The sequence below is a fragment of the Pristiophorus japonicus genome, chromosome 31 (assembly GCF_044704955.1).
Source record: "Pristiophorus japonicus isolate sPriJap1 chromosome 31, sPriJap1.hap1, whole genome shotgun sequence".
NCBI classification, from domain to species: Eukaryota; Metazoa; Chordata; class Chondrichthyes; family Pristiophoridae; genus Pristiophorus; species Pristiophorus japonicus.
Window position 1 is genome coordinate 3,382,364 of NC_092007.1, and position 144,179 is coordinate 3,526,542.

Genomic DNA, 144,179 nt, shown 5'->3' on the forward strand with positions numbered 1-144,179 from the left:
AATAAGTTCACGGCTGATTATCAACCTCAACTCCACTTTCCCGCCCAATCTCCGAATCCCCTGATTCTCGACAGTCCAAAATTCTATCGATCTCAGTCCTGACCCAACACACAGCATCCACAGCCCTGTGCGGCTGAGAATTACAAACTTTCACAAACGTCTGAGTGAAGAAGTTCCTCCTCATATCTGTCTTAAATTGGCAAACCATTTTTAACACAAACATGTGTTTTTTAAATTTTATTTTACAATGGGTTGAATTTTTTAAAACTCTTAAGCCTGTAAAAGTAGGCTATGCGCCTGCTTTTTTTAATCAGGCGCAAGAGTTTTCAGGACATCTGCTGGGAAAGAGATATGTAAATACTGCAATATTGCCCATGCGAATGCCTTGGCTGTGGAGATGTGGAGTATCTGTTAAGCTGGAGCATGATGGATCAGAAAAGCCGGTTTTCATCGCATGCGCATTGTGCGTTGAAAATCGGCTTTTGCGATGCCTTCCCGGGTCCATACACACTCCGTCTGGACCCGGGGAGGTCGGATTTCCAAACCCATGAGTTTTTCAGAGAGTGGAGATTGCCATTTTGCAATGAACTCGCTGTCTGGCACCCGAACAGTAGCAGTGGGGATTGATCTGCATATGTTGTAGAATAGAATCATGGAATGGTTACAGCACGGAAAAAGGCCATTCGGCCCATCGAACCCGTGCTGACTCTCAGCTAGTCCCACTCCCCCACCCTCTCCCCATAGCCCTGCAATTTATTTTCCTCCAGGTCATTATCCAACTCCCTTTTGAAAGATAAAATTCAATCTGCCTCCACCACCCTTTCAGGCAGTGCATTCCAGATGCTAACCACTTTCTGCAGAAAAAAGTTTCTTCTTATGTCCCCTTTGGTTCTGTTGCCAGTCACCTTAAGAAAACACTCTGGTTCTGCACCTGCTGCCATTCGGACCAGTAACATTCTACCCTGTCGAGAATCCTCATGATTTTGAATCTTGGCCGGTAAGTTGCAGAAATATTTTGTTTGTCAAACATTTAGGAAGCAATGAACCATAAGCGTCACAATCAGTCGCTACATGGAATGGATTTGTTGGGCCTGTAACAGTCAAATTAGGTAGACTGTAAAACTTTGGCAGTCACATTACTATGTCAGTGAAAAGTCAAGCAATCCCTGCCTCTTGTACATTGGCAATGAGCACAGAGGGATCACATCTATTGAATTGAACAATTAGGAACATCGGAACAGGAGTAGACTATTCAGCCCCTCGAGCCAGTTCCGCCATGCAATGAGATCATGGCTGAACTGAGACCTAAGCCCATATACCCACATTGTGCCCAATATCCCTCAATGCCTTTGTTTAACAAAAAGCTATCAATCTCAAATTTAATATTAACAATTGATCTAAAATCAATTGCGATTTGCAGAAGAGAGTTCCAAACTTCTACCACTCTTTGTGTGTAGAACTGGTTGCGAATTTCACCTCCTGAAAGGTCTGGCTCTATTTTTTAGATTATGCCCCCTAGTCGTAGAATCTGCAACCAGCGAAAATAGTTTCTCTCTACCTACCGTATCTGTTCCCATTAATATCCTGAAAACATCGACCAGATCACCCCTTAACCATCTAAATTATTGGTAATACAATATAGGATTGCATATTATATTTTATCATTTTGTAAAACTAATAGTGTAACCAGGGTCAGTTGATGTTTATTTTCTGTACAAGTAGATGACAGAACTTACCGGGTCACTTCAGATGAAGTTAGATGAAGTCCTTACTACTCGGGGGATCAAGGGGTATGGCGAGAAAGCAGGAATGGGATACTGAAGTTGCATGTTCAGCCATGAACTCATTGAATGGCGGTGCAGGCTAGAAGGGCCGAATGGCCTACTCCTGCACCTATTTTCTATGTTCCGATGTTTCTATGAATCTCGCTCCACAGCACCGCATAGTGGCCAAAGCCTGCAGCTACATCGCCAGCAATTATTCACAGACCGGGTTTCTATTCGGAACGTTTACACAGACGGGTTAAATGCTCAATGTTGACGTAAAAGTTTGAGCTAAATGGTGACTACAGCAGGTTGAATGCAAAGTTAAAATGTACACACGCTTTTTCCTGATATCATCATCATAGGCAGTCCCTCGATACAAGGATGACTTGCTTCCACAAAAATGATGAGTTCACAGGTATTTCAATGAAGGACCTAATATTCCAGACCCCGAACTCCATGCTGAAGGGTGAAAGATGCCTGTGCGTGGATTCTTTTAACGTGTGGTGGCCGTGGCACACCAGCCACCACACGGGCTTAACAGAGCTAGGTTTTGGCCCAGTGGCAAGGATTATCCAAGACGACTGGAGAACAGCTCTGCTGCACAGACCGAGTGCACACACATATCACAGTGTGGGCTGGCCCGTGCTGCCCCTGGACCCCTGGCCCAAAACTCACGCCTCTCCTGGGCCCCATCACATCCCTCCACAGTCTCTCGCTGCTCCTGCTGTATCTGCCCACACTCCAATCACCGACCTAGACCTTGATGACGTCACTCTTCGCTGCCATCGCCCTCGTGATATATGACATGGTCCACTTAGGTACCAATGATAATAGAACAAAGAAAGAGGTTCTGCTGAGGGAATATGAGCAGCTCGGGGCAACATTATAAAGCAGAACCACAAAGGTTAATAATCTCTGGATTACTACCTGAGCCATGAGCAAATTTGCATAGAGTAAATGAGATCAGAGAGATGAACACGTGGCTCAAGGACTGATGTGGGAGAAATGGGTTTCAATTCATGGGGCACTGGCACCAGTACTGGGGTAAGAGGGAGCTGTTCCATTGGGACGGGCTTCACTTGAAACAATGTGCTGGTGAATCAAAAACTAGAGCTGCAGAGAGGGCTTAAAGCTAAATGGGGAGGGGGGGGGGGAAGGGAGGCTCAGGTGAGTGGAAATTTAAAAAGTCAAAGAGAAAGGAGAAGGCAATAGAGCAGGGTAGTGATGGGGGTAAATGATAACCAGCGTGTGACAGGAAGGGACAGAATGTATAAAAATACAGTGTATTAGAAAGTGGGGTAAAAGCAGGGAAAAATGATAAAAAGACAAAAGTTCTTTATCTGAATGCACGCAGCATTTGCAACCAGAAAGATGACGTGACGGCACAAATAGATAGAAATGGGTATGACCTGATACCCATTAAAGCGACGTTGTTGCTAGGTGACCAAGGCTGCGAACTGAATATTCAGGGATATTTGGCAATTCGGAAGAATAGACAGAAAGGAAAAGAAGGTGGGACAGCTCTATTACTAAAGGATGAGATCTGTGCATTAGTGAGAAATGATTTTGGCTCCGAAGATCAAGATGGAGATGCAGAAGATCACGGTCAAGATCAAAGGGAAATCATGCTTGACAAATCTTCTAGAATTTTTTCAGGATGTAATTCTTGGAGTGAATAAGGGAGAACCAGTGGGTGTGGTGTATTTGGACTGGCAAAAGGCTTTTGACAAAGTCTCACACAAGAGATTAGTGTGCAACATTAAGGCACATGTTATTGGGGGTAATGTATTGATATGGATAGAGAACTGGTTGGCAGACAGGAAGCAAAGAATAGGAATAAACAGGTCCTTTTCCGAATGGCAGGCAGTGACTAGTGGAGTACCGCAAGGTTCAGTGCTAAGACCCCAGCTATTTACAATACACATTAATGATTTAGACAAAGGAATTGAATGCAATATCTCCAAGTTTGCAGATGACACTAAGCAGTGTGGGCTGTGAGGAGGATGCTAAGAGGCTGCACGGTGACTTGGACAGCTAGGTGAGTGGGCAAATGCATGGCAGATGCAGTATAATGTGGATAAGTGTGAGGTTATCCACTTTGGTGTCAAAAACAAGAAGGCAGATTATTATCTGAATGGTGACAGATTAGTAAAAGAGGAGGTGCAGTGAGACCTGGGTGTCATAATACATCAGTCATTGAAAGTAGGCATGCAGGTACAGCAGGCGGTAAAGAAGGCAAATGGTATGTTGGCCTTCATAGTGAGAGGACTTGAGTATAGGAGTAGGGAGGTCTTACTGCAGTTGTACAGGGTCTTGCTGAGACCACAGCTTGAGTATTGTGTGCAGTTTTGGTCTCCTAATCTGAGGAAGGACATTCTTGCTATTGAAGGAGTGCAGCGAAAGTTCATCAGACTGATTCCTGGGATGGCAGCACTGACATGAAGGAAGACTGGATTGACTAGGCTTATATTCACTGGAATTTAGAAGAATGAGAGGGGATCTCATAGAAACATATAAAATTCTGATGAGATTGGACAGGTTAGATGCAGGAAAAATGTTCCCAATGTTGGGCAAGTCCAGAACCAGGGGTCGCAGTCTAAGGATAAGGGGTAAGCCATCGAGCACCGAGATGAGGAGAAACTTTTTCACCAAGAGAATTGTGAACTTATGGAATTCTCTGCCACAGAAAGTTGTTGAGTCCAGTTAGTTGGATATATTCAAATGAGAGTTAGATGTGGCCCATATGTCTAAAGGGATCAAGGGTATGGAGAGAAGGCAGAAGTGGGGTACTGAAGTTGCATGTTCAGCCATGATCAAATTGAATGGTGGTGCAGGCTCGAAGGGCAGAATGGCAAATTCCTGCACCTCTTTTCTATGTTTCTATATTTCTATGTTTGGTTGGAGATAAGAAATAATAAGAGGAAGATGTCACTGTGGGCGTAGTCTATAGGCCCCCTAATAGTTGTTGCTCTGTTGGATGGCATATAAATCAAGAAATAGTGGAGGCTTGTAAGAAAGATATGGCAATACTCATGTGCGATTTTAATTTCCATATTTATTGGACAAATCAAATTGGCCAAGGTAGCCTTGAGGACGAGTTCATAGAGTGTATCCGGGATGTATCCAGGATGCTTTCCTTGAACAGTACATTGTGGAACCAACCAGGGAGCAGGCTATCCTGGATCCGGTATTGTGTAATGAGATAGGATTAATAAATGATCTCATAGTAAAGGATCCTCGAGGAAACAGTCATCATAGCATGGTTGAATTTCAAAATCATTTGGAAGGTGTGAAAGTTGGATCTCAAACTAGTGTCCTGATCTTAAATAAAGGTGATTACAAAGGTATGAAGACAGAGTTGGCTAAAGTGGACTGGGAACAAAGATTAAAGTGTAAGATATGATAAGCAGTGGCAGACATTTAAGGAGACATTACATAACTCTCAACAAATATATATTCCAGAGAGACTGAAAGTCTTTCATAGAAGGAAGAAATATCCGTGGCTAACTACAGAAGAAAGGATGATATCAAACTGAAAGCAATGGCATACAAAGTGGCCAAGATTAGTGGGAATCCAGAGGATTGGGAAAAATTTTTAAACCAGCAAAGGATGACTGATAAAATTAATAAAGAGATGAAAGATAGATTATGAGAGTAAACTAGCAAGAAATATAAAAACAGATAGTAAGCGCTTCTCCAGGTATATACTAAGGACAAGAGTAGCTAAAGTAAACATTAGTCCCTTAGAGGATGAGACTGTGGAGTTAATAATGAGGAACAGGAAAATGGCAGAGACTTTGAACAAATATGTTGTATCAGTCTTCATGGTACAAGACTCTAACAACATCCCGATAATGGATAATCAAAAGGCTATAGGGAGGGAGGAACTTAAAACGATCATTATTACTAATGAAAAAGTAACTGGTAAAATAATGAGAGGAAACCTGGACAAGTCCCCTTGCATGATTGCTTGCATGCTAGGGTCTTAAAAGAAGTGGCAGCAGAGATATTGGATGCATTGGTTTTAATCTACCAAAGTTCCCTGAATTCTGGCAAGGTTGGAGGGGATTGGAAACCCACAAATGCAACACCCCTATTTAAAAAAGGAGGCAGAGAGTAAGCAGGAAACTATAGACCGGTTATCCTAACCTCTGTTGTTGGGAAAATGCTGGAATCCATTATTAGGGAAGCAGTAGCAGGGCATTTGTAAAAGTCTAACACAATCAATCAGAGTCAGCATGGTTTTATGAAAGGGAAATCGGGTTTAACAAATTTGCTGATGTTCTTTGAGGATTAGGGGGAACCAGTGGATATGGTATATTTGGATTTCCAGAAGGCATTTGATAAGGTGCCGTATAAAAGGCTGCTCTACAAGATAAAAGCTCACGGGGTTGGTGGAAATATGTTAGTTAGCCAATCCTCTACCCATGCTAACAGAAAACAGAGAGTCGGGATAAATAGGTCATTTTCCAGTTGGCAAATGGTAACTGGTGGGATGCCACAGGAATTGGTGCAGTGGCCTCAATTATTTACAACCTTTATTGATGACTTGGATGAAGGGACTGAGTGTAATGTAGCCAAGTTTGCTGAGGATGCAAAGATGGGTGGGAAGCAAGTTGTGAGGAGGACACAAAAAATCTGCAGAGGGATATAGATAGGCTAAGTGAGTGGGCAAACATTTGGCAGATGGTGTATAATGTGGGAAAGTGTGAGGTTATCCATTTTGGCAAGAAAAATCAAAAAACAAATTATTCTTTAAATGTAGAGAAATTATAAAATGCTGCAGTACAGAAGGCACTGGGGGTCCTTGAGCATGAAACACAAAACAGTTAGTATGCATGTACAGCAAGTAATCGGGAAAGCAAATGGAATGTTGGCATTAATTTTAAAGGGGATGAAGTATAAAAGCAGGGAATTCCTGATACAACTGTACAGAGTATTGGTGAGCCCACACCTGGAGTACTGTGTACAGTTTTGGTCTCCGTATTTAAGGAGGGATATACTTGAATTGGAGACAGTTCAGAGAAGGTTCACTGGGTTGATTTCTGAGATGAAGGGGTTGACTTATGAAGGAAGGTCGAATACTTATTGGAGCTTAGCAGAATGAGAGGTGATCTGATTGAAACGTATATGATCTTGAGAGGACTCGACAAGGTAGATGCAGAGATGTTTCCCCTCGTGGGAGAATCTAGAACTAGGGAGCAAAGTTTCAGAATAAGCAGTCGCCCATTTAGAACTGTGATGAGGAGGAATTTCTTCTCTCAGAGGGATGTAAATCTGTGGAATTCTCTGTCCCAGAGAGCTGTGGAGGCTGTGTCATGGAATATATTTAAGGTGGGGATAGACAGATTTTTGAGTAATAAGCGACTGAAGGGTTATGGGGAGGGGGCAGGGAAGTGGAGCTGAGCCCAAGATCAGAGCAGCCATGATCTTATTAAATGGCAGAGCAGGCGCGAGGGGCCAAATGGCCTATTCCTGCTACTATTTATTATGTTTCTTATGTTATACACATGGCTAAAAGCATCAACAAAATGAGTTAATCAGAAAAACGTATAAACGTGGTGGGAATCTATTGATTACTTCTTTGGATGGAGCCAATCAGCCCTTTGATAATTGATACAAGGAAAAAAGGTTCATGGTCATTAGGTACTGAATCTTGTCAGACAAATTACTTACCGACCAAAACAGCCCTCCTATGATAAAAACCACTCAGCAAACGTTTCTTTTAGGATGGGTTTTGGGTTCCAATAACTTTCTCAATCACAACAACAGCTCTAGGAAGGTGTGTAAAGTATCCCTCGCTCCCTGGGCAGATTGAGGTTGGAGGCCTTCAGCTAGTCTAGGTGGTATTCGTTTGAAAAAGGCAAAACATTCATGCTTTCTCGTCACTTCCGTTTCCCCTGCATGTTCCAGCCTGTAACCTTTAGCAGCAGGTACATAGGATTACATCGGATATACAACACAGAAACAGGCCATTCGGCCCAACCAGTCCATGCCGGCGTGTATGCCCTACTCGAGTCTCCTCCTGTCTTTCCTCATCTAAATGTATCAGTATAACCCCCTATTCCCTTTTCCTTCATATGCTTGTCTAGCCTCCCCTTAAATGCATCTGTACTATTCGCTTCAACCACTCCCTGTGGTAGCGAGTTCCACATTCTCAGCACTCCCTGGGTAAATAATTGTCTTCTGAATTCCCTATTGCCTTTCTTAGTGACTGTATTATATTGATGGCCTCTAGCTATGCTCTTCCTCACAAGTGGAAACATTCTCGCTGTTTCCACTCTAGCAAAACCTTTCATCATTTTAAAGACCTATATTAGTTCGCCACCTCAGCCTTCTTTTTTAAAGAGAAAAGAAACACAGCCTGTTCATCGTTTCCAGATATGTATACCTTCACATTGCTGGTATCGTCCTTGTAAATCTTTTCTGCACCCTCTCCAGTGCCTCCATATCCTTTTTATAATATGGAAACTAGAACTGTACACAGGACTTCCAGTGTTATCATAATTCCCTACTTTTTAATTCTATACCTCTAAAAATAACCCTTAGCGACTGGGTTGTATTTTTATGGCCTTGTTAACCTATGTCGCTACTTTTAGTGATTTATATATGTGTACTCCGAGATCCCTTTGTTCCTCGACCCCACCCAGACTCGCACCCTCCAAGTAATAAGTGACCTCCCTATTCTTCCTAGAAAATGTAACACCTCACATTTATCTGTGTTTGATCAGAATTTCAATTAGGAGAAACATTATTTGGAAAAGTTTATGCCTATAATATATTCAAAATCTTACATCGGCAGACACTTCTTGTTTACAACACATTAACACTGGTTCTCAAACTTTTGTGTTAACTTTTTCTATCATTACTTCCTATGTCCATAATGCATAGTTGAAACTGGCTCTGTAAATGTGTTACGCTGTAATTACAGCCTTCGACCAATGTTGGCACCAAAACACAAGTATCATATAGATCTCAATTATAGCTCATTTATACCACAAACATTGTTCGCCCTCAGCCGCGGAGTTCCCTCCAGGCAGCCACGCAGCAAGAGTTACAGGGCGACCTGTCCTGCTGGAGAGGGTTTCGGTGTCTGTGCACTAGACTCCTCTGCTGGACTGACCCTGAGCCGGGGACACTGACTGCGGACGGTGTGATTATCCACGCCGCCGTTTGTGCGGCCTCCTGCGCAGTAGCCCGGAGCTGTAATTACCCAACAGTTGCGGCCTCACAGTGTGGCCACATCTCCTTCAGCTCGGTGAGAGAGCTGGCCGGGGGGAGAGAGTGAGGGAGAGAGATTGGCGGAGAGAGAGACTGGACAGAGAGAAAGACTGCGGAGAGGGAGAGAGAGACTGGACAGAGAGACTGCGGGGCGGGAAAGAGATAGAGAGAGAGAGGCTGGGGGCGAGAGAGAGAAACTGGGAGAGGAAGAGAGAGTCTGGGGAAGAGAGAGAGAGACTGGGGAAGAGAGAGAGAGAAAGAGAGAGAGACTGTGTGAGAGAGAGAGAGACAGAGACTGGGAGAGAGACTGAGAAACTGGGGAGGGAGAGACGGAGAGAGAAAATACTGGGGTGGTGGGATAGAGAGACTGGGGGAGAGAGAGTATGGGGAGAGAGAGTATGGGGGAGAGAAAAAGACTGGGGAAGAGAGAAATATTTTGGGAGAGAGGGACTGGAAAGCGAGATAGAGACTGGGGAGAGAGGGCAATTGGGGAGAGAGAAAGAGAGACTGGGGTAGGGAGAGCCTTGGGAAAGAAAAAGCATGTGGAGAGAGAGAGACAGAAACTGGGGGAGAGAGAGAGGCTTTTGGAGAGAGAGAGAGACTGGGGAGAGTTAGAGAGACTGCAGAGAGAGAGAGTGAGAGGGAGTGGGGAGAGAGCGGCTGTGGAGAGAGAAAGAGAGACTGAGGAGAGAAACTGGGGTGAGAGAGAGAGAGAGAGACAAGGTGGGAGAGAGACTGGGGGTCAGAGAGAGAGAGACTGGGAAAAGAGAGACTGAGAAACTGGGAGAGAGAGACTGAGGAAAGAGAGAATGAATAACTGGGAGAGAGAGACTGGGAGAGAGACAGATTGGGGGGAGGGAGACTGGGGAGAGAGAGAATGAGAAACTGGGAGAGAGTGAGAAACTGGGAAGAGACTGGGGAAGAGAGAGAGAGACTGGGAGAGAGAGAGAAAGACTGGGAGAGAGAGATAGAGGGATTGGGGAGAGCGCAGCTATGGAGAGAGAAAGAGACACAGAGGAGAGAGACTGGGGAGAGGGGGAGAGGGAGACTGGGGAGAGGGGGAGAGGGAGACTGGGGAGAGACACACTGGGGAGAGAGAGCCTGAGAGACTGGGAGAGAGAGAGACTGGGAAAGAGAGAGAGACTGGGAGAGAGAAAGAGACTGGGCAAAGAGAGTCTGGGGAAAGAGAGACTGAGTAATTGGGAGAGACAGACTGGGGAAAGAGAGACAGACTGGGGAGAGTGAGAGGGACTGGGGAGAAAGAGAGATATACTCTAGGAGAGAGAGAGACTGGGTGAGAGAGACTGGGGAGCGAGGAAGAGAGAAAGAAGGACTGGGGGAGCAAGCGCCTACGTGAGAGATAGAAAGACTGCATGGAGAGAGAGAGAGGGACTGGGGAGGGAGCAAGAGAGAGAGTAGGGGAGAGAAAGAGCTTCTGGGAGAGAGAGAGACTGAGGAGAGAAATAGCTTCTGGGAGAGAAAGAGCTTCTGGGAGAGAGAGAGACTGGGGAGAGAGAGAGAGACTGGGGAGAGAGAGACGGGGAGAGACTGAGAAACTGGGGAGAGAGAGACTGGGAGAGAGAGAAAAACTGGAGAGAGAGAAGCTGAGAGAGACTGAGAAACTGGGGAGACAGAGACTGGGAGAGAGAGAGAGGGGGGACTGGGGGAGAGAGAGAGTGACTGGGAGAGAGAGAGCGACTGGGGAAGAGTGAAAGACAGGGGAGAGGGAGGCTGAGAAAATGGGGGTGAGAGACAGAGACTGGGGGAGAGAGAGAGACTGGGGAGAGAGAGACGGGGGAGAGACTGAGAAACTGGGGAGACAGAGACTGGGAGAGAGAGAGAGGGGGGACTGGGGGAGAGAGAGAGTGACTGGGAGAGAGAGAGCGACTGGGGAAGAGTGAAAGACAGGGGAGAGGGAGGCTGAGAAAATGGGGGTGAGAGACAGAGACTGGGGGAGAGAGAGAGACTGGGAGAGAGCGAGACTGGGAAAGAGAGAAATACTGGAGGAGAGAGACTGGAAAGCGAGATAGATAGTGACTGGGCGACAGGGGAGAGGGAAAGAGAGACTGGGCGAGCGAGATCCTTGGGAGAGAAAAACCCTGGGGAGAGCAAAAATGGCTGGGGGAGGGTGAGAGACTGGAAAGAGAAAGAGCATGAGGGGAGGGAGTGACTGCGAGAGAGGAAGAGAGAGTGAGCATTTGGGGGGAGAGAGAGAGAGAGAGACGGGGGAAGAGAGAGAGACTTGAGGAGAATGAGAGGCACTGGGGGAGAGTTAGAGAGAGAGAGAGTGAGGAGAGAGTGAGTGGGGAGAGAAAAAGAGAGACTGAGGTGAGACAGACTGGGGGTGAGAGAGAGAGTGAGAGAGAGACTGAGTGGAAGAGAGCTACTAGGGGTGGGGGAGGGGGAGAAAGGGACTGGAGTGATTGAGAAAGAGATTTGGGAGAGAGAAATAAATACTAGGGGTGAGAAAGTCTGGGGGAAGAGAAGAGAGCCTGGGAGATGAAAGAGAGACTGGGGAAAGAGAAAGCGAGACTGGGCAGAGAGAGCTTGGGGGAGCGATAGACCAGGAGAGAGAGAGAATCTTGGGGAGAGTGAGAGTGACTGGGAAGAGAGAGTGACTGGGGTGAGAGAGAGAGACTGGGCAGAGAGAGACTGAGAAACTCGGGAGAGACTGGGAGAGAGAGAGAGATTGAGGGAGAGAGAGAGAGATTGGGGGAGAGAGAGAGAGATTGGGGGAGAGAGGGAGAGACTGGGGAGAGAGAGAGAGACTGGGGTGAGAGAGAGAGACTGGGGTGAGAGAGAGAGAGAGAGAGACTGGGGAGAGAGAGAGAGAGAGACTGGGGGGGGGAGAGAGAGAGAGAGAGACTGGGGGGAGAGAGAGAGAGAGACTGGGGGGGAGAGAGAGAGACTGGGGAGAGAGAGAGAGACTGGGGAGAGAGAGACTGGGGGAGAGAGAGACTGGGGGAGAGAGAGACTAAGAAACTGAGGAGAGAGAGACTGGGGGGGAAAGAGACTGGGAGAGAAAGAGACTGAGAAACTGCATGTGAGACTGGGGAGTGAGAGACTGAGAAACTGGGGGGAGAAAGACTGGGAGAGAGAGAGAGACTGGGAGAGAGAGAGAGATTGAGGGAGAGAGAGAGATTGGGGGAGAGAGAGAGAGATTGGGGGAGACAGGGAGAGACTGGGGAGAGAGAGAGACTGGGGTGAGAGAGAAAGACTGGGGAGAGAGAGAGAGAGAGAGACTGGGGAGAGAGAGAGAGAGAGAGAGAGAGACTGGGGGGAGAGAGAGAGAGAGAGAGACTGGGGAGGGGAGAGAGAGAGAGACTGGGGGGGAGAGAGAGAGACTGGGGAGAGAGAGAGAGACTGGGGAGAGAGAGAGAGGCTGGGGGGGAGAGAGACTGGCGAGAGAGAGACTGGGGGAGAGAGAGACTAAGAAACTGGGGAGAGAGAGACTGGGGGGGGGGAAGAGACTGGGAGAGAAAGAGACTGAGAAACTGCATGTGAGACTGGGGAGTGAGAGACTGAGAAACTGGGGGGAGAAAGACTGGGAGAGAGAGAGAGACTGGGAGAGAGAGAGAGACTGTGAGAGAGAAAGTGACTGGAAGAGAGAGAGAGAGACTGGGAGAGAGAGAGACTGGGGAAGAAAGACAGGGGGAGAGTGAGAGTGAGAAAATGGGGAAGAGAGAGAGAGAGAGACTGGGGGAGAGAGAGAGAGACTTGTGGTGAGGGAGAGACTGTGGTAGAGAGAGAAACTGGCGAGAATCAGTCTGGGGAGAGAAGAGGGAGACTGGGGGAGAGAGACTACTGGGGAGAGAGGGACTTTGGGAGATAGAGAGAGACAGACTGAGAAACTGGGGAGAGAGCGAGACTGGGGGAGAGAGAATGAGACTGGGGAAGAGAGAAATACTGGGAGAGAGAGAGACTGGAAAGCGAGATAGATAGTGACTGGGGAGAGTGGATGACTGGGGAGAGAGAAAGGGAGACCAGGGTAGGGAGAGCCTTGTGAGAGAAAAAGTGGGGAGAGAGAAAATGGCAGAGGGAGGGAGAGAGACTGGAAAGAGAGAGATCATGAGGGGAGAGCGCAACTGGGAGAGAGAGAGAGAGAGATTGGGGGAGAGTGAGAAAGAGACTGGGAGAGAGAGAGAGAGAGAGAGAGACAGAGCATGGGGGAGAGAGAGAGTCTGGGGGAGAGAGAGATTTGAGGAGAGTGAGGGAAACTGCGGGGGTGGGGGGAGAGAGAGAGAGAGAGAGTGGGGAGAGAGCGGCTGGGAATAGACAATGAGAGATTGAGGTGAGACAGACTGGGAAGAGAGAAAGACTGGGGGAGAGAGAGACTAGAAAGCAAGATAGATAGACACTGGGGAGAGAGGGAGACTGGGGAGAGAGAGTGACTGGGAGAGAGAGAGGGATAGACTGGAGAGAAACATAGACTGGAGCAGAGAGAGCATGAGTAGAGGGAGAGACTAGGAGAGAAAGAGAGAGACTGGGGGAGAAAGAGAGAGAGAGACTGGTGGAGTGAAATTGAGAGAATGGGGGAAGAGAGAGAGAGAGACAGGGAGAGTGAGAGAGATTGCACAGAGAGAGAGAGAGAGAGTGGGGAGAGAGAAAGACAGACTGGGGAGAGAGAGAGACTAGGGGAGAGAGCGAGAGAGAGAGAAACACTGGGGGGGGGTGCGGAGAGAGATACTGGGGGGGGAGAGAGAGAATTGTGAGCGAGAGCGAGAGAGACGGGAGGGAGAGAGAGAGACACTGGAGGGAGAGAGAGAGAGGGACTGGAGGGAGAGAGAGGGACTGGAGAGAGAGCGAGAAAGAGACAGGAGAGAGAAAAAATACTGGGGGAGAGAAAGCCTGGGGGGAGAGAGAGCCTGGGGAAAAAGAAAGAGAGAATGGGGCAGAGAGAGCCTGGGGGAGAGACAGACTGGGAGAAAGAGAGAGACTTGGAGAGTGAGACTGGGGGGGTGGGGGGGAGGGAGACTGGGGAAGAGTGTGATAGATACTGGAGGAGGGGGAGAGAGAGAGAGATTGGGAGAGGGCATGAGAGAGACTGGGGAGAGTGAGAGAGGGAGACTGGGGAGAGAGAGAGAGATTGAGGGAAGAGACAGAGACTGGGGAGGGAGAGACTGAATGGGAGAGACTGGGGAGAGAGCGAGACTGGGAAGAGAGAAAGAGAGACGGGAGGAGAGAGCGCCTATGGGAGAGATAGAAAAACTGCAGAGAGCGACTGGGGAGGGAGCGAGAAAGATTGGGGGAGATAGACTGGGGGTGAGAGAGAGACTGGAGGAGAGAATGACTGAGGAGAGAAAGAGGCTGTACAGCGTATGGGAGACTGGTGGAGAGATAGAGAGACAGAGGGAAGAGAGATACTGGGGAGAGAGACTGGGGGAGAGAGAGACTGTTTATCAAACATTGTCTGATTGTCTCATCATTTGAGATTCTGGGGTGGTAACATGGCAGTCCTGTATTTATGCTTTTAAGTGATTTCTGCTGCTGTCGTTGTTGCAAGAGTTGTTACTATAAAAGTTGGTGTTGTAAAATTAGCCCACCGATGAAAAGGTCGCACTCAGAGGAGTTCATGGCCCGCTCAGTACAAAAAAACTTAGAGGGAACATTGAGAACAAATGGGTTGCTTATAAAAAATAAATGTTGCTGCTATGCTCATTACTGTACATGAAGAATGCATGCTGTGACAGAAGGCGAGGAGTCCCAGTTGGACATTATTACAGGAGCAGGTTAAGATTCTTTTCATCTGTATTTGGCGTGTGCGCTCACACATCCTGACAAGGAATGTAATTGCATGTAGACATGTTCAGTAGCAAAGTTTACAGCCACAGGCTGAGAAAAACACCCTAAATGGATACTGTTTGAATTCGATGGCACTGTGCCTATAATCTGAAATTCCTGAAGTTAGGATTGACATTTTCCAACATAGTAAATCCAGAAAGTGAAATGGTTATAAATAAGAGATGATAAGTCTGTGTGTGGCATGCATTCAATGATTCTATAACCATTGGGTTTGGTTAAAGTGCCCCGTGTATTTATAACATGGGTATTCCCTCTATGATGTATTTCTAAGGCTAGAATTTCCACAACATTCACCACCGCCAGATTGACGTCCCAATAAAACCACTCAGATTATTAAATTAACGCTGGCGAAAAATTGCACAAAAAAAGGAAAAAATTCGGCCTGGCGGGACAACTGTAGACTCTCGGTGGAAAACACGATCCTGCGCAAATTGGGCAGTTCTTAATCAAATTGGGCAGTACTTACACATATTTAGTCTGAGGCTGCGGGTTGCACCTCGGGAGGGGGGAAAACACAAAAGTATATTTTTTCTAAAAAACAAAAAAATCAGGAAACATTCTCAGGACCCTTTTCCACTGAATCGCTGTAAAAGAATAATAAAAAAAAAACACTTTAACGGTAGGTATGAAGCTCTGCACTGTCAACCTCTGGCTGCTTTCTCGTTGGCTGTTTTTTTTCCTCCTCACCTACGGCTCACGGCTGTGACCAGCCTTGGGGGGGTAGTGGGTTTTCTCGGCGGTGCTAGCCGACGATCCGCTCCCCAGTGCTCTTTTGAAACCGCTGGCGGAACACTTTGGGGAAATTCCCACTGGGTGGTTTTCCGCCGAAAATGAACAATGCCGCCGAGAAAACCCGGCAGAAATGGCGCTGAAATTCTAGCCCCAAGTGGTTTAGCAGTCTCATAGAAATGTAACAATTCTCATTCTCATTATCGTACAGTCACAAGGAAATGTGTGGAGAGTGAATCATGTAATAATAGCCCTGAAGTTCTGGCCTCTCCGGGAGTGTACCATGTGTGCAGGCGCCCAAAGAGGCCCCGCAAGTTCCCGACTTAGGCACGCAATGCGCACGCGCATAAACCTGGTACATGCGATCTGTCAAAATATCTTTTGACAGATCACATGCATCCCTGGGAGAAGGGACTTCTTGGGTGGAGATTTGGGCTATTTGCCCAATTCCTGCCCAGCGAAAGTCCTTCAAATTCTTCTGCCTGGTAAAAGCAAGTGCCAGGCCTGCTTTTACCAGGATAAGTGTTTTAATAGATAGAACAATAAATATTATTATTTATCTTTATATTAAAAACCCTGTCTATGAAAGTAAGTTTATTTTTAATACTATTATAACATTTTTTCTAATTCAAAAAATTATTTTTTTTTCTAAATCACTTGACTTAATACAATTTCTGTTAATTTTTAAAAATTTATGTTTGAGTTTCATTTGATTTTAGGGGTATTCTCGTTGATAGTAATGAGAGCTCGGATCTCCCATTATTATCAATGAGAATACTACATTGTGATTTAGTGGTTCAGGCCCACATGATCCCACACCACATCCGCGCCACACACCCAGGACTCGGACCGGAAGTTTTCCTTCGAACGTGACCACCAGGTACTTTCGTAAAAAAAATTGAGTCGGCAGCATCCGCCCGCGGGAAGCCTCCGACTGCAATTTTTGGCCCAATATATTAAAATATGAGCATGATGTTTGACTTTACAACGGAGAAATGAAATATATCTACATGCCCTAGTCCAATTATCCTTTGCCCTGCACCGTTACGTCATTTGAAGTAAACGCATGATCTTGTCTCCCCCGTGCATCACCATGCTCAATGAACGAGCCAGAGAAAGGAAAGTATTAGGATTTAAGTAATTAAAAGTGCACAATCGCAATATGCAGCAAAATGTGCATGACACATGAGAACCAGTGATAAATGCTGCCACTCGTCTATCCCCTCGGCTCAGAAACCACTGTCAGTTTCCTTAGTTAGCATGATAGGTTGAAACGGGAAAGCTCATTTGTGGTTAACCAGCAGAGACATTACAGATGTAGCAGTTACAAACTGCTAATAGCAGAAAGACCAAAGAACCAAGTGGCTCACCTTATTTTCAAAATTTCCAAATCGGCACCATGGACTAAGAACATAAGAAATAGGAGCAGGAGCAGGCCATACGACCCCTGGAGCCTGCTCCACCATTGAATAAGATCATGTCTGATCTTCTACCTCAGCTCCACTTTCCAGCCCTATCCCTACAATCCCTTGATTTCCCTAGATTCCAAAAATCTCTCGATCTCAGCCTTGAATATATTCAGAGACTCAGCATCCACAGACCTTTTGGGGTGGAGAATTCCAAAGATTCACCACCGTCAGAGTGAAGAAATTCCTCCTCATCTCTGTCTTAAATGGCCGACCCCTTATTCTGAGACTGTGACCCCCCTGGTTCTAAACTCTCCAACCAGGGGGAAACAACCTCTCGGCATCGGCCCTGTCAGTTGGTTATATGTTATATGATTCATTGAGATCACCTCAATTTCTTCTAAACTCTATGGTATATAGCCCTCGTCTACTCACTCTCTCCTCGTAGGACAACCTTCTATTTATGTAATAATTGAAAATATTTATACCTACTCCTGGAACTACATAAGTCATGTTAGAAGACAACTGCTCACTCTGAAGGCATATCACATCTCTCTGCCACATGAGGATTGAGTTTTATTTCTCTAATCTTCTGCAGGATGGTCAGAATTTTGGGGCCAAATTTAATGTCATCGAATAAAATGCAGCATAATTATTATGGGAAATATTGAAATATTTTGCACACCTACACCTTATCAGGAATAGCAGACACGTTATTAGTCCTGGATCTCCTACCTCTACCAAAGTCACTTAACATATTGTGGCCTCCAAAATCTATGTCCTTCTTAGCCACCGCTCCCAGTTTGAATATTTGCTTTAAGGTAATTGTCCCTGACACTGCACCGAAATGGCCAATGTCACAAATTATCATCATCATAGACAGTCCATCAAAATTGAGGAAGACTTGCTTCCACTCTAAAAGTGAGTTCTCAGGTGACTGTACAGTTTAATACAGGATTTACAGTCTCTGTCACAGGTGGGACAGACAGTGGTTGAAGGAAAGGGTGGGTGGAACTGGTTTGCCGCATGCTCCTTCCGCTGCCTGCGCTTGTTTTCTGTATACTCTCGGCGACGAGACTCGAGGTGCTCAGCGCCCTCCCGGATGCACTTCCTCCATTTAAGGCAGTCTTTGTCCAGGCATTCCGCGGTGTCGGTGGGGATGTTGCACTTTATCAAGGAGGCTTTGGGAGTGTCCTTGAAGTGTTTCCTCTGCCCATTGGAGCTCGCTTGCCATGTAGGAGTTCTGAGTAGAGCGCTTGCTTTGGGAGTCTCGTGTCGGGCATGTGGACAATGTGGCCCACCCAATGAAGCTGGTCGAGTGTGGTCAGTGCTACAATGCTGGGGATGTTGGCCTGATCGAGAACACTGGTGTTGATGCATCGCTGAGAAAATCGCTGAAAACCCACCGAAAATGAAATAAATGTTTAGCCCATTGTGTCAGTACTGGCTCTGTACTGGAACAATCTGAAACAAATCTCACTGTCATTCTCCCTCCCCAAAAAATCCACATCTTCTCTTGCATACGTTCATCTACTCTTCCCCTAAAGGATGCAAAAGTTCCTGCCTCAACCATTTTATCTAGCAAAACTTGCGACACTCTCATAATACTCTGCATTAGTCAGCCATGGTTCATTCTCACCTCTGAAGGCTGTGGGTTCACGTCCCACTCCAGAGAATTGAGTACAAAAACCTAGGCTGACACTGCAGGGCTGCACTGAGTGAGCGCCACACTGTCAGAGGTGCCGTCTTTCAGATGAGACATTACACCCCAGCTCTATCAGGCGTATGTAAAAAAAAATTCCATGGCACTATTTTGAAAAACAGCAGTGAAGTTCTCCCCAGTAAATTGGCCAATATTTATCCCCCAATCAACATCAATAAAACAGATTACTGGTCATTATCGCATTGCTGTTTCTGGGAGCTTACTGTGTGCAAGTTGGCTGCTGTATTTTCTACAATACAACAGCAACTACACTTCAAAAGTACATCTTTGGCTGCAAAGCGCATTGGAACATCTGGTGGTCATGAAAGGCGCTTATAAATGCAAGTTTTTTTTTTATGGAGCAGTTTATGCTTACCTGTCTCTTCACTCTCACTGTAACAATTTTGTATCAGTGATCTCTGGTCACTGACTCCCCAAAGAGAGGAAATAATATTTTCCTACTCATTTTACCAAAGTCCTTCGTCAATTTGAAAACCTATATTGAGGAATGATACATCGCAGAAGGACGCCATTCGACCCATCGACCCTGTGCCAGCTCTTTGAAAGAGCTGTGCAAGTTGACTCAATCCCCTGCACTTGCCCCATAACCCCAAAAATCATTCATCTTCAAGTATATATGTAATGCCCTTTTCAGGTAGTGCATTCCGGATCACAGCAACTCACTACATAAAACAAATTCTGCTCATCTCCCTCTTGGTGCTTTTGCCAATTGTCTTAATAATGTGCCCTTCGGTTAGCAACCCTCCTGCCAGTGAAAACAGTTTTGTTCCATCTACTCTATCTAAATCCTTCACACTTTTGAACACCTCTGTTAAATCTCCCCTTAATCTTTTTCTTTTTAAGGAAAACAATCCCAGCTTCTCCCTCCTCATGACTGAAGTCCCTCATCCCTGGTACCATTCTGGTCAATCTCCTCAGCACCCTCTCCAAGGCCTTGACATCCTCCCTAAGGTGCGGTGCGCAAAATTAGACACAATACTCCAGTTAAGTAATTAATCTCTACTTACCTTTCTGTATTGCAATGTATCAAAATATTAACTATGGGACAACTGTTTCTCACATAAACATATTAATTTATTTTGCGTGGAGGGCAAATAATAATGTTGTTCACAATTTATATTAACGATTTAGACTTTGGAATCAAAAACACAATTTATAAATTTATGGATGACACCAAATTAGGGGCAATAGTCAATACTGAGGAGGACTGCAACAAATTACAGGAGGACATTAATAAACTGGGCAAATAATTGGCAAATGAAGATCAACACAGATAAATGTAAGGTGTTACATTTTGGTTGGAAGAATAGGGAGGTCACTTATTACGAATCTGGGCGGGGTCGAGGAACAAAGGGATCTCGGAGTACAAATACACAAATCACTAAAAGTTGCGACACAGGTTAGCAAGGCCATGAAAAAACAAACCAAGCACTCGGGTTTATTTCTAGAGGTATGGAATTGAAAAGTAGGGAAGTTATGTTCAACCTGTATCAAACCTTGGTTAGACCACACTTGGAATACTGTGTATAGTTCTGGTCACCATATTATAAAAAGGATATAGAGGCACTCGAGAGGATGCACAAAAAATTCATGAATAATACCAGAAATGTGAGGATATACGTATCAGGAAAGGATGAACAGGCTGGGACTCTTTTCACTTGAAAATAGAATGCTGTGGGGCCACCTAATAGAGGTCTTTACAATTATGAAAGGTGTTGATAGAGTGGATACAGAGAGAATGGTTCCATTGTGGGGAAGAGCATAACGAGGGACCATCAATATAAGATTGTGACCAAGAAATCCAATAGGGAATTCAGAAGAAACTTATTTACCCAGAGAGTGGTGAGAATGTGGAACTCGCTACCACAGGGAGCGGTTGAAGTGAATAATATAGATGCATTTAAGGGGGGGCTAGACAAGCATATGAGGGAGAAGGGAATAGAGAGTTATGCTGCTAAAGTTAGATGAGGAAGGACAAGAGGAGGCTCGCTTAGGGCAGAAACGCCGGCACTGACTGGTTCGGCCGAATGACCTGTTTCTGTTCTTTATATCCGATGTAATCCTATGGCCAGAAATTTAACAAACTTCTGTCCGCGATTTTTCGGCAGTATTTCGGCCGTTTTGGGCCGAAAGCAGTGTGGCAGAAAATTCCCTGAAGTCTTCCACCGGCGGTTTTGAAATACCGCTGGGGAGCGGAGCACCGGCATACATGACTGGAAAAAGTACTTTTGCAAGAGTTTGGCCATGGTGGTGACCCACAGATAGGGTAAAAAAAACCCACACAGGAACAACATGTCAGTGCAGCCCTTCGAAGGACAGTGGGTATAAAATCCCACAAAAAAAGGTAAGTTAAAGTTAAAATTCTTTTGCATCGATTCGCTAGAAAAGGGTCCTGTGAATGTTTTGCGATTTTTAAAGTTTTTGGAAAATATTTTTTGTCCTATCGCCTGTCCCTAGGCCCAACTCACAGCGATTTTGGCCACGGAGAAAAGCTGCAGAAAGTTTGCCCTCTCTGTCACGAATCTTGGTGCAATGTCAATTTTTCCCGCCAGGCGGATTTTTCCCCTTTTTTTCTGGAATCTTCCACCTCCAAATCATAGCAGAGTCATAGTGGTTTTTTTTTGGTGACACGTGGCATCATGCCATAAGGTCACATCATGCATCACGTCAAGTCGTCACACCACGTTATCACATATCATCAAGTCGTCATGTCACATTATCAGATCACATCTTGTCGTCACATCACGTCGTGTCATCACGTCACATCACATCATGCCATAAGGTTACTTCAGGCATCATGTCACGTCACATTGTCACGTCATGTCATCAAGTCACATCGTCACATCATGTCATTATATCGCATCATCACATCATGTCACATCGTTCCGTCACATCATAACATCACGTCATCATGTCACATCGCGTCGTCAGGTCACGTCATCACGTTACATTATGATGTCACATTTTCAGATCACATCATCACTCACATCATCAAGGAAAGTTACATCGTCACATCATGTCATCACCGCTATGACCCAAAATGGAATTTCCAGCCCTTAGTATGTAATCCTCACATAAACATATTCATTTCTTTTATGTAGAGGGCGAGTCATGTTGAAAGCAGTTGTCTGCACCCTGGGAACACTTAGATTTGAGTGTAACATCCTTAACACTGGTTCCACCCTCCCGTCAAACCTTGCCCCATCCAGACAGCGATCACTGGCAGAGCCCTGATCCAACCTGATTCAATCTCACAGCTGCTGCTGCGTTTAGCCACCGCCCTTTGAAATCCTTTCCTCGATTCAGTTAGCGGCGGGGAAAAAAGTGCTCACTGGGGCTGAGCTAATCAACTCGCTGCCAAGGTAAACTCGAAAAGTAATTCTCAGCGGACCGTAATAGCCAGATATTTCCTGTGCGGACACTGTACCATTTGAAGTATGTGCTTCAGGGGGGCAGAGCCAGTTAAAATTCTGGCACGTAGCCCAAACATTCCACAAAAGGAAAACAGAACGGCAGCCAAGGAATTTACTGATTTTAGAATCTTTATTTAGAAATTTTGGTCCTGGCCCTTCAATATTTTTAACCGTAATGCCATCTCCTTTCAGATGCAGTGGATTGAGGGGTGTGGTGGCTTAACCGTTAAGTCATATACATCGTCAGTGAACTCAACATATTCCGACCCAATGTAAACAGGTTGCAGCTTGTGAAAGGAAGTAGCGAATGATTGTAACTGGCCGATGCTTCCTGCCTTTATGGGAGTTGTTTTGACTGTTTCAGGGTGTTGTAGCGGAGATAAGCCCAGGAACTTGGACAATGTTCACTTTCACACCGTGCCTGTGTGAGTGTGTGCCGTGACCGCTGAGCACAGCGAGACAGGGCAGGGCTGGAAGAGAAGCAGCTAGCAGCAGCAGCAGCATTCCTGCTCCGTCAAGATGAGGGGCCACGGATTCCCCCTGCTCGTGTGCACTTTATTTACCGCTTCTGGTGAGTAGTATTGCATCCCGGAGGGACTTCAGAGACTGGAGAAGCTGGGCTCGTTCTCCTTGGAGCAGAGAAGGCTGAGAGGAGATTTGATCGAGGTGTTCAAAATCATGAGGGGTCTGGACAGAGTGGATAGAGAGAAACTGTTCCCATTGGTGAAAGGGTCGAGAACCAGCGGACACAGATTTAAGATCCAAAGGCAACAAGATGAATTATTTTTCATGCAGCGAGTGGTTAGGATCTGGAATGCACTGCCTGAGAGGTGGAGGCAGACTCGGTCGTGGCTTTCAAAAGGGAGTTGGCTAAGTACCTGAAATAATTTTTTTCGCAGGACTAGGGGAAAGGGTGGGGTAGTGGGACTAGCTGAAGCGCTCTTGCAGAGAGCCAGCACGGGCTCGCGGGGCTGAATGGCCTCCTTCCATGCTGTAACCGTTCAATGATTCATTTTTTTTTTTAGCCCTCATCGCTTCGTCGGTGCGTGTGTGATTTAAACGGTGAGTTTGCTTCGAAGTTGGACACACCCTAACGAGTTGGGTTAATTCTCCTTGTTTTTTGTCCGCAGTGAAATCGCAGTTTCTTGCTATCGTCCGTGAGCAGCAGAGCGTTGAGGCAGCAACAGGGACAGACGTCCTCCTCAATCTATGGCCTTCCCCGACCCTGCGGAGCGGCAGCTGGAGTTTCAACTGCACGGACGTGGCTTTCTGGATCGGCAACGCCACGGATATAAACAACAACTACTCAGGTCGAGCCCAGCTGCTGGCTGACGGTTCTCTCTCACTGATGTCACTGACCGTGAGCGACAGCGGAAGGTACTTTGTTACCATGAACCCATCATTATCTAACCATTCGCTCACATCCTACATCGATCTGAATGTGCTCGGTAAGTACCGATGATTTCTATATATCTTCAAATTCGTTCATGGGATGTGGGCGTCGCTGGCAAGGCCGGCATTTATTGCCCGTCCCTAAATGCCCCTCGAGAAGGTGGTGGAGAGCCGCCGCCTTGAATCGCTGCAGTCCGTGTGGTGAAGGTGCTCCCACAGTGCTGTTAGGGAGGGAGTTCCAGGATTTTGACCCAGCATTTGTACACTTCAACTGTATTTTCTCCTATCATTAACAGAAGACAGATGTGTGATTCTAAAACCAGTGCAGAGCTTAAAGCAGCTCCTGGCATATTTTGAATTCTACCTCCTGCTTTAGTGAACGGAATACACGGTTAATGCAACTGCTGAATTCAGTCGTACACATTTGCTCAAAGCTCGGAATTCTATCGCAAGGCAGACGTCCCCTATCTTGTTTGTCAATTGTCGGATTTGAATGGCTCCACCATTGGTGGCCCGCCTTTACCTGCCACGGAGCTAATCTCTGGAATTCCCTCCCTGACTCTCTCCGCTTCTCCAACTCTCTCCTCACTTCCCTCGACTCCTCTGCATTCTCTAAGTTGCCAGGCAGCTTGTCCGACATCAGCCGAAATGTTCTCAAATTAAATATTGGGAAGACCAAAGCCATTGTTGTTCGGTCCCCGCCACAATCTCCGTTCCTTAGCCACTGACTCCATCCCTCTATGTAACATCTGTCCATCTGTCCCTAAATGCCGAGGCTGAACCAGACTTGGTGTCCAAATTTGGTGTCCAATTTGACCCAGAAACCAGCTTCCGACCACATATCCCTGGTATTATGAAGGCCGCCTATTACCACCTCTGTCACATCGCCTGTCTCTGCCCCTGCCTCAGCTCATCCGCTGCTGAAGCCCTCATCCATGCCATTGTTACCTCTGGACTTGACTATTCCAATGCCCTGCTGGATGGCCGCCCACATTCTACCCTACGTAAACTAGAGGTCAAGCAATACTCTTAAACAAGGGTTATTGCCTCAGGTCACGCCTAGTACCATGTACTGGATGGACAACATGGTAAATTATCTGATAAGTCATTCATATTCCTATGATGGTGAGATCAGGTCTGTGCTGCTGGAAGCAGTTCGGCTACACAGGCTTCACCTCAGCCTGAATGATATTGGCATAAATGAATAAATAGTGCAGTCAGGTCGGATTTAATCTAATAGTTGTGGGGTTGGGTGTGAAGGTTTTTTTTTTACCAACTGAAAGTGCATCAATAACGATAGCAGAATGACACAGGGAGATAAAATAAGGAAAAGGCCAAAAATTGCAGTCGGAGGCTTCCCATGGGCGAATGCCTTCGGTCAGGATTATTTTTACGAAAGTACCTGGTGGTCCCGGATCAACGAACACTTGCACTTCGAGGCCTAGTTGTGCTTCTCATTCATAGTAATGAGCTCCCATTATTATCAATGGGAATACCCCTAAAATAAAAACATAAATTTAAAAAACCCACTTTTAAAAAAAAATGAATGGACACTGCATTAAATTAAAAGTTTTCGAGAAACAATTACTTTTATGAATTTAAAAAAAAGTTTTAACAGTGTTAAAATAAATATAGACAGGGTTTTCAATATAAAAATATAGAATAACATTTATTTTTTTCTATCTATTACAACTCTTATGCTGGTAACAGCAAACCTTACGCTTGCTTTTACCAGGCGTAACACTTTGAAGGACATTCGCTGGGCAAGAGTTGGGGAAGTAGCCCAAATCACCGCCGTGAAGGCCCTTCCCTCGGGGATGCGGCAATCTGTCAAAGAACATTTTGACAAAGCACAAGTGGTGGGTTCAGGCGCATGCGCTCCGTGCGCCTAAAGCCAGAACTTGCGCACCTCATGTGCACCCAGAGGGACTGCAATTTCAGGGCCATAATTTGGAAGGAGCATTCAAGGGACGATTAGAATTAAGTTACTGGAGTTCGGGGCATTCACAGCTAAAAACATTGATCTAATTTTCAGTTCATCATCATCATCATCATGGGCAGTCCCTCAAAACGAGGAAGACTTGCTTCCATTCTAAAAGTGAGTTCTCAGGTGACTGAACAGTCCAATACGAGAATGACAGTCTCTGTCACAGGTGGGACAGACAGTGGTTGAAGGAAAGGGTGGGTGGGGAGTCTGGTTTGCCGTATGCTCCTTCCACTGCCTGGGCTTGATTTCTGCATGCTCTCGGCGACGAGACTCGAGGTGCTCAGCGCCCTCCCGGATGCTCTTCCTCTACTTAGGGTGGTCTTTGGCCAGGGACTCCCAGGTGTCGGTGGGGATGTTGCACTTTATCAAGGAGACTTTGAGGGTGTCCTTGTAACGTTTCCTCTGCCCATCTAGGGCTTGCTTGCCGTGTAGAAGTTCCGCGTAGAGCGCTTGCTTTGGGAGTCTCATGTCGGGCATGCGGACAATGTGGCCCCGCCCAACAGAGCTGGTCGAGTGTGGTCAGTGCTTCGATGCTGGGGATGTTGGCCTTCTCGAGAAGCACAGAAGGCAACAGAGGATGATCAAAGGCTGCAGTAAAGGTCGTTTTTTGTTTTCTGAAGATATACCTGCAAAGCTATATCTGAAAACATTTTTAAAACACTGGTTAGGCCTCAGTTAGAGTATTGAGTCGACTTCTGGCCACAACATTGTGGGAAGCAGGTGAAGGCCTTCCAGTAGGTACAGAGGAGATTGACTAGAATGGTGGCAGGTTTGAGGGACTTCAGTTAAGTGGAACTACTACCAAAGCTGGGATTGTTCAAGTTCAAGCAGAGAAGGTTAAGGGGAGATTTAACTGAGGTGTGAGTGCTCCGATGGATTAAATAAGGAAATATGTTTTCTACTGGTGGGATTGTCAGTAACCAGAGAACATAGTTTTAAAGAAATTTCCAAAAGAACCAGAGAGGAGATGAGGAGAACCCTTTTTTTTTACACAGCTAATTATTATGACCCGGAATGCATTGCCTCTAAGGGCAGTGAAAGCTTTTGCAGTTGCACATTTCAAAAGAGAATTGGATATATCCTGGAAAAGGAAAATATTGCAGGGCTATGGGGAAAGAACAGGGGAGTGGGACTAATTGGATAGCTCACTAACAGTCAACATAGGAATGATGGGCCAAATGGCCAATTTTTAGGCTGTAAGATTCAATTATTTTCTGATAAGAGGAGTTGCTTTTCCATAAATAATTATGCAATGAAAGGAAGAAAGACTTGCATTTATATAGCGCCTTCCACGACCACCGGATGTCTCAAAGCGCTTTAAAGTCAATTAAGTACTTTTTTTTTAAAAGTGTAGTCACTGTTGTAATGTGGGAAACATGGCAGCCAATTTGCACACAGCAAGCTCCCTCAAACAGCAATGTGATAATGACCAGATAATCTGTTTTTATTATGTTGACTGAGGGATAAATATTAGTCCTAGGACACAGGATAACTCCCATGCTCTTCTTCGAAATAGTGCCAAGGGATCTTTTACATCCACCTGAGAGGGCAGACAGGATCTCGGTTTAACGTGTCATCCGTAAAGATGGCACCTCCAACAACGCAGTACTCTCTCAGCACAGCCGCTCCGACAGTGCAGAGCTCCCTCAGCACTGCGCTGCAGTGTCAGCCTAGATTTATTTCTCTGGAGTTGGAATTAAACTTACAACCTTCTGACTCAAAGGCGAGTGTGCTACCCACTGAGCCAAATTAGTCATTAGATGGTATAAATATACGCACATAAGAACATAAGAAATAGGAGCAGGAGTAGGCCATACGGCCCCTCGAGCCTGCTCCGCCATTTAATACGATCATGGCTGATCCAATCGTGGACTCAGGTCCACTTCCCTGCCCGCTCCCCATAACCCCTTAATTCCTTATCGGATAAGAAACTGTCTATCTTTGTCTTAAATTTATTCAATGTCCCAGCTTCCACAGCTCTCTGAGGCAGTGAATTCCACAGATTTGCTACCCTCTGAGAGAAGAAATTCCTCCTCATCTCAGTTTTAAATGGGAGGGCCCTTATTCTAAGATTGTGCCCTCTAGTTCTAGTGTCCGACCAAGTGGAATGTATATTACAAAAGCAAAATTTTGCGGATGCTGGAATCTGAAATGAAAACAGAAAATGCTGTAAATCTCAGCAGGTCAGGCAGCATCTGTGGGGAGGAAGCAGTGTTAACATTTCGGGTCAATGACAAAACGTTAACTCTGCTTCCTCCCCACAGATGCTGCCTGACCTGCTGAGATTTACAGCATTTTCGGAATGTATATTATATTGTCATGAGGCTTTAAATGAAGCAATTAGTGATGTTTTATTGATATGGTCCAGGACCCAATAGGTGCAGAAGTCGCCAAAGATTTGAATACTGTAGCGTAGCTGCAAAGTTTTTAAGAAGCAGACACAAACCTATTGATTACAGGCCAGTTGTCCGTACCCATTATCAGAAGATGCTTAAGAGACATTTAAATAGATATTGTTAATGAGCGTTTAAAGAAGACATATTGGCCCTACGGGCAAGTACGAGGAGCGCATGTGCCCGTAGCGGCCCGCAAGACCCAGGTTTAGTCATGCACTGCACATGCGCCTGAATCCAGAACTTGCGATTTGTCAAGAATTCTCTTGAAAGATCGCAGGCATCCTGAAGTAAAGGGCCTCCTCGGGCAGTGAGTTGGGCTTATTTGCCCAACTGCTGCCCAGCCAATGATCGTGAAATTCTTATGACTGATAAGAGCAGGCGTGAGACCTGCTTTTATCAGCACAAGACCTTTAAAGGAAAAAAACAATTTTTTTTAAATAATCTAAGCATGTTAAATAAGGTGAGTTTATTTTTAGACCCTTTACAAAACGTTTATTTAAAAAAAAAATTAAACTTTTGTTTTAAATAATCAATTGATTCCATTTTGATTAGTTTTAAATATGTGATTTTAAAATATATATATATATGTGTGTGTGTGTTTTGGTGGGGTATTCCCATTCATATTTATGCTAATTCCATACATACGGAACTCACCACAAGTATGAATGGGAATACCCCGACTTTGATTGGATGGGCCTGCCCACATGATCCCAGGGATGCGTGCAAAGCGCCTATGTCCCTGGGATACGTGGGCCTCAACGCAGGCCTTCGCATAGAGACCCATGACCACAAGCCTCCAACCGCAATTTCTGGGCCGATATTGTAATGTATCGTTGTCACAGATGTAATAATAGTTGGTCATGCCTTTACATCCCTCGGGACATTCACTGAAGGAGGGAGTAGGCTAAGGGATCAGGGAACTTCCGTAGAGGCAGGTTACCGGTTTTTGAGCAGTTGAAAGACAGATTTGCTCATAACAAGCTAATGCGGAAATTTGAGGGTCATGGCAGCTGACACTTTGGCTAGATTGAATCATCATTACCTTGGCAACAGAATGCACGGAAAATGCTCGGCTTAGGGAAAAAGTTAACCAGTGGAATAGCATTCGAACCTCAGCTGAAATCCTTGCTACCTCTGTTGTATAACCTGGACTAGCATCGCTCTGGTAGTATTATTAAAATGTTTATTTGAATGTCTCTGGCAGGTATCTTCAGTAAGAATATGACATTATATAGATGGGCTCATGTATGGTAGATGGATTTGAATATGGTTAAATGTAGGATAATGCAGAGAGGGACTGGAATCACAAAACACTGTTTCGAACACAAAAGGCTGCTCTTTGAAGTCCGGCCAGTGAACCAGTGAGACTGGGCAAGCCCTATTGCATTGGATTCCAGCAGATGTGACACCTTAGAGGAGCGACAATGCTCGAGTTCCAGGGGGGGAAAAACAAACTGCTAAAAATAAAAGAATGAAATGCAAACAGAAAAACAAGGGCCAATCCAAACAAAATAACGTGAGGTTGCACTGGCCATCAACAGCATTCAGTGCGTGATCAGCTGTCAGTGTTTGGTACGCAGTAACCACCTGGGCATGACTAAGGAACTAACCATGGGGAATCTGTTGTTGGAATGTTGCGTGACAATCCGATGAATCCCGGACTAGTGTTTGGCAGACTTCCCCTCAGCCCAAAACCAAACATATCTGGAATTACTTACCCAGCGCACCAGATAACCAAACATTCAGGACAAAAAGTGATAGGGCTGAGAATTGGTTTGCTTAGTACCACCAGTGAGCACACGAGAGTTGTGCTAACTGGCTAGTAAGTTATTACCGGCTGAGCGCCGCAATGTTAGCGCCTCCCACAACCTTCAATTTAGGTTTAGCGGTGGCGCTACCAGGTAGCGTTGTGCAATCGAGCGCCACCCACTTAGTGATGTCAATGAGTATGCAATGCCCCTTTAGCACCACAAGTGTGAAATTGAAAGGTTTTGCCTGCCCTAGCACCTGGGGCTAATCCCATCCAGGAAAGCAGGCATCCTGAAGATGCTCCCGGGGCGATATTTCAATGGATGTGTGTTTTAGAAACCAACGTCAGTGTTCCCGCTCAGGCCAACATCGAAGCACTGACCACACGCAACCAGCTCCGCTGGGCAGGGCCACATCATCCGCATGCCCGACACGAGACTCCCAAAGCAAGCGCTCTACTCGGAACTCCTCCACGGCAAGCGAGCCGCAGTGGGCAGAGGAAACGTTTCAAAGAAACTCTCAAAGCCACCCTGAAAAAGTGCAACATCCCCACCCACACCTGGGAGCCCCTGGCCAAAGACCACCCTAAGTGGAGGAAGAGCATCCGGGAGGAGCACCTCGAGTCTCATCGCCGAGCGCAGGCAGCGGAAGGAGCGTGCGGCAAACCAGACTCCCCACCCTCCCTTTCCTTCAACGACTCTGTCCCAGCTGTGAGAGAGACTGTAACTCACATGTTGGACTGTTCAGTCACCTGAGAACTCACTTTAGAGTGGAAGCAAGTCTTCCTCAATTTCAAGGGACCACCTGTGATGATGAGAATGGTCTTTATTTATATTCATTTAACTGTCTTAGCTGTTCAACACTGTTGTTAATGTAACCTCCCTTCCAGTTATTTTTTTCAGTTTGTGGGTGGTCCAGCAGACTACCCCTTTAGGCACTCTGATTCCGGTTTCTCAGCACTGCAACTTCATAAGCGCTTCTGTGATTGTGCCCCAAGAATCAGGGTTAGAGCCCTAAAAGGAGTGTGAAACGCTCCCCTTACCACTCCACTCCCTTCTTGATGCGCTAAAAATTAATATCCTGGTTGGAGGCGGTAAACACCGGTCAGCGCTAAAGTTAGCGACCAGGCCCTGTCACCACCTCAAACCGGGCTATACTGAATTTTTAGCCCATAGTCTCTAACATTGCACGCACAAGCGAAAAATGGATTCTTCGTTGCCATAAATGTATGGAAGCATCGATACCAATATAATCGATGCATTTAAGGGGAAGCTAGTTAAATACATGAGGCAGAAAGGAATAGAAGGATATACTGATAGGGTTAGAAGTAAGGGAGAGGAGGCTTGTTTGGAGCCTATATACAAGTTGGGCTGAATAGCCTGTTTATGTAGTATGAATTTGATTTAATACCGTGCAATATAACAACTTGGGGTTTCACTGGAAGAATCCATTGAGTAGATCAGCAGCCTGTTACAGGCCACTGCACCACATAAGTCCCAGCAATTCTGACAACAGCACCTTCATTGGATGTTCCTTTTTCCCACGCAGTGAAACCTTCCACCAATGCACATCCAGATGGGAGATGAATGCAAGGAATTAGCAGAATTGCAATGGCAGAGATTTAAAGGAAACATTCCACATAGCATGCCATGCCCAATTTCCACAGTTGACTGAGGTGGTTCGGCAGAGGTTTTGGTCATCCCCCAGCAATAAGCAAGATGTGTCACTTTGGGTTGAATTGGAGCGACGGTAGTGTATCGGTTATATCATTGGTCTCATTATCGTGTCACCCGTGGCTCAGTGGGTAGCGCAATCGCCTCCGAGTCAGAAGGTCGTGGGTTCAAGTCCCACTCCAGAGACTTGAGCACAAAAATCTCAGCTGACACTCCAGTGCAGTGCTGAACTGTCTTTCAAATGAGATGTTAAACGGAGGCTGTTATGCAATATTTTATAATACTCAACACAAGTCTGACACCGAGAGGTCAAGTAGGCTTTATTCACATGCATGGGGAGACAACATGCTTTCTGTCTGTAGCCAAGCTTCTCCAACTTGATACAGCAGTTTTACAGATATTTATACATATAAATGACACATTGTATAATGTCTCCTCCCACCTTGTAGAAGATTCCATCTTACAACGTTCGTCTTACAATATTAATTGTCATTCCTGGTACATGTTATTTTAAATAACAGACAGTAGGCAGTTGCATTTAGCATCAGATATCTGTTAATCAGTCACTTTTCAGACAGTTGTGGTCAGCACAGTTGGCCTGACCGTTGGTCAACATGGGTTGCCTTAAGCTATATACGATATTGGCAGTTGAGGTCAGCATATTTAACAATAACACATTTTGCTTTACTGGTTCTAGCCTTTTTTCCTGTTTTGGTGGAGATAGAAAGAGATTTGAGCATTCTAGTGCATAAATCCATAAAGGTATATGAGTAATACCGCGGAGCGATAGCTAGAGCAAATAACGTGTTGGGGTGTATCCGCAGGACAATTGAGTATAAGACGAAGCGTACTACTGCCAAGCTATTTCTGAAATTTTACCACAAAAGCTATTGCCCAAATTAAAGCAGGCCTATGGTTTCTGGTAGCTTAATTTCTCTGTATCTCTTGTGCTCCCCTTTCAGAATCCTTGTCTGCTCTATCAGGTGGACATAAAATATCCCACGGCATGATTTAAAAGAAGAGCAGGGGAGTTATCCTCGGTGTCCTGGCCAATCTATATCCCTCAATCAACATCACAAAAAAAACAGATTATCTGGTCATTATCATATTGCTGTTTGTGGGAGCACAAATTGGCTAGCATGTTTCCTACATTACAACAGTGACTACACTCCAAAATACTTTATTTGCTGTAAAGCACTTATGGATTAAGGTTACATTTTAGTCACAATTTGATTATTTCAGCAGGACGGTAGAGCACCTAGACAATTTGGCAGCTAATGCCTTTGGCTGACTGATCTGCCATCATATAAATCTTCCCAGAATGTGGCCACCACCTCAGATGAGACCAGTCTCTCTCTCTCTGTCTCTCGACCATATTCTTCCAAAATGCGGTATGGTTGCAAAGGAAGGACTGGTCGATCATAGCAGGTAGAGGCGTGCTCCTGTTGGAGCAGATCCAGATAAAAGACAGGCAGCTCAGGCAGAGTAAGACCCTACAAGTCTGTGTAAATATCCTGCCTGTAGTATCCCTGGACATGTGTAGGTGGGAAAATGCACTTCACCAGTAAATGAGGAACACAAAAGCAAAATACTGCAGATGCTAGAATCTGGAATAAAAACAGAAAATGCGGGAAATCTCAGTGGGTCAGGCAGCATTTGTGGAGAGGAAGCAGAGTTAACGTTTCGGGTTGATGACCCTTCATCAGAACTGGAGACTTTTCGGAAAGAATAGCTTCTTAACAAGCACTGAAAGGGGGAGGGGGAAGAAAGAACAAAAAGGGAACAAATAGGTTGGAAAACAGGAGAGATGAGAGAGACAAAAGGAATGATGGCCCAAATTCAAATGGTAATGCCAGGAGTTACAAAAGAAATTGGTCGAGATAGGGTGTGAATGGTGGGATAATGACCAACTGCCATTCGAGACGAAAAGAAAGAAAGAGACAGGCTCTGAGGGGGTTGAGGGGGAGGGAGCCAAAGTTGGGCAGTGGTTACATTCTGAAATTGTTGAACTTGATGTTGAGTCCAGAAAACTGTAAAGTGCCTAAACTAAAAATAAGGTGCTGTTCCTCGAGCTTGCATTGAACTTCGTTGGAACAGTGCAGGAGGCCGAGGACGGAGAGGTCAGAGTGGGAGTGGAGCGCTGAATTAAAGTGACAGGCGACCGGAAGCTCAGGGACACACTTGCGGACTGAATGGGCATGCTCCGCAATGCACTCACTCAATCTGCGCTTGTTCTGCCCAATGTAGAGGAGACCATGTCCTGAGCAGTGAATACAGTATACTAAATTGAAAGAAGTACAAGTAAATCGCTGTTTCACCTGGAAGGAGCATTTTGGGGCCCTGGATAGTGGGAAGGGAGCAGGTAAAAGAGCAGATGTTGCATCTCCTGCCCTTGCATGGAAAAGTTCCGTGGAAAGGGTGCTCTCCAGTTCTGACGAAGGTTCATCGACCCGAAACGTTAACTCTGCTTCCTCTCCATAGATACTGCCTGACCTGCTGAGATTTCCAGCATTTATAGTAAATGGAACAGTCATTGTGTAAGGAGATATGGGCAGGATCCAAGGAAGGAACGAGCATGCAGAAAACAAGTATAGGCAATGGAAGGAGCGTGCAGCAAACCAGACTCCCCACCCACCCTTTCCTTCAACGACTGTTTGCCCCACCTGTGACAGAGACTGTAATTCCTGTATTGGACTGTACAGCCACCTGAGAACTTACTTTTGGAGTGGAAGCAAGTCTTCTTCAATTTTGAGGGACTGCCTATGATGATGTTGATGATGGTCAGCAGAATGGATAGCTAGCTGGCTTCATGGCAGAAAGCAGATAGTAGCTATTCACAGTGGCAGAACTTGGGTAGTGGTGTTCCACAAGGATCAGTGCTGGGAGCTGGGAACACAGTTGTTCATAATTTATGTTAACGATTTAGACTTGGGTTTCAAAAACACAATTTCTAAATTTGTGAATGACACCAAATTAGGTGATAGGGTGGAGCGGTATTTAATACTGAGGAGGACTGAAACAAATTACAGGAGTACATTAATAAACTTGCAGAATGGACATATAATTAGCAAATTACATTTAACACAGATAATTGTAATGTATTATATTTTGGCAGGAAGAATAGGGAGTTCACTTATTACTTGGAGGGTGAGAGTCTAGGTGGGGTAAAGGACCAAAGGGATTTCGGAGTACAAATACACAAATCACGACAAGTAGCGACACATGTTAACAAGGCTGTAAAAAACCAAACCAGGCACTAGGATTTATTTCTAGAGGGATAGAATTGAAAAGTAGGGAAGTTATACTAAACCTGTAACTAACCTTGGTTCAACCACACTTGGAGTACTGCGCAAAATTCTGGTTGCCATATTATAAAAAGGATATAGAGACACTGGATATGGTGCAGAGAAGATTTACAAGGATGATACCAGAAATACGAGGGGTGACATATTTGAAATCTTTTAAATTATGAAAGCTTTTGAAAGAGTGGATACAGAGAGAATGTCTCCACTTGTGGGGAAGAGCATAACTAGAGGCCATCAATATAAAATCGTCACCAAGAATTCCAATTGGGAATTCAGAAGAAACTTCTTTACCAAAAGAGTGGTATACATTCTATCAAAACCTTTAATTATATTAATGACCTCTATTAGGTCACATTCAGATATTTTTAAAGCAAAAAGTGACCCAGCCTGTTCATCCTTTCCTGATAAGTACACCCTCGCATTTCTGGTATCATCCTTGTAAATCTTCTCTGCACCCTCTCCAGTGCCTCGATATCCTTTTTATAATATGGCGACCAGAACCGTACGCAGTCCTCCTAGTGTGGTCTAACCAAGGTTCGATACAGGTTTACTTCCCCACCTAGACTCATCTTGCCTTCAAAGTCAGTGAGCATGCCTACTATATGTTGAAACAGTAGCTTCTGCAATATAATTGAGTCGATTTGTCCTTTACTGTCTGGAGTTTGGAAGAACAAGAGGTGATCTCATTGAAGTAGATACCATTCTGAGGGGGCTTGAAAGGGTAGATGCAGGGTGGTCATTTCCCTTGGCTGGGGAGTCTAGAACTAAGGTGCATAGTCTCAGGATAAGGGATCAGCCATTTAACACTGAGATGAGGAGGAATTTCTTCACATAAGAATATAAGAAATAGGACCAGGGGTAGGCCATTTGGCTCCTCGCACCTGCTCCACCATTTAATAAGATCATGCCTGATCTGATCTTGGCCTCAACTCCATTTCCCTGCCCATTCCCCATAATGTTTGACTCCCTTATCCTTCAAATATCTATCTACCTCCACCTTAAAATTATTCAATGAGAATCAGAGGGTTGTGAATCTTTGGAATTCTCGGTCCCAAAGGTCTGTGACTGTTGAGTGTATTCAAGGCTGAGATCGATAGAATTTTGGAATCAAGGGATATGGGGATAGAGCAGGAAAGTGGAGTTGAGGTTGAATATCAGGCATGATCTTATTGAATGGCGGAGCAGGCTCGAGGGGCTGAATGGCCAACTCCTGCTCCTGATTCTTAAATTCTTGTGTTCTTATAACAGTTCATAGCAACACTGCATTTGTGGGATAAATGCACGAAAAGTAACATTTTAGTGACAAACTCAACATAAGCCAGGCATGCTCAATATACTCCAAGCAACTTACCTCATTACTTGGACATAGTAGTGTATACTTGTTTCTTCGTCAGATGTTATTTCCACTTGGTTCCACATAATCATACGAGCCAATATCTTAGCTTGGCATGAAGCATGTGCTTCCCTGTGGTATGTGCTGGTAAACCAGACGATTTTACCTGTTTAAACTCTAGCAGTCCTATTCCCCAAAGTTGAGCCTAGACGTAGGCAAAGTGGAGTATGTTCCCATAAGGAGACAGTTTGCACTCCATCGGAAACGAGCAGAAACTCCACCTATGGCGATGTATGCACATATATTTTTTGGAAATTCTCATGCATGGTAATGGGCTAGCATAGATGTAAAACCCCTTTTTAAAAAAAACAAAATCTCCCTCACACAAACACACACACACACACACACACACACACACGTATTTTTGTTGGTCAAATCTCTCTTTAAACAATCAGTCCATCTCCTTCTGGTGTTTCAGATGGGAGGCATGACCTGAAAGGGTGGTCAATGCCAAAAACCTCACCACATTTAGAAAAATACCTGGATGTGCACTTAAAGTGCCGTAACCTACAGGGCAACGGAGCAAGAGCTGAAAAGTGGGATTAAGCTGGATAGCTCAAGGCTGGCTGGCGTGGACATGATGGAGCCGAAATGGCCTCCTTCTGATCTGTAACCTTCTATGATTCTAAATGATATCAACTATGGGACCGAGATCATTGGAACAGGCCATGCAAATGTCTTGTTAAAGTCATGTATCATTTTCTTAATTTTATGTCCATGAGAAATTTCCATTGTAATGCAATCTATGTAAATTTGTCATTCTGTAATTTAGCTCTCCCACCAGTGGAGGCGCTGTGAGTGATGGGAGTGGATAATTAGCGACACATTTACATTGGGAGTTCCATAACAAACGTGGGCCTAGGAATTTATATTGGAATAGGAAGCAGGAAGTTCCTGCAGATTTAAGTTTTAAAAAATTAATTTTACTGATAATAAATTAAAGACCTCCTTTTGGAAGCGTAGCCTCATAAGGCATATGTTTTCGGACAAGTTCAGGGATGACCGCTTATCCCTGTAAGTGGGTTGGGTGTAAGGTCTCCTACTCCTCAGCTGTCTGCCACCTCTTTGGGCACATAATGCTCTTCAATATACCTTCTCCCATGTCGACTCTGCAGCATGTGAGCAGTCATCAGTACTGGCTGAGAAATTACAGGTCCCACTACTATTACTAAATGCCCTATTTATATGTACTCAGAATTATTAAGTTGTCCTCTTATTTAAAAAAAAATGCAAATTCGCCATATTATGATAGATGGTTGTCAAGAGATTTTTAAAACCACCTTAAAAGCACTCACAAATTACTTCAAAGCTCCCATGAAGTTGAAGCAGCCTTTTCTGAAAAGGCCTCCGTATTACAAAATGACGTCCATACCCCTGGGTTAAGGTTAGGCGAGTGCAGCGTTTCTTTGAGTGATTGTTTTGGCCGAGCGATATTATGGGCGAGAACATCATAATTTTAAAAAAAAATATATGGGTGGGCGGTTTAGCTAATTTTCGGCATTAACTTTATGCCGAAACTAATGCAGGTGATAAATGGGTGATAATTGGGCGTTAGTTTCCATTTTTATTGAATATGGCCGTTAGACTAAATCTTAGCGGTTAAATGGGCGGCAACTGGGCGGTCACGGGGCGAAGCCAACAGAAAGTCTTGCCCCTTGTCATTATTAAAGCAATGAAAGCTGAAAAAACTTGCATTTACAAAGCATTTTTCATGATGTTAGGATGTCCCAAGGTGCTTTACAGACAATTCATCATCATCATCATCATCATTCAACAGATAATTACATTTTTATTAAGGGCAGTCATTATTGTAATGTAGAAAAACAAGGCAGCCATTTTTCATACATATTGGCCCAGAATGTGCGATCGGAGGCATTCCGCGGGTAGATGCCTCCGACCGCAAACATTCCTACGAAAGTACCTGATGGTCCCGGAGTTTCGGAGACTTGAGGTCGAGGGCCTCCAAGCGAAATGTATTTTTCTGAATTTTTTTTAAGAAGTTTTAATGGGGCTAAAAATAAACTTGCTTTCATGGATCTGGTTGTCAGTGTATAAATGAGTACTAACATTTTTTTTAAAACTCTTACGCTGGTAAAAGTCTCTTTTACCAGGCGTAAGAATTTCAAGGACATTCATTGGGCAGAAGCTGGGCAAATAGCCCAACTCTCTTTGCACAGAGGCCCTTTTCCTTCAGATGCCTGCGATCTATCAAGACAATTCTTGACATCGCAAGTTCTGGGTTTAGGCACATGCGGGTCGCATACCTGCACCCGGAACGTGTGCGCCCCCTGTGGGCACGTGCGCACCTCATACATGCCTGTAGTTCACGCAAATTCAGGCCCAATGTCGCAAGAACAGCAATGAGACCAGTGGCCATTTGGGCTAATTTTTATTGGTGTAGCTTGAGGCCAGAGGACTAGGAGAACTCGAGGGATTGGATATTGGTTTAATGAAAATGCTCAATATTGAGACTGATAGATTTTCTGTTAGGTGAGGGTATCAAGGAATATGGAGCAAAAGCAATTGAGTTGAGGGACAGATCAGCCCGTGATCTATTTGAATGTTCGAACAAGCACGAGGGACTGAATGACCCTAATGCTGCTTCTATGTCCATACCTCCACCTGAGAGAGAAGACACGGCCTTGATTTAATATGTTCACCTGAAAGATGGCACCTCGGGCAGACCAGCAACCCCTCAGCACAGCACTGAACTGTCAGCCTATATTATGTGCATGTCCTGGATCGGACCTTAAATCCACAACCGCAGCCTACTACCTAAAGGCTGAGCGCGCAATCACCAAGCCATTGTTGAAAGCGGAAGCATTGGACAATTCTGTACCACTGCAATATCACTATATATTGATGCCTTATAAGCACAGGCATCGGAAGGATTGTGCGGCAAACCAGACACCCCACCCACCCTTTCCTTCAACCACTATGTCCTACATGTGACAGAGGCTTAATTCCCGTTTTGGACTGTACAGCCACCTGAGAACTCACTTTTAAAGTTCCTTACAAAACAAGATTGCATTCTGCACATTTACAGAATGGATCTGGCACATTTAAACTACCAGTACTATTGTACATAAACAGTGTACATCAGTGTACATACCATAGTTACATAGCTTTATTTTAGTTACAGGAAAAACAATACAATAAACCACTGAAACATTTGGAACAAAATTTAAAACCCAGAATCCACTCTTATCACTGTTGGAAAATTCAAACTGTCTAAGCTGTGCTAAGGTTCACTAATTAAAACATTACAAATGATGAAAAGCAGAATATGATTTTAGCCCTTATGCTAAGCAGCAATAGGGCCATTTAGCCCCTTGTGCATGTGCGAACATTCAAATAGTTCACGGCTGATCTGTCCCTCAACTCAATTGCTTTTGCTCCATATTCCTTGATACCCTTACCTAACACAAATGTATCAGTCTCAATCCTGAGCATTTCCATTAACCCAATATCCAATCCCCCCCGAGTTCTCCTCGTGCTCTGGCCTCAACCTACACCGATTTTCGAGGGACTGCCCGTGAGGTATGTTTCGCTGAGCACATATCTTGTCAGGAGCATGTATTTCACTGCTTCATTTCATTGGCTGGATGGCCGTATGCAGGAATTCACTTATCACTCATTCCCCAGTGAATTTTGGTAAGTACAGTGCAACACAATCAAATGTTTGCAGACAAAGTTTGAACAATGAGCCAATTTGTTATTTCCTCTTTTATTACGCCAGTCAAGAACTATGTGTTTTCATAATATATGACTTGTAGCAACAAACTTCCAACAATAACCTATTTTTCCCACATGATCTAATTATATTTTGATCTCCAGTTCTCATGTTGTCTATGTTGCCCAGGTTTTATGGGCGAACCACTTAATGTCTGTTAAGAACGGATGTTTAACAAATGGTATGCACTTCTTCACTGCCTATTGTTGCAGATGCCTAAACTATGTGAGCAAAGCGAGAATATATTTTTTTACCTATTGGAGAGATTTAACACAGATATATACATAACATGGAAGGGCCAATAAGGTTTATGTTTCCATCAGACAGGAAGTTTAAATCTGATTTTCTAATGTGTGTATAACATATTGATAAAAGATAGAAAGGGGAAAAGGGGAGGTGGAGGTGCTGTACTTATTAAGGATAACGTAATGACAGTGGAAAAAATGACACAGCTATCTGCAAGATGAAAATATGGATAGAGATAAAAGATAATGGTGGACCAATCACACTAATAGGCTTAGTCTACAGACCACGGAAGTGGAAGGGAGGTGGAGGAAGAAATATGCAGACCAATTAGGGAAATGAGTAAAAAACATAGAATAATAATCATGCGGGGTTTCAACTACCCCAATATTAATTGGAAAGAAGAGGTAGGTAATAGCGATAAGGGAATAGAGTTCCTACAATGTGTACAGGACTCCTTTCTAACCCAATATGTAAAAAGTCCAAAAAGGGAGGATTCTCTATTGGATCTAGTAATGGGGAATAAACCAGAGCAGATAAGAGAAGTAAAAGTAGGGGAACATTGAGGCAATAGTGAACATAATACGCTTAAGATGATAATTGAGTAGTGTGTAAGTATGAAGAAATCCAGATTAATAGATAGAAGAAAAGCTGATTTTGAGGGCTGAGAATAGAACTTGGATACTAAAATGAGCAACAATATTGCCAAACCATGATGTAACATAAGAACATAAGAAATAGGAGCAGGAGTAGGCCATTTGGCCCCTCGAGCCTGCTCTGTCATTCAATAAGATCATGGCTGATCTGATCTTGGCCTCAACCCCACTTCCCTGCCCTCTCCCCATAACCCTTGACTCCCCTATTATTCAAAAATCTGTCTATCTCCACCTTAAATATATTCAGTGACGCAGCCTCCACAGCTCCCTGGGATAGAGAATTCCAAAGATTCACAACCCTCAGAGAGATGCCATACAGCAATGGGAAACATTTAAAATGGTGTTCAATGGAGTGCAGGAAACAAACATTCCGCTAAAAGGAAAGAGTAAACGAAACATTAATGAAACTCCATGGATGAATAAAGCCATAAGGGAACAATTGAGAGTAAGGAAAAAGGCATATGTTAAGTACATAGATAACAGGGGAGTGCATGATAAGGGAGAATACAAAGAGCTTAGGAGTGAAGTAAAAAAAACAATTAGGAAGGCAATGAGGAACTATGAAATTAAATTAGCAAGGAACGTAAAACAAAATAGTAAAATATTTTACATGCACATCAATTTAAAAAATGAAGGTTGCAATGGGAAAAGGGTCATTAAGGGATAGACAAGATAATATCACAGGTAATGATAGAGAGATGGCAGAGATATTAAATAATTATTTTGCTTAAGTATTTACCAGGGAGATAGAACAGGTGGACATGACATTGGATGATGAGATTAGTAATGAGCTAAGTGCATTGAAAATAAAAAAAGGGATATGTTACATAAACTGCATCCGCTCATTTGAAACGAATCTAGGGAAGAGATGGCAGAGGCCTTATTACACATATTTACTAATTCATTAGAAAATGATTTGTCCCAGAGGACTGTCCGATAGCTAACATATTAATTATATTTAAGAAGGGGTAAAGAACATTTCCAGGTAATTATAGACCAGTCAAAGTAACATCGATGGTAGGGAAATTAATGATGTCCCTACTAAAGGAAAAAATAGAAGAACATCTAGAAACCAAAAATATAATCATGAAATCAGCATATAATCAACATGGATTTCAAAAGGGAAAGTCTTGCTTCACCAACCTTATTGAATTTTTTGAAGAGGTAACAGGGAGTAGATAATGGTAATGCAACAGTTATAATTTATCTACCTTTTCAACAGGCCTTCAATAAGGTACCCCATAATAGACTGATGAACAAGGTCAGAGAATGCGGAGTCAGGGGATAAGTGGAATGGATAGCTAGCTGCCTTCAAGACAGAAAGCAGAGAGTAGGGGTAAAAGGTAGCTATTCAGAGTGACAGAAGGTGGGTAGTGTTCCACAAGGATCAGTGCTGGGACCACTGTTTTTCACAATTTATATTAATGATTTAGACCTTGGAATCAAAAACACAATTTATAAATTTATGGATGATACCAAATTAGGGGCAATAGTCAATACTGAGGAGGACTGCAACAAATTACAGGAGGACAATAACAAACTTGCAAAATGGGCATATAATTGGCAAATGAAGTTCGACACACATAAATGTGAGGTATGACATTGTGATAGGGAGAATAATTATTTGGAGGGCGAGAGTCTACTTAGGGTAGAGGAACAAAGGGATCTCGGAGTACGATAAACAAATGACTAAAAGTTGCGACACAGGTTAGCAAGGCCATAAAAAAGCAAACCGAGCATTAGTGTTTATTTCTAAAGGTATATAGTTGAAAAGTAGGAAAGTTATGCTCAACATGTATCAAACCTTGGTTCGACTACACTTAGAGTACTGTGTACAGTTCTGATCGCCATATCATGAAAAAGATACAGACAGATTGATAGATATAGAGGGATAGGGTGCAACAATTTATAAGGATGGTGCCAAAATATGAGGGTATACATACCAGGAAAGGATGAACAGGCTGGGTCTCTTTTCTCTTGAAAAAGGGCTGAGGGCTGACCTAATAGAGGTGTTTAAGATCATGAAAGGTTTTGATAGAGTGGATAAAGAGAGAATGTTCCCATTTGTGGGGAAGAGCATAACTAGAGGCCATCAATATAAGATCGTCACCAAGAAATCCAATGGGGAATTCAGGAGAAACTTCTTTACCCAGAGAGCGGTGAGAATGTGGAACTCCTTACCACAGGGAGTGGTTGAGGTGAATAGTATCAATGCATTTATGGGGAGGCTGGACAAGTATATGAGGGAGAAGGGAATAGAGGGATATGCTGATGGATATAGGTGAGGAAAGACGAGAGAAGGCTCGAGTGGAGCATAAACGTCGGCATGGACTGGTTGGGCCGAATGGCCTGTTTCTGTGTCATATATCCTATGGAATCCTACTTAATGTAATAATCATGATATTCTATTTGACAGTTATGAATTTAACATTGTGGTCTACAGGTATATGGATTATGTTTTGCAGAACCTGTTTCCAAGCCTGAAATTGTGGCCAGTGTTTCCCAAATCTTAGAGTACAATGGAACGGTCACCCTGACATGTAACCTGACCGGTGATTCACTTTCTATTCGTTGGATAAAAGACGGTCAGTACATTCAGTACAATGACCGGATGAATGTGTCATCGGACAATCATACATTAACAATAACAGCAGTTAATAGATCCGATTCTGGAAATTATCTGTGCGCGGGACACAATCCTGTCAGTAACGCAACAAGTGATCCATTGTTTCTGACTGTTTATTGTAAGTATAAGCATCCATCTATTTCTCGGTCTGTGTCTCGGTCTGTGTCTCGGTCTGTCCCTTTGGCTCTCTCTGTCCCTCTGGCTCTCTCTGTCCCTCTGGCTCTCTCTGTCCCTCTGGCTCTCTCTGTCCCTCTGGCTCTCTCTGTCTCTCTCGCTCTCTCTGTCTCTCTCGCTCTCTCTGTTTCTCTCGCTCTCTCTGTTTCTCTCGCTCTCTCTCGCTCTCTCGCTCTCTCTCGCTCTCTCGCTCTCTCTGTCTCTCTCTCGCTCTCTCTGTCTCTCTCTCGCTCTTTCTGTCTCTCTCTCTCGCTCTCTCTGTCTCTCTCTTGCTCTCTCTGTCTCTCTCTCGCACTCTCTGTCTCTCTCTCGCACTCTCTGTCCCTCTCTCTCGCACTCTCTGTCCCTCTCTCTCGCTCTCTCTGTCTCTCTCTCGCTCTCTCTGTCTCTCTCTCGCTCTCTCTGTCTCTCTCTCACTCTTTCTGTCTCTCTCTCTCGCTCTCTCTCGCACTCTCTGTCCCTCTCTCTCGCACTCTCTGTCCCTCTCTCTCGCTCTCTCTGTCTCTCTCTCGCTCTCTCTGTCTCTCTCTCGCTCTCTCTGTCTCTCTCTCGCTCTCTCTGTCTCTCGCTCTCTCTGTCTCTCTCTCGCTCTCTCTGTCTCTGTCTCTCTCGCTCTCTCTCTCTCTCTCGCTCTCTCTGTCTCTCTCTCTCTCGCTCTCTCTGTCTCTCTCTCGCTCGCTCTGTCTCTCTCTCGCTGTCTCTGACATTCTTGCTCTCTCTGACTCTCTCTCGCTGTCTCTGTCTCTCTCTCTCTCTCGCGCTCTCTGTTCTCTCTCGCTCTCTATGTCTCTCGCTCTCTGACTTTCTCGCTCTCTCTGACTTTCTCACTCTCTCTGTCTTTCTGTCTTTCTGTCTCTCTCTCGCTCTCTCTGTCTCTCTCTGTCTCTCTCTCGCTCTCTCTGTCTCTCTCTCGCTCTCTCTGTCTCTTTCTCTCGCTCTCTCTGTCTCTCTCTCACTGTCTCTGACATTCTCGCTCTCTCTTACTCTCTCTCGCTCTCTCGCTCTCTCTGTCTCCCTCTCGCTCTCTCTGTCTCCCTCTCGCTCTCTCTGACTCTCTCTCGCTCTCTCTGTCTCTCTCGCTCTCTCTGTCTCTCTGTCTCTCTCGCGCTCTCTCGCGCTCTCTCTCGCTCTCTCGCTCTCTCTCGCTCTCTCTCGCTCTCTCTCGCTCTCTCTCGCACTCGCTCTCTCTCTCGCTCTCTCGCGCTCTCTGTCTCACTCTCTCTCTCTCTCTCTCTCTCTCTCTCTCGCTCTCTCTCTGTCTGTCTGTCTCTCTCGCTCTCTCTGTCTGTCTGTCTCTCTCGCTCTCTCTGTCTGTCTCTCTCGCTCTCTCTGTCTCTCTCTCTCGCTCTCTGTCTCTCTCTCGCTCTCTCTGTCTCTCTCTCGCTCTCTCTGTCTCTCATGCTCTCTCTATCTCTCTCTCGCTCTCTCTGTCTCTCTCTCGCTGTCTCTGACATTCTCGCTCTCTCTGACTTTCTTGCTCTCTCTGTCTCTCTGTCTCTCTCTGTCTCTCTCTGTCTCTCTCTGTCTCTCTTATTCTCTCTCGCTCTCTCTCGCTCTCTCTGACTTTCTCGCTCTCTCTATGTCTCTCGCTCTCTCTGTCTCTCTTGCTCTCTCTGTCTCTCTCTGTCTCTCTCTCTGTCTCTCTCTCTGTCTCTCTCTGTCTCTCTCTGTCTCTCTCTGTCTCTCTCTGTCTCTCTCTGTCTCTCTCTCTCTCTCTCGCTCTCTCTCGCTCTCTCTCGCTCTCTCTCGCTCTCTCTCGCTCTCTCTCTGTTTCTTTCGCTCTCTCTCTCTCTCTCTTGCTTGCTCTCTCTCGCTCTCTCTCGCTCTCTCTCGCTCTCTCTCGCTCTCTCTTGCTCTCTCTCTCGCTCTCTCTCGCTCTCTCTCGCTCTCGCTCTCTCTCGCTCTCTCTCGCTCTCGCTCTCTCGCTCTCGCTCGTGCTCTCTCGCGCTCTCTCGCGCTCTCTGGAGCTCTCTCGCTCTCTCTCTGTCTGTCTCTCTCTCTCTGTCTCTGTCTAATCTATCTAATCAATTTTGCATCTATCTATCTGTCCATATGTCCGTCTGTCTATAATTGTATGGATGTGTGTATGGCGGGGGGAGAGAGAAGGTTATTTATGTGCATTGATGTAATGCATTAAACGAGCCAGCTACGAAATGCAAAATTGTCCGTGTGGGTCAACGATAATCTCAAAGTATTTCTCGCCCATGTATTGTTCTCAGCATGTCGGAGCCACGGTGATGTGACGCTTGGTCCAGGGAGGATGGTGCAGTTCGGCTCGGTGTCACGACCCCACGAATTCTGTTCTCAGCCCTGAGCTCTCAGCGTTGCCAGTTTCTTGAAAGGGGTTGGATCTTATCTCACCCTCGCAGCTGCTGTTGTGCAGACAAAAAAAGCGAGGCGTCGTCCATCCAGGAAACTCCCAAGATTAGAAATCCATAAATTGCTGTGAATATTCACAATGAAAGTGAAATATGTCAGTAATTCTGATTAATCTGCCTGACTTATTGTAAAGTCGAAAACTGGTGAAAGTGCCTCACATTTCAAACATACAGTTTAATTCACATGTTTCGAGAAATCATGTTCTTGCTTATAAGATTATGTGTGTTTCATTAGTACAGCGTTAGTTGTGCCATCATTTCTTTACATTGGCATTCATTCTAATATATAGATAATATATATGCTTGACCCATTATTATAGATGGACCGGAAGAGCCTCAAATGTCCATTGATCCAGACAAACGAGGCATTACTTTGGGATCAAATGTCACTTTCACGTGTTCAGTGCAGTCAGTTCCACCTCCTGAATTCGAGTGGTTTTTCAGAGGTCAACCACTGCAGCAACAATGTCGCGAGATGATCATTGCTAACATTGGCCTTGAGCACAGCGGCAATTACACGTGTCAGGCCTTCAACAATATGACCAGACAATACACCAACGTAACAAAAGGAATCGATGTCATAGGTGAGAAAATAAGCTTAGCTAGTTGCCAATGCGTTGCCCTCAAGCCACAGTGCCTTAACACTGGTTTGCATGCATTTAATGTAAGAACATAAGAAATAGGAGCAGGAGTAGGCCATTTGGCCCCTCGCGCCTGCTCGGCCATTTAATAAGATCATGGCTGATCTTATCACACTGCGATGTGTGTGCGCACTAGGTCCATGCAGCAGAGCAGGTCTCCAGTCGTCCTGATTAACCCTTGCCATGGGATAAAGGCCTAGCTCTGTCAAGCCCATATGGTGGCTGATGTGCAACGGTCACCACACATTTAGAAAATTCACACACAGGCATCTTCCACCCCTGGAGTTTAGGACTGGAACATCAGGTCCTCCATTGAAACATCTGTGAGCTCATCCCTTTTGGTGTGGAAGCAAGTCATCCCCGTTGGAGGGACGGCCTATGATGATGATGCCCTGAAGCCAAAGTACAAAAAGTAGACCAGGCCTCAGGTTAATGTCTCATCCGAAATATGGAACCTCTGACAGTGCAACGCTCCCTCAGTACTGACCATCCCACAGTGCAACGCTCCCTCAGTACCGCCCCTCCAGCAGTGCGGCGCTCCCTCAGTACCACCCCTCCAGCAGTGCGGTGCTCCCTCAGTACCGCCCCTCCGACAGTGCGGCGCTCCCTCAGTACTGACCGTCCCATAGTGCAGCGCTCCCTCAGTACCGCCCCTCCGACAGTGCGCCGCTCCCTCAGTACTGCACCTCTGACAGTGCGGCGCTCCCTCAGTACTGACCATCCCATAGTGCAGCGCTCCCTCAGTACTGCACCAGGAGTGTCAGCCGAGATTTATTTTCTCAAGGGCCTGGAATGGGACTTGAACCCACAACCTTCTGACCTTCTGAAGTGCCAATGTACTTTTTATTATAATAACAATAATTAATGACTTTGCAACCATACAAAATAATCATGTGCCTTTCTTTTCCAGAACCGGTTTCCAAGCCAAGAATTACTACGGATGTTTTATACCCTATCGAAGACAAGGACAGAGTGACCATGACTTGTAATGTCACTGGTGATGTAAAATTCCTTTACTGGTTTAAGGCTGACCAGTTTATTCAGAATAACGAGAGGATAATGGTATCGGTGGACAATGTGACAATGTCTATAACAGCACTGAATAGATCTGATTCAGGCAATTACAGTTGCCAGGCATGGGGCGATAGGAATAACGAAACAAGCGATCCCTTTCCACTCAACATTTCCTGTAAGTGCAATGATGGAGGGATTGTGTTTTCAGACATTGTTCTTTTGCTAAGTTCATTTATTGAAATATTTCTTCCAAGTTAAGAAAATCCCATTATTAGAGTGTTGTACAATTTGAGCTCAATGGTAATGAAAATTTGGCAACTGCTGAACGGTTCAAAATGCCAGTTTTTAACCCAAGAGGCGGGTTGAATATGTTCCCGTTAATCGCGAGCATTATTTGCACTGAAACAAACCACTAAACTGCTCTTTCGAAGTCATTACCCCTAACTGTTAATGTGTTCTAAAAATGACCAAGCGGGAGGGCTGTTTCGAAAGCAAGGTCACGGGGCCAGAAATTCCGTGGCGCCCCGTTTGGGGCGATAACTTTTGAAAACTAGTAAAACTGCCGCCATATTGTCTCGTGCCGGGGAATTCAGCTTCAGTGCTCCAACGGGAAGTGGGGTTCTCAATCGTGCGCTGACCACACCTCTCGGGGCACGAAAGTGCGAGAGCAGGGCAGTAACGGCACAGCGCTGAGCAATGTGCAGTGTAACGCTACCGGCATCGGAGGTAAGGGCCAAAGACGGTGCACAACTTACTTCTCAGCATTTCGGCATTGCCAGGCGACCTGCATCGACTGCCGCTACAGCCCCAGACGCTCTCAGCGAGCGCAGGGCTTGGACATCGTGCAGCCATGAAACATCGAAAATTGTCAGCCGGCGGCAGACTGGTGCAAATAATAAAGGGTCGGCCTACCTGAAATCCAATTCCTTTAATTAGTGCTCCCTCAGCGGCTAGCCGAGTTCACAGCGGCTCCTCTTCCTGCCGTGGGTGATTGCCGGCAGGGGGCGGGCAATTTCACACCTGGGGCGGTAACGGGGCCCCGTGCAGCTTATCGCGTCACAATCTGCCAGGCGCTTGATGCCCAGGCGGCAATTGTAAGTGCCAGCGCTAAGCCAGCACTAAAGTTCGTGGGCACCACTTAATTCATTGTGCCCGGTCGCTAACCTATTAGCACCCACCCCCACCCCACCCAGGCGCTAAAGGGCGATGTTAAGCAGCTGACTTTCGCCCCCACGATGCTTGACATTACAGGTCCCATAATAACATAAGAACATAAGAAACAGGAGCAGGAGTCGGCCATTCGGCCCCTCGAGCCTGCTCCGCCATTCAATACGATCATGGCTGGTCTGATCATGGACTCAGCTCCACTTCCCCGCCCGCTCCCCATAACCCTTCACACCCTTATCGCTCAAAAATCTGTCAATCTCTGTCTTAAATTTATTCAATGACCCAGCCTCCACAGCTCTCTGGGGCAGAGAATTCCACAGATTTACAACCCTCTGAGAAAGGAAATTTCTCCTCATCTCAGTTTTAAATGGGCGGCCCCTTATTCTAAGATCATGCCCTCTAGTTCTTGTCTCCCCCATCAGTGGAAACATCCCCGCTGCATCCACCTTGTCAAGCCCCCTCATAATCTGATACGTTTCGATACGATCACCTCCTCCTTCTGAATTTCAATGAGTAGAGGCCCAACCTACTCAACCTTTCCTCATAAATCAACCCCCTCATCCCCGGAATCAACCGGGTGAACCTTCTCTGAACTGCCTCCAAAGCAAGTGTATCCTTTCGTAAATAAGGAAACCAAAACTGCACGCAGTACTCCAGGTGTGGCCTCACCAATACTCTGTATAGCTGGAGCTAGACTTCCCTGCTTTTATACTCCGTGCCCTTTGCATCTTACCTCCTGGAGACCATCCATTGGTTCATTTAACTCAAGCACACAGCGGATGAATTTCCAGTTCTACTGCGGAGGGGTCGTGGATCCACCTCCCGCTTTACGCACCGCTTGATCTTTCCAGTGACTTCAGCCGATCTCACCGCAAATCTGGTTGGAGGTTATCCACAGAAACTGACTTTTGCAACTAAACTTGCCTTTTATTAGTGAACAACTGGACACACAATGAAAGAAGGACGAGTAGAACCATGTGGTATAGTTTAGGCACATCCTCACCTTCATCTATCTGTAAGATTTGCATCACAGGTCAGACCCAGATTGCCCAAAGGGTCTTGAGAGTGACATGGCGTGTTATTAAGGAGCGGCAGTTTTAAATATAATCGGATATAATACCCAATCAGGATAGACATAGCATGCAACCCATCCTTTCCGGGCCGAGTCATTGGAGGGAGCAGCCTGCGGCAGCCCGGCCAGGAAATTGGCACGGTCCCGGCCTGCAAGACAACCAGCAGACCGGGGCCATTGGAGGGAGCAGCGTGCAGCGACATACCACTGCGGGGAGCAGCGCGTGCTGCTGCAGGAGGGCAATGGCTGCGAAGCCAGGTCGCTGGTTGCAGTGCGGGCAGCCACAGCAGAAGGGCGACGGAGCGGCAAGAGTCCGTAGAGGGAAGTGACCGGGGCCCAGGAGAGGCGTGAGTCTGGGGCCCAGAAGAGGCGAAGGCCCAGGGGCAGCACGGGCCCAGCCCACACTGCGACATGTGCGCATGTTCGGTCTGTCAACAGAGCTGGTCTCCAGTTATTCTTGGGTAATCCTTGCCACTGGACCAAGACCTAACTCTGTCAAGCCTGTGTGGTGGCTGGTGTGCAATGGCCACCACACTTTTAAACAAAAAATCCAAGCACAGGCATCTTCCACCCTTCACGATGTAGTTCTGGACCTGGAATATTAGGTCCTTCATTGAAACACCTGTGACCTCATCCCTTTTTGGCGTGGAAGCAAGTCATCCTCGCTTCGAGGGCCTGCCTATGATGATGATGATGACAACCCATCCTGGACCCGGCCCTGGAACGGAATGGATGGATGGGCAGACGGACGTTGAGGCTGAATGGTGGTCTCGGACCCCTGCGGCCTGCGTCTCTTCTCTATGGTCGTCTCCCGAGCTGGTGGAGGTGTTGGGCCAAAGCCAGCATGACTTCCACCCCGAGCTTTGAACTTGAGCAAAATATTCAGCCAAAGCCAGCATGAGATCCCCCCTCAGAGCAAGCTCTGCCCGTCTGACCCTTTGGGCTTCCCGTTTATAAACCTTATGTCAGTGGGCTAGTGGATACCTCATGTCAATCATTTTTTTTATCCTTTTCACTTTTTTGAATTGTCCAATCACCGATGGCAACCACCTCCTAGCCTAATGGGGTAATTTTTCTCCTTATCTCTGTCTGAATGTCTTGTTACTCTCTCAAAGACAGCTTGTTTACCCCAAGGTTTCTTGCTAATCCCCTTATCAGGGGGTACTGAAGTTTCATGTTCAGCCATGAACTCATTGAATGGCGGTGCAGGCTAGAAGGGCTGAATGGCCTGCTCCTGCACCTATTTTCTATGTTTCTATGTTACTTGAAGGTCTGTTGTTTTGTTCTGACCTCGTAATGTCCTTGGCTGTGTGAGCAACTCGAACACCTGACGTGGTTGGAACATTCCTGTGTGCTTCACGTACCGCTTAGCCGGCATACTCACTGCTTTTGTGGAATCATTATTTCTTTTCTAATTCGCAAATTCTTTTGATTCATGATTTCTTACATATCGCCAACCCAATTACCCACCTTCCACACAGGCGAACTACTGGAGGAGTGAAAAGAGAATAAAACTGAGGTCCATTTAGAAAAGGGAAAATAAAGCTTCGGGAAGTTCCTCTTTGAACCCAAAAGACAATCAGACAAGTTTTAATAGGTCATGTTACTGGGAGGCCTGCATCTCAGCAGGCGGTCCAATTCACCTTTTATCTTTTCCCGCATCACGTACGGCACCGCTCTGGCCTTGTGATGTACTGGCCTGGCGTCCGGGTTTATGTGAATCACTACCTTGGCCCCCCATGAAAGTGCTGATGCCGGGTTGAAATAATGAGTCAAATTTGTCCATGACCTGTGAGCATGATACTCGCTCCACAGAGGAAATTGCATTGACATCGCCCCATTTCCAGTTCATGACAGCAAGCCAACTCCTCCCCAGTGGTGTGGGACCGTCCCCTGGGACAATCCAGAGTGGCAACTTGTTCTCCGAATCTTTGTGGGTCACGACTACTGTGGCGCTGCCTAGCATTGGAATGATCTGCTTTGTGTAAGTTTGTAGCTGTGCGTAAATCGGCGATAATTTTGGCCTCCTGGCCTTGGACAGCCACAACTTTTCAAACTGTTTGATACCCATCAGGGACTGGCTGGCCCCCGTGTATAGCTCCATTGATACTGGGCTGCCATTGAGGAGCACTTTCATCATTATCGGTGGCGTCCTGGTGTATGAACTGTATACGTGCTCCACATGAACTCGCTGAACTTCAGCTTCCAGCGATTTCCCCCAGCGTTCACTTCTGCAATTTCTGCAGGTATTTTGCTCAACTCTGCAAACTCCGGCTGAGTGTGTGCCTCCATGCCTCCAACATGAGCTGTTGTTTGAAACCAAAGGTCCCTTGCCAGTCGATCGTCCCTGACTGCCCCTGTGACTGTCCTTGAATGCGCCATTAACAGGTGTTGATGGCCCCATTACTGGCCGCATTGTCCCTTGCAATGGCGTGAATCGCCGTTCAGCTTGCCATTGTCTCTGTCGAACTCCCCCTCTGAGTTCGAATATATGTTGGGGCATGCCCGATTGCCCTTGTCTGCTTGGAGAACTGTGTGCTGCTTTAACAATGTTGAATCTCTGTCCCAACCATTCCTTAACACAGTACCTCTCGTCTGTTCTGCTAGTGGCCATGCTCGCGTGGTTTAAATCCCAGTTTCTTGTCGCCATTGATACGTCCTTACTACACAGTATAAATTCACACGAGGCCCATGCTTGAGAGAAGGTCAGTCTGTGACCTGTCCTTTATTCCTTAAGTGATGAAGGTGGGTGGAGCTTCCCCTTTTATACCTGAAGGTCCCGGTTAGGAGTGTCTCCCACCTAGTGCATTGTTCTCACAGTGTACAACTTAGGTCAGTTTGTACATGGGTTACAATGCTGGTTGAATACATGACACACACATCTCCGGGAGAAGGACATTCCCATGGCAGAGACTGGGCTATTTGTCCATCTCTTGCCCTGCGAATGTCCTTAAAACTCTTGCGCCTGGTGAAAGTGGGGGTCTAGCCGCCTTTTACCAGTGTAAGAGTTTAAAAACATATCAAAAACATATTACAATAAAATTTAAAAAAAACCCTGCCCACTCAGGTAATTTTATTTTAACCGTAATTAAAACTATTTAAAAAGATCGGCAAATATTTTTTTTCAAAAACATTTCTATCAACTTTAATTTCTATAGTGTATTTATGTGAGGTGTTTTTTTTAAATGTTTTATTTAGTGTTTGGGTGTTTGAGGGTGTTTCTCATTCATATTAATAGCAGTTTCGGACTTACGAAACTCCTATTACTATGAATGAGAATATACTGTACCTGTTTGGCTGCCCAGAGCCATGTGACTCCAGCTCCAGGCATGCGCACATCCCGATGTGCACGCGCTGCAACGTGCATTTAGGAGAGGCCTCCGGACCGGGATCTCGCGTGGGCACAGCAGCTTCAGGTAGGTGCACTTCTTTTTTCTAGAATCCAGTCGAATGCCTGCGGGAAGGAGAAACCGGGATTTCTGGGCCAAGAAATAGGAGCAGGAGTAGCCCATTCTGCCCTTCGAGGCTGCTCCGCCATTCAATGAGATCACGGCTGATCACCTACCTCAACTCCACCTTCCCGAATTATCCCTATATGCCTTGATTCCCTTAATATCCAAAAATCTATCTATCTCTGTCTTGAATAGACTCAACGACGGAGCATCCACAGCCCTCTGGGATAGAGAATTCCAAAGATTCACCACCCTTTGAGTGAAGCAATTTCTCCTCATCTCAGTCCTAAATGGCCGACGTCTTATTCTGAGACGGTGACTCCCTAGTTCTAGACTCCCAGCCAGGGGAAACATCCTCCCTGCATCGACCCTGTCAAGCACCTTAAGAATGTTATATGTTTCAATTTGATCACCTCTCATTCTTCTAAACTCTAGGAAATATAGCCCTAGTCTACTCAATCTCTGCTCATAGGACAATCCCACCCCATCTCAGGAATCAGTCTGGTGAACCATCATTGCACTCCCTCTGTGGCAAGTATATCCTTCCTAAGGTGAGGAAAACAAAACTGTACACAATACTCCACGTCCCTTCCTGAATGATAAAATAATATACTCTGAGGGAACCTCGTAAGAACATACGAAATAGGAGCAGTAGGCCATCCTGCCCCTCGAGCCTGCTCCGCCATCTAACACGATCATGGCTGATCCGATCATGGACTCAGGTCTACTTCCCTGCCCATTTCCCATAACCCTTTATTCGCTTATCGGTTAAGAAACTGTCTATCTCTGTCGTAAATTTATTCAATGACCCAGCTTCCACAGCTCTCTGAGGCAGTGAATTCCACAGATTTACGACCGTCTGAGAGAAGAAATTCCTCCACATCTCAGTTTTAAATGGGCGGCCCCTTATTCTAAGATTATGCCCCCTAGTTCTAGTCTCCCCATCAGTGGAAACATCCTCTCTGCATCCACCTTGTCAAGCCCCCTCATAATCGTATACGTTTCGATACGATCACCTTTCATTCTTCTGAATTCCAATGAGTAGAGGCCCAACCTACTCAACCTTTCCTCATAAGTCAACCCCCTCATCCCCGGAATCAATGTAGTGAACCTTCTCTGAACTGCCTCCAAAGTAAGTATATCCTGGAGATGGAATCATTCTTCATTTTGACCAAATATTTTCTGTTCTATTTGGTGAAAAAAAATATTAGCACCACTTATGACCAGGAGCTAGATCTTTTCCTGAAGTCAACAGTTTACTTGTAGCGATTGGATAATAGTAAGCAATTTTTCTTCTCACCATTCTGACATCATTAGTTGCTTAGCTTGATCTCGTATGTGTTCCATTAACCATAATAGTAATTTACCTCATTCTAGATGGACCGGATGCACCTCAACTAATCATTGAAGAAGAGAAAGAAGCCTATATTCGTGGATCAAATGTTGCTTTTAAGTGCTCTGCCGATTCAGTTCCACCTGCAGCATTTGAATGGCTGTTAAATGGAATCTCTCTTCAGTGGGGAAGTCAAGAGCTGGTCATTTTCAACATTACCACGGGTGACTTTGGGAATTACACCTGTAAGGCTTATAACAATCGCACTAAAATGTATGCCATCTCAACAAAACTAATCACTGAAGTCGGTAAGGAATTAATTCTATATATTCTAAGATTGCAATAGAAGATATCCAGCACATTAGTACCACAATCAGTGCATATTATCAACACGTCAGTAATTACATAACTGTACTTTTGACAGTTCTGTTTTCAGGTGTAAAATAGAGTTTTAATTGTTCAGATTAGATTGGATGCCAAGAGAAATTAACGCAGAGAGAGAGATGAAGGGGATAAAAGTGACCAATCAAGCACATATCCACGGCATAACTAAGACTGCCTATTTCCACCTCTGTAACATCGTACATCTCCGCCCTGCCTCAGCTCATCCACTGCTGAAACCCTCATCCGTGCCTTTGTTACCTCTAGACTTGACTATTGCATCGCACTCCTAGCCAGCCTCCCACATTCTACCCTATGTAAACTTGAGACCATCCAAAACTCGGTTGCCCCGTGTCCTAACTCGCACTAAGTCCCGCTCACCCATCACCCCCTGTGCTCACTGCCCCATGTCCTAACTCGCACCGAGTCCCGCTCACCCATCACCCTCTGTGCTCACCGCCCTGTGTCCTAACTCGCACCGAGTCCCGCTCACCCATCACCCACTGTGCTCACTGCCCCGTGTGCTAACTCGCACCAAGTCCCACTCACCCCCCACCCCCTGTGCTCGCTGACATACATTGGTTCCCAGTTAAGCAACGCCTCGATTTCAAAATTCTCATCCTTGTTTTCCAATCCCTCCTCGCCCCTCCCCATCTCTGTAATCTCCTGCAGCCCCCATAACCCCCCAAGATGGCTGCGCTCCTCCAATTCTGCCCTCTTGAGCATCCCTGATTATAATCGCTCAATCATTGGTGGCCATGCCTTCTGTTGCCTGGGCCCTTAGCTTTGGAATTCCCTCCCTAAACCTCTCTGCCTCCCTATCTCTTTCCTCCTTTAAGACAATCTTAAAACCTACCTCTTTGTCCAAGCTTTTTGTCACCTGTCCTAATTCCTCTATGTGTCTCGATGTCAATTTTTTGTCTTTTAATATTCTGGTGAAGTGCCTTGGGACGTATTTACCAAGGCGTCATATAAATACAAGTTTTTGTTGTAATCATGCAAGATGCAGTTTCACATGATTGCTATTTCTTAGTCGTAAAATAAAATTGTGACTAATGATATGATAATACAAAATTATAGAAACAAATCTTATATCGGTCAGCACCTTAAAGAAAAGGAGCGGAGGATAATAATGAAAATGTTAACACAAAGGAACTGAGAAATGTACAGTGCCAGAAATGACCACAATTGATGTGTCTCAGAGTCTGAAAAATTGTCAGTCAGACCTTTCAACTTCGGTTGGGACGCCAAACGGCAGCATTGAATCTCCCGCCGGTTATACGCCACTAACGATTTTCCTTCCTGTTAAAGTCAGGGAAAATTGGGTGTTGGGTGTATCCGGCGGTCAATCCAATACTGTCCATTTTACGCACTCATTGAAGATGAAGGTTTCACCAACCATGTCCTGTCATGTCTCCGAAGGTCCTCGAGCACTGTTTTTGATTCAGGCATTTATCGAACCCTCTTCGACTTGCTGTTGTAATCAACCCTACTCTTTCCCTTGAAGCTCCAGTCCAATCACTCACCACCTTCAATGACAATTCCAACTTTGAGCGATAATGCAAAGTGGCTAGTGTCAAATAGACTGCCCATTATATCCCACACATGATTATCATAAGAACATAAGAACATAAGAAATAGGAGCAGGAGTAGGCGATATGGTCCCTCGAGCCTGCTCCGCCATTCAATACGATCATGGCTGATCCAATCATGGACTCAGGTCCACTTCGCTGCCCGCTCCCCACATCCCCTTATTCCCTTGTCGGTTAAGAAACTGTCTATCTCCGTCTTAAATTTATTCAATGTCCCAGCTTCCACAGCTCTCTGGGGCAGCGAATTTCACAGATTTATAAACCGCTGAGAGAAGAAATTCCTCCTCATCTCAGTTTTAAATGGGCGGCCCCTTATTCTAAGATTTTTCCCCCTAGTTCTAATCTCCCCTATCAGTGGAAACATCCTCTCTACTGAAGCCATTGGAAAACAATAATCGATGGCCAATTCGACGTCACCTATTTTACACCATATCCAAATTTAAACTTGGCCCTTTGTGTGAATTATTTACATCTAAACTGCTGTTTTAATCATTCCTCATCTAAGTGTAAGAGTAGATTTTCTTTCCCACGGTTTGACTATGTATTGATGTTTTTCACGTCTGGGTTCTCTATGCATTATTGAGATCAATGGAGCTTACGCTTCTCTATTCTAAATATTTACAGCTTTGCTACCTGGACCAGTGTCAGCTGTTGCTCAGTGAGCAGCACATTCATGCCTCTGAATCAAAAGGTTGTGAGTTCCAGTCCCGCTCCAGGAGACTTCAGCACAAAAATGAAGGCTGGCACTCCTGGAGTAGTGAGGGAGTGCTGCACTGTTGGAGATGCTCTCTTTCAGATGAGCTGTTTAACCGAGGCCCCATCTGTCCCCTCAAGTGGATGCAAAAGATCCCATGGCACTATTTCAAAGATGAGCAGGGGAGTTCTCCCTGGTGTCCAGGCCAATAATTATCCCTCAATTAACATAACAAAAAAACAGATTATCTGATCATTATCACACTGCTGTGTGTGGGAGCTTGCTGTGCCAAATTGGCTGCCGCGTTTACCACATTACAACAATGACCACACTCCAAAAGTACTTCATTGGCTGTAAATTGCTTTGAGACGCCCGGTGGCCGTGAAAGGTGCTATATAAATGCAAGTATTCTTTTCTTTTAAAAGGGAGGGCCACTGCGAACTCTGCCCTCTGCTTTTGTGGCTCCCACTGAGCCACGTGGGAGGGTTTCAGTTCAGGCCAGTGGCCTGCCACCCAAGAGGCGGTACCTGGCTGCCTGTTGGTGGCCCGGCTGGACCAGCGTCCGCCACTGTCGAGCCGACTGCACAAGGCCCTCCCCTTTAGGTTTTGGCAGCACCCCACGCCAGCCTCGCGTCCCATGGGGCAGTTTCCACCGCGTGTCACAAAGGGGTCAGTGCGTTGGCATGCAGGGCGATGACATCATCGGCGTGTACACCCCCACATGGCACAAATCCGCAAAATCCCGGGGACGATAAAAAAATTAGCACCCCATCAGCACCAAAGGGGCAATTTTGCACCCATAATTTATTAAAAGTAAATGTTACCTACTGTTGTTAGGCCACAGCAGTTGCTGAAGAATCCGGGTAGGAGCAGACCCTGTACCTGCATTGATCTGTGATACCCAATTTCTGCAACGGGGGCCCAAAACAGGCGTTAAGTCCCACATTCACATATGCAGCGATCCCAACATCTGGTTTAGCCAGTCGGAGTTACCTCTGAATAATGATCTCACCCAATTATCAGGAATTGATTGGGCGCAAGATCTTGGTCTTCGCGATTGGATCTCGTTGGACCCATTTTAAACGGGAATGGTCGCATATTGCTAACGTTACTGCATTAGTAATCCAGAGGCCTGGACATAATCCAGAGGTTATAGACGAGAGTTCAAGTCACACCACTGTCACAGCAGCTGGGGAATTTAAATTCGGTTAAATAAATCTGGAATAAAAGGCTGGTATTACTAATGGTGACTATGAAACTACCGGATTGTCATAAAAACCCAGCTGGTTCACTAATGTCCCTGGGGCCTAGGGAATCTGCTGCCCTTACCTGTTCTGGCCTATATGTGACTCCAGAGCCACAGCAATGTGGTTGACTCTAAACTGCCCCTCTGAAATTGCCCAGCGAGCCACTCAGTTGGGAAGATGGTGGCTCAGTACCACCACCTTTTCAAGGCCAATTAGGGATGGGCAATAAACGCCAGCCACCCGCACATCCCGTGAATGAATTTAGAAAAGAAACAAATATCACTAAATCACAATTTAGGGCCTAGAAATTTGTCTCAGACGGACAGGCCCCAGACGAATTTCTAGGCCGGGTGCCGAATCCCAGCTATCAATCAGGATGTCCTTTATCATTTTCTTTCCAATGCAAGAACAACTGTGTTATAACAAAATCAACAGAATTATACACAATACCTTAGCGCTCTGCACAACCTCAGAGGGTGGGGGGGGGGGATTTATTTTGGGCCTTAAATCAAAATGTGTGGCAGCAAATCTGCAGCACTCTTTACAATGCGTACATGTGCTATTGCCCAAGACAAATTACACTTCCAGAAACACCACTTCAGATCTGTGTTCTATTCCACGGGCTATGTTGCCCAAAATCTGATTTTCATTCCTTAAATGATCTATGCATCACTGTCGTCAAATCCCTCAGCTGCATTGTGTCATTCATATCTTTCAACCTATATTACCCCTTTCCTAATCCCATTAATTACACAGGATATTCAGCCCAGAAACAAGCAAGTCAGCCCAACCAGTCCATGCCGGCGTTTATGCTCCACTCGAGCCTCCTCCCGTCTTTCCTCATCTAAATCTATCAGCATAACCCTCTATTCCCTTTTCCCTCATATACTTGTCCAGCCTCCACTTAAATGCATCGATACTATTCGCCTCAACCCCTCCCTGTGGGAGCGAGTTCCACATTCTCACCCCTCTCTGGGCAAAGAAGTTTCTTCTGAATTCCCCATTGGATTTTTTGGTGACTATCTTATGATGATGGCCCCTAGTTGTGCTTTTCCCCACAAGTGGAAACATTCTGTATCCACTTTATCAAAACCTTTCATAATTTTAAAGACCTCTATTAGATCACCCCTCATCCTTCTTTTTTTTAAGAGAATAGAGACCCAGCCTGTTCATCCTTTTCTGATAAGTATACCCGCGCATTTCTGGTATCATCCTTGTAAATCGTCTCTGCGCCCTCTAACCCTAACCCTGACCCTAAATGCAGTGCCTCTATATTCTTTTTATAATATGGCGACCAGATCTGTACACAGTACGCAAAGTGTGGTCTAACCAAGGTTCAATACAGGTTTAGTATAAATTCTCTACTTTTCAATTCTATCCCTCGAGAAATAATCCTAGTACTTGTTTTTTGATGGCCTTGCTAACCTGTGTCACAACTTTTAGCGATGTGTGTATTTGTACTCCAAGATCCCTTTGTTCCTCTACCCCACCCAGACTCGCACCCTCCAAGTAACAAGTGACCTCCCTATTCTTCCTACCAAAACGTAATACCTCACATTTATCTGCGTTGAAGCACAATTGCCAATTATATGCCCATTCTGCCAGTTTATTAATGTCCTCCTGTAATTTGTTGCAGTCCTCTTCAGTATTGACTGTCCCCCCCCCAATTTGGTATCATCCGCAAATTTAGAAATTGTATTTTTGATTGCAAAGTCTAAATCGTTGGTATAAATTCTGAACAGGAGGCGTCCCAGCACCGACCCTTGTGGAACACCACTACCCACCTTCTGCCACTGTGAATAGCTACCCTTTTACCCCGACTCTCTGCTTTCTGACTTGCAGACAGCTAGCTATCCATTTGCCTGGATTAAATGTTCTCTGATTTTACTTCGCACGGTTTCCAATCTACCGCAGTTAATTCTCAGTTAGATCAAATTGTTTTCTGTCATTTGAAGTCCTTCCCAGATCAGCGTCATCGGCAAACTTGGAAAGGTTTGCCTGTTTCCCAGTTTTGGATGATTTATCTGCATTCCAAGCTGCTGTGCACTTCACAGGGGAGCTTGGTATTTACCTCCTTTCATGCTGCTAAAGATCCACAGACGACAACGCATTGCTTCTTCTGCCAAAACCAGTTACATATCCAGTTCAGAAGTGCACCATGGTACTATGTCTTCTGAGTTTGGGGGGGATAATATGCTCCAAGATCGAAAGTTTTGCTGAAATCTAAAAACAGAACTCGGTTCCCTTTGTCCCATGTAGTTTTCTTTGCCAGATGTTTGTGGCTGTGGCGAGCATTTTCCAGCTGCTTGTTTTTTTCTTGCTTCAGTTTCAGTAATTGCTTACAGAACCGCTTTCCCACACCGCCAAAAGTATTCGTTGCGCAAAACAGCACGGAATGGGCCAGAAAGTCTACACATGTGACACTGCAACAGCCACACTATGCATTCAATCAGACCTGACCCGAAACAGGAACAAGAACCGACAGGAGGCTTACCACATGGGGTTGTATGACAATCCGATAATTTTGTGGTCACCGTTACTGATATTTGCTTTTTTTTGATTCCAGATTTGATGAATTGAATTTAAATTCCACAGCTGCCGAGATGGAATTTGAACTCCTGTCTCTGGGTCATTATTCCAGCCCAATGGATTACGACTCCAGTAATATAAACACTATGCTACTGTGCGCTCTAGATATTTAAATACACTGCTCTCCATTCCTTCATCCAAGTCATTTATAAATACAATGAAATGTTGAGGCCACAGTACAGACTTCCACTATGATCGTTATTGCCAAAAATGGGCACTATTTCCATCATTGGTGCTTTTTTTATTTTTTAGTATCGCTGGACTATTGCCCATCCTGCCAATTTGGGTCCATACCAATTATCATTACTCCGTCCTCTACCTCATAACCAGTTCCGTATTCAAGCCAATAGATGGCCTCGAAATCCACGCACTCTCATTTTTGTTAACATAAACCACAACAGTGAAGTTCATTTCAATAAGGTTGCAATAAATATGGGCCTTAGGGAGGCTTGGACATGAACCGAACGCAAGCTCTTCAGCAACCCACTCGTAGAGGAGAGGGAAATTGGGGTTTCGGGAAAATCATCATCATAGGCAGTCCCTTGAAATCGAGGAAGACTTGCTTCCACTCTTAAAGTGAGTTCTCGGGTGACTGAACAGTCCGATACGGGAATTACAGTCTCTGTCACAGGTGATACAGACAGTGGTTGAAGGAAAGGGTGGGTGGGGTGTCTGGTTACCATACGCTCCTTCCGCTGTCTGCGCTAGATTTCTGCACGCTCTCGGCGACGAGACTCGAGGTGCTCAGCCCCTCCCGGATGCACTTCCTCCACTTAGGGCGGTCTTTGGCCAGGGACTCCCAGGTGTTGGTGGGGATGTTGCACTTTATCAAGGAGGCTTTGCGGGTGTCCGTGTCATGTTTCCTCTGCCCACCTGGGGATCTCGGGGGAAAATAAGAGAGCGTCGAAACTCTTCTGTAAATTCCCCCCAGCCCTCTGCTATATTTCCACCCGGGGGAATCGAGGCTAACTAGGTTGTTTAGCACCCCAGTTCGGGCCAGTGAGGGGCGCTAAGGGGCTGCTAAACACCATCCGCCCGAGTGGCGCTCTGTCCTCTCCCGAAAAATTCAATGGCGGGATAAGGGCGGCGCTGAGAGGTAGCGCTGCTTAATCTAGCGCCATGCACTTGGTGATGTCATCGAGTGCGCAACGCCCCTGTAGCGCCACGGGTCGTGAACTTGACTGTTTTCGCCTGCCGTAGCGCCTAGCGCTTCATCCGATAGGGAAAGCAGTCGGTATATCGATGATCCAGGGGCGGTATTGTCTGCAGTGCAAAGAAAGTGGTGAAATTGCATTTTTTTTTTTAACTTCAATTTAGTTGTGGCAGCAGTGGGGAAGGGTGCGTGAAATTTTCCAAAAGATTTTTTTTTCCTTCCCCAATAAACGACGTCGCCCTCCAGCGCTACCTCTCCGATAGCGCCCGAAGAGGAATGTGGAGCGATTCCCTCAGCGCTTCACTCTCCTCTTGGGGCAAAACAACTGAATATCGCACTTTGAGGCGGTAGACACCGCCAGGTGTTAAAGGTAGCACCATCACCTCCTCAAACAGCGGTGTCACCACCTCAAAGCGGGCGATACCAAATTTCCACCCCTAAATGTTTGGCGGTAAGAAATAAACTGATCAGCCTCCAAGGCAAGTCATGACCTTGGTCCATGCTGGCTACTAGCTAACTGGTTGACTGGTATCTGGTTTAGGGGTGGGGGGGGGGGGGGGGCAAATTCGGGCCATTTGCACCTACTTTAGTGCCCCAAGGTGTGGGATTTTAATGGCAGGCTAAGCATTCGCGCCCTGCTCCTAACGTTAGCGCCCTGGGTGGGGGGGGTGGAGTTTAGTGGTGGCGCTAAGTGCTCGCTCCCCGCTCCGAACGTTAGCACCCCAGCGGGTGTGGGATTTTAATGATGGCGCTCAGTACTCGCGCCCCGCTCCTACCGGTAACGTCCCGGGCAGTTGCGCCGGCGATGGTGACATCATCACCGTGTGCGGCCACCCGTTTTTGCCCTGGAGCGAAAATTCGGCCGTGACCCGAGCAGCTGACGCGGGCAATGCCCAGGGCGCCTAACGGGTGCCTGTCGGCCGCTCACGGGGCGAAATTTAAATAGGGATCGTAGGGTCCGTGCTGTGGCCTTGCGGCCCATTGCTCCGCTTGTGGGCCGGACTGCTGCCGCGGCACCCAGCTCCGAGGTGGTCCAGCGCTGGCCCCTTCTCCCTCCTGCAGAGTCGGCAGCTGGGCCTTGCCCTTCACCGGCAGGGGAACGGCCCTGTTTTTCAGCCGGCACTACGTGCCCCCGAGAGGAAGCGATGCGCCAGATTTTGCGCTCTGCTTCCCGTCGGGGGCGGTAAGTCCAATATAGCTCGCAGTGCGGGACCTCTGGTCCCGGAGCAGGAATGTCCGCCTTGCGGCTGTTACTGCCCCCGTTAGGAACTTTCAGCCCAACATTATTATCGGACTGAAACGACCAGTTGCTTTAACACTTTGTGTGTGGTGCACATTGGCACCTGAGTTTCGTCTGAGATTTAAATTCTAATTCGAAGGGTGTTTTCTCATTCTTCATTTGGTCCCTTTGCTCATTTTTCTTTCGTTATATTTAATTGCATTGTGCAACCAGTGCTGCTCTGACTTTGCTGAATGGATTTGGGTTGTATTTTCCCTACAAGGTGCAATTATCACAATTGATCCAGTGCTATGGTCAAGGATAGTCGGTGTTCAGCCACCATCTCTTTGGTATCACTGCTTTTTTGTCATGGAGATTTGTTGATTGTATAACATTGCTTATGCAAGGTCTGCTCGCGAACGGCAACACAGTGGGAATGTTACTGGTCTAGTAATGCAGAAACGTGAGTTCAAATCCCACCACAGCAGCTGGGGAATTTAAATTCAGTTCATTAAATAAATCTGGAATTAATAAAAAAAATCTGGAATGAATTAAATAAATAAACCAGACTGTCGGAAAAACCCACCTGGTTCACGAATGTCCTTTAGGGGAGGAAATCTGCCGCCCTTACCCGGTCTGGCCGCTTTGTGACGCCAGACCCACAGCCAATGTGGTTGATTCTCAACTGCCTTCTGAAATGGCCTAGTCAGTCGTACCAAATCACTACGACAAAGTCAGCACTGTGGGAGCACCTTCACCACACACCGGCGGTTCAAGAAGGCGGCTCACCACCACCTTCTCGAGGGCAATTAGGGATGGGCAATAAATGCCGGCCTTGCCAGCGACACCCATATCCCGTGAATGAATAAATAAAAAAAGGTTGAGGGAAAAGTAATCATTGCACAAGTGTGTAGGTTGCCTCTCACGGGTGAAACGGCAGAATAGGATCTTTGCACAAAGTCACGTTCAAAATTCAGTTCTTAAAAAAAAAGTGCAAGATAAATAAACCTGTGATTTTATTTTTCAGAAGACATTTCCAAACCAAGACTTGCTGCCAATCCCTTACATCCGATAGAGCACAATGACACAGTGACGCTGTCCTGTGACGTATCGGGTGATTTATATTCTCTTGTTTGGAGCAGGAACCAGAATGTGCTCGCGGATAGTGAAAACACGAAACTCTCGAAGGACAATAAGACGTTGACAATCAGTGCAGTGGCACGCTCCGATGCAGGGAACTACACGTGCACAGCGGAGAGTCCTATCGGTAACAAGGAAAGTGACTTGCTCCAACTAATTGTCTACTGTGAGTACTGAACGGTCTTTTAGCAGAGCTGCACAGTTTCTATTGGTTGTTTTGTTATTGCAACCAGGGTGTGATTTTAATCCGTGCCCCATGAAATCATGAACTCAATCGTGTCGAAATGCACCTTGGTCCGTAGCGCAAAATGGCCGAATGTGCCTTGCATCCCCCGTTGGAGTCAATGCAAAAGAATATCTTGCCAAGACGAATTTCTGGAATTCTTTGTCAATAGGTTTGCAATTTCCTTAGCTATGTCCCGTTTTAAAAAAGAAATAAAGAGGGAAAAAAAGCCATACATAAGAAACAGGAACAGGAGTTGGCCATTCGTCCCCTCGAACCTGCTCCGCCATTCAATAAGATCATGGCTGATCCGATCCTGGATTCAAGTCCACTTCCCTGCCCGTTCCCCATAACCCTTCACTCCCTTATCATTCAAAAATCTGTCCATCTCCACCTTAAATATATTGAATGTCCCAGCCTCTACAGCTCTTTGGGGTGGAGAATTCCAAAGATTCACAAGCCTCTGAGAGAAGAAATTCCTCCTCATCTTCGATTTAAATGGGCGACCCCTTATTCTGAAATTAAGCCGAGAACTAGTTCTAGATTCTCCCACGAGGGAAAACATCCTCCCTGCATCTAACCTGTCCAGCCCCCTCCGAATCTTAAGAGTTTCAATAAGATCACCTCTCACTCTTCTAAACTCCAATGAGTAAAAGAACGTAAGAACATAAGAACAGGAGTAGGCCCCTCGAGCCTGCTCCGCCATTTAATTACAATCATGGCTGATCCGATCATGGACCCAGGTCCACTTAACCGCCCGCTCCCAATAACCGCTAATCCCCTTATCGATTAAGAAACCGTCTATTTCTGTCTTAAATTTATTCAATGTCCCAGCATCCACAGCTCTCTGAGGCAGTGAATTCCACAGACTTACAACCCTCTGAGAGAAGAAATTCCTCCTCATCTCAGTTTTAAATGGGCGGCCCCTTGTTCTAAGATCTTGCCCCCGAGTTCTAGTCTCCCCCATCAGTGGAAACATCCTCTCTGCATCCACCCTGTCAAGCCCCCTCATAATCTTATACATCTCGATAAGATCACCTCTCATTCTTCTGAATTCCAATGAGTAGAGGCCCAACCTGCTCAACCTTTCCTCATAAGTCAACCCCCTCATCCCCGGAATCAACCTAGTGAACCTTCTCTGAACTGCCTCCAAAGCAAGTATATCCTTTCGTAAACCAAAACTGCACGCAGTAATCCAGGTGTGGCCTCACCAATACCTTATATAGCTGTAGAAAGACTTCGCTGATTTTATACTCCATCCCCTTTGCAATAAAGGCCAAGATATCATTGGCCTTCCTGATCAATTCCTGTACCTGCATACTATCCTTTTGTGTTTCATGCACAAGTACCCCCGCTGTACTGTACTTTGCAATCTTTCTCCATTTAAATAATAACTTGCTCTTTGATTTTTTTCTGCCAAAGTGCATGACCTCACACTTTCCAACATTATACTGCATCTGCCAAATTTTTGTCCACTCACTTAGCCTGTCAATGTTCTTTTGCAGATTTTTTGTGTCCTCCTCACTCATTGCTTTTCCTCCCATCTTTGTATCGTCAGCAAACTTGACTACGTTACTGTCAGCCCCTTCTTCCAAGTCGTTAATATAGTTTGTAAATAGTTGGGGTCAACTATTTGAACCACCTCCAATGCAAGTACAGGTTGGAGCTCCCTTATCCGGGACTCCCTTATCCAGCACCACCCCTCGTCCGCCATGAATCTGGTGGCCAGGGGCGCATGAGCAGAATGTGGCTGACTTCTGCCCCGAGTTTGGGGCCGCACCGACAGTCGGCCCACCCAGGGTGCTGACCTCCGTCTCCGCGCTCACCCACCACTTCCCCCCCCTCCCTCCACTCTCTTCTCTGCCCCTCCACAATTCTCCCACCGCCCAAATCCTCGCCCCCCCCACCCCACAATCCTCCCACCGCCAAAATCCTCCCCCCCCCCCCCCCCGCGACCTCACCCCCCCCCCACCTCGAGCCTCTGACCACCCCTCATCCAGTAAAATTCTTTATTCATCACAGGCCAGGTTCCAAGGGTGCCAGATAATGGAGGTTTAACCTGTGTATGCATCCTTAAATAAGACGACCAAAACTGGGGCTTTATTTAACGCCTTTCACAACCTCGGCATCCCAAAGCGCTTCACAGCCAATTAAGTACTTTTGCAGTGTAATTACTGTTGTAGTGTAAGAACGCGGCAGCCAATTTGCACACAGCAAGCTCCCACAAACAGCAACATGATAACCAGTTTTAGTGGTGCAGAATGAGGAAGGAATATTAGCCCCAGGACACTGGGGGTAACTTCCCCCTGCTCTTCTTCACAATAGTTCCATGGGATCTTTTGCATCCACCTGAGAGAGCAGACGGGACCTCGGTTTGATGTCTCATCTGAAAGACTGCCTATCCAACAGTACTGCACCCCCTCAGCGCTGCACTGGGAGTGTCTGCCTAGATTTATATTTTTGCTCAAGTCCCTGAAGTGGGACTTGAACCCACCACATTGAAAATGAGACGTGACGTATAATGGACGTTTAATTCAATGTCGCCCATGTTATTCCGTCGAACAAAGTTTATAATTATGCTGTGCCCAAGCGGTGAAGGTGAGAATTGGCCCCAAGGATGACCCTGTCATCTCGACGGAACTGCTCTGCTGGACTATGTTGGACTGCTTTCTTGCTCTTTTTGTTTTGAACATAAGAACATAAGAAATAGGAACTGGAGTAGGCCATACGGCCCCTCGAGCCTGCTCCACCATTTAATACGGTTGTGGCCCTGCCCGCTCCCCATATCCCCTTAACCCCTTATCGGTTAAGAAACTGTCTATCTCTGTCTGGTTGCTTGAAATGTCAGATTACACACACACTCAGGTGTAGCAATGTCAGAATCAGGTCTTCATTTAAAACTTCATACTGCACAAAAAGCAGTATGAAAGTCACAGAACCAGTGCATGTTCCTTGTTGTGAGAGAAACACATTCAAATCCTAGCGTCTCTGCTAAAACAGTCTTTGCTCACCACATACAGAATGGGGTCTGGAAAGGCGGAATGACGACATGACATACCATACATACTTTTCAATGGTAGATCAGCAGTATATACAAATACTGTTGAACAAATGGGAATCTGTTCAACCTCAGCCGCCTCCAGGCCAGATCCAAGGTCGTCCTATCCTCTGTCAAATAATCAGGAAGGCAAATGGAATGTTGGCATTTATTGCAAGGGGGATGGAGTATAAAAGCAGAGAAATCCTGCTGCACTGTACAGGGTATTGGTGAGGCCACACCCGGAATACTGCGTACAGTTTTGATCTCTGTATTTAAGGAAGGATATACTTGCATTAGAGGCTGTTCAGAGAAGGTTCACCAGATTGATTCCAGAGATGAGGGGATTGACTTATGAGGATAGGTTGAGTAGGTTGGGCCTATACATTAGAGTTCAGAAGATCTTATTGAAGCATATAAGATAATGAGGGGGCTCGACAAGGTGGATGCAGAGAGGATATTTCCACTCATAGGGGAAACTAAAACTAGGGGACATAGTCTTAGAATAAGGGGCCGCCCATTTAAAACTGAGATGAGGAGGAACTTCTTCTCTCAGAGGGTTGAAAATCTGTGGAATTACTTGCCCCAGAAAGCTTAAGGAGGAGATAGACAGATTTTTGAGCGATAAGGAGTAAAAAGTTATGGGGATCGCGCGGGGAAGTGGAGCTGAGACCATGATCAGATCAGCCATGATGTTATTGAATGGCGGAGCAGGCTCGAGGGGCCAAATGGCCTACTCCTGCTCCTATTTCTTATGTTCTTGTGTATTATTTGAGGAATAAAGTTTGGCCCAGGACATCGTGGAGAGTAATTTGAATAGACAAGGAAAATAGAACATTTTCTATAACAAGTGGTTGACCTTCAGTGGCCATTGGTAAGTTAAAAATGATTTTCACAGTCTCAGTACTGCGGTTTGCAAACTTGTGAGCTCTTCCCGGTCTGGCCTATATGTGACTCGAGACCCACAGTGTGGTTGACTCTTAACCGCCCTCTGAAATGGCAGCTCACCACCACCTTCTTGAGGGCAATTAGGGATGGGCAATAAATGCCGGCCTTGCCAGCGATGGCTACTTCCCCAGGAATACATTTTTAAAAACCATCAGTGTTTCCCCAGATGGTTCCAGGCGCAATTACAACTAGGCAGCTTCTTGAAGCAGTCTCAACAGTTATTTGGCTTCGCCTACCTGAACATCCGATTGAGGTTTCACTCCTTAGCTATGCTGCCACTTGCATGCTTGCAGAGAGGAAGCTGTTTGCATTGAGGCAAGTGGGTGTATGCATGTAGTCTCATTGTGTTGAGATATTGGACTGCAGCCACCGAGGAACTCTAACTCGGAGGTAAGAAATGGACCATTTTTTTCCAAATTGAAATCATGAATAACAGACAGGGTAGGCTTACCAAAAAAATTCTAGGCAGCGCAATCCAATTGTGCCGTTCGTTTTTTGCAAGGCTCTGCTGGTAGCATTGGGCTTCAGAAAATTCGGTTCAACCGACCATCAACAGTCTATGATGGTTGGTTGGTTGATGAACTAACTCACGCATTGATTGAGCTACTGACTGATTGATTGTTAACTGGTTGATTGGTATATTCTGCGACTGGCTGTTTAATTGATTGACAATCTGATCGACTAAATGACTGTTTGCATTGTGGATTGATTTACTAATTCATTGATGATAATACAATTTTCAGGTATGTTATATATATATATATATATATAATTATATACCATATTGTAAAGCTGTCAAATTTTATTTTCAAGCAATAGTTCCATGGAAGCACCGTTTTCAAATCTCGGGTTCTCTCGCTATAATAACATAAGAAATAGGAGCAGGAGTCGGCCATTTGGCCCCTCGAGCCTGCTCCGCCATTCAATGAGATCATGGCTGATCTTTGACCTCAACTCCACTTTCCTGCCCGATGCCTGTATCTCTTGATTCTCTTACAGTCCAAAAATCTATCGATCTGTGTCTTGAATATACTCAACGGGCCGAAAATTCCGGCCTCGCCGGCTACGGACAAAGTGCTCACGGACCCGGCGAGCTTTCGCAAAAGCTGCTTTTCGGGGCGCGATGCGCATGCGCCGAAAATCGGCTTTTCCGATCTGTCAAAATTTCTCCGTGCAGATTCTCCGCATCCCCAGGAGAAGGACTTCCGTGCAGGAGAGATTGGATTATTTTTCCAACTCATGCCCTTCAAACTTTTACGTCTGGTTAAGGCATGCGTATAGCTTACTTTTACCAGTATAAGAGTTTTAAAACATATAAAAATTAAATATAAACACTCATTTTAACATTTTTACATTGGTCCCTTCGAAGATGAGAAGGGGGATTTAATAATGGGAAATGTGGAAATGGCTGAGACCTAAAACATTTATTTTGCTTCGGTCTTCACAGTGGAAGACACAGAAACCATGCCAAAAATTGCTGGTCACAGGAATGTGGGAAGGGAGGACCTTGAGACAATCACTATCACTAGGGGGGTAGTGCTGGACAGGCTAATGGGACTCAAGGTAGATAAGTCCCCCGGTCCTGATGAAATGCATCCCAGGGTATTAAAAGAGATGGCGGAAGTTACAGCAGATGCATTCGTTATAATCTACCAAAATTCTCTGGACTCTGGGGAGGTACCAGCAGATTGGAAAGCAGCTAATGTAATGCCTCTGTTTAAAAAAGGGGGCAGACAAAAGGCAAGTAACTATAGGCCGGTTAGTTTAACATCTGTAGTGGGGAAAATGTTTGAAACTATCATTAAGGAAGAAATAGCGGGACATCTAGATAGGAATAGTGCAATCAAGCAGACGCAGCATGGATTCACGAAGGGGAAATCATGTTTAACTAATTTACTGGAATTCTTTGAGGATATAATGAGCATGGTGGATAGAGGTGTACCGATGGATGTGGTGTATTTAGAATAATAATAATATTATTATTTCCAAAAGGCATTCGATAAGGTGCCACACAAAAGGTTACTGCAGAAGATAGAGGTACGCGGAGTCAGAGGAAATGTATTAGCATGGATAGAGAATTGGCTGGCGAACAGAAAGCAGAGAGTCGGGATAAATGGGTCCTTTTCGGGTTGGAAATCGGTGATTAGTGGTGTGCCACAGGGATCGGTGCTGGGACCACAACTGTTTACAATATACATAGATGACCTGGAAGAGGGGACAGAGTGTAGTGTAACACAATTTGCAGATGACACAAAGATTAGTGGGAAAGCGGGTTGTGTAGAGGACACAGAGAGGCTGCAAAGAGATTTGGATAGGTTAAGCGAATGGGCTAAGGTTTGGCAGATGGAATACAATGTCGGAAAGTGTGAGGTCATCCACCTTGGGAAAAAAAACAGTAAAAGGGAATATTATTTGAATGGGGAGAAATTATAACATGCTGCGGTGCAGAGGGACCTGGGGGTCCTTGTGCATGAATCCCAAAAAGTTAGTTTGCAGGTGCAGCAGGTAATCAGGAAGATGAATGGAATGTTGGCCTTCATTGCAAGAGGGATGGAGTACAAAAGCAGGGAGGTCCTGCTGCAACTGTATAGGGTATTGGTGAGGCCGCACCTGGAGTACTACGTGCAGTTTTGGTCACCTTACTTAAGGAAGGATATACTGGCTTTGGAGGGGGTACAGAGACGATTCACTAGGCTGATTCCGGAGATGAGGGGGTTACCTTTTGATGATAGATTGAGTAGACTGGGTCTTTACTCGTTGGAGTTCAGAAGGATGAGGGACGAAACATTTAAAATCACGAAAGGGATAGACATTGTTTCCACTGGTCGGGGAGACTAGAACTAGGGGGCACAGTCTCAAAACACGGGGGAGCCAATTTAAAACCGAGTTGAGAAGGAATTTCTTCTCCCAGAGGGTTGTGAATCTGTGGAATTCTCTGCCCAAGGAAGCAGTTGAGGTTAGCTCATTGAATGTATTCAAGTCACAGATAGATAGATTTTTAACCAATAAGGGAATTAAGGGTTACGGGGAGAGGGCGGGTAAGTGGAGCTGAGTCCACGGCCAGATCAGCCATGATCTTATTGAATGGCGGAGCAGGCTCGAGGGACTAGATGGCCTATTCCTGTTCCTAATTCTTATGTTAAAAACCCTGTCCATTAAAGTAAATTTATTTTTAACCTAATTAGACATATTACAAAAAATTCCAAAAAATATATATTTTTTCTAAAACATTTAATTACATTTCATTTCAATTCACTTTAAAGATGTTTTATTTATTTATTATGTTGTGTTTCGGTGTTGTGGGGCTAGACTTTCCTGAGAGCCCCTCAGTGCCCGATTGTCCGCTCAGAAAAACCACCAACGTTTGGTAAGTAACGCTGGCGAGAATTTCCACTTTTATGTTAAAACTAATGAAAACTAATCGCCCGGCGAGAAAATGGGCCTTGCACCTTTATTCTCAGCGGTTTTCTTGGTGATTAAGGGGAAATTAAGTAAAATGGGCGTTTTATTTTAAATTTAGTCCGAGGCTGCGGTTGGGCCTAGGGAGGGGGGAAAACATTAATAAAAAATTTTCAATTCAAAAAAAAACATAAAAAGTATTCCCAAACATTTTTACACCTCATTGCCATTTTAAAATTTTAAAAAAGTTACGAACCTTTAACTTTCCTTTCTTTGCAGAGAACTCACCTAGCGCCCTGTTTAAGCAGCTTTTACAGGGCGGTTCCCTCGGCAATCTGGATGGGCTTCAGTTGAGGCCAAACTTACGCCCTGGTGATTTTCTCGGAGTTGCACGTCGATGGTTTGGTCCCGGTGGGCATTTTCAGATTTGGGCAATACTACTCAAAAAACTAAGACGGAAACTTTCAAAAACAGCTGTACCGCCGAGAAAATCGCCGAGAACCCGCTGAAAATGATAGGAAAGTCTAGCCCTTAGGGTTTTTTTTCTCATTGTTAGTAATGGGAACCCGTACAAACAGAGCTCCCATTTTTATCAATGAGAATACTGCCTGGTGATTGGTGAGCCAGGTCCACGTGACTCCAGCTTGTATGTACGTACGTATCTGCAAAACATCTCCCCATGCACTGCGCAGCAAATCTAGGCCTCCGACCGGGATCCTATGTTCCTGCGGGAGCACCAGGTACTTTCGGCAATTTTTTTTCATGTCATAATTTTCCCCCCTACTGTTGTAAATGGCTGCCTTGCTCTTTTCGCTTCGTTACTTTTAACGTCTAATTATCCGCACACACTCAGTTGTAATAAAGGTCGGATCTTTATTTATTTAGACATTCAGACATTCACAAGCCAACAACTCTGCTTGCAAAGGCAGCTCTTCCAGAAGTTACACACCTTTTGAGATTTCAGTGTCTCTACAGTCCAAGTGTCTCTTCAGTCCATAAGAGTCTGTGACAAAAGCCAGTTTCATCTTTTATATCTAAAAAGCCTTTGAATTGTTATTCTTTGCATTTAGACAATCATGACTAACTGCTTCCTGAATCGTTTAACATACAGACTATTATTCCCACCGTGACAAGGTACTCAAATACTTAACATTGCTTGTTTAACCTACAGATGTCATTAAATAGTAACAAAGGTACAATCAAATACTTAACATACAGAATTGTTTCCTCGCAAAGTAACAAAGTTACACTCAAATACTTAGCATACAGTTATCATCAAATCGTTTAGTCATGAATTTCCATTATTCCCACCGGAACAAGGTACTGAAATATTTAACATCCAGACATGACCAGTCACCCATCTCACTGGCTGGGAGGCATCACATTGTCTAACAGTCTCTTTTCGATCCAAACTTCCAATCTTCTTGTTTTTTAATCCAAACTTCAATCTTCCTGTTTTCTTAATCCAAACTTCAGACCGCGTACTGAAGCACAGAGTTCAGAAATGCGGGACTGTGCTCCCACACCTACGATTCAGCATCCACAGTCCTCTGGATAGAGAATTCAAAAGATTCACAACCCTCTGAGTGAAGAAATTCCCCCTCATCTAGGCCCCCTATTTCTAGACTCTCCATCCAGGTGAAACAACCTCTCAGCATCTACCCTGTCAATCCTTCTCAGAATCTTGTATGTTTTAATGAGATCCCTCTCATTCATTCTTCTAAACTCCAGAGAGTATAGGCCCAATTGACTCAAACGCTCCACATAGGACAAATCTCGCATCCCAGGGATCGATCGAGGGAACCTTCTTTGCACCGTCTCTCAGGCAAGTGTCTCCTTCCTCAGATAAGAAGAGCGAAACTGTGCACAGTTCCTTGCAAAAGGGTACACATCTCCAACCTGATCGCATTGCTACCTACATACTGATTCATTAATATGTTGATGTTTTACAGATGGACCAGATAAACCCCAGATATTGACGAATCCAAAAGAGCAAATATTCTACTATGGATCAAATGTTACCCTCACGTGCACCGTGGAGTCACTTCCATCTCCTGAAATTAATTGGTATATCAACGGAACCTCATTTCCACAGCAGGGAAATAAATTGATCGTCACGAAGATGTCCCGGAATGACTCCGGAAATTATACATGTGAGACTTACAACAAGAAAACAAACCTCAGAAAATGGAATTCCATACAAATTATTCTGTCAGGTACTTTTACAATAGACGTGTTCATCAATATTGCAAAATATAAGAACATTGACATTTCATTCTCAGATTAAAAACATTTTAGTCACATTGGATTATTAGCGCAGTAACATGACTGTCATGTATTTGCTTCATATGTTCTTTGCTTAAGAATTCATAGCAACATGTTGCGATTGAGAACTAGTTGCTTTATTAATAAAGGTTCAACAATCACATACTACACATTAACAGTCATCCACTAGGCTCACAACTGCATACTTCATCGTGGACAACCTAGACCCAACTAACTGGGGTTTTATTGAGTCTTGTGAACATCACGTGACTGGCCAACAGCTCTACAGACCTGTGAGCATGCTCACAGGTACATACTTTGCAATAAACATGATGCTATAGATGGGGAGAATCACCCTTCTCCTCTCAACAATGCCAGATTCAACAAACGGATACCTTGAATAAGTTTCAATGACCTTTTATTCCAGCACATGCAGGGGGAGCATCTCACTTCTCAGCCGCCTGAGAGAGGATCTCCAATGAGATTGCACCTTAATTATACAGGGCTTAGCACATGGGTGTCCTCGTGGACAGACCTTAACAGTGACGTGATTGGTTGCACCAACACATGATCAAATATCCATTTGTTCCCTTCTTCCAGGTGTCACTCACCTTGTATTGCTATATGGTTATATTAGTTCCTCTTTGGGTGTTCTTTATTGCTCCCTTGAGCCCGAGGTCAACGAGTGGACATCTTGTGTACCTGTGGTTTTAAGCATACCTTTTGTTTAGTCAGCTCAGGACCTCCATAATAGCCAGATAACATCTTTGATAATCAATCTTGCTCTTGCACTACTGTTCCTCTATTATATTATATTTATTACATATCTTTCCACAGGGGTTTGGGTCGGGAGACGGTTATCAGAACCACTCGGCTACTGGACCCAAATTTTCACACAAAGAAGCGGGTAGATGATGGGGCATAATATTCCACACAGCGAGATAACTCTCTTAATTAGGAACATAGGAACATAAAAACAGAAGGAGCCCATTCAGCCCCTCGAATCTGTTCCGCCAATCAATGAGATTTTGACTGATCTGCGACACAACTCCATGTACCTTTTGGCCTTTGGCCCATATCCCTTAATACTGTTGGTTAACAAAAAGCTATCAGTCTCTGATTTAAAATTAACAATTGATCCAGCATGAATTGCAGTTTGCGGAAGAGAGTTCAAAACTTCTACCATCCTTTGTATGTTCCCCAATTGCTAAATAATTTTACTTTGTAATAACTGACCAATTGAGTTATGATTACTGGACCTAAAGGATCAATATCTTTGATAATTATAAATGTGAAATAAAATTTGATTGATGTGCCCCTGACGTGTGAAGATTAATTATTTCATCGTTCGCATTGTGACAATTATTTATTTCCTTTCTTTCAGAAACAAAAGATCTTCAAGACTATGAGAACAAATCGTGGATCGCTGCCGCTGTTATTGGTCTCCTGGTCTTCATTGCCATCTGCGCTTGTGTAATCTTCAGAAAACGAAATCCAAGTATATGATTTTACTTTGCTCACTGTCACCTGCCAGCATGCTAAACAAACTCATTGATGCCAGAATCAAGCGATACCAGCACTTGCCGGAATATTCGAATTTGCCGATTTGGGTCTGAATTCATGCTCCCCACGGCGCGTATGAGTTGCGTTCACGCCCGTGGGGTCCCGGGGTTAGGTATGCGAATCGCATACGCAGAAACCCGGCACTTGCGAACTGTCAAGAATCCTCTTTGACGGATCGCCGCCTCCGAAAGTAAAGGACCTGTGCGGGCGGAGAGTTGGGCTATTCACCCAACCTGTGCCCAGCGAATGTCCGTGAAATTCTTATGACTGATAAAAGCAGGCGTAAGGCCAGCTTCTAACAACGCAAGACTTTTAAAGCACAGAATAATACTTTTTTTTCAATAATATAAACATTTAAAATCCTATTAAATAATGTAAGTTTATTTTTTGACTCTTTAAAATATGTACATTTATCTTTCAAAACATTAACTTCTTGTTTTAAATAATTATTTCAGTTACATTTTGATTAACTAGAAATAAGCGATTTATTTCCAGTATTTGTGTTTTGGGGGTATTTCCATTCACACTTATGGAGATTCCTCTACTCTGATAGATTGGGCCGGCCCACTTGATCCCAATGATGCGTACGAAGCCCATACGTTCCTGGGATATTTGGGCCTCTATGAAGGCCTTCGCAAAGAGGGCCAGGACCACAAGCCTATGTACCTCCGGGACCACCGGGTACTTTCAGAGAGATTTTTGCGGTCAGAGGCATCCGCCCACGGGAAGGTCACAAAAATTAAAATAGGGAGAGATATATAGGATTATGAGGGGCTTGACAAGGTGGATGCAGAGAGGATGTTTCCACTGATGGGGGAGACTAGAACTAGAGGGCATAATCTTAGAATAAGGGGCCGCCCATTTAAAACCGAGATGAGGAATAATTTCTTCTCTCAGAGGATTGTAAATCTATGGAATTCGCTACCTCAGCGAGCTTGGAAGCTGGGTCATTGAATACATTTGAGACAGAGATAGACAGTTTCTTAACCGATAAGGGAATAAGAGATTATGGGGAGCGGGTGGGGAAGTGGACCTGAGTCCATGATCGGATCAGTTATGATCATATGAAGTGGCGGAGCAGACTCGAGGGGCCATGTGGCCTACTCCTGCTCCTATATCTTATGTTCCTGTGTAGAAGGGACGACCACCTCGATGTCACGCTTTTTACACTCGCACACAAAGTCGAGATATATCCGAGGGTCGTTCACTGATTCCTTATTCAATGAGTTCTGCCCTGCACAGTTCAGCCAAAAAAACTATCTAAATGAATGTCCCTCCCAACTGAAGCTCCCTTGCTGGAGATTTGAACTCACATCTCCTGGGAGGGAGACAAGGTCCCACACGAGAGATTAGTGTGCAAAATGAAAGCGCATGGTATTGGGGGTAATGTACTGACGTGGATAGGGAACTGGTTGGCAGACAGGAAGCAGAGAGTCGGGATAAACGGGTCCTTTTCAGAATGGCAGGCAGTGACTAGTGGAGTGCCGCAGGGCTCAGTGCTGGAACCCCAGCTCTTTACAATATACATTAACGATTTAAAGATGAAGGAATTGAGTGTAATATCTCCAAGTTTGCGGATGACACTAAACGGGGTGTCGATGTGAGCTGTGAGGAGGACGCTAAGAGGCTGCGGGGTGACTTGGACAGGTTAGGTGAGTGGGCAAATACATGGCAGATGCAGTATAATGTGGATAAATATGAAGTTATCCATTTTGGGGGCAAAAACACGAAGGCAGAATATTATCTGGATGGCGGCAGATTAGGAAAAGGGGATGTGCAACGGGACCTGGGTGTCATGATTCATCAGTCATTGAAAGTTGGCATGCAGGTACAGCAGGCTGTGAAGAAGGCAAATGGTATGTTGGCCTTCATAGCTAGGGGATTTGAGTATAGGAGCAGGGTGGTCTTACTGCAGTTGTACAGGGCCTTAGTGAGGCCTCACCTGGAATATTGTGTACAGTTTTGTTCTCCTAATCTGAAGAAGGACGTTCTTGCTATTGAGGGAGTGCAGCGAAGGTTCACCAGACTGATTCCCGGGATGGCTGGACTGTCATATGAGGAGAGACTGGATCAACTGGGCCTTTATTCACTGGAGTTTAGAAGGATGAGAGGGGATCTCATAGAAACGTATAAGATTCTGACGGGATGGGGCAGGTTAGATGCGGGAAGAATGGTCCCGATGTTGGGGAAGTCCCGAACCAGGGGACATAGTCTTAGAATAAGGGGTAGGCCATTTAGGATTGAGATGAGGAGAAACTTCTTCACTCAGGGAGTTGTTAACCAATGGAATTCCCTACCGCAGAGAGTTGTTGATGTCAGTTCATTGGATACATTCAAGAGAGAGTTAGACATGGCCCTTACGGCTAAGGGGATCAAGGGGTATGGAGAGAAAGCAGGAAAAGGGTACTGAGGGAATGATCAGCCATGATATTATTGAATGGTGGTGCAGGCTCGAAGGGCCGAATGGCCTACTCCTGCACCTATTTTCTGTGTTTCTATCATTAGTTCATGGCTCTGGATTACTAATCCAGTAACTTGACCACTGTAATTTGGGTACTTGCGGTTACCAAATTAGTTTGTGTGCAATTTTATGATTTTTTGTCCGGCAACCTATCGATGCTAGTTGCTCATGATCTGATGATTGCCTCTCCATTAATGCGATCTCCTTTATATTGGACAGGCGGATAAGATAATGGAAGACATTTCGCTGAGCACTCAGACTACGTGCCGGAACTGTAGAAACAAATACTGCCAATTCCTCTCCTGGGGTGTCTTTCAACTGCTGAATTCGCTTTCGTGCTGATCAATGAATCTTGTTGCTGCAACCTCGTAGGGGCTGGTACAATCTGGAGTCCACCTTGGCTTTAATAGCCCGGCCATGCAACATTTGCCGTGACGGGTTATTTCCAAAGACGGAGGCTACTGTAATGATGGGCTTAGAATCATCGAACAGTTACAGCACAGACGGAGGCCATTCGGCCCGTCGAGCCCATGCTGGCTCTCTGCAAGAGCACTTCAGCCAGTCCCACTCCCCCGCCCTTTCCCCACAGCCCTGCAGTTTTCTTTTCCTATAGGTACTTATGCAACTCCCTTTTGAAAGCCACGATTGAGTCTGACTCCGCCATCCTTTCAGGCAGTGCATTCCCGATCCTAACCACTCGCTGCGTTAAAAAACTGTTTTTCCTCAAGTCGCCATTGGTTCTTCCACCAATCACCTTAAATCTGTGTCCTCGGGTTCTCGACCCTTCCGCCAACGGGAACAGTCTCTCTCTATCTACTCTGTCCAGAACGCTCATGACTTTGAACACCTCTATTAGATCTCCCCTCAAACTTCCTACTCTAAGGAGAACAAACCCAGCTTCTCCAGTCTATCCACATAACTAGAGTCCCTCATCCCTGGAACCATTCTTGTAAATTTTTCTGCACCCTCTCTAAGGTCTTCACATCCTTCCTAACGTGTGGTGCCCAGAATTGGACACACTACCCCAGATGGGCCCAAAATAATGTTTTATAAATGTTCAGCATAACTTCCTTGCTTTTGCACTCTATGCCTCTATTTATGAAGCCCAGTATCCTGTTAGCTTGTTTAACCGCTTTCTCAAACTGCCCTGCCACCTTCAACGATTTGTGCACATACACCCCAGGTCTCTCTGTTCCTGCACCTTCTTTAGAATTGTAAATATTTCGATACAATTGCACAACGTTCACAGATTCCAAGGGAAAACCAGGGAGGGTTGGAGATATGTGCAGGGGCGTGGTGGGAGCTGGGGGGGGAGCAGAGTGGGTGGGGGGGGGCAGAGTGTGGGCGGAAGGGGGAGGGAGGTGGGAAGGGGAGTGGGGGTTGGAGGGGGCGGAGGGGAGGAGGGGAGGCGGGAGGCCGGGGAGGGGAGAGGGGGGTACGGGGAGGTGGGGGGGCGCGGAGGCGGGGAGGAGGAGAGGGGTGGAGGGTAGAAGGGGGGGGGAGGACAGGGGGGCGGGGGACGGGGGAGTGGGGGGGGGGGATGGAGGCGGGGTGGAGAGGGGCGGGGGCGGAGACATTCGATACATTGTCTGATTTTCACATCCATTAATTTTATTGGAAATAAAAATTGGGCAGTGACCTAAACGTGTGGCCAAAACGCAATGGCAGTTTTAACCCCACGCACAAGCTGAAAACGTTCACACACCTCTATACAATATCATTATTAGCAAGCCCACAATGCCCATCACCAGCATCCCCTCACTGACATTGTTTATTTATCCTTCAGACCCCAACTCACACTCTCCTGAAATTTTTTTTTAATTTATTCGCTCATGGGATCCGTATAGAGAATGGTTTTATTTGATTAAATTGTGACGATAAGTGGGATTGTTTTTTATTTGTTCATGTTGGCCGAAATGTGGGTGTCGCTGGTGAGGCCAGACTTTACCGCCCAGCCCTCATTGCTCCTGCGAAGGTGGTGGTGAGCCGCCTTATGCAACCTTACACAAGGCGACGTTCTCCTTAGTGCCAGTTACCAACTTTTATCTTCGGTCTTTCTGCTTCACCGAAAATATCAGTCACAGGAATATGGAACGGACTCTGCTGAAACAGGAAGGTTTACGGGTATTCTTGAGTTGACACCCTTGGAATGACGTCTAAATGGTCCGGATTACATGAGCGCGCTTGCTTAAATATAAATCTAACCTGTTTTTATTTCTGGCTTTAAAATAAATAGTTTTGTTTGTAATTAACTGAGTCCAGTCTGTCATGTGAAAGAAGTGAGAAAATTTAGCGATGGGCTTGTTCGGGGGGTACTGGGTAGACCCCACTTCAAACACAGAGGAAACTCGAAGTGGTTAAATGTTCTGTTCTCTAACACTACAATTCTTCTTTTTGGTGAGACACATTCATCTTTTTGTTGTTCGTTCCTGGGATGCAGGCGTCGCTGGCAATGCCGGCATTTATTGCCCATCCAGAATTGCCCCTTGAGAAGGTGGTGGTGAGCCGCCGCCTTGAACCGCTGCAGTCCGTGTGGTGAAGGTACTCCCACAGTGCTGTTAGGGAGGGAATTCCAGGACGCCCAGGGAGACCCAGCGATGATGAAGGAATGGCCGACATAGCTCCAAGTCGGGATGGTGTGCAACTTGGAGGGGAAGTTAGAGGTTGAGGTGTTCCCGTGCGCCTGCTGCCCATGTCCTTCGAGCTCGTAGAGTTCGCGGATTACGGAGTTGCTGTGGAAGAAGCCTTGGCAAGTTGCTGCAGTGCATCTTGTCGATGGTACACACTGCAGCCACAGAGCACTGGTGCACGTGTCCATAGGGGCTGCAAATTCAGGGCCAATATTTTTGTTCAAAAATTGTCACTACAGCAGTGTGCTTATTTTAATGGTGTGACGACTCACAGTTATAATGATTGGTTAGATTGCAGCATGCATCAATGCACAAATCTAGTAAGGGCTTGTTTAACATGCAGCAGTCAGTTGCCCAATGGTTGTGAAGTGCAAGAAATTGGACCATGAATTAAACATGATGCTTGGGGTAGAAATCCATGTTGATCCGTAACGCAAAGCGTGCATTACGGAATAAGAACATAAGAAATAGTAGCAGGAGTCGGCCATTTTGCCCCTCGAGCCTGCTCCGCCATTCGATAAGATCAGGGCTGATCTGATCATGGACTCAGCTCCACTTCCCTACCCGCTTCCCATAACCCTTTACTCCCTTATCGCTCAAAAATGTGTCTATCTCCGCCTTAAATATATTCAATGACCCAGCCTCCACAGCTCTCTGGGGCAGAGAATTCCACAGATTTACAACCCTCTGAGCGAAGAAATTCCTCCTCATCTCAGTTTTAAATGGGCGGCCCCTTATTCTAAGACTATGTCCCCTAGTTTTAGTTTCCCCAATGAGTGGAAATATCCTCTCTGCATCCACCTTGTCGAGCCCCCTCACTATCTCATATGTTTCAATAACATCACCTCTCATTCTTCTGAACTCCAATGAGTATAGGCCCAACCTACTCAACTGTTCCTCATAAGTCAACCCCCCTTCATCATTGGAATCAACCCAGTGAACCTTCGCTGAACAGTCTGCAATGCAAGTATATCCTTCCTTAAATACGGAGACCAAAACTGTACACAGTACTCCAGTTGTGGCCTCACCAATACCCTACACAGTTGTAGCAGGACTTCTCTGCTTTTATCCACCACTCCTTATACTTCTGGCCCAATACTGCGTACCCTTGATGTCAATATCAAGCGTGGCGTGTAACAGGCGAGCTATGTGCCCACTTAGCATTAACATGCATGATGAATTTCTACCCCTACATCTTTTTGTTAGCTCCACATTAAGGTTAGAATGAGGTCAATAGATACACTGTTAACACACAATACAGTGTTGACAAAAAATAACATCAGAGGAATCTACAGGTCACTGTTTTTTTCTATTTGTTCCCAGATGTGGTTGTTGCTGGCAAGGCCAGCATTTATTGCCCTTCCCTAATTGTCCCTTGAGAAGATGGTGGTGAGCTGCCTTCTTGAACCGCTGCAGTCCGTGTGGTGAAGGTACTCTCACAGTGCTGTTAGGGAGTTCCAGGATTTTGACCCAGCGACGATGAAGGAACAGCTGACATAGCTCCAAGTCGGGATGGTGTGTAACTTGGAGGGGAAGGAGGAGGTGTTGCTGTTCCCGTGCGCCTGCTGCCCTTGTCCTTCTAGCTCATAGAGTTCGCGGGTTAGGGAGGTGCTGTGCAAGAAGCCTTGGTGAGTTGCTGCAGTGCATCTTGCAGATGGTGCACTCTGCAGCCATGGTACGTTGGTAGTGGAGGGAGTGAATGTTGAACGTGGTCGATGACTTTGACTGGCACTCCAATCAGTCAGTGTATTGTCAAGCCATCGCAATTTTCACACATTAGGCGATTAACCGCCAGTTTAAAGAGGGTGGTCTCACAAGATATATTCCCGAATTTTTAGAAATGGATACACGGATAGTAAGAAAAATCAAACATAACTTTGCAGGGTTTATCGATATCTAAAGTTGCTTGAGATGCCGTTATACCAGCCTATACGGTGATTAGTTCCATACTGTAGGAGAGTAAACTAGAGGTGATGCAAAACTCAGCTGCCCGTGTCCTAACTCGCACCAAGTCCCACTCACCAATCACCACCCCCCCCAGTGGGAGTGCTGTGCGTGTTTGTGTGTATGTCGTGCAGTTGGTACTGTTGTGTATGCAATAACTGTTAGACTGAGTACTGTTTAACTCCGGGGCATAACCTTGGCTCTGCTTTATTAAGGCCAAAATGACTAATATACAAAATGGCTAGTCTTTTAAACTTGGGCTGCACACATGTGGGTGCCTCCAATAGTGACGCCATCTCGTGGCTAGTGATCCCAAAAGTACATACATGACAACAGCACATTTTGCTTTAATTTCCCGCGCAGGTATTTATTTGAACTTTGAGGAAAATGCACATTAAAGAGGCATCTTTATCTGTGGAGTTGCTCCTTACACCTTCTCCCACTGTTAATGAACAAACACCGAGGAAACGCCCTCTTGTGATTCGGTGCTGGTATGTAAGACGACAGACTTCATTACGTCGCTTCATCATCGTGCCATCATAAAAGAAGTAACTTTGGACTCTTTGGGGCTGGTCTCACCTTAAAGGACCCATCCCAATTCAAACACACAGGTAAGTTGCATCATCTAGTGATCACATGTGGCTCAGTAGCAACAAAGTTTCTGCAAATCCCCCAGAAGGACAGATGCACCAACGCCAGCGTCCTCGATCAGGCCAACATCCCCAGCATCGAAGCACTGACCACACTCAACCAGCTCCGCTGGGTGGGCCACATTGTTCGCATGCCTGACACAAGACTCCCAAAGGCAAGCGCTCTACTCGGAACTCCTACAGGGCAAGCGAGCCTGAGGTGGGCAGAGGATACGTTTTAAGGACATCCTCAAAGCCTCCTTGATAAGATGCAACATCCCCACCGGCACCTGCGAGTCTCTGGCCAAAGACTGTCTTAAGTGGAGGAAGAGCATCTGGGAGGGCGCTGAGCACCTCGAGTCTCATCACCGAGAGCATGCAGAAAACAAGCGCAGGTAGCGGAAGGAGCGTGCGGCAAACCAGACTCCCCACCCTCCCTTTCCTTCAACCAGTGTCTGTCCCACCTGTGACAGAGACTGTAATTCCCGTATTGGACTGTTCAGTCACCTGAGAACTCACTTTTAGAATGGAAGCAAGTCTTCCTCGTTTTGAGGGACTGCCCATGATGATGATGATGATGATGAACTGAAAATTAGATCAATGTTTTTAGCTATGAATGCCCCGAACTCCAGTAACTTAATTCTAATCGTCCCTTGAATGCCTATGATGATGAGGAGCAGCACTTCCCCTTCCAATTCATAATGGGCTAGACTTTCGCCTTCATTTTCGACAGTTTTCTCAGCGGTACAGCGGTTGTTTGATGAAAAACCATCTGGCGAAAGCTTCCTCTTTATTTTTTTTAAAGAGTTCCGCCCACATTTTGAAAAGCCCGCTGGGTAGCAAACTGCCCACGTACATCGGCGAGAAAATCGCCAGGATCTAAGTTTGGCCTCAGCAGGGACCCGTAAACACCGCCGAGGAAACCGCCCACAAAAAGCTGCCGGAACATGAGTGCCCTGCAAAGGAAGGTAAGTTGAAGGTTTCTTAAAATTATTTTTTAAATTCTCAAAGGGCTATTAAGTTAAAGTGCCTTGAGATTGTTTTATAACTTTTTATTTTTTGCGAAGCTGAAAAAATATTTGCTGAGTTTCCTGCCTCCCCCATCCTCTCCCAAGGCCCAGCCACAGCCTCGGACTAAATGTCAGTACTTACTATTCATTCCGGTAAGATCCCAAAAAGGGCCACATTGCAGCAAAATTCTAAAAGGTCAAAGTGTGTTAAATAGCCAAGCCTGAAGGCTCTGTGCCTCATTGCGAGGAGTATTTGTAATAAGGTGGACAAATTAACTGCACAGGCAGCAGTAAATTAATATGATATAATTGGCATCACGGAGACATGGCTCCAGGGTGACCAAGGTTGGGAACGCACCATCCAGGGGTATTCAACATTCAGGAAGGATAGACAGAAAGGAAAAGAAGGCGGGGTAGCATTGCTGGTTAAAGAGGAAATTAAGGCAATTGTAAGGAAGGACTTGAATGATGTGGAATCGGTATGGGTGGAGCTGCGGAATACCAAAGGGCAGAAAACGCTAGTGGGAGTTGTGCACAGACCACCAAACAGTAGTAGTGAGGTTGGAGACAACATCAAACAAGAAATTAGGGATACGTGCAATAAAGGTACAGCAGTTATCATGGGTGACTTTAATCTACATATTGATTGGGCTAACCAAACTGGTAGCAATACGGTGGAGGAGCATTTCCTGGAGTGTATTAGGGATGGTTTTCTGGACCAATATGTCGAGGAACCAACTAGAGAGCTGGCCATCCTAGACTGGGTGATGTGAAATGAGAACGAACTAATAGCAATCTTGTTGTGTGAGGTCCCTTGGGGAAGAGTGACCATAATATGGTAGAATTCTTTATTAAGATGGAGAGTGACACAGCTAATTCAGAGACTAAGTCCTGAACTTAAGGAAAGGTAACTTCGATGGTATGAGACATGAATTGGCTAGAATAGACTGGCCAGTGATACTTAAAGGGTTGACGGTGGATAGGCAATGGCAAACATTTAAAGATCACATGGATAAACTTCAGCAATTGTACATCCCTGTCTGGAGTAAAAATAAAACGGGGAAGGTGGCTTAACCGTGGCTAACAAGGGAAATTAAGGCCAGTGTTAAAGCCAAGGAAGAGTCATATAAATTGGCCAGAAAAAGCAGCCAACCTGAGGACTGGGAGAAATTCAGAATTCAGAAGAGGAGGAAAAAGGGTTTAATTAGAAGAGGGGAAATAGAGTATGAGAGGAAGCTTGCCGGGAACATAAAAACTGACTGCAAAAACTTCTATAGATATATGAAGAGAAAAAGATTAGTGAAGACAAACATAGGTCCCTTGCAGTCAGATTCAGGTGAATGTACAATTGTGAACAAAGAAATAGCAGACCAATTGAACAAATACTTTGGTTCTGTCTTCACGAAGGAAGACACAAGTAACCTTCTGGAAGTACTAGGGGACCGAGGGTCGAGTGAGAAGGAGGAACTGAAGGATATCCTTATTAGGTGGGAAATTGTGTTAGGGAAATTGATGGGATTGAAGGCCGATAAATCGCCGGGGCCTGATAGTCTGCATCTCAGTGTACTTAGGGAAGTGGCCCTAGAAATAGTGGATGCATTGGTGATCATTTTCCAACAGTCTATCAATTCTGGATCAGTTTCTATGGACTGGAGGGTAGCGAATGTAACACCATTTTTTAAGAAAAGAGGGAGAGAGAAAACGGGTAACTATAGACCGGTTAGCCTGGCATCAATAGAGGGGAAAATGTTGGAATTAATTATTAAAGATGAAATAACAGCACATTTGGAAAGCAGTGACAGAATCGGTCCAAGTTACCATGGATTTATGAAAGAGAAATCATGCTTGACAAATCTGGAATTTTTTGAGGATGTAACTAGTAGAGTGGACAAGGGAGAACCAGTGGATGTGGTGTATTTGGACTTTCAAAAGGCTTTTGACAAGGTTCCACACAAGAGATTGGTGTGCAAAATTAGAGCACATGGTATTGGGAGTAATGTACTGACGTGGATAGAGAACTGGTTGGCAGACAGGAAGCAGAGAGTCAGGATAAACGGGTCCTTTTCAGAATGGCAGACAGTGACTAGTGGGGTGCCACAGGGCTCAGTGCATGACTCCAGCCATATACAATATACATTAATGATTTGGATGAAGGAATTGAGTGTAATATCTCCAAGTTTGCAGATGACACTAAACTGGGTGGTGGTGTGAACTGTGAGGAGGATGCTAAGAGGCTGCAGAGTGACTTGGACAGGTTAGGTGAGTGGGCAAATGCATGGCAGGTGCAGTATAATGTGGATAAGTGTGAGGTTATCCAATTTGGGGGCAAAACCACAAAGGCAGAATATTATCTGAATGGTGGCAGATTAGGAAAAGAGGTGCCAACGAGACCTGGATGTCATGGTACATCAGTCATTGAAAGTTGGCATGCAGGTACAGCAGGCTGTGAAGAAGGCAAATGGTATGTTGGCCTTCATAGCCAGGGGATTTGAGTATAGTAGCAGGGACGTCTTACTTCACTTGTGCAGGGCCTTCGTGAGGCCTCACCTGGAATATTGTGTTCAGTTTTGTTCTCCTAATCTGAGGAAGGACGTTCTTGCTATTGAGAGAGTGCAGCGAAGGTTCACCAGACTGACTCACGGGATGGCTGGACTGACATATGAGGAGAGACTGGATCGACTGGGCCTTTATTGACTGAAGTTTAGAAGGATGAATGGGGATCTCATAGAAACATATAAAATTCTGACTGGACTGGACAGGTTAGATGCAGGAAGAATGTTCCCGATGTTGGGGAAGTCCAGAACCAGGGGACGCAGTCTAAGGCTAAGGGGTAAGCCATTTAGGACTTAGATGAGGATAAACTTCTTCACTCAGAGAGTTGTTACCCTGTCGAATTCCCTACTGCAGAGAGTTGTTGATGCCAGTTAATTGGATATATTCAAGAGGGAGTTAGATATGGCCCTTATGGCGAAAGTGATCAAGGGGTATGGAGAGAAAGCAGTAAAGGGGTACTGAGGTGAATGATCAGCCATGATCTTATTGAATGGTGGTGCAGGCTCAAAGGGCCGAATGACCTACTCCTGCACCTATTTTCTATGTTTCTATATTTCTATCCACCCGTTTCATCTCGTTTTGCCTTTAACCGCCGGAAACCACCGAGAATCTTGGTGCAAGATCCAATTTGTTGCCGGCCGATATTTTTGTCCTTAATTATGGAAAGTTCCGCCAGCGTTAGTTGCAGAATGTTAGCGTTTTTTCTAGCCGGCAATCGGGCGGTGAGGGGCTTTAGGGAAAGTCTAATGCTTATCATGCCATAGTAAGGAAGGCCAGACTGCCCTGAAATCAATATTGCCACTGATTTTGCTTAATATTGCAGTGATAATAATCTTTAGCTTCAGCTTGTTAAGTGAGGAAGTATCAGTCAGTTTAGATGCAGTGGCCACTAAATTGTTGAATTAAAACGGATTTAAAAGGAATTGTCAGTTTAGGCAATAAGCCTAATTAATGCATTGGGGTGCAGTGAACTTTAAAAAGAAATACTTAGATTTATATAGCGCCTTTCGCAACCACCGGACGTCTCAAAGCACCTTACAGCCAAGGAAGTACTTTTTAAGTGCAGTCACTGTGGTAATGTAGGAAACGCGGCAGCTAATTTGCACACAGCAAGCTCCCACACCCAGCAACGTGATAATGACCAGATAATCTGTTTTTCGTGATTGATACCAAGGGCAGGAGGACGCATCTGTGGATGCATCGTCCTTTTCTGAAAGCAGGAGATTGGTGTGGAATATTACAGATTTATAATTAGAAGCTTCACTTGGTAGGATCGCAACAAGATTGAAACGAGGGATAAGATAACACAATAGGGGAGTTGTACCGGACCGTGGAAAAATAAATCGTTAAAACAAAACAATGATTGATAAGGTAGCAGGGAAGAAAACCATTACAATTCACCTGATGTGGAGTTCGGTTAGGTAATGCATAAAGGGGTATCAAAAATGATTTAAAATTATAGGGTTGGAAAAAAATTTAGAATTCAAAAGTTTGCAAGCTGTATACATGGATGAGCCTTCTGACTAAACTCACATGGATTTTGCCCTAAGGAATGCCATTAAGTGGATGTTTAATTATTGTCTACTTAATAAATCTGTGACATCAATGTTATGAACCCGATTGATTTGAGGGGTAAATTATACTAAGATCACGCACTTATTCACGCAGAGTGTGAAGAAAATTATTCACTCCTTCAGTCAGAGGGTGGTGAATCTTTGGAATTCTCCACCACAGAGGGCTGTGGAGGCTCAGTCGTGAGTATATTCAAGACAGAGATTGATAGATTATTGGATATTAAAGGAATCAAGGGATATGGGGATAGTGCAGGAAAGTGGAGTTGAGGTTGAAGAGGTTGAATGGCGGAGCAGGCTCGAGGGGCCGAATGGCCTACTCCTGCTCCTATTTCTTATGTTATGTTCTTACACTCGGTCTGGAGAGGAGTGGTCTATCTGTCTATTGCCTTTATAGGAGTTTGGTTTAAATTAATAGCAGAGAGAGTCATTGGATAGGAGAACCTTTATGAGTATATCCAGACAGCGCCCCCTTACAGTGATTGGTTTCCCCGTGGCTTTAACTTCAACTGTTTTGTTTAAGAAAGAGCTGAACACACAAGTACGGAATCTAACTGTACAGGGAGCTGAGGCTGCTTAAGCTGGTGACTGGCCTCTAATGGTTTGATGTCTCTGTAAAAGCAGCCATCAAACCCAAGACTCCTTCCTCCCCTTGTACTGGCAAAGAGAAATATCAAGGCCTGTGTGCTTGGGAAGGAATTAACAAGGTTGATGGTTGTAAACATCAGCCATGTGTTTCCAATATAGGTGAGATTCAGCATATTTTATTACATTGACAATGTAAGCTGCTGAATCAAGCAATATATACGTATTACATGAAGGATGCCAGTATTGGTAACCCCGCGACACGATTATGTACTTTAATCCTCAGTTGGGTACAGCACTGATCGAGTGCCGAATGAATCGCTCTCCGCACCTCTGCCAAAACCCAATTTTCGAAGGGAACGTTCGCTGCCCCGCCTGCTTTCGTTTTCCAATCTCCCCGTTTAGCTGTTCAGATGCAAATGACGAATCTGGGGGCAGAAACTTATCTGGGATGATGGCACCAAACGGGCGATACCCCGTTGGCCGCCTGTTGAATGCGCCGCCTGATATTTGGCAACGCAACTGCATCCTTGGCGGGGGTGTGTAACATGCGGCCGATGGGATACTAACCGCTTTGCCCTACCGCCCATGGCACATATCGAATATCTGGTGTAAACAGTCCCACCGTTCATGTGGGGATCTTACAGAGGCACAAGAACAGTGCTTCTATCTGAACAGTGTCGATTGGATTGGCACCCAGGTTGGACAACCGAATGTAAACCATGATACAACACTGGCTCGCGCTGTCCACATATCTTAACTATTACATTTATATTATTTTAATATAACATAGCACCGTGCAGCCAGAATCACTGCTGAATTCTTCAACATGCCACACATCAACAAAAGGCCATGTTCTGGAGAGTTCAATCTGAGCGGCCAACCACATGTGAGGTGTGTCATCTTCTAATAAACCATTTAAACCCTGGAAAACCAAGCAGTAATGGACAGTACTTAAATATTAGGAGTAAATAAAATTATTAAAATAGGTATACATTCATTATTATTATTAATAATCACTGTAGTTCAGCTATAAACGCCTTCAGTATAATTTTCTAAACTTTAAACGAACAGCAATGTGCCTTCCCAATCTTCAGCGCGACAGTAATGGAATAGTAACAGTATAACTCTGATCCCGGGCCCATTAGCTGACGCGACAGTGCTGTGAAGCGTTTGACCATGGGCTGTCTGATCCCGCCGACACAGAGCAACTTCAGGCAGAGTTACGGTCGGCTGTAAGTTATACACTTCAGCAGAACCTACTTCAAAGTTGTGAGGCAGGTGAGCTTTTCGCCCACCGTCTCGGTCCAAGTAAAATCTAACAGCCTGGTTTGGGCTTTTGCAGATGCGTGTGAGCAGGCATCGGCAGCCGTCCCTTCTGACTGACTCCCTCTGACGGGGAGAAGAGGAAAGAAAGCATTTAATTTATATAGCGCCTTTCACGTCTTCGGGACGTCCCAAAGCACTTTGCAGCAACTGACGGATTTTTGGAAGTGTAGTCACTGTTGTAAGACAGACAATTTGCGCACAGCAAGCTCCCACAAACAGCAGTGTCACAATGACCAGATAACCTGCTTTAGTGGTTTAGGAAGAGGGATAGATATTGGCTCACAACATCTGGGAGAACTGTCCTGCTCAGCTTTGAAATAGTGCCATGGACTCTTTTACATCCACTTTAGAGGTGATCGTAAGATGTCTCGTCCGAAGCACAGGACCTCCGCCAGCGCAGCACTCCCTGAGTCCTGCACTGGTTTGTCAGCCAAGACTACAAATAAGTTTGGTATTGGATGGCAGCAGTAAATGGGCGATAGCGAATTGGTAAAGGGCAATTTTGCACTACCACGTAAGATCAAATTCACCCCGTGGTGTTTGGGCCTGCATGTGCATGTAGCGACTGATTCTCTGAGATCAGGAACAACGCGCATTGATAATGCACCGTCAATGTACAAAACGTCCCCAGGGGCTTCACGGAGAGCTGCTAAGACTGGGCGCCCATCCAAGGTCTTTGGTGATGAAAGCGCCCTTGGACAGAAGGACGCAAAGGGCAACAGAGAATCGGCAGCCCGTTTCACACACATGAAATGTCCTATTCCATTTCCTACAGTAGCTGTTAAACTTGACAAATGCCATTATGGATGGACCACCCATTAGAACGACCGACCGGTTTTCATTCCGAGTGATTTCAATGCTAGTTTCAAACCCAAGAGTAAGGTTGTAAATCTACCACCAATGTTTGAAGATAGAGTAGACTAGGCCAATGGAGTTTAGAAGAATGAGAGGTGATCTCATTGAAAGATATAAAATTCTTACAGGGCTTGACAAGGTAGATGCAGGGAGGATATTTCCCCGGGTTGGAGAGTCGAGAACCAGGAAAATACTCAGGATAAGGGGTCGGCCATTTAGGATGGAGATGAGGAGGAATTTCTTCACTCAGGGGGTGATGAATCTTTGGAATTCTCTATCCTAGAGGGCCATGGATGCTCAATCATTGAGTATATTCAAGACACAGATCGATAGATTTATAGATTTGTGGATATTAAGGGAATCAAGGGATATGGGGATAATTTGGGAAAGTGAAGTTAAGGTCGAAGATGAACCAGGGTCTTATTGAATGGCGGAGCAGGCTGGAGGGACCGAATGCTACTCGTTCTTATGTTCTTACGTTCAAAACATTTCACTGAGGATTTAAATCCACAACCGATTTATCTGGGAGACAACAGAGTGAATGTACCTTTTAAGTTGATCATAAACTGACTCGCTTCTGAATTGCAGAGCCTTGGAAAAGAGACAAAAATATCTGTTTATATCGGTTCCAACAATAGAAGTGTCTGAAATGAATAAAATAAAGAGAAACACATACCATGTAGTTTGACTCTGACTGATCTTGATTCCTACATTCATTCTGTAAAGTTACACAAACAGTGCAAAAGTAAGAGTTGTTATAGTCTGATTTTTATAGGTGCTACTTAATGGGTCATGGTTCTTTGAGCAGTCAGTGAGTGGAGAGTTAAAGACCTCTATCTGAATAGGTGCTACATTATGGGACATATGTTTTTTCATTCATTCCTGGGATGTGGGCGTCGTTGGCAAGGCCAGCATTTATTGCCCGTCCCTAATTGCCCTTGAGAAGGTGGTGGAGAGCCACCTTCTTGAACTGCTGCAGTCCATGTGGTGAAGGTGCTCCCACAGTGCTGTTAGGGAGGGAGTTGCAGGATTTTCACCCAGCGAGGATGAAGGAACGGCCGATATATTTCCAAGTCAGGATTGTGTGTGTGGCTTGGGGGGGTGGGAGCGGTGGGGAGGGGTGTGGGGCGTGGGTAGGGGTGGGGGGGGGGAACTTGGAGGCGGTGGTGCTCCCATGCGCCTGCTGCCCTGGTCTTTTTGGGTGGTAGATGTCGCGGGTTTTGGATTCACATCTCTCGTGGAGCCTTGATTTTAGAGCAAAACTATTCTGAGCATTAACAACGCTGAACTAAAAGGGCTGAATCCACTGCTGGCCAGTCCCGGCATAGACAAACAATCATAGGGAACGCCAGGCTGGAACACGCAGGTTTCCGGATTCTAATAACCCATCAATTGAAATGAATGGGGATAAAAGTGGGGACGGCGGGGACCATGAATTTGATGCGAATAATCCCTTTTGAACGCTGCTGCCACCACGGAAGCCCCATTAGGGGAGGCTTTCCTGTTGGTGTGCCTGTCAGCATTCGATCTTCTGCCATCAATAGATAGAGGAAAATTGGACGGGATTAACCTCTGGCGCTGGATGAGGAAAATCTGCCCTATTTATGATAGGCATTGCAGCCACGTACTCCAACAGGTTGTGATGGATATAGTAGTAGGCCTTAGCTTTCTAATTTGTGAGCAACCGCAGTACCAGTTTTAAACTTGTTCAAGGTTTAATTTGTTAGGACATTGGTAGTCCTACCAAACAGAGGTACTAACTGTTTTTAAAACAGTGCACAAGTGGCGTTGCAGAAATCCATTTAAAGCCAAACCAGGAAATCAACTGGAACGCATTAACACTCCGGTTTACTCTGTGTGGGAACAGTGCTGGTGTTCTGCGTAGATTTCAAATTCAGAACGTAAGAACATAAGAAATAGGAGCAGGAGTCGGCCAATTGGCCCCTCGAGCCTGCTCCACCATTTAATAAGATCATAGCTGATCTGATTTTGGGCTCAGCTCCACTTCCCCGCCTGCTCCCCATAAACATTGACTCCCTTATCGTTCAAAAATCTGTCTATCTCTGCCTTCAATATATTCAATGACCCAGCCTCCACAGCTCTCTGGGGCAGAGAATTCTACAGATTTACGACCCTCTGAGAGAAGAAATTCCTCCTCATCTCAGTTCTAAATGGGTGACCCCTTATTCTTAAACTATGCCCTCTAGTTCCAGATTCCCCCAAAAGCCCTCTCAGTATCTGATATGTTTCAATAAGATCACCTCTCATTCTTCTAAACTCCAATGGGTATAGGTCCAACATGCTCAACCTTTCTTCATAAGTCAACCACTTCATCTCAGGAATCAATCTAGTGAACCTTCTCTGAACTGCCTCCAATGCAAGTATATCGCTTCTTAAATAAGGAGACCAAAACTGCACGCAGTACTCAAGGTGTGGCCTCACCAATACCCTGTACAGTTGTAGCAGGACTTCTCTGCTTTTATACTCTATCCCCCTTGCAATAAAGGCCAACATTCCATTTGCCTTCCTGATTACTTGCTGTAGCTGCAAACTAACTTTTTATGTTTCATGCACAAGGAACCCCAGGTCGCTCTGTACTGCAGCACGTTGTAATCTCTCTCCATTTGAATAATAATAATTTAAATAATAACTTGCTTTTTTATTTTTCCTGCCAAAGTGTATAAGCTCACATTTTCCCACATTATACTCTATTAATTACGGCCTGTGGTCAAATAACGGACAGAGGAATTTCAGACATCGAAGTACAGCATTTCTAATTTGTGCTGGATGCAGAACTGTCATTGGGGATTGGCTGTCGGTTATAGAAATAACCTGAAGTCCCTTTCTCTTGATTCTGGTCTGCCATGCCAGTTTTACAGTCTTGGTGCTAATTGAAATCCACCCCTTTTTTTCCCGATGAAGCTGCTATTGTCAGTAGGAGGTCTAAAGTTGCAACCCTTTCTGTCTGTTATGAATTCAAATCTGGCCCTGTGGACAAACGAACAGTGCGTGTCAAATCATTATGCCAAAGAGGAGTTATTTTGCATGTTTATTGACTGTCACCTCGCCCGTCTATCGCTCTGCTGGTTGTGCATAGTTCATCATTAAGAATATGTGGCCTCTCCCCTTTGCTCAACCCAACCCCTACCTTCTCCCAATAAAGAGGTGCTGTGGTTCCACTGTTAGACATGGTCCAGACATGAGCCTTCTGCTGCTCTCCCCACTCCCCAGGGTATACACCATCTTGGCGCCCTATATCACGATGGTTCAAAAATACACATGATCCCCTTTAATGTAAAGCAGCAATGTGCAAATGTCGCTTCCGATAGTGGTTTGCTGTTCGAGGAATAAAATGAAAGTGCAGGAAACATAATGGCCTTGAAATCCTGTCCTCTCCAGGTCTGTACAGAGTGTGGACAGACCCGGGAAGGCATCGCAAACGTCGCTTTTCGGCACGGGATGCACATGCGCCAAAATCCAGCTTTTACGCTCTCTCAAGCTCTGGATTGACACATTGTCCGTATCCCCACAGCCAGGACATTCGCATGGGTAAGATTGTAATATTTACCCATCTCTTGCCCAGCGAATGTGCTGAAAACTCTTGTGCATGGTAAAGGCAGGTGCACAGCCTACTTTTATCAGCATAGGAGTTTTAAAACATACAAAAACATATAAAAATAAAATTTAAAAATCGCATTTTAATGTTAGAAATCCTGCCCACGAAGGTAAGTTTAGTTTAAACCATAATTAAAACAAATTTTTTTTTTTAAATTGGAAAAATATTTTTTTTCTGAGACATTTATTAACTTTAATTTAAATTAAGGTGTGATTGTTTTTTTCTATTTTTTATTTGTGTTTGGGTGTTTGGGGGGTGTTTCTCATTCATAATAATGAGAAATCCAACATACGGAGTACACATGATTATGAATGAGAAAATACTGTCCCTGGATTGGCTGCCCAACGCCATGTGACTCCAGCTCCAGCGTACGGATGTCCCGATGTGCACACGCTCCAATGCGCAGGGAGAGGAGGCCTCAGGACCGGGGATCGCTGGTGGGTGCAGCAGGATAAGGTAGGTGCGCATCTTTTTAGCCAGCGGGAAGCAGAGGAGCAGGATTTCTGGGCCAATGTATACAGATAATGTATGCAGACTCATCACCATTGCTCCATCACTCAGACTTCATAGAATCACAGTGGCCTGAAAATTCCAGCCTCCCCTGGTCCATACGGAGTGTGTACGGACCCGGGAAGGCATCGCAAAAGCCAGTTTTCAGCGCATGCGCTGGAGCTTGACAGATCTCACGCGTATCGGGTGCGAGGAGATTTGAAATGGCAAGATTGCGGTATTTACCTGTATCTTGCCCTGAAAGTGTCTTCAAAGTTCTTGTGTCTGATAAAAGCATGCGCAAAGCCTACTTTTACAGGCGTAAGTGTTTAAAAACATACAAAAGTATAATTAAATTAAATTAAGAAAACACATTCTTTTTTAAAACCATGCTCACTACGTTACATTTATTTTTAAAAACTCGGAAAACAAATGTTGCTCTAAAATATTTCTTAACTTTAATTTTAATAATGTGAGGTGTGTTTTTTATTTTTTATTATAGGTGTTTAGTGTGTTTGCTTTTTTTCTCATTGATAGCTATGAGAACTGGTAGATACGGAGCTCCCATTGCTATTAATGGGAAAACTGTGGAATACAACACCTGATTGGTTGAGCAGTCACACGTGACTGCACCTTCTGCGTGGGAACCTGAAGGACGGGAGCGTGCTTCGTAGCGCGGGAAGACAAGGCCTCCCCACTGGAATCCCACGCTCCTCCCAGACCAACAGGTGGATTCATAGAAATGTTTCAGGTCGGAGGCAATTGCCTGCGGGAAGCCTCCGACTGCAATTTCAGCCCCACTAATGCAGCACAGTATGAGGCCATTCGGCTCATAGTTTCTGTACGGGCTCGTTGATAGAGCTATCCAATGAGACCCACTCCCCCGCTATTTCCCCGTGTCCCCGCATTGCTTTCCCTTCCAAACATGTTTCCAATTCCTTCAAAAAATATATAGTTCAATCTGCTTCATCCACCCATTCGTGGCATGCAGTCCAGGTTGTAACAACTAGCTGCGTAAAATCAAAATCTATTTCCCGTCTCTGGTTCTTTTTCTAATTATCTCGCTGACCTACATTGGCTCCCGGTTGAGCAACGCCTCGATCTCAAAATTCTCATCCTTATTTTCAAATCCCTCCATGGCCTCACCCCTCCCTATCTCTGTAATCTCCTCCAGCCCCACAACCCCCTCCGAGACGTCTACGCTCCTCTAATTCTGCCCTCCTGCCCATCCATGATTATAATTTCTCCAGCATTGGTGGCTGTGCCTTCTGTTGCCTGGGCCCCAATCTCTGTAACTGCCTCCATAAACCTCTCCGCCTCTCCACCTCTCTTTCCTCCTTCAAGACTCCTTTAAAACCTAATAAGCTTTTGGTCACCTGCCCTAGTTTCTCCTTATGTGGCTCAGTGTCAATTTTGTTTGTCTCATAATGCTCCTGTGAAGCACCTTGGGACGTTTCACTACTTTAAAGGCGCTATATAATGTCTTACGGCAGTTGTATAGGGCATTGGTGAGACCACACCTTGAGTATTATGTGCAGTTTTGGTCTCCTAATCTGAGGAAGAACATTCTTGCTATTGAGGGAGTGCAGCGAAGGTTCACCAGACTGATTCCCGGGATGGCAGGACTGACATATGAACTAAGACTGGATCGACTTGGCTTGTATTCACTGGAATTTAAAAGAATGAGAGGGGATCCCATAGAAACATATAAAATTCAGACGGGATTGGACAGGTTAGATGCAGGAAGAATGTTCCCGATGTTGGGGAAGTCCAAAACCAGGGGTCACAGTCTAAGGATAAGGGGTAAGCCATTTAGGACTGAGATGAGGAGAAACTTCTTCACTCAGAGAATTATGAACCTGTGGAATTCTCTACCACAGAAAGTTGTTGAGGCCAGTTTGTTAGATATATGCAAAAGGGAGTTAGATGTGGCCCTTATGGCTAAAGGGATCAAGGGATATGGGGAGAAAGCAGGAATGGGGTACTGAAGTTGCATGATCAGCCGCGATCATATTGAATGGTGGTGCAGGCTCGAATGGCCTACTCCTGCACCTATTTTCTATGTTTCTATAAATACAAGGGGTTGTTGTTGTAATCTTGAATCTGTGTCCGCTGGTTACTGGCCCTCCTGCCAGTGGAAACAGTTTATCCTCAGTTCTGAGCTTTTTTTGGAATACCAACGCACCAATTGCAACATCCCTTGTTTAATACATACACATAGCAATATGATTAACCCAAACACTGACCTCTCCATTTATTGATGGTATGACGGTGTCGTATGTTGGCAGTATGTTGAGTGCACCACTTACAGTAGCAACAGTATAGCTTTCTGGAATCACATTAAACACCAATGTTATTGCTCAAGACATTTTCTTCAGATATGCTGTGTCCACAATGAAAGTTACACAATATTGGCCCGAATTTTCCAGGGCAGATGACCGCGTATGCCGACATAACTGCCCCGCAAGTTCCGGGTTTCCGATGTGATGCACATGTGCAGGAGCCCAGTACTTGCGATCTGTCACGTTTCTCTTCGACCTCTCGTACCTATCCACAGGAAATGGACAATCGCTGGCTCAGAGTTGGGCTATTTGCCCAAACAATTCCCAACGAAAGCCCACAAAACCCTTACGCCTGTCTAAAGCAGCCACAAAGCTTTCTTTTACCAATGTAAAATTTAACACATTTTTACAATGATTTAACCATACAAAAATCTTTCGAATTAGTTTGGGTTATTTTTGGCCCTTAGACAAATGGTCACAATTATTTTTCAAAAAACTAAATTTTTTGTCTTAAATGTTAAAATAAATGGTATTTTAATTAATTTTGTCCATGTGATGATTTAATTTTATTTCAGTGCTGTGATAGTGTGTTTTTTACGGGATTCCTTTTATGCTTAGGGGGTTCCGTACGGAAATGGAATCCCCAAAACCACAATGGGAATCCTCCTTTGTGATTGGTTGGGCCAGCCCACATGGTACCAGGGACGCTTGCGAACCGCCTGCGCCCCTGGGATACGTAGGCCTTTACACAGGCATACGCCTGCAGGCTCCAGGAGCACGAGTCTTCGGAGGTACGGAGGCAGCAGGTAGGTGCCGAGTTCACGTGCGAATCGGAGGCATTCGCCCGCGGGAGGCCCCCGACTGCAATTTCCAGCCTTATATTGCGCGTGACAGCATGTACACGCATGTGTGCCTGGCACTATTCAATGTCGTTGGTCAACTCCTTAGCATGTTGTTGCAGTCTCTCGCGGCTAGGCAATGTATTTTAACGAGTTTCAGAAATCTTCCAACTCCGCCAGCATCTCACATGTGACATGCGTCAAGGAGACGTGGCCAATACTAAGGGCTAGTTACGAGTTTTAAATAAATCAATGTGCGTCCCAGACTAGTTAAATTCTAACTCAGTGCGGAACATGATACAAGTCAGCTGGCTGCAGTTAAACTACGTTGGAAACTTGAGAGTTTGGGAATAACGGGCCCAAAATTCCGGCCTTGCTGGGTAAGCACGAAGTGCGCATGGGCCTGGCAAGGCCTCGCAAAAGGCGGTTTTCGGGGCGCAATGCGTATGCGTCAAAAACCAGCTTTTCCAACCTGTCAAGATTTCTCCTGAAGAGGATCCTCCGCATCGCTGGGAGAAGGAGATCCATGCAGGAGAGATTGGCCTATTTTCCCAACTCATGCCCAGCGAATGGCCATCAAACTTCTTCGCCTGGTGAAAGCAAGGCGCTTAGCTCACTTTTACCAGCGTAAGAGTTTTAAAACACAGAAAAATTAAATTTATATATTCATTTTTCTATTAAAAACCCTGCCCGTTAAGTTTATTTTTAACCCTATTAAAACAACGTTAAAAAATAATTGCAAAAAATGTTTTTTTTCTAAAACATTTAATTGCATATAATTTCAATGACTATTAAATATGTGAGGTGTTTTTTTTTCAATTAATTGTGTTGAGTTTCCTGTTGTAGCGGCTTTTCTCCTCGATGGTAATGGGAGTCCGTACAAACAGAGCTCCCATTATTATCAATGAGAATCCTGCATAGTGATTGGTGGTCCAGGACCACATGATCCCAGGATATGACTACGTATCTGGAGGACATCTTCCCACATGCTGCGCAGTGAATGAAGGCCTCTGACCGGAATCCTACGTTCCTCTGGGACCAACAGGTATTTTCGTAGATTTTTTCTGGTTCAAGAAGTTCATCTGCAGGAAGCCTCCGACCGCAATTTTCCCCCCAATATATTTTAGATTGGAAAACGATCATCATTTCTCTAGAACCACTGAAGAGAAAGATACCTTCCTGAATACATTTGCAATCTTACCAGGAACAGTGAACAGACCAGTTCCTTCCTCCTCCAAGATCATGCCAACAAATGGCATTGATATTGGTGACCCAATCACTATCAGTCGCTGTTCAGTGTTCAAAGAGAATGCATCGGTTTTGATGCAACATTAACCTACCAGACGTTTCTTTCCGTGCCATTCTCCACATTTTGAAAGCCAAAACGCCCACAGTGATTAGAGCCATGGCTGTGATAACTCCCAAAACTGCCACAGTGGCTGCCCATTTGTTGCTGTTGCATGTTTCAACATCTGATACAGAACAGAGCATTAAATCAACATGTATTCCCGCTTACTTTGAATTGCGCTATCAAATATTGAAGACGAGATTATTGCTTTCGCAGTTACCGCTTGGGGTGTCCATTGTGACCAGGGGTTGTCTTCATCCAATATTACACTTCGCAACATAGGAAGGGGAGGGGACATTCAGTCCCTGGAGGCTGGTACGCCATTAAATTAGATCATGGCCGATCTGTATCTCAGCTCACGGTGTCAGCTGTGGCTCAGTTGGTAGCACCTCTCTGGTTTCTGGGCTCAAGTTGTTTCTAGAGACTTGAATACCAAAGGTCTCGGCTGACACTCAAGTACAGTACTGAGGTAATGCTATCCTGTCGGATTTGCCGTCTTTCAGCTGAGAAGTTAAACCGAGGCCCCGACTGCTCTCTCAGGTGGAATTAAAAGATCCCACGGCCACTATTTTGAAGAAGAGCAAGAGAGTGATCCGCGGTGACCTGGCCAATATTTATCAACCAACATCACCCAACCAGATTATCTGGTCATTATCACATTGCTGTTTGTGGGAGCTTGCTGTGCATAAATTTATTGCCGCGTTTCCTACATTACAACAGTGACTACACTCCAAATGTACTTCATTGGCTGTAAAGCCATTTGGGACGTCTGCTGGTGGTGAAAGGCGCTATATAAATGCAGGTCTTTTTTTTTTCTTTTTTTAAAACACCATTTGCCCGCCAGATCACTTGATACCATTATTCTACAAAAATCTAGCGATCTCAGTCTTGAAAATGTCAATTGACGCCCCTCCCAACATCTAAAGCCTTTTGTTAGAGCGAGCTTCAGATATCCACTGCCCTTTTTGTGAGGCAGTGCTCCCTGTCTTTACTCCTCAATGTTTTAACTTTACCTTGGTCTGTTTGTTTCCAATGTTAACCTGGAGGATGTTAAGATTCATCCAGGACTGGAGGCCAGATAAGCAGTGTGATCGATGAGAGGCAGTAAAGGCGACTCCAGATGTGATGCTGAGGTAGAACTAGCTGTCATCAGCGTACAAGTATAAAAGAAGCCCCTGTTTGCAGACATTGTCAAGGGACAGCATGGAAATGAGGGAGGGGACGGGCCAAGGAGGGCATCGTGAAGGATGCCAGGGGTAAAAAGGCAAGGGTGGGGAGAGAAGCCATTGGTGGGGAGATTTCCGCTAATATTTGGATATGTCACAGCAGAAACAGGTAAGTGCAATCCCATGGCATGGATTCATAAAAGAAAAGTACTGACAGAAAGTAGTATGGACACGTAGTTGAAAGTTGCAAACAGAGATAGGAGCAGGGATAACGGAACATTGTCAAGGTCAGAGGCAACGTCGTTCATGACATTGAACAGCTTCTGGCCACATATCCACAACATAACTAAAACCGCCTATTTCCACCTCTGTAACATTGCCCGTCTCCGCCCCTGCCTCAGCTCATCCGCTGCTGTAACCCTCACCCATGCCTTTGTTACCTCCAGACTCGACTATTCCAATGCACTCCTGGCTGGCCTCCCACATTTCACTCCATGTAAACTTGAGGTCATCCAAAACTCTGCTGCCCCATGTCTTAACTCGCACCAAGTCCCGCTCACCCATCACCTGCTGTGCTCGCTGACCTACATTGGCTCCCGGTTAAGCAAAGCCTTGATTTCAAAATTCTCATCCTTGTTTACAAATCCCTCCATGGCCCTCACCCCTCCCTATCTCTGTAATCTCCTCCAGCCACACAACCCCCCGAGATGCCTGCGCTCCTCTAATTCTGCCCTCTTGAGCATCCCTGATTATAATCGCTCAACCATTGGTGGCCGTGCCTTCAGCTGCCTGGGCCCCAGGCTCTGGAACCCCTCTCTAAAGCTCTCCACCTCTCTTTTCTCCTTTAAGACGCTCCTTCAAGCCTACTTCTTTGACCAAGTTTTTGTTCATCTGCCCTAATTTTTTCTTATGTGGCTCAGTGTCAAATTTATTTGTTTTGTCTTAAAACACTCCTGTGAAGTGCCTTGGGACATTTTTCTATATTAAAGATGCTATATAAATACATTGTTGTTGTTGTTGTTGTTTAGGGCCTTTTGCTGCTGGGCAGCAGTCAGAACTAGAGGTATTCAGTCAAAGATTTATGGAATTGATTAAGGGGTAATTGATGCAACAGCCAGTTGATGGAAGTTGTAAAGCAAAACCAGGTTGGAGATTGGTGGTAGATTGCAAGGACAGGGTTTCCAGTAAACATTTCTTTTGTGGAAGAGACGGTGACGGGGCTTTTGAAGGGAGGAAGCAACACATTACACAAGAGCCATTCACAAATTCAGTTAGAATGGGGGGTGACAGGGAGCATCATTGAGGAATCAGGAGTTCAGCAGGAATGGAGTTAAAGGATCAGGAATGGAGAGTGATGATGGTTGAGGATTCGCGATTAGCTGATCAGTAACACTCTCCGAATATGCTAATGAAACTTGCCACAGGAAATTAAGTCTGGTAATTAATAGCATAAGTACCATTTTACCAACGTGATATTTGATACTTCAATACCAATCAACCTCTCTGGCCCAGAAAGTCAACAATGTCAACTGTTGAATCTCATTCTTTCAGATGCTAAATACTTGCAGATTTAAAAAATTTCAAATTTTAAGTATTTTAATGATTTTCTTACTTTTCCTTTGTCTTTCTTTCTATCTCTTAATCCAATCTTACTTTCGTTCTCTTCTTTCTAATTGTGTACATGATTTCATGCTAATTCACCCTCCTTCTCTGTCATGCCTGCTTCTTTCTGAATACTAAAATCTCATTGATTAAGGAGATAAACCATTCGCCCACCGTTCAATGACGTCTCAGACGCCCCATTGCACTCATCGCACTGGTGTCATCTCGCACTTCCAGCAAATCACCGCACAAAAAAATTGAACTGAAAGGCACATAACAAAACCTAACTAATGTTGTGTTCTGTGAGATGTCCCATTCTGGCAAGATTTGTCCCATAAAATAACAAAGGAGCAATGTGCATTTATATAGTGCCTTTGACGTAATAAAATATCCCAAGGTGCTTCACAGAGTGTTATCAGACAAGATATAATGGCCCAGAAATCCCACCCTCCCCGGGTCCGTACGGAGTGTCTACGGACCCGGGAAGGCATCGGAAAAGCCGGTTTTCAGCGCACAATGCGCATGCGCTGAAAACTGGCTTTTCCGATCTGTCACGTTTCTGGCTTGACAGATCTCGCACATATCGGGAGTGAAGATTGTTGCAAGGGCAAGATTGTGGTATTTACCCATATCTTGCCCAGCAAATGTCCTCAAAACTGTTGTGCCTGATAAAAGCAGGTGCACAGCTTATCTTTACAGGCGTAAGAGTTTAAAAACATAGAAAAATATTGTAAAGTAAAATTTTTGAAATACCTTATTGTTGAAAACCCTCTCTACTACGGTAAGTTTATTTTAAACTATAATTAAAAAAACTTTTTTAAAAATCCAGAAAATATATATTTTTAATTACATAAATAACTTTAATTTAAATTATTAAAAATATGTTGTACATTTTTTCTATCTTTTATTATTGCATAGTAATGTTTTAGGGGAGGTTTCTCATTCATAATAAGGGGAACTCCAACTTACGGAGTTCCTATTATTGTGAATGAGAATATACTATACCTGATTGGCTGCCCAGAGCCATGTGACTCCAGCACCAGGCCTGCGCACGTCCAAACGTGAACGCGTTGTGACGCGCAGTAAGGAGAGACCTCGACTCCGGGATCTCTGGCGAGCGTTTGACCAAAAGGTAAGTGCGCATCTTCTGTCCTATTCTTAGTCTAACGCCCGCGGGATGAAGAAACCGGGATTTCTGGGCCAGTATGTAATTGATCAATATGAATAGGATGTGATCTTCAGTACTCACTGCCGATGTGCAAGAAGTAGGGCTCACTTGCTGCTTCACTAACAGGGCTGCTCACCCTGCATTGGTATTCACCAGAATGGCGTCTGTGAACACCAATTATCGTCAGTGTGACATTTCCCGAGGATAATATTATCCTCTCACTGCTCTCGACAACTGCCCCATTGAAAGACCAAACTCGTCGGGTACAATTGCCAACTACGATACAGGTCAGACAGACTGAGTCATTCTCTCGCACTGGGTTTGAAACATTGGATGTAATGTATGCAGAGGAGATTGGTTCTGTGAATAGAATTGGAAACCAAGAATTAATCACCAGCCTTGGACAGACGTATTGAAATAAATCATTTTATTATATCTTAACAGGGAATAAAATAGCTCCATTTGTATGTGGAATTATAGAAACTGCCTGATTTTCATTTTCCATTGAAAGAAATGTAAATCAAGAATCGGGTGATTTCTCTTATGGCCAGATGAACCACAATGCCAATTTTATGCCTGGGTGGCACGTTGACATTCAACCCCCATGTATTATCACAAAATATGTTCAGAAGTCACAGTGTTATTGATAGTACATTGTAATTATTTATTACTTGGTTTTATTAAATTTGTGATGAAGGTAATTTGATCTTAATTGCTTTGACATCCTTGAGCTGAAGTTCGGTTCTGCATTCTGGAATTCTGTGATTAACAAGCCCATACCTGTGAATTGGAACACATTCTATTTCAACTTTTCCCTACTTCTCGCCCAGCTGACCCAGAAGCTACTTGAAGTCTACTGTGCATTCCCTTTCCCCTTTTCCTTTCAATGGATAAGGCCTTATCTGTATTGAATTATATCTGCCACGGGTCCTTTTCAGAATGGCAGGCAGTGACTAGTGGGGTACCGCAAGGTTTAGTGCTGGGACCACAGCTATTTGCAATATACATTATTGATTTGGACGAAGGAATTGAATGTAATATCTCAAGTTTGCAGATGACACTAAGCTGGGTGGCAGTGTGAGCTGTGAGGAGGATGCTAAGAGGCTGCAAGGTGACTTGGACAGGTTAGGTGAGTGGGCAAATGCATGGCAGATGCAGTATAATGTAGATAAATATGAGGTTATCAACTTTGGTGGCAAAAACAGGAAGGCAGAATATTATCTGAATGGTGACAGATTACGAAAAGGGGAGGTGCAATGAGACCTGGGTATCATGGTACATCAGTCATTGAAAGTTGGCATGCAGGTACAGCAGGCGGTGAAGAAGGCAAATGGCATGTTGACCTTCATTGTGAGAGGATTTGAGTATAGTAGCAGGGAGGTCTTACTGTAGTTGTACAGGGCCTTGGTGAGGCCACACCTTGAATATTGTGTACAGTTTTGGTCTCCTAATCTGAGGAAGGACATTCTTGCTATTAAGGAGTGCAGCGAATGTTCACCAGACTGATTCCCGGGATGGCAGGACTGACATATGAAGAAAGATTGGATTGACTAGGCTTATATTCACTTGAATTTAGAAGAATGAGAGGGGATCACATAGAAACATATAAAATTCTAACGGGATTGGACAGGTTAGATGCAGGAAGAATGTTCCTAAATTTCTCTGAGCACCAACATTTAATAGATTATCACAATTTAAAAATGTTCTTTTGTCCTCTTCTTCCCACCAACGTGACTAACCTCACATTTCCCCACATTATACTCTGTCTTATTGCCCACTCACTTAACCTGTCTATCGCCCTTTGCAGGATTTTGACGTCCTGCTCACAGCTTAACTTTCCCACCTAGCTTTGCATAGTCCTGCCATACTCAAATATTTATGTATATTCCTTGTTGCCCTTACCTAATACACTCTGTGGATCTTAATCTTAAAATGTTCAATTGACCCAGCTTTTATATTCTTTTCGGGGATAGAATTTCAACCTCCCCTCCCCCCCCGCCCCGCCCCCCCGCCCCCGACTACCTACACTACAGCTGGAGTGATCTTCCCAAGAGTAGGACTTCACTTTTAATGTAAATTGGGAGGCTTTTGTGTTAATGGAACCCCAATTGCGTTTTGGGCAGGGCCAGAGAGGGGAAGGTGCAGCCAGGCTCCTGCAGGTCTGCAGCTGGAGGTGAGCCCAAGGTGAATGAAATACTTTCCTTAGTGGGGCCCACAACAGCAAGAATTTGTATTTCTATAGCGCCTTTAAGGTCGTGATATGTCCCAAGGTGCTTCACAGGAGTATTGTGAGATAAAAATTTGACACTGAGTTGCAGAAGTAGAAATTAGCACATGTGACCAAAAGCTTGGTCAAAGAGGTAGGGTTTAAGAACATAAGGACATAAGAAATAGGAGCAGAAGTAGGCCATATAGCCCCTTGAGCCTGCTCCGCCATTTAATAAGATCATGGCTGATCTGATCATGGACTCAGCTCAGGAGGGCAGAATTCGGGGAGCACATCTTGGGGAGGTTGTGGGGCTGGAGGAGATTACAGAGATAGGGAGGGGGCGAGGTCATGGAGGGATCTGAAAACATGGATGAGAGTTTTGAAATCGAGGCATTGCGTAATCTGGAGCCAATGTAGGTCAACGAGCACAGGGGGTGATGTGTGATCGGGACTCGGTGCGAGTTAGGACATGGGGCAGTGAGCACAGGGGGTGATGGGTGAGTGGGACTTGGTGCGAGTTAGGACACGGGGCAGTGAGCACAGGGGGTGATGGGTGAACGGGACTTGGTGCGAGTTAGGACACGGGGGCAGTGAGCACAGGGGGTGATAGGTGAGTGGGACTCGGTGCGAGTTAGGACACGGGGGCAGTGAGCACAGGGGGTGATGGGTGAGTGGGACTCGGTGCGAGTTAGGACATGGGGGCAGTGAGCACAGGGGGTGATGGGTGAACGGGACTCGGTGTGAGTTAGAACACGGGGGCAGTGAGCACAGGGGGTGATGGGTGAGTGGGACTTGGTGCGAGTTAGGACACGGGCCAGTGAGTACAGGGGGTGATGGGTGAGTGGGACTCGGTGCGAGTTAGGACACGGGGCAGTGAGTACAGGGGGTGATGGGTGAGTGGGACTCGGTGTGAGTTAGGACACGGGGCAGTGAGCACAGGGGGTGATGGGTGAACGGGACTCGGTGCGAGTTAGGACATGGGTCAGTGAGCACAGGGGGTGATGGATGAGCGGGACTCGGTGCGAGTTAGGACACGGGGCAGTGAGCAGAGGGGGTGACGGGTGAGCGGGACTTGGTGCGAGTTAGGACTTGGGGCAGTGAGCACAGAGGATGATGGGTGAGCGGGACTCGGTGTGAGTTAGGACACGGGGCAGTGAGCACAGGGGGTGATGGGTGAGCGGGACTCGGTGTGTTAGGACACGGGGCAGCCGAGTTTTGGATCACCTCTAGTTTACGTAGGGTAGAATGTGGGAGGCCGGCCAGGAGTGCGTTGGAATAGTCACGTCTGGAGGTAACAAAGGCACGGATGAGGATTTCAGCAGCGGATGAGCTGAGGCAAGGGCGGAGACAGGCGATGTTACGGAGGTGGAAATAGGCGGTCTTAGTTCTGCTGTGGATATGTGGTCGGAAGTTCATTTCAGGGTTAAATATGACACCAAGGTTGCAAACAGTGTGGTTCAGCCTCAAACAGAAGTTGGGGAGAGGGATGGAGTCAGTGGCCTAGGGAACGGAATTTGTGGAAAATCTGTGATTCCCATTGCTGCCACTTACCGAACACACGCAGATCGACCCTCGCTGTTGCTGCTCTGCCACGGAATGAGATCATGTTAACAGTGTACTCTCCGTTGTCTGAGAAGCTCACTGCCTTGAGCAGGAGAGATGCATTAGGGAACAATACCTCCATCCGTTCTCTGTAATTCAAAGATATATCTGTTGTTGTCCCGAGCCACAGTGCCAGCCTCTCACCGTTGCGCTTCCAGGTCCCACTCGTCACATTCACCGATGGCATCACTGACAGGAGCACAGGGCGTCCGACTGTTGCATTAATAAGACTCTGCTCCACCTCGATGTGGAAACTTTGAGATTCAACTATAGGGGAAAGAAGTTAAGAAACCCGTGTTAACATCCGAGCAATTTACTTACATAAATACTAAGTGGAGGCTGGATGGTGGAGATTTCACACCCAGTGTCGCTGTTGCAAATTTAACGTATTTAACTTTCCCTTGCCTCCTGTTTAATCCCCAAACACCGAGATGAGAAAGTCACCCTCACCGGCAGACAGAAGTAAGCAAACAGCAAGGGCAGCGATCCGGGGTGTCTGCATCCCGACGGATCAGTGTCCGCTCCCGTTCTGGACAGTCAGCGGGTAGCAGTTCCTCTTCAATCAGCCGGATTAGGCATTAACTAAAGCAAACATGGTCGGGAGTCCAGGTCACTTACCTCACTGAAAGGGGCCAATGATTTTCATTTTTAAAGAGAGAGTCACAATATGAATGTAGCAAGTCCCAGATGCAACCATTGGAGCTGCCGACAGGAGCAATAAATAATAGTTTGCATCAAAAACAGATCGAAGGCAGATAGTGGGAGCTGTCCGTTCAGTTAGCGAACACGTATTAACATCCAGCAACTCACATCCAATTTAATGAAATTATTTACCTGCATGTTCAAATCGCTCCATGGCCTCCTCGGCCCTCCCTAGCTCTGTAACCTCTTCCAGCCCCACAACCCTCCAAGATCTCTGCATTCCTCTAATTCTGCCCTCTTGAGCATCCCTGATTATAATCACTCAACCATTGGTGGCCGTGCTTTCAGCTGTCTGGGCCCAAATCTCTGGGATTCACTCCCGAATCCACTCTGCCTCTCTCTCCTTATTTAAGATGCTCATTAAAACCTACCTCTTTGACCAAGCATTTGATCACCTGTCCTAATGTGTTGTTTTGTGGCTTGGTATGAAATTGTTCTCTTATCACACTCCTGTGAAGAGCCTTGGGATATTTTAACGACGTTGTTGTACATGGAGATACACTAATGTGTGTTATGCAACTACTGACGCTATGGTAAAAGACTGTGGGTTATCTAAGAGCAGAATAATCTTCTTCCTTCTTGGGCGGACCCTAGTGCCAAGGATTAACTTGCTTCCACACCAAAAAGGGATGAGTTCACAGATGTTTCAATGAAGGACCTAATATTCCAGTCCTGAACTCCAATTGAAGGGTGGAAGATGCCTGTGCGTGGATTTTTTTTAACTTGTGGTGTCCTTGCACGCCAGCCAACACATGGGCTTGACAGAGCTAGGTCTTGGTCCAGTGGCTAGGGTTAGCCAAAATGACTGGAGACCAGCTCTGCTAGAATAGAATAGATGATAATGATACAGTAACCAGTATCAATATTTGTATTTAAATTACCAGTGTCATCCTGCGCATGGAAGGAGAATGTAGATATCCCAATTTAACATCAGAGGAAACGATCCTCTCCGATATGTCAGCGAAAGCGCGAATATATGTGTTCGCTCTGTCGCTAACTCCTGACATTGACTTGTGGAGAATCTGCCTTCCAGTCTTGGTCATTTCCTCACCGCTTCTCTCACACACAGTAATCTGTTTCATACTCGCAGAGATAAAAAAGCAAAGGACCACCGACCTCACACTTTGCACCTCCATCTTGAGTCAAGTGTTGTCACCATTACAGTCACCGACTGCCGGGCAATGCTCCTGTGTGGGTCGGACATTTGCCAAGGTATACACGGTGTCTGTTTACCTTGAATGACATGCAATCTGGCTCAGAAACCAGGAAGTATTTGAACAGAGTGCAGTGGGGGACTCCCCCAGAATCGTTGCCAAGTGTCTTGTTAAAAGTCCCGGTTTCACAGGGACTTCAAAATACCTCATTGGCTGCAAAGCATTTTTTGGGACCTCTTGAATTTGGGTCAGATGCTGGGTATTGGCGAGTGTCTCACCTCCTGACTCCCCAAAGCTGTTTCACCATCTACAGGGCACAAGTCAGGAGTGTGAGGGAACACTCCCCACTTGCCTGGATGGGTGCAGCTCCAACAACACTCAAGAAGCTCGACACCATTCAGGACAAAGCAGCCCACTTGATCGGCACGCTACCCACCACCTCCAACACTCACTCCCTCCACCACCGGCGCACCATGACTGCAGTGTGCACCATCTACAAGATGCACTGCAGCAACTCGCCAAGGCTTCTTCAGCAGCACCTCCCAAACCCGAGCCCTCTACCGCCTAGAAGGACAAGGACAGCAGATGCATGGGAACACCATCACCTCCACGTTCCCTTCCGAGTCACACACCATCCCGACTTGGAAATATATCGACCGTTCCTTCTTCATCGCTGAGTCAAAATCCCGGAATTCCCTCCCTAACAGCACTGTGGGAGCACCTTCACCACACGGACTGCAGTGGTTCAATAAGGTGGCTCACCACCACATTCTTAAGGGCAATTAGGGACGGGCAATAAATGCCGGCCTTGCCAGTGTGCCAACATCTCGGAACAGATTTTTAAAACATTACTGAGAGTTTGTTTCGGTGAGCATGCATGGAGATTGTCTGAACTCATGTCTACTGGGGCCCTTTCAGTCAATGGAGACAGGAGACTTTCACCCACCTCAGGCTGAATCTAAACTCAGGTTTCAAAGGCTGATGTCTGTCTGGCAGGAAGTGCAATCTACTGGTACAGCATTTAAGTGTAGAGTATAAGGTTGCACCGACCTTCAGGGAAATGATTCAGAAAACTTGGTTTGTGCACGGCAGACATAAAGGCTTCATTGAAGTAATTATGCACCGAATGTGGCAGGAATTAGACTGCCCAGTCTGGACAATAAACTTGCTTTTGTTCCAATCCTCATGTACATAAAAAGAAATAAAGACTTGCATTTATATAGCGCCTTTCATGATCACCGGATGTCTCAAAGCGCTTTGTAGCCAATGAAGAACTTTTTGAAGTGTTTTCACTGTTGTAATAAGAACATAAGAAATAGGAGCAGGGTTAGGCCATTCGGCCCCTCGAGCCTGCTCTGCCATTCAATAAGATCATGGCTGATGTTTGACCTCAACTCCATTTTGCTGCACTATCCCTATATCACGTGAATCCCTTAATATCCAAAAATCTAACGATCTCTGTCTGGAATATATTTAATGACAGCCTCCACCGCTCTCTGCGGTAGAGAATTCCAAAGGTTCCCTACCATCTCAGTAAAGAAATTTCTCCTCATCTCAGTCCTAAATGGCCAACTCCTTATTCTTAGTGTGACCCCTGGTTCTGGACTCCCCAGGCAGGGGAAGCACCCTTCCCGCATCTACCCTGTCAAGCCTGGTAAGAATTTTATATGCTTCAATGAGATTACCTTTCATTCTTCTAAACTGTCGAGAATATAGACCTCGTGTGCTCAATCTAATGTAGGAAATGCAGCAGCCAATTTGCACACAGTAAACTCCCACAAACAGCAATGTGATAATGAACAGATAAACTGTCATTGTTATGTTGATTGATGGATAAATAATGGTTAGGCTACCGGGGTAACTCCCTTGCTCTTCTTCGAAATAGCGCCATGGGATCTATTATGTCCACCTGAGAGAACATCTCATCTGAAAGACGGCACCTCCGACAACGCAGTACTCCTTCAGCACTGTACTGGAGTGTCATCCTAGATTTATGTACTCTAGTCCCTGAAGTGGGACTTGAACCCACAACATTCTGACTCAGAGGCAAGTGTGCCACCCATTGAGCAACAGCTGACACTCATTCACAGGACGTGGGCACGCTGGCAAGGCCAGCAGTTATTGTCCCTCCCGAATTGCCCTTGAGAAGGTGGTGGTGAGCCACCTTCTTGAACCGCTGCAGTCCGTGTGGTGAATGAATTCCCACAGTGCTGTTAGGGAGGGAGTTCCAGGATTGTGACCCAGCGACGATGAAGGAACGGTCGATATATTTTCAAGTCGGGATGATGTGTCACTTGGGAGGGGAACGTGGAGGTGATGGTGCACAGCTCTTCTTCGAAAATGGATCTTTTACATCCACCTGAGGGGGCAGACGGGGCCTCAGTTTAACATCTCATCCGAAAGATGGCACCTCCGACAGTGAGCGCCCCCTCAGTACTGCCCCTCCGACAGTGCTGCGCTCCCTCAGTACTGCCCCTCTGAAAGTGTGCGCTCCCTTAGTACTGCCCCTCCGACAGTGAACGCTCCCTCAGTACTGCCCCTCCGACAGTGCGGCGCTCCCTTAGTAGTGCCCCTCCGACAGTGAGCGTTCCCTCAGTACTGCCCCTCCGACAGTGCGGTGTTCCCTCAGTACTGCCCCTCCGACAGTGTGGTGTTCCCTCAGTGCCGCCCCTCCGACAGTGCGGCGCTCCCTCAGTACCAACCCTCCGACAGTGCGGCACTCCCTCAGTACTGCCCCTCTGACGGTGCGCCGCTCCTTCAGCCTAGAATGCAAGCCTAGATTTATTTGTTCAAGTCCCTGAAGTGGGACTTGAACCTACAACCATCTAATTCAGATCAAGTGTGCTACGCATTGAGCTACAGCTGACACTCTAGCCAAAGTTCCTTTCTCAAGTTCAGCAAAGCAGATCGTAGTGCAGAGAGACTTGATAAGGGAATATGGAGATGCCTGTTTTTATTTCCTGATTGCAATATTTTTCAATAATACAACTTAAACCAAAAGTGATGTATTGATAGATAACACTCTTTATTCTATAACAAGGCAATGCCCAGTATATAATGTCCATCAGTTTAAATATATCGTAACTTTATACATTTCTGGAATATTATAATGCATATTGATACATTAAGGAGAAGATAGATTAGTACATGAGGGAAAAAGGAATAGAAGGATACATTGGTGGGTTAAATGAAGAGGGATGGGAGGAGGCTCGTGTGGAGCATAAACAGCGACATAGACCAGTTGGGCCGAATAATCTTTTTCTGTGCTGTAACTACGATGTCATTCTCTGATACGTTTTACTAATCCATGTGGAGCCCATCACACCCAAATTAATGATTTTTACACGCAAGTTTAAACTAAGCTTTAGCTCTCAGATCTTAAAATACATACTAACCCCTGTCGAGAGACAATGGAAGATTTGACTGCAATTGTCTGATTCACGCTCCTGGGACGTTTACTGTTACAGGCGATTTCAGCAAGGTGTTCAGTTCTCTTTTCTTGTTCCCTCTGAGTTTCCAGTGCTATTTACCCAGTACCTTATTGTGGATCTTTGATTAACCAAAGCCATCTGACCTTGTCTGACCACGGGTCTGTTCCCTTTTTGGATATTTATTCGGTCCTGGGATGTGGGCGTTGCTGGCAAGGCCGGCATTTATTGCCCCTCCCTAATTGAGAAGGTGGTGGTGAGCCACCTCCTTGAACCGGTGCAGTCCGTGTGGTGAAGGTGCTCCCACAGTGCTGTTAGGGAGGGAGTTCCAGGATTGTGGCCCAGCGACGATGAAGGAACGGCCGATATATTTCCAAGTCGGGACAGTGTGTGACAGGGAGGGCAACGTGGAGCTGATGGTGTCATTAGATGGGGTGACTAAAGTAGGTCAAGTAGGTCGGCTTTAAGGCGCATCTTATAGGAAGTGCGAAAGGTATCTGAGGAAGGATATACTTGCCGTAGAGGAGGTGCAACAAAGGTTCACTGGATTGATCCCTGGGATGTCCTATGTGGAGAGATTGTGCAGATTGGGCTCATACTCTAGAGTTTAGAAGAATGAGAGGTGATCTCATTGAAGCAGATCAGATTCTAAGGGAGGGATTGATAGGGTAGATGCTGAGAAGTTGTTTCTCCTGGCTGGGGAGTCCAGAACTCGGGGGCACAGTCTCGAAATAAGGGGTTGGCCATTTAAGACAGAGATGAGGAGGAATTTCTTCACTCAGAGGGTGGTGAATATTTAGAATTCTCTGCCCCAGCGGGCTGTGGAGGCTCAGTCTCTGAATATAGTAAAGGCTGAGATAGAGAGATTTTTGGACTCTAGGGGAATCAAGGGGCATGAGGATAAGGTGGGAAAGTGGAGTTGAGGTCGAAGATCAGCCGTGATCTTATTGAATGGCGGAGCAGGCTCGAGGGGCCAATTGGCCTACTCCTGCTCCTAATTCTTATGAGACAGTGAGATTTACAGAGGTAGAAAGGCAGCGAGGTTTAGGGAGCAGATACAAGAACTCTGGTCCTAGACAGCCGAAGAGACGGCCGCTACTGGTGAGGTAAAGGGAACGGACCTTGTGCAAGAGGCCAGATTTGCAGGAACGCAGAGCTCCTGGAGGGTTGGATGAGGTTAGTGTGAGAGCGAGGGATGAGGCCCTGGAGAGATTTAAACACAAGGATGAGAATTTTAAGAATCGAGGCATTGATGACACCGGGAGCCAATCTAGGTCAGCGAGCTCGTGAGTGATGGGTGAGCGGGACTTGGTGCAGGTTAAGATACGGCAGCAGAGTGTTGGATGAGATCGAGTTTATGGAAGCTGCAAGATGGGGGGTGGTGGGGGCGGCAGGAGAGGGTTGGAACGCACGAGTCTGGAGGGTGCAACTGTATGGATGAAGGTTCCAGAGCAGCTTCGCTGAGGAAGGGGGAGAGTTGGGCGTTATTGGGGAGGTGGAACTAGATGGTCTTTGTGATGGAGAGGATCAGGGTCGGCAGCTCTGTTCAGGGTCATGTAGGTCACCGAGGTTGCAAACATAGAAAATAGGAGCAGTAGTAGGCCATTCGGCCCTTCAAGTCTGCACCACCATTCAACATGATCATGGCTGATCCTCTATCTCAACACCATATTCCCACTTTTTCCCCATACTCCTTGATGCCTTTTGTTTCTAGAAATCTACTTACGTCCCTCTTAAATATATTCAGTGACTTAGCCTCCACAGCCTTCTGTGGGAGAGAATTCCACAGGTTCATCACCCTCGGAGTGAAAACATTTCTCCTCATCTCGGTCCTAAATTTCCTACCCTGTATCCTGAGACTGTGACCCCTTGTTCTAGACTTCCCAGCCTGGGGAAACATCCATCCGTATCCAGTCTGTCCAACCCAGTCAGAATTTTATACCTTTCAATGAGATCCCCTCTCATTCTTCTAAACTCTAGTGAATAGAGGCAAGGGAGCAAGCTATCTTAGATCTGGTCTGTGTAATGAGACAGGAATAATAAACGATCTCCTAGTAAAAGATCCTCTAGGAATGAGTGATCACAGTATGGTTGAATTTGTAATACAGATTGAGGGTGAGGAAGTAGTGTCTCAAACGAGCGTACTATGCTTAAACAATGGGGACTACAATGGGATGAGGGCAGAGTTAGCTAAAGTAGACTGGAAACACAGACTAAACGGTAGCACAATTGAGGAACAGTGGAGGACTTTTAAGGAGCTCTTTCCTCGTGCTCAACAAAAATATATTCCAGTGAAAAAGAAGGACAGTAAGAGAAGGGATAACCAGCCGTGGATAACCAAGGAAATAAAGGAGAGTATAAGGTGGCCAAGGTTAGTGGGAAACTAGAAGATTGGGAAAATTTTAAACGACAGCAAAGAATGACTAAGAAAGCAATAAAGAAAGGAAAGATAAATTATGAAAGTAAACTTGCGCAAAACATAAAAACAGATAGTAAAAGCTTTTACTGATATATAAAATGGAAGAGTGACGAAAGTAAATGTTGGTCCCTTAGAAGATGAGAAGGGGGATTTAATAATGGGAAATGTGGAAATGGCTGAGACCTTAAACAATTATTTTGCTTCGGTCTTTACGGTGGAAGACACAAAAACCATGCCAAAAATCGCTGGTCACGGGAATGTGGGAAGGGAGGACCTTGAGATAATCACTATCACTAGGAGGGTAGTGCTGGACAGGCTAATGGGACTCAAGGTAGACAAGTCCCCTGGTCCTGATGAAATGCATTGCAGGGTATTAAAAGAGCTGGCGGAAGTTATAGCAGATGCATTCGTTATAATCTACCAAAATTCTCTGGACTCTGGGGAGGTACCAGCGGATTGGAAAGCAGCTAATGTAACGCCTCTGTTTAAAAAAGGGGGCAGACAAAAGGCAGGTAACTATAGGCCGGTTAGTTTAACATCTGTAGTGGGAAAAATGCTTGAAGCTATCATTAAGGAATAGCAGGACATCTAGATAGGAATAGTGCAATCAAGCAGACGCAGCATGGATTCATGAAGGGGAAATCATGTTTAACTAATTTACTGGAATTCTTTGAGGATATAACGAGCATGGTGGATAGAGGTGTACCGATGGATGTGGTGTATTTAGATTTTCAAAAGGCATTCGATAAGGTGCCACACAAAAGGTTACTACAGAAGATAAAGGTACGCGAAGTCAGAGGAAATGTATTAGCATGGATAGAGAATTGGCTAGCTAACAGAAAGCAGAGAGTCGGGATAAATGGGTCCTTTTCGGGTTGGAAATCGGTGGTTAGTGGTGTGCCACAGGGATCGGTGCTGGGACCACAACTGTTTACAATATGCACAGTTGACCTGGAATAGGGGATAGAGTGTAGTGCAACAAAATTTGCAGATGACACAAAGATTAGTGGGAAAGCGGGTTGTGTCGAGGACACAGAGAGGCTGCAAAGAGATTTAGATAGGTTCAGCGAATGGGCTCAGGTTTGGCAGATGGAATACAATGTCGGAAAATGTGAGGTCATCCACCTTGGGGAAAAAAAACAGTAAAAGGGAATATTATTTGAATGGGGAGAAATTACAACATGCTGCGGTGCAGAGGGACCTGGGGGTCCTTGTGCATGAATCCCAAAAGGTTAGTTTGCAGGTGTAGCAGGTAATCAGGAAGGCGAATGCAATGTTGGCCTTCATGTCGAGAAGGATGGATCACAAAAGCAGGGAGGTCCTGCTGCAACTGTATAGGGTATTGGTGAGGCCGCACCTGGAGTACTGCGTTCAGTTTTGGTCACCTTTCTTAAGGAAGGATATACTAGCTTTGGAGGGGATACAGAGACGATTCACTCGGCTGATTCCGGAGATGAGGGGGTTACCTTATGATGATAGATTGAGTAGACTGGGTCTTTACTCATTGGAGGTCAGAAGGATGAGGGGTGATCTTATCGAAACTTTTAAAATAATGAAAGGGATAGACAAGATAGAGGCAGAGAGGTTGTTTCCACTGGTCGGGGAGACTAGAACTAGGGGGCACAGCCTCAAAATACGGGGGAGCCAAATTAAAACCGAGTTGAGAAGGAATTTCTTCTCCCAAAGGGTTGTGAATCTGTGGAATTCTCTGCCCAAGGAAGCAGTTGAGGCTAGCTCATTGAATGTATTCAAGTCACAGATAGATAGATTTTTAACCAATAAGGGAATTAAGGGTTACGGGGAGCGGGCGGGTAAGTGTAGCTGAGTCCACGGCCAGATCAGCCATTATCTTGTTGAATGGCGGAGCAGGCTCGAGGGGGTAGATGGCCTACTCCTGTTCCTAATTCTTATGTTCTTATGTTCTAGTCGATCCAATCTCTCCTCACAGTCCAGTCCTGCCATCCCAGGAATCAGCCTGGTGAACCTTCGCTGCCCTCCCTCTATGGCAAGTATATCCTTTCTTAGGTATGGTGACCAAAACTGCACACAATACTCCAGGTGTGGTCTCACCAAGGCCCTGTACAACTGTAGTAAGACATCCTTGCTCCTGCACTCAAATTCTCTTGCAGTCTGTTTTGACCTGAGACAGTGTCCAGGGATGGGGATGGAATCAGTGGCTAGCATTTGTGGCGGCCTCTTAGGGCAATGGATTTGGTGTTCCCAACATTTAATTGGAGGAAATTTCCAGCTTATCCAGGACTGGATGTCGGACGAACAGCCTGCTATATATGCAGAGACAGTGGAGGGGTTCAGTGAGATTGTGGTGTGGTCGGACTGGGTGTTGTCGGCGTACGTATGGAACCCGAGCTCAGGTCATTGGATGACATCACCGAGGAGCAGCATGTCGGTAAGAAATAGGGGGACACCAAGGCTAATCCTAAGGGGACTCCCAAAGTAACCGGGCGGAGGTGGGAGGAGTAGCCATTGCAGGAGATTCTCTGGCTAGTACGGGATCATCATCATCATTATAGGCAGTCCCTCGGAAGCAGGTTCCTTCCGCTGTCTGCGCTTGATTTCTGCATGCTCTCGGCGACGAGACTCGAGGCATTCAGCGCCCTCCCGGATGCACTGCCTCCAGTTAGAGCAATCATTGGCCAGGGACTCCCAGGTGTCGGTGGGGATGTTGCATTTTATCAAGGAGGGTGTCCTTGAAATGTTTCCTCTGCCCACCTTTGGCTCGTTTGCGGTGTAGGAGTTCCGAGTAGAGCGCTTGCTTTGGGAGTCTCGTGTCGGGCATGCGAACAATGTGGTCCGCCCAACGGAGCTGATCGAATGTGGTCAGTGCTTTGATGCTGGGGATGTTGGCCTATGGGATAGGCAAGGTTGGAGCCATGTGAGAGCAGGCATACCCAGCTGGACCAAGAAGGATAGGTGCTGGAGAGGGATTGTGTGTTCAACCATATGAAGGACTGCAGAGGGGTCAAGGATGATGAGGAGGGGGAGGGAGGGGTATCACTGCACTATGTGCACAGTCACAGAGCACATCATTTGTGACTTTGCTTAGGGTCATTTGTTGAGGCAGAAGTAGAAAGCTGATTGGAGAGATTTAGACATAAAGTTGCGAGAAAGATGGGTGGCCATGGGTTTGGGAAAGGACAACATGTTCGAAGGCTTGAGAGGAAAGGGAGGTTAGACATCGGACGTGTTTTTCAGGTGCTGGGAGGTAGGGTCTCAAACATGGATGTTTTAAGGAGTGGGTGATGACGGTAAATTTGAAAGGTGGGGGACAATACCCGAGAAGGAACCGCTAATAACATCAGCTGGTATGATGGGGTGTGATGCGGCGGGGGTGGGGGGGGGGCGAAGGGAAGTTGGATGGTCAGCAGTTTCGTGGGAATAGGGTCATAAGAGCAGGAGATGGGTCTCATGGACAAGCTGTGCTTGGAGAGGGTATGAGGGGAGACAGGAGAGAAACCAGAGAGAGATGCAGGTTCAGGGTTAGGGCAAGGATGTGACAGATGCAGGAGAACGGATATTGGTGACAGTCACATATCAAAAAATAGAAAGCTTCTCATTGTGCAGGAGCATTGTGCAAATTCAGAAGTGGGAAGGGTTAACAGAGAGAATAGGCAAACAGTGACTGGAAATGACCCCAGATGGTTAGAGTTTCACTGTAGAATAGTCCACTTCACTTTTGGGAAAAGTTACGTTGCGACTGTCTGGAGTTTGCAGCTCTGCATAATGGCAGGGGTATTCAGCTGGCTGCAAAGCAAAGTGATTGATATTATATTTGGATATTATAAAAGGCACAACACTGAAATCAAAAATCTGACTGATATTGTTACAGAAAACTGTGCAGCATAGTATAATTTTATTTTTGAAGCGTGGTTCTGTAATTTTCAATTTATTCATTCAAGGGATGTGGGTGTCGCTGGCAAGGTCAGCCTATATTGCCTGACCCTAATTGCCCTTGAGAAGGTGGTGGTGAGCCGCCTTCTTGAACCGCTGCAGCCCCGTGTGGTGAAGGTGCTCCCACAGTGCTGTTAGGGAGGGAGTTCCAAGATTGTGACCCAATGACGATGAAGGAACGGCCGATATATTTCCAAGTCAGGACGGTGTATGACGTGAAGGGGAAGGTGGAAGTGGTGGTGTTCCCATGCGCCTGCTGCCCTTGTCCTTCTAGGTGGTAGAGGTCGCGGGTTTGTGAGGCGCTGTCAAAGAATCCTTGGCGAGTTGCTGCAGTGCATCTTGTAGACGGTGCACCTGCTGCCCTGTATTGGCAATCCAGGTACTTCTCTTAACCCCATTCCTTCACGACAGCGATTGACAGGATAGATGCTGAGAGGGTGGTTCCCCTAGCTGGAATGTCTAGAACTCGGGACCGCAGTCCCAGGATAAGGGGTTGGCCAATTAAGGCTGAGACGAGGAGGAATTTCTTTACTCCGAGGGCTGCAAATCTTTGAAATCCTTTGCCCCACAGGGCTGTGGATGCTGAATAGCTGAGTATATTCAAGGCTGGGATTGGTAGATTTTTGGACTCTCGGCGAATCGAGGGATATGGAGATTGGGCGGGAAAGTGGATTTGAGGTCGAAGATCAGCGGCGATCTTATTGAATGGCGGTGCGGGCTCGAGGGGCCGTATGGCCGACTCCTGCTCCTAAGACCTATCCCTTCTTGCGTGTCCCTACCTTTGTGATTGGTGGATTCTGTGCATGGTTAACAGCATCTGCAATACAAAGACCAAACCATAAGAAGGCAGGCTGGGATCGTTAGCCTCAGAACATCACTGTCGGTTATATAACATCTGGGAAAGGTGAATACCTACATATGTGCCTTTTCCATCTCTCTCATCATCTGTATGACAGCTTAGTATTTGTTATATTTCTAGTGGCAGCTGAAATTGTGTAGTCAATGTGAAATTACATAGCATATACGACACAGAAAGAGGACATTGGGCTCAACCAGTCCATGCCGGCGTTTATGCTCCACTCGAGCCTCCTCCTGTCTTTCCTCATCTAAATCTATCAGCGTAACCCTCTATTCCCTTGGCCCACATATGCTTGTCGAGGCTCCCCTTAAATGCATCAGTGCAAAATTGCCGCCGGAGGTTTGGATGAAAACAATCCCACTCCGGACTGATTAAAAGCCCAGCCAGTGGCATTTCTGTAACTACAAAAGATCTTCGACACCAATTAAAGTCAGGCACCGATCATTTTTGTCCGACATTTTCGCCATTATATCAATCCGTGCTCTTTCCTCCCTTGCTCAAGTAAAAGCCAAAATGGCCGTACTGGATTTGTGAGCCTCGACAACTCATGTTGCCAGGTTATTCTATAGTATGGTTCACCGCAGTACAAAGTGCTCTGTTCCCAGCCGAGAATCACACTTCCCAGGAGGTAGCACTAGATAATGGCCCTGAATTCGTGGCCCCTACGGGCGGGTACGAGGTACGCACCTGCCCATGGGGTCCCCGCAAGTTCCGGGCGTAGGTTTGCGAAGCACGTGCGCCCAAACCCGGCACTTGACTGATCGCCCGCATCCGGAAGTAAAGGGTCTCCGTGGGCGGAGAGTTGGGCTATTTGCCCAATCCCTGCCCAGCGAATGTGCGTGAAACTCTGACGACTAATAAAAGCAGGCGTAAAGCTTGCTTTTATGAGCACAAGACTTTTAAAGTATAGAACAATACATTAAAAAAAATAATTACAACATTTAAAATCCTGTTAAACAAGGTAAGTTTATTTTTCGACCCTTTTAAGTACGTAAATTTATTTTTTCAAAAAATTACATTTTTGTTTTAACTAACTAATTACATTTCATTTTTATTTGAAATGTGATGTTTTTTTAAAAACAGTTACTTTCAGTGTTTTTGTGTTTCTGGGGGTATTCCCATTCACACTTACAGTGACCAGAAGCACCATAAATATGAATGGGAATACCCCTACGCTGATAGGTTGGGCCGGCCCACGAGATCCCATGAAGTGCCTACCTCCCTGGGATACGTGGGCCCCTATGCAGGCCCTTCGCTTAGACGCCCAGGACCGCAAGACTCCGAATCTCCCGGATCACCAGGTACATTCGTAGAACTTTCTGAGGGCAGAGGCTTCCATCCACGGGAAGCTTCCGACCGCAATTTCTGGGCCGATAAATCAGGAGTGTGAGCGTGTGGTTGCTCAGCTAAGGCAGTGCCAGCGAGAAACAAAGCTGGGGACTTTCTAAGTATTGTGACGGAGTGCTACACTCTGGTGCTAAATGCACCCACTGGACCAAGAGGAGAGCTCGATACTAAGGCCTTAAGATTATCCTGTGTGTATCCTGTCGCCATGTTTGCTGATGATACAAAGATTGATGGGAACGCAAATTGTGAGGAGGACATAAAAAATCTGCAAGGGGATATAGACAGGCTAAGTGAGTGGGCAAACATTTGGCAGATGGAGTATAAATGTGGGAAAATGTGAGTTTATCTACTTTGGCAGCAATAATAGAAAAGCAAATTATAATTTAAATGGAGAAAAATTGCAAAGTGCTGCAGTACAGAGGGACCTGGGGGTCCTTGTGCATGAAACACAAAAAGTTAGTATGCAGGTACAGCAAGTGATCAGGAAGGCAAATGGAATGTTGGCCTTTATTAGCAAGGGGGATAGATTATAAAAGCAGAGAAGTCCTGCTATAACTGCGCAGGGTATTGGTGAGGCCACACCTGGAATACTGCATACTCCGTATTGAAGAAAGGATATACTTGCATTGGAGGCTGTTCAGAAAAGGTTCACTAGGTTGATTCCGGAGATGAGGGGTTTGACTTATGAGGATAGGTTGAGTGGGTTGGGCCTTTACACATTTGAGCTCAGAAGAATGAGAGGTTATCTTAGTGAAACTTACAAGATAATGAGGGGGCTCGACAAGGTGGATGCAGAGAGGATATTTCCACTCATAGGGGAAACTAAAACTAGGGGACATTGTCTTAGAATAAGGGGCCGCCCATTTAAAACTGAGATGAGGAGAAACTTCTTCCCTCAGAGGGTTGTAAATCTGTGGAATTCGCTGCCCCAGAGAGCTGTGGAGGCTGGGTCTATGAATATATTTAAGGCGGAGATAGACAAATTTTTGAGCGATAAGGGAATAAAGGGTCACGGGTAGTGGGCAAGGAAGTGGAGCTGAGTCCATGATCGGATCAGCCATGGTCGTATTGAATGGCGGAGCAGGCTCAAGGGGCCAAGTGGCCTTCTCCTGCTCCTATTTCTTATGTTCTTATGTTCTTATGAATATTAGCTGCACTTCACACCACATACTTAATCTCCCATCAGAGAGAGCTGTGCGTAAATACTCCCTGATTCCTTTGTCCTCTGCTGTAATGTAGTGGCTGGGCTGTTATATTCAAACGGGCTAATGGCCAGGGAAATCACGGGGACTGTGATGATGCACGCACAGTGTACGTGCTGCGAATGGCCCCACAGATTCCGGGGTTCCGCATACAATGCGCTCTTGCGAGAACCGCGAACCTGCGATCTGTCAAGTTTCTCCATGACAGACCGTACCCATCCGTGGGAAATTCGCTTTTGCTGGAGCAGAGTTGGGCTACTTTCCCAACTACTGCCCAGTGAATGCCCACCAAACTCTTACGCCTGGTAAAAGCGGGCATACGGCCTTCATTTACCAGCCTAAGGAATCAAATAAATGTTAAAACATTTAAAAAAAAATGATTTAGACATTCACTTACATTTAAAATGAGTTTAGGTCAATTTTGTGCCATATAAAAAGGCCCAAAGCTCCCGAGACACAAGGTAAGTAAGGAGTTCTCTTGTGGATTGTAGGCGTATGCGGGCGGGAAGCCTCCGGCCTCAATTTCCATGCCGATGTCTCGATGAAAATACCTGTGAAACACATTACTTGGTTCCTACCCAAGTTGTGGCACAGAGATATTTTCAGTTCTAAACAAGTTTCTTAACCGATAAGGGAATAAGGGGTTTTGGGGAGCGGGCGGGGAGGTGGACCTGAGTCCATGATCGGATCAGCCATGATCATATTAAATGGTGGAGCAGGTTCGAGGGGCCGGATGGCCTACTCCTGCTCCTATTTCTTATATTCCTTTGTAGGTTCTGGACAGTAGCCATGTGTTTTCAGCGTACGTACCATTTCCCGTCTTGTTCTTCTTATTAACTACTGCATACGCTGGGAATTCATTCACAATTGCTGCAGGAAAAGACAAGACTTTAAACTGGAGCTAAACACATGAAGGTCCAAACTAGGCTGAAATACAAAATATCAATCCCAAGGAAGGATTCAGCGAGTCCAACAATCACAATTTCTGTTCTGGTTTGTTGATCTGGCAGTGTCAGACAGATGTGATTTGACCATATAAAGGAGAATTAACAAAAAAATTGTTCCTGGGATGTGGGCATTGCTTGCAAACCGGCATTTATTGCCCATCCCTAATTGCTCCTGAGGAGGTAGTGGTGAGCCGCCGCCTTGAACTGCATAGGGCAGTTAAGAGTCAACCACATTGCTGTTGGACGGGCCACATTGTCCGCATGCCCAACGCAAGACTCCCAAAGCAAGCGCTCACTCGCAACTCCTTCACAGCAAGCGAGCCCCAGGTGGGCAGAGGAAACGTTTCAAGGACACCCTCAAAGCGCAACATCCTCACCAGCATCTGGGAGTCCCTGGCCCAAGACCGCCCTAAGTGGAGGAAGTGCATCAGGGAGGGCGCTGAGCTGCTCGAGTCTCGTCGCCGAGAGCATGCAGAAAACAAGCGGAAGGAGCGTGCGGCAAACCAGTACCACCCTCCCCTTCCCTCAACCACTGTCTGTCCCACCTGTGAACAGAGACTGTAATTCCTGTATTGGACTGTTCAGTCACCTGAGAACTCATGGAAGCAAGTCTTCCTCGATTTCAAGGGGCTGCCTATGATGATGATAATGATGTGGGTCTGGAGTCACACATAGGCCAGACCAGGTAAGGACGGCAGCTTTCCTTCCCTAAAGGACATTAGTGAACTAGATGGGTTTTTAAGACAATCCGATAGTTTCATGGTCACCATTAATTATACTAGATTTTTTAATGCAGATTTATTTAATGAACTGAATTTAAATTCCCCAGCTGGTGGGATTTGAACTCATGGCTCCAGATTATGAGTCCAGGCCTCTGGATTACTAGTCCAGTAACATTACCGCTATGCTACCATACCCAATGAATGGGCAATTGTTCAGCCTCTTGCATCCCACCCAAGTGCATGTTATTCAGATGGCAGCCTTGACGGCGACTGTGAATAAGGTGTGCCATTGTGGGAGTTGGACAGGGGAAGTGGGGAGACCCACGGCCCAGCCTGCTCCTGTCGTATCTGATGCTCATTCCAGCAGAGATGACTGAAGAACAGGTCGGTCATAAGGTACAGATTGTCCGGCCAAACGTCAGCTGTGGCTCAGTTTGGTCGCACTCTCACCTTCTGAGTCAGAATGTTGTGGGTGCCCATCCCACTCCAGAGATTATTTATCTATTTATCCCTCAACCAACATCACTAAATAAACAGGTCATGATCACATTGCTGTTTGTGGGACCTTGCTGTGCACAAATTGGCTGCTGCGTTTCCCACGTTATAACAGTGACTACACTCCAAAAGTGCTTCATTGGCTGTAAAGCACTTTGGGACACCCTGAGGTCGTGGAAGGAGCTATAGAAATGCAAGTGTTTTATTCCTTTAATCCCGTTCATTAATTGGTGTGGAATTGCACATTCAACAACTATCAGGGCACCAGCAACGTACAGTGTGCACATTTAGAATTATGGTCTCATTTTTTGGTTATGTTCGAGAGGAGAAGAGAATGGATGTTCAATCTTCAATCTATGCAGATATTATTGGCATAAACCTTCAAGTACATGGGTTATTGACTGCAGTTGCCAGATTAATATTCGTTTTTACTTACCATTGGCTTTTGCCGTCCAGCTGAATTCACTCGATTGTTGCTGCCCTGTGGTGCTGAACAGAAGGAAACAAGTCAAAAGGATGCGTAGGTTCAAAGATTGCACTTTCACTGGATGGGCACAATGTTCTTTGATCATTGTATCTACACCTGACTGGGGACTTAATGGGCTCACAGTTCTTTTGGGGGCTTGAGCAAACTAGACATGGGGGCCTGAATTTGCAGTCGGAGGCTTTCCGCGGGTGAATGTCTCCGAACCACTGGAAAAGTGCGAGTCGAGCTGATGGTCCCGGGGGCTTCGAAGACCCGTGCTCCTTGGCCTCTATGCTTACGCATGCATAAAGGTTCACGTATCCCAGGGGCGCATGTGGTTGGCAAGCGCCCCTGGGATCACGTGGGCCGGCCCAACCAATGACAAAGGGATCCCCATTATGCTTATGGGGATTCCATTTACGGAATCCCCATTAGCATGAATAGGAATCCCCTAAAAGACACAATCACCACACCAGTCCAATAAAAAAATAAATAGTTACATCTTCAAAATTAATTAAAATACAATTCAATTAAACATTTAAAACAAACATTTAATTTTTTGAAAAATAAATGTAAATGTTATAAAGGGGCTAAACATAACCTATAATGACTGTAAAAGTTTTTTATGTTTGTGTAATTAAAAAAAATTTATTTCAATATTTATTGAAACTCCGAGGGGCCAAAATTGATGGCCTCACCGCCGAGATCCCTCCTCAGGTTGTGCCCAGTGCCAGTTTGCACTTGGCCTGGAGCGGGCGGGAGGGGAGAGCGGCCAGAAACCACTCGCTGACGTATGCGGATGGCCGAGTGGCACAACTGAGCTCCCGCCCACCGAGATGTCAGATTGGTGTGAACGGGAGTCGACACCAGACTGTGGAAATACCGCTGTACGGAGGCTGACCTACAAAAAAAAGGCTAGTGAACATTTAAAAAAAAATTTTCTTCCAGCGACTTACCTTGATGGGGTCCCCTGAAGGTGTTCCGTTTTTTTTTTGCATTGATGTTTCTTTTCAGCTCTTCGACCCTCCTAGGCCCGCCTCCATCCTCGGCGGCACTTGGGCAACAAGAGCCTTGGCTGACAAGATTGAGAGCTCCCGCCCGCTGCCGCCCAGATTGATGGCGCTAGTCCCTCTTTAGCTGCCGGGCACCCTTTCAAGAACCTTTTTGACGAAACTCCCACCTAAAGTACCGTCAGGTATCTCGGTGGCCATTGGCGTTCCTTTGGGCAGCCCTCGGCCTTCACCAATTTTGGCCGCTTACGCTGGTGAAAGAACCCGGATTTTACCAGGCGTAAGAATTTCACGGGCATTCGGCGGGCAGTAGTAGGGGAAATAGTGAACTCTCCGCCAGCAAATGTCCATTTCCAGGGATGCATGCACAGTGCACACGGAATCCCGGAACCTGCGGGGCACTTACAGCCGTGTACGCACCGTAAAATCTGGGCCAATAATTTATGACTGAGTCTCGAGAATCCCTCCTTAAAACAGACAGACAGAGGCACCTGGAAGTACATCTAAGTTGAAGATGCTCTCGAAAGTGAAACAAGATGGAGTGATAGATCTGTCTGTGTGCATCCAGTCACATTCTCAGTAGTTATGTATGAAACATATCGGCATCTTCATGCAGATATGTCCTATGCCAAATTCTTAATGCAATTTTCATGCATTGATAAACTGACAGAATGCAATAAACTGTCTAACATAAATGTGATCTTTGAAATCAATGGCAACTTGTAATTATATAGCACCTTTAATGTAGTAAAACATCCCAAGATGCTTCACAGGAGTGATTATAAAATAAAATTTGACACCGAGCCACATAAGGAGAAATGAGGGCAGATGACCGAAAGCTTGGTCAAAGAGGTTGGTTTTAAGGAGCGTCTTAAAGGAAGAAAGAGAGTTCGAGAGGAGGACTTGTTTAGGAATTCCAGAGCTTGGGGCCCAGGCAACAGAAGGCATGGCCATCGATGGTCAAGTGATTATAATCAGGGATGCTCAACAGGGCAGAATTAGAGTAGCGCAGACATCTCGGGGGGGGTTGTGGGGCTGGAGGAGGTTACAGAGATAGGGAGGGGCGAGGGCCATGGAGGGGTTTGAAAACAAAGATGAGAATTTTGAAAACGTTGCCAGACTGGGAGCCAATGGAGGTCAGCAACATGGATGAACGGAACTTGGTGCGAGGTAGGCTGGTGAGTTTTGGATGACCTCAATTTACGTAGCGTAGAATGTGGGAGGCCAGCCAGGAGAGCGTTGGAAGTCAAGTCTGGAGGTAACAAACGTACGGATGATGGTTTCAACAGCGGATGAGCTGAGGCAGGGGGCGGAGACGGGCGATGTAACGGAGGTGGAAATAGGTGGTCTTAGTTATGCTGCGGATATGTGATTGGAAGCTCACCTTGGAGTCAAATATGGCACCTAGGTTGCGAACAGTCTGGTTCAACCTCAGACAGGTGCTCGGGAGGGGGATGGAGTCAGTGGCTAGGGGAAAGGTTCTTCGCTTGCTTAGGTAGGCTAACTGCGGCTGTTCTGGAGATTAAGATCTTCACCTGGTTATGGGATTAACATATATCCCTATGGACTCGTCCGATCCCTTGTTGCAGCACGCTATCCAGCAATCGCAAAGCTCTCTGTGACAAAAGAAAAAAAATGAATTATGAAGCACATTAACATGACTCCCACTCCTCCTGTCCTGTCTGAACAATGAGCTCCAGTCTCATTTAATTCAGGACGTGTTTCAACGACATATTTGTGCAGAGACTGAAACATTCACAGGGCTAGAAATTGCCGTCACCTCCTTTCATTCTGTTTCTGTGACTGCTCGTCTTCTCGCCATCCATGGTCACAACATGACATCCATATGCCGCGATAATTGCTGTGTGCAAAACAAGAAAATGTCACTAAATCACCGTTGTTCAATGTTTGGGATTGCTTTTGTGCAAATTATGATTGGGGAATTTTCAAGCGGAACAAAGTTATGTCACGGTTAAACGGGCCTTTCTTGCCAAAGTCCTTTTGAACTGTATAAAACACTGGTTAGGCCACAGCTGGAGTACTGCGTGCAGTTCTGGTCACCACATTGCAGGAAAGACGTGATTGCACTGGAGAGGGTACAGAGGAGATTTACGAGCATGTTGCCAGGACTGGAGAATTTTAGCTTTACTGAAAGATTAGATAGGCTGGGATAGTTTTCTTTGAAACAGAAGAGGCTGAGTGGAGACTTTATTGAGGAGTGTAAAAGTATGAGAGGCCGAGGGAGAGTGGATAGGAAGGACCTGTTTCCCCTTAGCAGAGGAGTCAATAATCAGTGGGCATATAAAGTAATTGGTCGGAGGTTTAGAGGGGAGCTGAGGAGAAATTGTTTCACCCAGAGGGTGGTGGGGGTCTGGGACTCACTGCCTGAAAGGGTGGTAGAGGCAGAAACCCTCATATCATTTAAAAAGTACTTGGATATGCACTTGAAGTGCTATAACCTACAGGGCTGTGGACCAAGAGCTGGAAAGTGGGATTAGGGTGGATAGCTTTTTTTTGGCCGGCATGGACACGATGGGCTGAATGGCCTCCTTGTGTGCTGTAAATTTCTATGCTTCTCTTCTCTCTCTTATAAATCCTCCCACCGTATCCCTGATGTGGTGGCATTTGGTGGGATATAGAATTATATAGGATATACGGCACAGAAACAGGCCATTTGGCCCAACTAGTCCATGCCGGCATTTATGCTCCATTCGAGCCTCCTCCCATCTTTCCTAATCCACATCTATCAGCATAACCCTCTACTCCCTACTCCCCCATATATTTGTCCAGCCTTCCCTTAAATGCATCGATACTATTCGCCTCAACCCCTCCCTGTGGGAGCGAGTTCCACATTCTCACCCCTCTCTGGGTAAAGAAGTTTCTCCTGAATTCCCCATTGGGTTTCTTGGTGACGATCTTATATTGATGGACTCTGGTTATACTCTTCGCCGCAAGTGGAAACAGTCTCTCTGTATCCCCTCTATCAGAATCTTAATAGTTTTAAACACCTCTATTAGGTCACCCCTCAGCCTTCTATTTTCAAGAGAAAAGAGACCCAACCTGTTCATCCTTTCCTGATATGTATACCCTTGTATTTCTGGTATCGTCCTTGTAAATCTTCTCTGCACCCTCTCCAGTGCCTCTATATCCTTTTTATAATATGGAGACCAGAACTGTACGCAGTACTCTAAGAGTGATTATACGTCTTAAATCTCTAAAAGGAGACAAAGTAATTTCCAAACAGAACCAAATATGGTTAGGATCTGGAATGCACTGCCTGAAAGGGTGGTGGAGGCAGACTCAATCGTGACTTTCATAAAGGATTTTGGATAAGTACCTCAAGGAAAATAAATTGCAGAGCACAGGCTCGACGGGCTGAATCACCTCCTTGTGTGCTGCAACCATTCTATGATTCTATGAATTTCATCGGAAAGTCATTTCACTAATAACACACAGTGGGATTTTAAACTTCAACGTAAGCCCATGACCGTTAGTATCCATCATCATCATCATCATAGGCAGTCCCTCGGAATTGAGGAAGGCTTGCTTCCACTCCTAAACTTTCGACAAGGTCCCACACAAGAGATTAATGTGCAAAGTTAAAGCACATGGGATTGGGGGTAGTGTGCTGACATGGATTGAGAACTGGTTGTCAGACAGGAAGCAAAGAGTAGGAGTAAATGGGGACTTTTCAGAATGGCAGGCAGTGACTGGTGGGGTACCGCAAGGTTCTGTGCTGGGGCCCCAGCTGTTTACACTGTACATTAATGATTTAGACGAGGGGGTTAAATGTAGTATCTCCAAATTTGCGGATGACACCAAGTTGGGTGGCAGTGTGAGCTGCGAGGAGGATGCTATGAGGCTGCAGAGCGACTTGGATAGGTTAGGTGAGTGGGCAAATGCATGGCAGATGAAGTATAATGTGGATAAATGTGAGGTTATCCACTTTGGTGGTAAAAACAGAGAGACAGACTATTATCTGAATGGTGACAGATTAGGAAAAGGGGAGGTGCAACGAGACCTGGGTACATCAGTCATTGAAGGTTGGCATGCAGGTACAGCAGGCGGTTAAGAAAGCAAATGGCATGTTGGCCTTCATAGCGAGGGGATTTGAGTACAGAGGCAGGGAGGTGTTGCTACAGTTGTACAGGGCCTTGGTGAGGCCACACCTGGAGTATTGTGTACAGTTTTGGACTCCTAACCTGAGGAAGGACATTCTTGCTATTGAGGGCGTGCAGCGAAGGTTCACCAGACTGATTCCCGGGATGGCGGGACTGACCTATCAAGAAAGACTGGATCAACTGGGCTTGTATTCACTGGAGTTCAGAAGAATGAGAAGGGACCTCATAGAAACGTTTAAAATTCTGACGGGGTTAGACAGGTTAGATGCAGGAAGAATGTTCCCAATGTTGGGGAAGTCCAGAACCAGAGGTCACAGTCTAAGGATAAGGGGTAAGCCATTTAGGACCGAGATGAGGAGAAATTTCTTCACCCAGAGAGTGGTGAACCTGTGGAATTCTCTACCACAGAAAGTTGTTGAGGCCAATTCACTAAATATATTCAAAAAGGAGTTAGATGAAGTCCTTACTACTAGGGGGATCAAGGGGTATGGTGAGAAAGCAGGAAAGGGGTAGTGAAGTTGCATGTTCAGCCATGAACTCATTGAATGGCGGTGCAGGCTAGAAGGGCCGAATGGCCTACTCCTGCACCTATTTTCTATGTTTCTATGTGAGTCCTTTGGTGGCAGAACAGTCCAATGCGAGAGCCACAGACCCTGTCGCAGGTGGGACAGACATTCGTCGGGAGAGGTGGGGTGGGGGGGGTGGTGGGACTGATTTGCCGCACACGCCTTCCGCTGCCTGCGCCTGACCGCTTCACGCTCGCGGCGTTGTATCCACTTACCTGGCATCAACATTCCCCTTCAATCCAACCTTGCAGCATGTCATCCAGGGACAGCAGCAATGCCTTCAGAGCAAACACAGCGTGTCAGAGATAAGTGCAACTGCTTTAGAAAAGTAATTAAACATGGAAATTGAGCAAAGCCAGCCTTTCGAAACAAGGGATGTACAATCTAAATATCGAATGATTTTGTTTGATTAAATTTCAAAGATAATTGGGATTTTAAAATCTGTTCACGGGACATGGGTGTCGCTGGCATGGCCAGCATTTATTGCCCATTCCTAATTGCCCTTGGAGGAGGTGATGGTGAGCCGCCCTCTTGAGCCGCTGCAGTCCGTGATAATTCTTTGTCGCGGTTTGGAACACCTGAGTGGCTTGCTGGGCCATTTCAGAGGGCAGTTAAGAGTCAACCATATTGCTGTGGGTCTGGAGTCACATATCGGCAAGACCGGGTAAGGACGGCGGATTTCCTTCCCTAAAGGACATTAGTGAACCAGATGGGTTTTTACGACAATCTAGTAGTTTCATGGTGACCATTACTGATACCAGCTTTTGTGGTCCAGATTTATTTAATTACTGCCGTGGTGGGATTTGAACTCATGTCTCTGGATAATTAGTACAGGCCTCTGGATTACTAGGCCAGTAACATAACCACTATGCTACTGTACTCTTGAAATTTTGCCCTATAGATTTTGTTTAGGGTGCCTACTGGATTAGTTCAGCTGTCAAGCCTTCTGTGGTGATTCATGTCAAATACATTTAAAATACTTCAATTGTTCATCCAATCGGCAAGTGAATTAATGCGGTGAGAATTTGACCCATTTGAACAGGGAAGCTCCCATATCTCATTTAATTTCCCCTTCTTTTCTCAGGTAGGGCAGCAGCAGAGGGCGAGGATACTTGGCCCGAGTGCCTCTGGGTGAGGGTTCGAACTACTGGCCAGAATTTACACTCCCGTCCGCTGTCCAGTCACCCCTGCCACACATTTGTGGTACTGGGCCTGAATTCGCGCTCCCCACGGGCGTGCACGAGGTGCGCACATTGCCCGTGGGGTCCCCGCAAGTTCCGGGTTTAGGCACGCGAAGTGCATGCGCCTAAACTTGCGATCTGTCAAGAATTCTGTTGACAGATTGCACACCTCCAAAACTAAACGCGGGCGGAGTACCGGGCTATTTGCCCAACTTCTGCCCAGAGAATGTCCTTCAAATTCTTACAACTGATAAAAGCAGGCTGCCATGTTTCCTACATTACAACAGTGACTACACTCCAAAAGTTCTTTCTTGGCTGTAAAACGTCGGGGTGTCCTGAGGTTGAGACAGGCACTGTGCAAGTCCTTCTTTTATTAAACTGGGTTCTGCAGCGTGCTATGTTGTCCCAGCACCAGACACCGAGCTGGGAATGGTTCAATAAAATAATACTGATGGACTCCCTCCAGGACTCCAGAACACATTCAGAGGCTTAACTTGGTGATGAAGTTAGCTAAGAGGCTTAATTTTTGAAACAACTTGGAAACTATTACAGAAACCACTCAATTTTAATTTTGATTGATAATCATCATCATACGCAGTCCCTCGAACGAGGATGACTTGCTTCCACATGAGTTCACAGATGCTTCAATGAAGGACCCGATATTCCAGTCCTCAACTCCAATTGAGGGCGTGGAAGATGCCTGTGCGTGGATTTTTTTAACATGTGGTGACCGTTGCACATCAGCCATCACACGGGCTTGACAGAGCTAGGTCTTGGTCCAATGGCAAGGGTTAACCAGGACGACTGGAGACCTGCTCTGCTGCACGGGCCTAGTGCGCACACATATCGCAGTGTGGGCTGGCCCGTGCTGCCCCTGGGCCCTCGGCTCTTCTGGCCCCGTACATTCGTAATAGGAACATAGGAACAGGAGGAGGCCATTCAGCCCCTTGAGCCTCTTACACAGGATCAGGAGGAGGCCCATTCAGCCCCTCGAGCCTCTTACACAGGATCAGGAGGAGGTTATTCAGCCTCTCGAGCCTCTTACACAGGAACAGGAGGAGGCCCATTTAGCCCCTCGAGCCTGTTACACAGGAACAGGAGGAGGCCCATTCAGTCCCTCGAGCCTGTTACACAGGAACAGGAGGAGGCCATTCAGCCCCTCGAGCCTGTTACACAGGAACAGGAGGAGGCCCATTCAGTCCCTCGAGCCTGTTACACAGGAACAGGAGGAGGCCATTCAGCCCCTCGAGCCTGTTCCGCCATTCATTGAGATCATGGCCTACCTGTGACCTAACTGCATCTACCCGCCTTTGGCCCATATCCCTTAATACCTTTGGTTAACAAAAAGCTATCAATCTCAGATTTAAAATTAACAATTGATCGAGCATCAATTGCCATTTGCGGAAGAGAGTTCCAAACATCTACCACCCTTTGTGTGTAGAATTGTCCCTAATTTTACTCCTGAAAGGTCTGGCTCTAATATTTAGTCTATGCCCCCCTAGTCCTCGACTCCCCAACCAGCGGAGATAGTTTCTCTCTATTCTGTTACCCATAATATCCTGAAAACTTCAATCATATCACTCCTTAACCTTCTAAATTCTAGGGAATAAAACCCTGCTTTGTGTAATCTCTCCTCGTAACTTAACCCTTGGAGTCCGGGTATCATTCTAGTAAACCTACACTGCACTCCCTCCAAGGCCAATAACGTTTTACTACGTTAAAGGCGCTATATAAATAAAAGTTATTCTAATATATCCTTCCTAATGTGTGGTGCCCAGAACTGCTCATTGTTCCGATTATAATCGCTTCACCATCGGTGGCTGTGCCTTCTGTTGCCTGGGCCCCAAACTCTGGAACTCGCTCCCTAAACCTCTCCGCCTCTCTTTCCTCCTTTAAGACGCTCCTTAAAATCTACCTCTTCTGCCCTAATTTCTCAGTACGTGGCTTGGTGTAAAACCTTTTGTCTTATAACATCTCCTGTGAGATGTCTTGGTACATTTTACGATATTAAAGGTGCCATATTAATTCAAGTTCTTGCTGTTGTTGCCATCGAATGGTCTCCACAATGCAAGAGCAGAATTTAAAAGTTGTATGGAAACGAGCAAAGAGGCCTGCACCCCATAGTAAAATGTAAACCATAATCTTACGTACCCTGGTTGATTTGGTGACCTCCCGCTGCAGCAGGATTGCAAGATGCCACGATGGTTTCTGGAGATAAACCACATCTGGTCATTTCAGAAAAAAGGAGGCTTATGATAAATGTCATTTTCATAATACAGCCGAGAATCAAGCCAAATACATAAAGCGCAGAGCAGAACTGAAAAAGGAAGCAAAAGGGCCAGAGAGCGTATAAACGACAAGCTTAGCAGGAAACACTAAAGTATTTTATAAAGATATAAAAAGAGGAAAAGGATAACCAAAAGGGCGGGGCCGAGTAGGGACCAGGCTGACACTCCAATGCAGTGCTGAGGGAGTGCTGCACTGTCAGAGGTGCCGTCTTTCGGATGAGACGTTAAACTGGGGCCTCGTTTGCTCTCTCAGGAGGATGCAAAAGATCGCATGGCACTATTTAGAAGAAGAGCAGGGGGAGTTATCCTGTGTCCTCCAGCCAATATTTAGCGCTCAATCAACATAACAAAAACAAATGATCTGGGTCATTATAACTTCGCTGTTTGAGGGAGCTTGCTGTGCGCAAATTGGCTGCCATGTTTCCTGCATTACAACAGTGACTGCACTTCAAAAAAAAGTACTTAACTGGCTGTACAGCACTTTGGGATGTCCGGTGGGCGTGAAAGGGGCTATATAATTGCAATTCTTTCTTTCAGAATTTCATGTTTCCCTGCATAAGATAGCGAATACATTACCAAACGTAATTAATTGCGGAAAGACATGAAAGGTATCTCTATCTTTCATCTTCGTTCCCAAGATGTGGGCCACATCGGCAAGCCAGCATCACCCATCCCGAGTTTTGTTTTTAATGACAATCTGGCAAATTGTCATAAATCAATCGTGAGGGGTATGGTAGCAGAGTGGTTATGTTATTGGACTAGTAATGCAGAGGCCTGGACTGATGATCCAGAGATTAAATCCCTCCATGGCTGCTGGGGAATTTAAATTCAGTTAATTAAATAAATCTGGAATTTAAAAAAAGCTAGTATCAGTATTGGTGATCATGATACTGCCCGATTGTGGTAAAAACCCAACTGGTTCACTAATGTCCTTTAGAGAAGAAAATCTGCCATCCTTGCTCAGTCTGGCCTATATGTGACTCCAGACCCACAGCCAATGTGGTTGACTCTTAACTGCCCTCTGAAATGGCCTCGTCAGTCGTACCAAATCACTACGACAAAGTCAGCACGGTGGGAGCACCTTCACCACTCGGACTGCGGCGGTTCAAGGCGGCGGCTCACCACCAACATCTCGAGGGCAATTAGGGATGGGCAATAAATGGTGACAGCGACACCCACATCCCCTGAACAAATAAATAAAAATAAAGATTCTGTGTACTTTCCGACAAATCGCCACGTTTATCGTATTTATATTTCACAACTTGTGATGGTGGGATTTGAAGTCGCCATCTGAGTGGCTGAAAGTCCACCAACAACGTGACCTTCAAGTCTGGCAAGGTCTTGCATCTTTCTGCTATGGAGAGAGACTTAATGATCCCGCCAGCCGGTGAAAGGGAAAAATGGTGAAAGGAACTGATTGAAAGACAAAACAGGAGAAGGGGTTTGGACAGGATAGTAAGTTTCTGCAGGCAAATCTGCCGCAAGAGGTTTGGTTCAGCTGTGCTTCTTGCGGTCGAAACGCAATCAAGTTATACACTTGTGTTCCGACGTTACTACTCACTCTGTTATAGCTTCATCCTGCAATTCATTCTTGTTTCGCAACACACTGCTGCAGCATGACATCGAAAGGCCACTCAGGGTCCTGTTTATGAATGGATGGTCAGTGCACAGTAGTAGTTGTCTAGCCGGTTGCCATAAAGCATTTGAATGTGAATAAAAACGTATGAACATAAGAAATAGGAGCAGGAGTTGGCCATTCAGCCCCTCGAGCCTGCCCCGCCATTCAATGAGATCATGGCTGATCTTCAACTTCAAAGCCACTTTCCTGCACTATCCCCATATCCCTGGATTCCCTTAATATCCAAAAATCTATTGATCTCAGCCTTGAATATACTCAACGACTGAGCCTCCACAGCCCTCTGAGGTACAAAATTCCAAAGATTCACCACCCTCTGAGTGAATAAATTTCTCCTCATCTCAGTCCTAAATAGCCGACCCCTTATTCTGAGACTGTGAGCCCCGGTTTTCGAATCCTCAGCCAGGGGGAAACATCCTCCCTGCATCTACCCTGTCAATCCCTATAAGGATGCTGTATGTTTCAATGAGATCACCTCTCATTCTTCTAAACTCTAGAGAATATAGGCCTAGTCTACTCAAACTCTCCTCATAGGACAATCGCTCCCATCCCAGGAATCAGTCTGGTGAACCTTCGTTGCACTCCCTCAATGGCAAATATATCCTTCCTTAGGTAAGGAGACCAAAAGTGTGCACAATACTCCAGGTGTGGTCTCATACCTGTTATGTTATAACATTTGCTCCATCTTGTGGCCACAGGACAGATGTGAAGGAGATAAATTAAAAATTGGAGCGGGAAACCAGAGAATTATAGACCAGTTAGCCTAATAAATGTTGTCAGGAGATTCTAGAGTGTATAATTAAGGATAGGGCGACTGAACATCTCAAAAATGTTCAGTCGGTCAGAGAGAGCCAGCATGGGTTTTGAAAGGTAGGCCATGTCTGACAAACCTGATTGAATTTTTTGAAGAGGTGACGAAAGTAGAGGACCGATGGATGTCTATGTATGTTATTTATGTGGACTTACTGAAGGCAGTTGATAAAGTCCCACGCAAGAGACTGTTAACCAAGGTAGAAGCCCACAGATTTGAGGGCAAATTATTGACCTGGTTAAGAAATTGGCTGAGCGGCAGGAGACAGAGAGTAGGGATAATGGGTAGGTACTCAAATTGGCAGGATGTGACTAGTGCTGTCCCGCAGGGATCTGTGCTGGGGCTTCAACTATTCACAGTATTTACTCATGACTTAGATGATGGCATAGAAAGTCATATAGTCAAAGTTGCTGATGGCATAAAGATAGGCGACATTGTAGGCAGTGTAAATGGAAACATAAAAGTACAAAGGGATATCGACAGATTAAGTAAATGGGTTAAACTATGGCAAATGGATTTCAGTGTAGGTAAATGTGAGATCATCAATTTTGGACCTAAAATGGATAGAGCAGGGTACTTTCTCAATGGTGAAAGTCGATAAACAGTGAAGGTCCAAAGAAGCTTGGGTATCCAGGTACATAGATCATTAAAATGTCACAAATAGGTACAGAAAATAACTGGAATGGTCGAGAGACAAGAATACAAGGGGGTAGAAGTTATGCTGCAGCTATACAGGACCCTGGTTAGACCACACCTGGAGCACTGTGAGCAGTTCTGGGCCCCACACCATAGGAAGGATATATTGGCCTTGGAGGGAGCACAGTGTAGGTTTACCAGAATGATACCCGGACTCCAAGGGTTAAGTTACGAGGAGAGATTACACAAACTAGGATTGTATTCCCTAGAATTTAGAACGTTAAGGGATGGTCTGGTTGAAGTTTTCAGGATATTAAAGGGAACAGATAGGGTAGATGTACAGAAACTATTTCTGCTGGTTGGGGATTCTAGCACTAGGGGGCATAGTCTAAACGTTAGAGCCAGACCTTTCAGCAGTGAAATTAGGAAACACTTTTACACACAAAGGGTGGTAGAATTTGGAACTCTCTCCTGCAAACAGCAATTGGTGCAAGATCAATTGTGAATTTTAAGTCGTAGATTGACAGCTTTCAGTGAACGATGTGGGCAAAACGCGGGTGGATAGAGTAAGGTCGCAGATCAGCCATGATCTCATTGAATGGTGGAACAGGCTCGAGTGGTGAATGGCCTCTTGTTCTTATGGTAACAGGTTCGAGGGGCTGAATGGGCCTCCTCATGCTCCTGTGTAACAGGCTTGAAGAGCTGAAGGCCTCCTCCTGTTCTGATAGAAATATAGAGAAACATTGAAAAATAGGTGCAGGAGTAGGCCATTCGGTCCTTCGAGCTGCACCATCATTCAATAAGATCATGGCTGATCATCACCTCAGTACCCCTTTCTTGCTTTCTCTCCATACCCCTTGATCCCTTTCTCCGTAAGGGCCATATCTAACTCCCTCTTGAATATATCCAATGAACTGGCATCAACAATTCTCTGCGGTAGAGAATTCCACAGGTTAACAACTCCCTGAGTAAAGAAGTTTCTCCTCATCTCAGTCCTAAATGGCTTACCCCTTATCCTTAGACTGTGTCCTCTGGTTCTGGACTTCCCCAACATCGGGAACGTTCTTCCTGCATCTAACCTGTCCAGTCCCGTCAGAATTTTATATGTTTCTATGAGGTCCCCTCTCATCCTTCTAAACTCCAGTGAATATAGGCCCAGTTGATCTAGTCCCTCCTCATATGTCAATCTGCCATCTCGGAAATCAGTCTGGTGAACCTTCGCTGCACTCCCTCAATAGCAAGAACGTCCTTCCTCAGATTAGAAGACCAAAACTGAATACAATATTCCAGGTGAGGCCTCACCAAGGCCCTGTACAATTACAGTAAGACCTCCCTGCTCCTATACTCAAATCCCCGAACTATGAAGGCCAAGATGCCATTTGCCTTGTTCCCGCCTGCTTTACCTGCATGCCAACTGTCAATGACTGATGTACCATGACACCCAGGTGTCTAGTTACACCTCCCCTTTTCCTAATCTGCCGGCATTCAGATAATATTCTGCCTTCGTGTTTTTGCCACCAAAATGGATAATAACCTCACATTTATCAACATTATACTGCATCTGCCATGCATTTGCCCACTAACCTAACCTGTCCAAGTCACCGTGCAGTCCTCTTAGCATCCTTCTCACAGCTCACACCGTCACCCAGCTTAGTGCCATCTGCAAACTTGGAGATATTACACTCAATTCCTTCATCTTAATCATTAATGTATATTGTAAATAGCTGGGTCCCAGCACTGAGCCCTGCGGCACCCCACTAGCCACTGCCTGCCATTCTGAAAAGGACCCCTTTATCCCGACTCTCTGCTTCCTGTCTGCCAACCTGTTCTCTATCCACGTCAATACAATACCCCCAATACCCTGTGCTTTAATTTTGCACACCAATCTCTTGTGTGTGACCTTGTCAAAAGCCTTTTGAAAGTCCAAGTACACCACATCCACTGATTCTCCCCTGTGCACTCTACTAGTTACATCCTCAAAAAATTCTAAAAGATTTGTCCAGCAGGATTTCCCTTTCATAAATCCACGCTGACTTGGACCGATCCTGTCACTGCTTTCCAAATGCTCTGCTATTTCATCTTTAATAATTGATTCCAACATTTTCCCACTACTGATGTCAGGCTAACCAGTCTATAATTACCCGCTTTCTCTCTCCCTCCTTTTTTAAAAAGTGGTGTGACACTAGCTACCCTCCAGTCCATAGGAACTGATCCAGAGTCGATAGACTGTTGAAAAATGATCACCTCTGCATCCACTATTTCTAGGGCCACTTCCTTAAGTACTCTGGGATGCAGACTATCAGGCCCTGGGGATTTATCAGCCTTTAATCCTTTCAATTTCCCTAACACAATTTCCTGACTAATAAGAATTTCCTTCAGTTCCTCCTTCTCACTAGACCCTCAGTCCCCTAGTATTTCTGGAAGGTTATTTGTGCCTTCCTTCATGAAGACAGAACCAAAGTATTTGTTCAATTGGTCTGCCATTTCTTTGTTCCCCATTATAAATTCACCTGATTCTGACTGCAAGGGACCTATGTTTGTCTTCATTAATCTTTTTCTCTTCACATATCTATAGAAGCTTTTGCAATCAGTTTTTATGTTCCCAACAAGCTTCCTCTCATATCTATTTTCCCCCTCCTAATTAAACCCTTTGTCCTCCTCTGCTGAATTTGAATTTCTCCCAGTCGTCCGGTTTGTTGCTTTTTCTGGCCAATTTATATGCCTCTTTCATGGATTTAACACTATCCTTAATTTCCCTTGTTAGCCACGGTTGAGCCACCTTCCCCGTTTTATTTTTACTCCAGACCGGGATGTACAATTGTTGAGGTTCAGCCATGTGATCTTTAAATGTTTGCCATTGCCTATCCACCATTAACCCTTTAAGTATCATTCACCGGTCTATTCTAGCCAATTCACGTCTCATACCACCAAAGTTATCTTTCCTTAAGTTCAGGACCCTAGTCTCTGAATTAACTGTGTCACTCTCTGTCTTAATAAAGCATTCTACCATATTGTGGTCACTCTTCCCCAAAGGGCCTCGCACAACAAGATTGCTAATTAGTCCTTTCTCATTACACATCACCCAGTCTAGGATGGCCAGCCCTTTAGTTGATTCCTCGACATATTGGTCAAGAAAGCCATCCTTAATGCATTCCAGGAAATCCTCCTCCACCGCATTGCTACCAGTTTAGTTAGCCCAATCTATATGTAGATTAAAGTCGCCCATGATAACTGCTGTACCCTTTTTGCATGCATGCCTAATTTCTTGTTTGATGCTGTCCCCAACCTCACTACTACTGTTTGGTGGTCTGTATACAACTCCCACTAGAGTTTTCTGCCCTTTGGTATTCCGCAGCTCTACCCTACAGACTCCACATCATCCAAGCTAATGTCCTTCCTTGCATTTGCATTAATTTCCTCTTTAACCAGCAACGCTACCCCACCTCCTTTACCTTTCTGTCTATCCTTCCTGAATGTTAAATACCCCTGGATGTTGAGTTCCCAGCCTTGGTCATCCTGGAGCCATGTCTTCGTAATGCCAATTATATCATAATCGTTAATAGCTGCCTGCGCAGTTAATTCGTCGACCTTATTACGAATGCTCCTCGCATTGAGGCACATGTTCCGAAATGGCATTCAAAAATATCCAGACTAATTGAGCAATTCATTACATGGACCAATTTGAATGTGTAAATTGTCAGGTAATTCATGTTGAAGAAGAAACAGCAACTGCACATGATAAAAAAAGACATGCTCAGTAACAAAACTCGGAAAGGGAAAGGATGTTATGATGAACCTGTATAATACAGTAGTTCAGTCCCAGCTGGAGTTATTGTGTCCAATTCTGGACACTGCACTTTAGGAAGGATGTGAAGGCTTTGGAGAGGGTACAGGAGAGATTTACGAGAATGGTTTCAAGGATGAGGGACTTCAGTTAAATGGAAAGACTGGAGAATCTGGGGTTGTTCTCATTGGAGCAGATAAGGCCAAGAGGAGATAGACGTGTTTAAAATCATGAAGGATTTATATGGAGTAAATGAAGAGAAATTGTTTCCAATGGCAGAAGGGTCGGTAACCAGGGGGCGCAGATTTAAGGTGATTGGCAAAAGATCCAGAGGCGACATGAGGAAAAATGTTATTACGCAACGAGTGGTTAGGATTTGCAAAGCGCTGCCTGATAGGGCAGTGGCTACAGATTCATAGTACCTTTCCAAAGGGAATTAAATAATACTTTCAGGAGAAAAAAATTGCAGGGATATGGGGAAAGAGCGGTGGTGGGGGAGGGAAGGTGGGACTAATTTGATTGCTCCTCAAAAGAGCCGGTACGGACTCGATGGGCTGGATGGCCACCTTGTGCTGTACTATTCTATGATTCGATGTGGATGTGCCTGCTGAGGCTATTGGGAATATTAATCATATGCCAGGATCCATATCCACGCATTTATTTACAAATTGAACACAGCTATTCTAAGCTTGGAAAGACATGTTTGTTTTGTAGACTAGTGGGTGTGTGGAATAGATTCTGAGCAAATGTCAATTAAGGCAGCAACTAAATTCATCAATCAATAGTTGGAGAAATCGCTCAGATGATCAAAAACTCCACTCGGCATGATTTGCGGTTTGCACACGGTGCGTGTCATTTGTGGAGGGCACTTGGTGCACATATAAACAGACTTATCACTCAAACAAGAACAGGAAATGCTGGAAATACTCAGCAAGTCAGGCAGCAGCTGTGGAGAGTGAAACAGAGTTAACGTTTCAGGTCGATGACCTTTCTTTCAGACGCCAAGGGTTAAGTCACGAGGAGAGATTACACAAACTAGGGTTGTATTCCCTGTAATTTAGAAGGTTAAGGGGCGAACTAATGGAAGTTTTCAGGGTATTTAGGGGAACAGAGAGGGTAGATAGAGAGAAACTATTTCTGCTAGTTGGGGCGTCTCGGACGTGGGGACATACTCTAAAAATTAGAGGCAGACCTTTCAGGAGTGAGATGAGAAAACACTTCTACACACAGAGAGTGGTAGAAGTTTGGAACTCTCTTCCACAAAGGGCAATTAATGCTCGATCAATTGTTAATTTTAAATGGGAGATTGATAGTTTTCTGTTAACCAAAGCTATTAAGGGATATGGGTCAAAGGTGGGTATATGGAGTTAGGTCGCAGATCAGCCACAATCTTATCGAATGGGGGAACAGACTTGAATATTAATACGTTCCTTTCATCAGAACTCTGATTTGTTAACTATGCTTATTCGGTTTCTCTCTCTACCTGACCTGCTGAATGCTTCTAGCATTCTACACTTCATTTTCAGATTTCCAGCATCCGCAATATTTGGCTTTTATTCTATCAGTGGAGTTACTTGGATGGCTGAAAACACTATATAGAATAGAATCATAGATGGAATCACAGAATGGTTACAGTACAGTAAGAGGCCATTCGGCCCCTCAAGCCCGTGCTGACTCTCGACAAAAGCACGTCAGTTAGTCCCACTCCCCCCGCCCTTTCCCCGTAGCCTTGCAAATTATTTTCTTTCAGGTATTTATCCAAATCCCTTTTGAAAGCCACGATTGAGTCTGCCTCCACTACCCTTTCAGACAGCGCATTCCAGATCCTAACCACTCGCTGCGTAAAAACGTTTTTCCTCATGTCGTCTTTGGTTCTTCTGCCAATCACCTTAAATCTGTGTCACTCTGGTTCTCGACCCTTTCACCAATGGGAACAGTTTCTCTCGATCCACTCTGTCCAGACCCCTCATGATTTTGAACACCTCGATCAAATCTCCTCTCGACCTTCTCTGCTCCAAGGAGAACAACCCCAGCTTCTCCAGTCTCTCCACACCACTGAAGTCCCTCATCCCTGGGACCATTCTTGTAAATCTTTTCTGCACCTTCTCTAAAGCCTTCACATCCTTCCTAAAGTGCAGAGCCCAGAATTGGACACAATACTCCAGTTGGGGCCGAACCAGTGTTTTATAAAGGTTCATCATAACTTCCTTGCAGACTATATTAAAGGGGGAGAACATTCAGAATACTTAACGGGCCAAAAACTGCGGTAGGAGGCTACCCGCGGACGCAAGCCTCCGCCCATTGAATACGCGGTGCACCTATGCTGCAGTCCACCAGCACGCGGAGCATTCCGTTTGGAACCGGCAGAGTCCTGGGTCGCGCATGACATCATGCCGACCAGGAACACTGCGTGCGCGAAGCCTGTGGCTCCGTTCGGAAAATAGCACCCCGCACAAGACCGGTCAAAAAAGCGAATTTGAATAGGACACGTCCCGATTTTTAAAAACTCCAGTCTTGTTGTACGGAGCTGCCCTTACTACGAATGGGAATACAGGTTGACGCACCCTTGGCATCTGGCCTATGCCAAATAAGGGATTTTGCTGGATAAAGGGAGGTCAAAGGGGGGGGCAGAGAGGAGGTCAGTGCCCCGGGCGGGCCCGAAGTGTCTGCGGGCCGGAAAGTGTCGGTGGACTGAGTGTTGGCAGGCCCCCGGC

At 45.6% G+C, this 144,179-nt stretch overlaps 2 protein-coding genes across 3 annotated transcripts; one reads left to right on the forward strand and one right to left on the reverse strand.

Annotated features, from left to right (window-relative positions):
* The first annotated feature begins 22,252 nt into the window (after positions 1-22,252).
* Positions 22,253-79,651, forward strand: LOC139240311 (cell adhesion molecule CEACAM5-like). 2 transcript variants are annotated; one of them, XM_070868778.1, is made up of 10 exons: positions 22,253-22,631; positions 23,191-23,508; positions 43,053-43,331; positions 46,086-46,349; positions 47,317-47,595; positions 54,489-54,752; positions 64,347-64,625; positions 74,019-74,282; positions 75,716-75,829; positions 78,575-79,651. In XM_070868778.1, the coding sequence occupies exons 1-10, from the start codon at positions 22,580-22,582 to the stop codon at positions 78,580-78,582; spliced, it is 2,121 nt and encodes a 706-aa protein (XP_070724879.1). In that variant the 5' UTR covers positions 22,253-22,579; the 3' UTR covers positions 78,583-79,651. The 2 variants fall into 2 exon arrangements, with proteins under 2 accessions (XP_070724879.1, XP_070724880.1); XM_070868779.1 differs by having other exon boundaries at positions 64,350-64,625.
* Positions 79,652-104,041: 24,390 nt separating this feature from the next.
* On the reverse strand, positions 104,042-108,638 carry LOC139240299 (cell adhesion molecule CEACAM6-like). Its single transcript, XM_070868760.1, has 3 exons — positions 108,617-108,638; positions 107,732-108,049; positions 104,042-104,331 (listed from the first exon to the last, which is right to left on the reverse strand). The coding sequence occupies exons 1-3, from the start codon at positions 108,636-108,638 to the stop codon at positions 104,042-104,044; spliced, it is 630 nt and encodes a 209-aa protein (XP_070724861.1).
* Between the last annotated feature and the right edge of the window lie 35,541 nt (positions 108,639-144,179).

Bases quoted from the DNA above. Each gene is read 5' to 3' on its own strand.
- LOC139240311 (XM_070868778.1), top strand. From the start codon at position 22,580: ATGAGGGGCCACGGATTCCCCCTGCTCGTGTGCACTTTATTTACCGCT. The intron at 23,509-43,052 runs GTAAGTACCGAT...TATGTTTTGCAG, and splicing joins CATCGATCTGAATGTGCTCG to AACCTGTTTCCAAGCCTGAA. The intron at 47,596-54,488 runs GTAAGTGCAATG...ACCTCATTCTAG, and splicing joins CTTTCCACTCAACATTTCCT to ATGGACCGGATGCACCTCAA.
- LOC139240299 (XM_070868760.1), bottom strand. From the start codon at position 108,638: ATGGAGCGATTTGAACATGCAG. The intron at 108,050-108,616 runs GTAAATAATTTC...TTTCCCCTATAG, and splicing joins GGAGCGATTTGAACATGCAG to TTGAATCTCAAAGTTTCCAC. The intron at 104,332-107,731 runs GTAAGTGGCAGC...TTCTATTCACAG, and splicing joins GGTCGATCTGCGTGTGTTCG to AACCAATCTCCTCTGCATAC.